Below are 128,279 nucleotides of genomic sequence, written 5' to 3' on the forward strand. Positions count from 1 at the left end.
GGCAATTAGGGACCTCTTTAAGCTGAAAGTATCTAAAATCTAATTGAATTGAATGCGTTTACTGTCATTATACAAGTATCATGAGATTTAAAGCTTCACCACAAAGTGCACAAACAACAACAAACAAACTGACAAATAAACAATCAACAGAAAAATAAAAATAAAACAGATGCGGTTCACCACACTGCTGATCGTATCAAAACAAATAAATCCAGATCTAAAAATGTATCTCAATTGAAGTGTGGAAACTGCCACTGCGCACCTTTTTACAGTTTTAAAAACTTGAAACCTCAAAATTGTGCCCCCATCAGAAACCTGAATCCCCCCTTATTTATTGTAAATCTACGACTAATGTTTGCAGCAAGTTCATGTAAATGTGTATATGAAACAGATGAAGAGATCACAGTAGTAGTATCACTTTTTTTTGGAGAGGCGCAGAGTGCCTCGCCCCCCAGCCTCCTCAGTCCGCCCCCTCCACTCCCCCTCACCCGCCGTCCCTGCCCATGAACTGGCCTAAACCATCCCCAGTATGTTCGCAGGCTCGGCTTGTGAGCGAGGAAACATGAGCAGGGTGACATATTCAGAGTCCCGGGTAGAGTGGCGCAGGTCGCCGGATAAAGCTGCAGAGGAGCCGGAGCTCCGCGAGTTTGGACACCAGATCTCTGGAGGGGAACATGCGAGTGGGGAATGGGCGAGAAGCGACGGGATTACTGTTCTCCGCCGCGGACTGATTGAGGAGGAGCCAAGGACAGGTATGCTCGCAAAATTCCAAACTCATCAGAAATGCATGCAAATTGATCATTTTTTCACCTAAAAAATAAGGATATATAAACAATGACAATACTTTTATGCTGCAGAAATGAAATGTTTTAGACGTGTAGGTATTATTGCAAGAGGTCAATTTGACTGAGCCATAAATTAGAGGCAGGTTTATTCAGTTGGTGGGACAAGTGCAACTCTGCTAAATTACAATTGCAAATAAATTACTGCTGTCTGCAATGCTGGAAATGATGCGCAAAGCAAAAAGAGAGAAAATTGGAATTCACTTAAATGACATGATTTGATTCAAAAGTGCACCACTGCACATTGATTTTTGTAATTTTATAAAACAGATTAAATCAGACTTAAGTGAAAAAATGTGCACTAAAAGCTGGTTTCTTGGCATGCATTTTTAAAAAAAAATTGGTTTCAAATAAACAGAGCTAGAATTTAAATGTTTGCCCTAAAAACAAACTTAATGATAGTTTGTAAATAAAATAAAATACAGAATAATAAAAAAAAAACAAAAAACAAATCAGCAGATGATTCATTTTCTGAGTCACAAGGGTCGCAGAGGGTGCTGGAGCCTATCCCAGGTAACTACGGGCACCAGGCTTGGGGACACAGCTAATATATTGAATTTTTCCAAGACCGCAAATGTGTTTTTTTTATTTGTACAAGTCCACCATTGTCACCTCCGCGCATGTCCTTCACAGGAGGAACACTTACACACAGTGACGCACCTCAAGGGATATTTTCATTTTTGGGCAAATCAAGGACTATCTGGCCAAATATGAACGCCATCGTGTTTAACAAGCTGAGCGGCCAGGTTCTCTTCGAGGATAAGGCCAACGAGGTGGAGATGAGCAGCAGAAATTACTTAGAAGTCATGGACGGACAACATCCAGATCTTCTGTCCAGCAACCAGGCGCTTATGGACAACCAGGTCATCAGACACAGGCGGAATGGGTACGTAAATCATCAGGGGGGGGGGCGTTTGGGGTATTTACTCGCCTCAAGGCACTTGAACTGTGAGTTCAGCTACATTTATATTTGGCGCTTAAAATGCACGCAAAGTTGTGACAAGACGTGGAAATCAAGCTTAGATGAAAGATGGATGCATATTCAATGACATGATTATGTTAGAATCATTTTTCAATTCAACGCAGGCTAGCGCGTGTGTTTATGTGTCTGTACGCAATTAGGCGTGAACCCAGATCATCCAGTAGAGGTCATGTTGTCAAATGTTTTTTTTAGTCTCCATTTAAAAAAAAAACATCACTATTATATATCTATAATTTTGCATAACTGATTAAGGTGGTTGAATATTTTTAAATTTCTCTGGTGATGTTGCTATCATTAATTTTAGTGTATTAACCTGGTCAGACTTATTCGGTAGCAGCCTCATACATTTCTCCATCTGCTTCCAATAAATACATTTGCCCTTCAACTTTCTGTGTGGTCTAGTCCATCACACAAGGGCCATGTGTTAGTTGTCCAAGTATTTTATTTATTTTTGTGACAGGGAACAGGTGTAAGAACAGAATGTTTAATGTATTTTTTTTAATTGGGTAAATAATAGAAGAGAAGAGGGTAACCTTAAAAAGGAAACCTTCAGTGACTGAGGATATTATGACCTAATGTGCCTGTCAAGTGTCTCTGTTTTTAGTGTAACAAGCCCGCCAATCTACGTGCGTGTGTGTGTTGTTTAGAACAGGAAGTAAAATGTACTTTTAGGATGTTCATTCCAATGTAGATTACAGGAAAAATATTTGTAGAACACAAACCTCGTACTGAGGTTAAATATTACATGTGCATTGCGCGAGCTTCTTTTGAGATAAAGGAAGGAGTGGAGTGCTGCACCATACTGACATCTACAGGTTTATGAAATCTTCAAGTTTTGCATGGTGCAGGTGAAAGATGAGGAACTCTAGAGCAGGGGTCGGCAACCTTTTTGATGGAAAGAGCCATAAACAATTCATATTTTTTAAATGTTAATCCTTGAGAGCCATGCTCTGAATTTAAAAGTCAACATACATGAAAATATGTGCCTTTTTTAGTCACTTCACCACTTTTAAAGTACAAAAAGTCTCTGAATTATTATGACAACATTGTTACGTTGTTGCTAATCAATGAGTATCAATGAGAAAATCCATGCAAAAGAGTGTAATGGAAAAAAAATGATTATAAGGCGCTGGGGTAGTGTCAATGAAATAATACCAACGTAACACTCCTATTCCTGCGCTTTCTCACCAGGAGTTTCCATAGTTTACCTCACAGGTTAGTGGAGAGCCATATGCACCCATCAAAAGAGCCATATGTGGCTCCCGAGCCATATGTGGCTCCCGAGCCATAGGTTCCCTACCCCTGCTCTAGAGGAACTAAAGTACCATTTTAGGGGGTAGAAAATAATGAATTGAACTATTTTATAGTGTTTCATGGACGTTCTGGGAGTGGAGCTACTGTTTTTACATTTGATTTAAGTGACTATTTGTATCTTTCAATTGATTGGCACTTCTTATGAAACACTTGTTAATGTAAATGTGAAATAGGCAAAGCAGCTGGCAGTATTTTTGGGATTGCTTGTGGTTCTTTATCTTTTTTATACTCTCTCGGTGAAACTGAAACGCTACTTGCAGGGTTTGCATGGGAAAATTGCCATCATATAGTATGCTTACTTTGTATGTCACTGACTGACAATGTCACGCAACTTACTGCTCCACCTGGAAGCTATGAAACATTACTTGCTTCATAAATAAACACCCAATTCCACTTGAAGGTCTTTGGACCACTTTTGACATCAAATTGAAGTGTTAGCAGTATGACATTGGAGTTAAATGCTGCATGGAAAACTGATCTGTCTCGAAGATTTATCTCATGACCTGCAGATGATCGGTTTAGTGGAAAAACAATAGACACACAGTAACTAATGTCCTATTACTGTATATACAGACAATCTGGGCTTTAGACATGCATATGTTTCCACCAGACAGTACAATATGACAAGATCTGTTATTGTTCTAATTTGTTCTGTGCTCATTTAAAAAATATGTTTATTGTTGTGGTTATAGTCTTGTAGTGTGTGGCGTGCTGTATTATACTGAATAATGTCTGATTTGGTTAAAAAGCTCAAATATAGTAAAATAAACACTTCAGGATGATGAAGTGCAGATCGACACTACTGTAAACTACAACCGCAAAAATAAACCCTATTTTTAACTGAATGCCTTTCTGATGGACAGTGCCAATCAAAACTAAGTAATATTTTCTTTGTAAAGGCGGAATTTTAGCTTTGGTTCGAGGTTTGCAAGCAGGAAGATTGTCCAGATTAATGTGGATTTTTTAAGGATTAGAATGCATTAAAATGCACGCATGGGGTATAGGACTAAGTTTTTTGAACTGCTGCTCTGTCGGTCTTCTTTAGGGGTCGACCCGGTGGCAGCAAAGTGCGACACAAGCGTCAGGCTCTGCAAGATATGGCGCGACCGCTCAAGCAATGGCTGTACAAGCACAGAGACAATCCTTACCCCACCAAGACGGAAAAGATCCTGCTGGCTCTCGGTTCACAGATGACCCTGGTCCAGGTGAGACTGCACTCTTTCTGAAGTACTTCTGCGAGCCTGGGTCTGTGCATGTGTGTCTAATCATCATTAAAAAGCCGTATGTGCAATGAAGTTTTGGACCTGACAGCCTCTGAGAAGAACATATTTTCACAACTTTAGCTGTTTATTTTATATTACTTGTGCACCCGTAGGTACAGTTTCAACCTTCTTCCAACTACTGCATGTTTTCTTTTTGGCAGTGGCTCCTTAGCCGGTAACCGGTCAAATAGTCCCAGGGGCTATTTAGCCGGTAACCGGTCAAATAGCCTATATGGCCCCATATGGCTATTTAGCCAGTAAGAATTCTGTGTGGGGTAAATAGTAAGAAACTACGGCTACAGAGCCACTGCCTAAATAATAGTCATTAAATCCCTATTCACCTAATGTTAAAATCTATCAATTGGCAATAACACATCAAATTTCAATACAATTGGTTGAATGGTTTAGAAAATCCCCTATTCACCCAATGTTAAATACTAATAGGTTACCGGCTAAATAGTCCCTGGGACTATTTGACCGGTTACTGGCTAAGGAGCCACTGCCTTTCTTTTTGCACTTCCACCAGTACCACTGTGTACTGGTAAACCAAACCCAGCAGATGGCACTACTCATTTTTTATGATCGATGTTATAATTAATTAAGAGCAATGATTTAACCGGTCTTAAAAATGTTGCCCCTGTAATATACTCTAAAATACATACTCAGGGGATGAAATAGATGTTCTACTTTTGCGACCTCGTGGCAGAGTGGTTCTTGCTGTTGACGCTACTTTTTTATCTTTAAAACAATGTTCACACAACAAGCCGTGTTAAGTAACATAATTATTACACACTGTGTGAATGGACATTGTATGCTTATTCAAAATACAGGTTTACAGGAAAAAAAAAAATTCCATATGCCCCCCTAAGACTTAAGTTTGATGATGGTTTTTGACACATTGCGAGGTTGCTTATCTAGTCTAAAAGTGAAAATAAATATTTCCTCGCTTTTAAGGCTTAAGATGAGCCATGACGTATTGTCTGATTGTCACGTCAAATGTAATGATTGAGTTGTTTTTGCAGGCTCCATGTTGAAAATATCATAGTCATTAACAAGAGCAAATACTGAAAATTAATTCAAGGCAGGATTCATAATTGATCGGTAACTGAATAGAAACCACATTTGTGTGGTTTGTTTTTCAAATGCAAGATTCCAAAATAATTTAGGATTTGGATTTAATCAAGTTTGATTAATCCAGATGACTTTTAAAAAAAAACCTGATTTATTATTGTATGAAGATTTACACGTGCATGTAGTTTACGGTACAAAGTTCATGATTGGAGTTAAAATAACTTTTGTGCAAAGATGGGGGATGTCTTCCTTAACAGGAAACACTACTTATTTATATCAAACAAAAGTAATAACGCAAAAGGTATGTACCCCTGCTCCTTCATAAACCACTGATAGTTAATTGCACATGAAAAGTATAACATCTAACAGTCTTCGTTCCTTGTAAAAGAAAGAACGATCTTGACTGTCTATGTTTTTTGTGGTTTTTTTGTAACTTGAGGTCAGTGTTGGAACAATGTGTTACTGAAAGGAGGCCAAGTGATTCCAGAATAAAGATAGAGGAAATCCTTCTAAGTCAACATTCATCAATAATAGATGATTTTTATTTGCTGTCCAGCATGTGGAAGGTGTTAGGTACTGAAAATATGAGATGAAACCGTCTGGAATCAGTTTTAATAACTCAACTGCTTCGTCTGTCGAGTCTGAATGGACATTTTCATAAAGCCTTTGTTTCGCTACTGAAGAATGAGCAAAGTAAAAAAAAAAGTCCAAACATTAATTCTATTTTTACGATCTCTCCTTTTCGTTTGTCAGGTTTCCAATTGGTTTGCCAATGCCAGAAGGCGACTGAAGAATACGGTGAGGCAGCCTGACCTAAGCTGGGCGCTCAGGATCAAGCTTTACAACAAGTATGTTCAAGGCAACGCCGAGAGACTGAGTGTCAGCAGCGACGACAGCTGCTCAGATGGTACGACAAAATTTCACTGCACTATCTAATCTCTTTACACGCCAATGTGGCACACACCCAAAAACCAAGACAAAAGTAAACATCTCTGATAGAAACCATCTGGATAATTTGTGACAGAGGTCCAGCTAATACTAATGTTAAAGTGGAGGGGTACAAAAAGAGCCAGAGCCAGAATGGGAATGAATTATACATTACACAATATAGTCCAGTACCTCAACAAGCCTTAACACTAATCCTGTTGGTATTTGCTGTGCAACAACCATTCAAATATTTGTGTCTAGTATGCAGATCAACGTGTACAGATTAATCACAGAAACACCACTGCAGTCTGGTGTTTCTTTGATTAACTACTAGAAAATAATGTTGTTTTAAGACAGTTCGATTATTTACAGCCAAGGCTTTAGCCGTTATGTGGTGACGCGTGTACAACACTCGTCAAAGATCCAGAACTTTAATCTCATCTTGGATCATCCTACTTGAGCGTTATGTCGCTAATGCTCCATTTCCCTCACATTCCAAAAGGTTAAACAAACCCTAAATTTCTCAAAGCTGCAAATGTAAGTGGGTGTTTGGACCATATTTCCTTGAAAGTCCAAAAAAGCACTACTGATTGAGTCCCAAATGGATTATTCGCTGTATCTTTTGTTAGAGAAGACATGCTCTGTCCCTCTGGCTGGATAAAAAATAAATGGCTTGACTTTTCCAGTCCCAAATTGAACTAGTATGTTTATATAAACCCAGTGTTGAACCAGACATGAACTTGCTGCTTTCCTAATATCATACCATGTCTTATCCTCGAAAGTAAAATCTAACTTTTTAGAACATGCAGCACAGAGTTGTTCCAAGAACAGTATATAACATAATATACAGTATTACTATATGGCTAGTTGAAAGTCACTGAGGCTGGCGGACTATAACACGCTGTTATTAAGACACCTTGCTGTCGCCCAGTCTACAATTGGGAGTGACTAACTTTCTTTCAGCTATGTACTTACTGCAAACACACGCTGCTTCTCGAACCAGCAACTGTCTCTTGCTAGCCACCGACGGAACAGAAAACATTGCGCGGGGGATAAATACATAAACAAAAAACATGCAGAATGTACTCACACCGTGATAGATTGAACAGGGAGGAAGAGCGCTGTGGTGTGAGTAATCTTTAATTACGTCTTTTGAGAAACAGAGGTCGAGCGTGTGGCTGCAAAGGAATGCGCTTATGTTGTTTGCATTGTGTCCACCACATGCCATTGTACCACCAGTAGCTCTCTATATCTCTCGGACTCTTCCCCCTGTCACATTATGGTTATGAAGTTTTCCACAGCCTTCTCCCACATTTGACCCATACACTGAAAGGCCCGACATTATTTTTAAAGTCTATGCTTTTGCTCCAGAAGCTATTTAGAATGGTAAATGCGACCCCGCTGACCCGTTGACCATTCTTCTCGGTGAACTCCTCCAGCTTGTTTTGTAACTACTATCGCACAGCCAAAGAAAATGTTTTAGATATTTTAGTTTATTTAAAGAGGTGCCAGACATGGATGTCAGCCATGTGATTATAATGGCAGAGCAGCATTGTTTGGATAGTTTTAGAATGGAAGTGGAGTTTGAGAATCTTACACAGTGAATACTTCATGAGATCGAATTATAATAGGGCTTGGGTTTAATTCAACCTGCCCAAACTTGAAAACAATCTAGAGTCGAGCACTTGATTTCCTCACTGATATCTGATTTTCCAGAACATTGTTTCTTTCTCCATGCCACAATCTACTTCCTCTGCTTCTATCATCAGAGGCGTCATTTAATTTGATGACCTTAGCAGTGCACAGTGCCGAGGATAGTATTGTAAGCTTTCCGCAGACGGAAATCGAGGGGCAATGTGCTTAAATGGGAAAGGAAACAATCTCTCATCCATTATGGTTTGCTCTCACATTTCTCAGCATTTTTTACTCTCTTGAGAGGAATGCCAACGGAAATTAAGCATGACTTCATTTTTATTGGGCTTTTCATCATGTTTCTACAGTGCGCACGTCTGCATATAGACTGTCTTAAACCATTAAAAAGACTACTTATTAAATGTTAAAATAACCTAATGGTAACATCGAAGCCACTAGAAACTAGTATTCAAAATCATAAATAACATCCACATCATGGTAATACTGAGACTTCAAACACACCCATTTTGTTTAATATTTGTGACTCCAATTTTCTATTTATATCATGGAACTTCTTTGCTGCTTCAGTTTTTACTGGATTCTAAGTGTCTTTGCTTGATTCTTCCATGTATCAGATGGAGACAACCCTCAGAGGACCCAGAGCGGCGCCGTAGAGTTCACCAAGCCCATGTACCAGAGTGTCATTAAGAAAGAAGGCTCTGCCATGATGGGCATGGCCATGGGGATGGGGATGGGAACGGGGCTACGCTCGGCCACCGAAGCCGCCTCGCTGTCAGACGACTACGTATCCCCGCCGAAATACAAGAGCAGTTTGTTGCATCGCTACCTGAACGACTCGCTGCGCCACGTCATGGTGGCCAACGCCGTCATGGACGCTCGTAAGAGGAACCACTCGGGCTCCTTCAGCTCCAACGAGTACGACGATGATCTGCTCTCGCCGACCTCCTCAGAGGCTGAGGCAAACTTTGTTTATCGGGCTGGTAAGGAGCCACATTTCCTGCATTCTTTCTACATCTTTCACTCTGCGTCCCCTCCATCTGCACACTTTTGTTTTCCTTTTGCAGCTGTTGTGTAATTCCCAAGCCTGTTAATCATACTCACATCCCATCTCCCTTGTTTTATTTGATACGCCATTTGTGTCGAGGAATGTGATTTTCTTAATGCAGTTATGAATCCCAGTAGCACACATGTTTTCACAATGGAACACACGCTCAGAGCAGACAAGGAATTCCCTCCAGCCAGTTCCTCTAACCAGGCTCTATAAGCCAGACACAACAAGCCTGTAAGGAACATGCTTTCCCTAAAGAGTACTTAGTGTTTGGCCTGATTTTCATCATACAGTGGAGAGAGTAGGCAAACATACTTCCTCAAGTCAAGTCATGTACTGTGTATTTATATGGCAATTAATCACAACGACGTCTCAAACAGCATACAGTCTCGCAGTTGACAAAAATGACAACATCCCCTATTCTAAAAGGGCATTGAAAAACTCAACCCACTCTAGGGAAAATTGAGAAATATTGCTAAGGGCCCATAGATGAGGCATTCATCGTTAAGAATGACAAGGTTACAGTCAATGACGAATGGTATAATGGTATTAAAAATGGCATCCATCTGATAGGATTAAGTGACTGAGGTGGCCTCTCAGGAAAGCAACCCTTCCACATCACTAGTGCTGGACGTTGAGGAAGACCTCTTATTTTTTCTCGATGCTTGATCAATACAAAAGCTTAGCTTCCCCCCTAGTTATTGATCAACTAGACATTGAGCCTTATTCAGACTTAATCTGTGACAAAATTTCGATTTCTCTATCTGTTAATACGATGCAATGAAGCGCCATTATTGCCTCTAAACTAACGTAAACTAAAACGTATCATTTACTAGCTAGCTATTGGAAATGGACATGTTTTTTACAAATACATTACTCCCCTGCGTTTAATTCGCAACAAGTCCAATGTGTCATCTTGTCTATCGTCCAAAGTCAGTTGGTCAGGTTCAATTCAACGCTTGAACAGTGCTTTAGCATTTGTTGGATGGATGTCGGAGCCTACTAAAGAGCCAAAAAAATACAAGAAAACCATTGTGTTATTCTACATGAAATATTAGTAGAAATATTAAAACTTCCAGTAGTTTTATGAGTGTCCTATAAAATTGTGTAATATTGTCCTACAGAATCAAAAACAATCAGCCTACCAAGAACAATTTTCAAATTGCTTGGTTTGTTATTTCATCGGATAGGGAAAAAAAATGAATCAAAAGCGGACCAAAAGCTATAATCCTTCCACTTTATAATTCATCCACGTATTATTTAGGCCACTTGACCATCTTGAGTTTTAAAACAGGCATTGGGATTGTAATCAAGCACTTTATGTTGTCTATGGGCCTGCCTGAATGTAATTCTAAACTTCCTTTCGCGCAATGATAACTGGAATCAATTCCATCGACTACATCAAAGCTAAAGCGGGTCGGTGGATGTTTCAGTAAGAAACTACTGTAAAGCAACTGCACATTTAACTATATAATTCAACACTGTGCTCAAATGTGTTGCATTCTACATATCATTTAAAATGTACAAACCACATCTGAGCTGGTTCTTTTTCAAATACTGAACTTTTTTTTAAATTCGGTCGTCTGTACCGATAGCATATTTTTTGTGGTTAACGTGGACAAGTTTTGCTGGAGTGAGCAGCGTGTTTTGTTCAAAGTTCCTCACAAAGACAATATGTGGTTCTTATTTTGGGAGCATAGAGTTGTCTGTGTGAATATATTGTGAAAAATGGTAGAAATTCTTGTAGATTTACATATATTTACATATAGGGAGGAAAGAAAGAAAGAATGAATGGTCCTTGAAATAGCTTGTCAATTAATATTTTAGACTTTGACGTTCCTTTCCACCCATGAGGCGTTATTTACATTATATAAAAATTATGCAGCGCTGTACACCAATCGACAAATTAATGTAAAGTTTATAAATTAGGGGTGGGGTTTATGGGATTTGGTACACTTTCAGCAAATTTCTTATAAAAAATGGAAACATTTTGTGAGCCAAACACTTAAAAAAATCTACGTCCCAAAATACACAGATACAGAAAACTAAAAATCCAAGAAGTTTTAAAGGCTATGAACCAAGTTCCTAAATTGGCATTACTTTTCTCTCTAATTTAATGTTCAAATGTTTTTAAACATTTTTTTAACCATCAGTTTTCTTAACCAAATCCACAAACATACTTTTCTTGGCAATTTGTCATACATTTTTAGTCAGCAATGTACACAAAAGTACTGGCATTGTCTTTTGAAGAATTCCTGCCGATGGATTAGTTGTGACTAGTCAAGGCCGAAGTGGCACCCCTGGCAACCGACATGCCTTTGCCAAAAAGAAAAAAAATCCATTACTGGTGTTGTGAATCCACAGTGTTATCTCTGACTACAGAGGGCAGTCAGACGTGGCAGAAGATGGAGGGTGTAGATTTACCCAACGGAAAACTAAACTTCTGCTGGCTTAAAATGACTCACTCACACACACCATTCACAAGCTGCACACACAACGTCCAGTACAAACACACACCTACAGTCCAAAGCCTTTGGGGAATTTCATTGAAGGCAAGGAACAGTAGAATTCCATCGCACATGCCAGGGGTTCATGCCAAATGACCCTTTAATGGGATATTAAATGGCAGGAATCTGACTGAATGTTTTTCTTCTTGCCCCGTACTAGATTTCGCCCTGTCCGGTAGATCATTATTCGCTAAACAGGTCCCAACCTTCTTGCCAGAAGAGTCTGAGTGATCTCGGTCAGACACATTAAACAAGGCTGACAGAGGCATATTGGACGAGAATTTCGACTTTCTGGACTCAGGTTGATGCATACAGTAGCCAGATGGTGAATGTAGTGTAATTGACTCCATTGATGTGGAAAAGCACTGAATGCCATGGGCAAGTTAGCGGCCGCAGGCAGGTTTCTCATTTAATTATAAAGGGGAATACTTGTTTTGTGGGGAAATTCTGATTAAATTTGGGTCAGGATGAGTTCAGTGTAACTCAAAATGATTGAGATTGTTGTGCAATAGAATTGGTGGGATCCAGTTAAACCATTTTATACTGAGTTGCTCTCTTCAGCTTCTAATCAGGTTCTGAATTATTGTTTGACTTTTGACTTTTCCTTGAAAGTTATTTCACCGACAAACCATTTGACTTCCTCACACCACTATAATTGAAAACAATACATCTCTAACAGTGGCCTCTGACTGACTAATAATCAATCCAGGGTGCAAGAAGCTTCCAAACTGAATTGGGATAAGCGCCAGCCCATCCATAACTCTAGAGAATATGAAAAATAATTAAGAAAAGGGGGTAGATAAATAGTACTTCTGAAAACTGCTAAGTGTTTTTTTGGCCGGAATCTTTCACCTCGAGATCTAAACTTGTGGTCAGTTACTGTAGTTGACTTCATATTCCTTAAGTATATAGTATGCCTTTCCCAGATCTCACTCTCATTGTTTGTCCTCTGAGACTGCTGTGAAAAAAATACTATGAAAACAACAAACATCAACTTGTGTGTACAGAGCCACCATTGAAAATGGCTGAAATTTGGGAGATGTGCGGTATCACCCACTTTCTAACTATCACTCCTCCAGAGATGTTGACTGACCAAGGCAGTCCATGTTTCTGCGAAACTCATACCGAACCCTCCGAAGCTGATCATTTTTATATCATCAACTTGACACGCCTACAATCAGATCATCACATTCAAAGTACAGATGTCTGCTGCCCTAGTGAAGGAAGGAAACATTTTTTCCACTCCATAGTGAGTGTTATCTACCACACTGGACAGAGATTAAGGAGAAAAGGAAGTTTTATGAAAATGTAGTCTTGACTGATAAATATTACATTTCTAACCAATGCAATACAATACAACATCACCTTTGAAGGTGTTGATTACTGATCATCAATGTATATCACACAAAAAAACCTGAAATACGCATTCCATTTCCAAAGTGACAATTCTCAATTGACCAGACTACTAAAAACAACTTATGTTGCCCCACCCTAAAATGATTGGTGTCCAATAAAGGCTTCTCCACTAGAACAGACAAATTACCTCTTAATACTCTCCACTAAAGGATAAACACTGGTCATTATTTGAGCGAACATAGCAATGCACAAAACAACTCGTTTGTACCTGATTTGGCGTTAAATCTGTGCTAACAGTTTAATATTGTTATGTGACGAAGTCATTGCAAGGAAATTGCTTATATTTGAATTTTTCGTGTTGATCATTTTTGTAGAACTTTTTAAATGTCCGCCCGGCTACATGACAAAAACTATCATCTTCTTTATCATGGTAATGATAGTCTAGTGTTTGTCTATGGCGTCTCTGCAGCTGTCTGGATTGCCACACACACACAAAGAGGATACTAGCTTTGACAATTTACTTCTCTTGTCTTCTCCTGGCTGATTTAGCGAAGCCCTGATTACACTGTTTACTAGTACAAGTAAACACAGTGACAAATTGGCAGTGTTTAAACATTGGAAATAAGCTAGTTTTTTTTTTTCCATCTTTCTCTGACTAATTCCTCACTCCTGCTTCTTAAAGCCCCCTTGATGACCATCACTTTGAAATCTGCCAGGCACACACATCACCTAAGAAGTAAAGTGTATACAGGAGTCATTTAAATGCAGTAGCTCAGTAACTGTCAGACAGGACCTGACTACAAAGATGTCATCTCATTTGCACCATGTTTAATGTCTTTGGCTAAATGAGAGTAAGTGACTGATTCACAGAGGCAGCATTAGTGCGTTTAACAGAAATGGCTATTATGGGAAATAATGAAGCATATTTGGCAGTATACAGGCGACAGACCGGTTTTGACATTGTTAGACATACAGATCATAAACGAATTGTGAAATTGTGTGAGCCCTAAGGCATCACTGTTCCCCAGAGTTGCACCACCTAATCAAGACCATGGCTTGCGTTCAGATCCGAAACCACATACGGAGATGTCGTTACCTAGCAAAGACTAGCACCCATCCCTTCCTCTTTAGTCTGAAGAAAGAAAAAAAATCAGTGTCCAAGCGTTCACATCTGCACATCCAGCAATTTGAATGAGACTTTGGTAAAAGTTGCGTCATCACAATGGTGGTGAAACTGGTTAATATGTTTTCCATCCAATAGCCTATGATGACAGTAACCCCTGAGTCATATTTCGAGACATCCAAGAGACTTCATAATTACACAGCGATCTGTTCTATTCTTGACCTACAGATGCAGGTTAGTGTTGAGCAGAATGCCGATGAGATTTTTCAGTGGAAATCTGTTCACCTCATTTCCTCCCTTTGGCTATTGAGTTTTGAATTCTTTGTCTTTTCAAGTTCATGTCTTCCTATTTTACTTTCTAATTATCATCTTTGTAAACTTGTCTTTAGACTACATTGAGCTACTTTTTTTTAACAAAATATTGACTTCTCTTAATAGCACCATTAAATAATTTTTCATCAACATTAGATGAGAAAAGTTAACTGGTTAAATCATACTTGACCATAGCTACAATGAAGAAGCTTATTTAGATATCCTCAATGTGATACATAAAAAAATCAAGTGTTTTCCGACTTTATCGGTCCTAAATTTTAATTTAATTGATATCTAGAGTCAATATGGTTATTGATCTGACAAGTAAAAACAAACCAACAAAAATAAAGTGGGAATATGGAGCTGACGGGTTTGTAAAATAAGTGAAGAAAACAATCAATTACTGACACTTTATTGCTCATTACTGCCCCTTTAGCTTTAGGTTATAGAGCTATTCATGTTTGTTGATGATGTTATTTGAAGGAGAAACTGAATGAAAGGATTTACTGGAAACAGAAGCAACCAAATTATTGGTCTCTTACCAAATTAAAGGACTAGTCAAAGCCATGGCATTTTGTGATTTATACGACCATGCAATGGGTCTTAATTTGTAAATGTCTTATGAAGTTACCATTTACTGTGATGTCTACTCAACACAGCAAATACTGTTTTTAAAATACTGCATGAGATCATTCTTTTTCTTATCTCTATACTTTTCTCAGTTTTTCTTGTGGTCATTGGAAATGGCTTTTTTAACTTTTTAGGCAGTATATATTTTTTAAGGAATTGACATTTGAGGGGGATGAGAGGCCTACCACACATTGTAAACATAAATGTGTGTGTTAGTGTGTTTATTTGTGCAATTTTGTCCTAACGCAGCCTTGCCCAATGGTTTGTACAGCACCATCAGCCTTGTTTATTGTTGTATGTTGCTAACAACAGCATCACATAGGAATAATGACAGTGGGTCACTCATTAGAACAGGTGCAACCTCATCCTGTCTTTAATTTGCCAGCCCCGGTTCATTTTCCTGGGTTTATTTGCTTTTGCTTTTTCTTCTTCTAACCTCTTAATGCCCTCTCACCATCACCCCGCAGGGATGATAAGTGAGCTGGTATTTTTGGACTGGTAGCCCTATGCCAGAAACCATCAACCTTCTTAGTTTTCCCCTTCAGTCTTGCATAAAACCCCACTGTCAGTTTCCCAATGGCAACAGCATCAGCTAACCTTTTTCAGTAGCAAAGTAAGGGGAAAAAGCAATGAGGAAAAAGAATTCTAAAAACAGTTATGAAATATTTAGTGTAGGTTGGTGTAGTGCTTGGCAAAGCTGTTGTTTTCAAGTGTCTTGCCTTTAGATGTTTTAGGCACATAGCATTGGAAATTGAGCTTGATGGTTAAATAGTGGTATCAGATTCTATAGTTGTGGGATACCAGAAGTGAAGACAGGTGCTCCAGTACATCACAAGAATAATCAAGCCTTAGGTCTTTTTTTATGTCTTCATCCAAGTACAGAACAGAATACCAGTAACTGGATTACTTACTGTCACTGTATGTGATTGATTGGTTGTTTGCCCAAAACTGATTTCCATGGAACCTTTTGAACAAGTGGAGAATGGTTCACAGATAAGATTTAAGAGTAGATGCATATTTTGGTGGGAATCATATTTTCTTTTTTATCTTTTTAATATCGCATTGCTGTTGGTTACTGAAAACCACCAGTTGTCAAATTAAACTCTGTGACTTCAAAGATCCACATTAACTGAGAAATAATGATTTACTCAGCCAGCTCTTGTACTTATTAAGGGTTTTACTGCTGGAGATGTCTGTGGAATTACCAAATTGGCAAATCTGTTATATCGCTTTATAGTGTCTACAACAAACTGCTTAACCACATTTAGCTATTCAGAAAAATAAAATGGTGTTGGAGAGTCATGCTGGATGTGTTGAATAGATTGTAATGATCAAGTGGTTGCGTCACATATACTGGAAACACTTTAAAAGTGGATAAGGAGACACGCACCCAGGGACCGTCTGCCCACACAAATACACACTCTGGCCCCACATGTTGCGTGTCTTTTATGTCAGTGAAGTCGACCTACTTGCAACTCTTGTCGCTGCCAACAACGAGCTAAACAGTGAGCTAATACATGTTGGGGGGGAAATAAACATCATATGAACGTCGTCTCTATAATTACGCGCCACAGTCGAGCAGAGAAAGCAGATGGAAAAGCAATGAAGACGAAGCATTGTGCCTCTTCACATACTGATTGTGTACTTACTCATTGAACCTAATAATAGGAGTAGAGTAATAATATTATAGAAATAAAAGTTGGAAAAGATCTTGGTTCTTTAAAAGCTTTGTAAGAATATTTTGGAATTGTGCTGATTCTCGGTAAAGCCTAAAACCAAATACTGAGAGGAAGCCTTGCATTTATTTTGGCAGGGAGCATCCTGAATGGTCCATGTCCAGTACTTACATCGAGTAGTGTTACGGTGCTTCCTTGCAGAAATGAAAAAGTCGAGGGCAGAGAACTGAACATTAGAAAATGCCCCTTTGATCAAGCCAAATAAAGACTGAGAACTGATAGGACATGGGGGATAATCCAGGGGATTTAATCGGAATGCTTTGAGGGACTTTCATGTTGTATTTTCTACACTTATCCAGACATTCGTGTCACTTCTGTCTGCCAAGAATCAAGAACTATAAAGTGTGAAACCCTAGTTGTCTCTGTGGACTATACAATGGAAAGGAAATGTTAGAGTCAAGCACACGTTCATCCAAGGCCTCACAAAGTTATGTACGTATTCGCTGTGGGTCACTCACAGTACTTAGAACACTTAACATCGCAGCCCAAAAGCAGAACAAACTTTTTTCTTCGCCGTCACTTTTTGGTCAATGGTTGATGAAGGATGACAAGGCTGTTTAGTTTAGTTTAAAAAAAATACCCTGATTCCATTTGGCCTCCTTTGTGAGGAAAGGAGATTATTTGTCTGTCATCAAATTAATAAGGAACTTTCTTGTTCATGGATACTGACTTAAAAGTTCAGATGAGACCATTTTACACCATGAAGAATGGCATACTACTCAGATATTGCTAGACTAAAGTACTGTATTTATCAGTTATCGGGCATTGTTATCTGGATTTCCATAAGTAGACTTGTTTTCTCGTTTTGACAAGGTTGACTCAGAAAGGGAATTGCTTTGACCTAGTAGTTACCACATCTGGCCTACAATTCAGCGGTTTCAATTTCAGATTTCAGCTTTGGCTGTCTGGTGTGGAGTTTATGTTCCCTCAGTTCGAGTTTCACAATCCAAAAACATGCAACTTGGGTCACTGAAACACTCTAAATCATCCGTAGACACACGTGATTGTGAATAGTTGTCAGTAGATGAGAGTGAGTCGCAATCAATTCAGGATTTACCCTGACTCTCGCCCAAAGACCAAAGGGCTTTGCTCTAATGTTTGCACAACTGTATCTCTGTTGTCATAGAATTCATGTGCATCTACACTTTTTGTTTTCATGTTTTAAACAAAAGCTTACAAAGTTAATACAAGTCGGAATAGGGAAGGATTTGACTGCTATGAAACTCGCTATTACCCAATCAAAAACAAACACTGGTCTACTTTGACTAAAAACAAAAGTGGCCAAGTGTTTTTATGTCTGTAAACCCTCTGTACCTATGCAAGACTGAGCTCCCTAAAGGCTCCTTAACTGTGTGTTTTGGTAGCTTAAAGAAAGTGACTAGGGACGATATCCAGATGCTCTGCTCTCCCTTAAGTACCTCCTCAAAGCCAGTAGTGTGTCATCATACTCACAAGCAAGCAAAACACAGTTCAAGTTTATAGCTCATCACACAACATACACTGACACGCAATTGGGCTTTTTCTCCAATTGAACAAAATATTGAAGTAAACACACCGATTGCCCTGAAGAGAAGGTTGGTTAGATCGTCTAATGACGATGTTATTGCCTGCTAATGATTTACATGTGAGATAATGATTGCTTCCATTTTGGGAGAGGAAAAAAAGAGCACTCACTGACTCATGTTGTGTTCTTTCATTTCCACTCAAGTCTTTCACGCTCAGTCGTTTTCTAAATGATTTCCTCACAATTATATTGGTGAGGGCCAAATTGTTTTTTAACTAAATATTAGCGAATGGAGTCTATGAGTCACAAATCTCAATCCTATTAGCTACTTTCTTTCCTAATGGATATATTCTCATCTGTAACGCAACATAATAGACACAATGCTATACACTTCAAATCATGTTAAAGTTAACTTATGTTACGTTTTCTTTCAGAAACCACAGAGCATGGATCAAGTAAATATGACAAGTGAGTTCACTGCTTTTGGTTTTACATACATACACACACACATACTAGAACTCAGACATATTAAAAAAATACTCGTGTTGGATGTTTATACATTGTGTAAGTGTACTTATTGTTGTGTCTGAGAAATGTTAAATAATACGTAAAAGCGAAACGGTGTCAAGCACATTTTCCACTTCTTAATCTCTGCCCTTAATGTTTTTGTTTAACTTCATGGCCTACTTTTGCATGTCATCAGCGGTGGCGTCAGATCTGAACAGAAGGAGAAGGTGAAGGGCAAAGACGAGACGTACTGGAAGGAGATCAATGCCGCCATGGCCTTGACCAATATGGCGCAGGGCAAGGACAGTACCTCTGGGACCACCAGCTGCATCATCCAAAAGTCTTCCCATATAGCAGAGATCAAGACTGTTAAAGTGCCACTTGTGCATAATTATTAGCTCTGAGCTGAGCCTCCTACACTATGCAAACATTCCTGTTTGGGCAAACCAATCATAAGAGGACTATTTAAAAGGACAAAGAAACATTTTGGTGGTTAAAAGTGTCTTCAAAAGGACTCAGTACGTTGTGCTGACATGCAAAAGTATTGACAAGTTGTACTGCAGTATTTACTATGACACTTTTTTGTTATATTAACTTATTTTTGGAATGACTTTCCCCCCCTATTTTTGTACGCTAAATGTGTATTTTGCCAAAGTGACTTTTGCTCTTGTCAATGCAAAGTACAGATGCTAGTAGTGCCTCTCTAATAATGTGTAAAGGATTGTTTGACCATGTTTAGAGTCGCTGTGTTGATACAGGAAGTGGAAGCGTGTGCCTTGAAAGATTGAATGAGGTCATCAATCATTACACATGCAGACACACACACACACCAATACCATGGACAAATATCATGAGTTAACACTTTGTTACAAAACAAACTCAAGTAGTTCCTTGAAAGTTTCCTGTGTATTATGACTAGAATCCTCCATTAGACTGTAAACTGAACCATATTTTGTCGGAGCTGGCAGCCCAATAATGACGGTTAGGTACGCAAATACGTAGCTCTAACGAGACCAACTCGCCGATAAGGAACCAGGGGATGCATCTCATCCTTGGATTGTATTTCATTAGTGACAATGCTCCATCTTATCGGAACAAAATATACAGAAGCTGGACCCAAATCAAGGTACACTCCCACGTGCTGTGACATAAGTATGTGCACGATATAAACTCGACCTGACCTATAAAGGGGTGTTTTGTTTTATACATTATCAGTGTTTCACGTGGACGGCATTGTCTTTTCACATTTATCAATGGGTGAAAAAAATAAATAGATGAAAACTCTCCTTGCCCCACTTCATCCTCAGCTGTTTAGCATTAGATTCAAATTGCTGTTTACAAGAAGCTGGAGGACAAACTTAAACATTTGACTTTTTACCCCTTGTCTTTCTTTGTTTGTCTTTACATGCGTACATTGCAGTACTATCTCAGTTTAAATATTTTTGTTATTGCTGATCTGTACATGTGTGGTTGTTGCAGTATGTTTTTGATCAGGCTTCTATCCTTGGTTTTGCATAAGTCTTTCACATTGAGGGCTTCGTTGACATTTGATGGAAATATGCTCTTTAATGGTATGTATTTTCCAAAGAATGGTCATAAAGTTAAGTCTGACGAACTGGAAAATGTAAAGCTGATCTTTTTTCTTAATTCTTTTAGGATACATTCAAGGTACTGTTTATGTGTCATTATGGAGTATTTTGGCTGCAACGAAAAGAAAAAGCAAATATAAAAAGGTTGTTTTATTTTTCAAGAAAAACTATTAAAGCAAATAGGCCATATTTGGGGAGAAAATTCGAGATTTTTTTTAATATTAATTTGTATTTTACAGAACAAAAATAGAGACAACCGCATATTTATCAGATCCAGAACATTCGCAAATTGACATTAAAATGCTTTTACTGATGATGGTGTTCATTCCATCCATTCGTCTATTTTTTCATTTTTCATAACTCTCGAGTCATGGTTGAGTTTAGTACACAGTTGATTGGTTCCCAATTAATGACAAGTGTTGATATCACAAAACTTAAAAAAAATCCTGAGCCCACCTCACTTCAGAGTGGCCTTAATACTCCACCCCTCATGTCAAAATGTACATTCCTTTGTAAATTGTGCAGTTTTTTGTTTTTATTTTTGACAACCCAGACTGTGATTATGGTCAAGGATTTGGGAGAGGGGGAGTGAAGCTGCACAAAGTGACGTTCTCTATGTACAGATTGTGCAAGCTGTCAAAAAGATGCACTTATGGACATGCAGAATTTTGTCATTTAACCAGAATCCTTGATTGGAAATAAGCTTTTTTTTCATGAAGTCAAAAATATTAACCCTTATGGATGCTACAATGAACTCAATCACACTAGCTAACCCCAAGGCACTATTTAAAAATTGGGGGCTACATGTGTTTTTTTTAAACACCTGATCCAGACAGGGTAGCTGTACGATATGAGTTTGGACTGCTCCTTGTGTTTCTAATCGTAACCCTCACACCTCACATGATATCCACTCTCTGGGTGGAGATTGTACAAGGGAGTGGCCTCATTTTCAGACTTATTTTTTTCTTGTTAATTCCACCCGCAGTCCATCCTCAAAAGTGACACAAGCGGAAGGTTTTTTGTACTGCCAAAATGTTGGTGCTCTAAACGCCTTTCTTAGGCCAAATCCTATGATAAATGAAAGGCAACAAAAGTATGCAGAGCCTATAAATTATTACTGACTTTGTAAAAACTAAGTGACTTTTTTTTACTGTTAAGTTATATGATTTTTTTTTCTTTTTTTGTCTGTTTTATAGAGACTGGATTTTCTATCCAATGACCAAATGCATATCTCCTTGTTATATTGTTTTATTTCATGTAGAATTTCTCTCATAAATTGTTTTTATTTGGTCAAAGCATTGAATAAACCTCAGAATGGAAAAGAAAAATTCTGGCCTGAATTTTTGTGAAATAGTCTACTGAACTTAATACATGTTTTCCGTTAAGTAACTTTAAACATTGTTGGATCCTATGCCAACTGTTTTATACTGTCGTAGCTTTCATAAATCATTGTAAGCTTTATTAACAAGGAATTCAGCTCAATGGGTACAGAATCTATATTTGCTTAGCGATCTAGACCAGTGACATGAGTGATGGCCCGGAAAACTTAACATTGTTCCACTAGACGGCAAAAACTACAATTAACCTGTCTACCGGACAGAATAATATTCGGTTCGAGATCGACAAAACAAGTACAGATGTCACATGACGAAAGCTAGTTTTCAGGAGGTCGTTCAACTATTGCTAGCAGCTTTCGAAGTTTATAGTTCAAATAATTGTAGAACTCTGCAGTTTTATAGAAACTATGTCAATTATGTGAATACAAGTGGCCAAAAATCTTCGCCAAGAAACCATGTTGTTGCAATTTTATACTTATTTCCCCACACACAAAATATAAATCACTGCAATGAAATCTAGTCTTTTTTTTATGTCAGCACACTAAACTCTTGATTCTAACACTTGGCCACTACGAGAACTCATCACAAAATCGGGCATGTTTGTTTACGACGCGCAAGGCGCAGCGGTTTTTAAGAGCTAAACAAACTAATCATGACAAGCAGAGTTAAATGTATACAGTGGCGAGCTATGTCTACCTCATACCGCACATTAGTGGTTTGAGCTGCTGCCATTACTATCTCCTGTGTATTTTTGCTACCTTCAGAGGCTTGTGTGCCCTAATTCTTTATTTGTATAACCCGGGATCGGATCATAATCAATCTGGGCAGCAGCAGCAAAAAATAACGGGATAGAAAATAAAGATTTACGAAAATTTGGGTTTTTTCTATATCTGCTGTTGTAATGTGGACACCTAAGGAAGTCTTAACATATAATTTGGAATCCTGTGGTGCGAGGCATCCTATGCGATACTGTCAAATACCCTATGACTTTTGTGTACTGCTTGAGTCTCAACTCGGTTAAAACAAACCTGAGCAAAGGCCATGAACTCTTGTGCACTAGAGAGAACACGAGAGAGAAAACAAGATTGTAAGAACAAGTTGACAGACAGATGTTGACAGGAGCCCATCCCAGACTGGTAGCAGAAAATGCCACAAACTGGACGTCGCTGCATCCTGTGGTTCTTTTGTTAGTCAGCGCCAAAGAAGACTGCCAAAAGTCTAAACAAGCAGGCCAGCTTGTTTTCCTGTATATGGGGACCTCACTATGGCTATGGCCTTGTGGATGATTCCCTAAACCACATCAGTTTTTCCCCTTCTTTTTCTTATCTTTTGTCATTGGAATTCCAACTATACAGCAGATAGTGAAAAAAATCCAAGTGACATTTCATGCTCTTCTAGCCCAAGTAGGACTCAAAAAGCAGAGTCCTACAGGATACACATAGCGAGAGACCCTCTCTTTGCTTTGCTTGCCATTTGACAGATTCCAGTTTTCACCTTCACAGGTTGCTTGGCCGCAAAGTGAACCTCAAATTAGGGTATCAACTACAAGCATGCCTTGAAAATAATTTCTCATTTTATGAGGAAGTATGACTCGTGTGGCATGCTGAAGTAATTAGCCACCATGATGTGAAATAAGCCAGGTTCATTAAAGCTTATATACCTGCCCTGAAACAGAAATATGAGAAAAACTGCTGCGGCTAATTGTTTGATTCTTGAAAGAATGGACTGATTAAGAAGGTGGTTGGGCCTTGCAATCACTTTGGGGATTTGAGCTGTTTTGGATCAGCCAGAACTTCACGGGTGTTTGCTGAAGGTGGTGTGTGCCGGTCATTGATCAAGTCATGGATATTTCAAAAGCACACATTACCAAATTGTGGACAAAAGGTCAGAAGTATCATTACTTGGTAGATGAACTATAATCGAAAATTAGCAAAGTTTAGATTGGGGTTGATGAATTGCGGAACTGATTCAAAAGTACTATATTTTTACCTTGTGAAATGTATTACTGTATAATATCCAACTAAACAGAAAGCTGGGAGCTTCCTTGCAAATATTACTTCTCGAAATGATTAATAATAATGATATATTTTAACACAAAGTAAGTTTATTTGCTAGCATCTATTTTGACATGTATTATTATTTTACTGTAGTTTTTGGACTTTAAGACACAGCTTTGAATCCTGCTGGTAATGAGTTATATGATTTTTATCGTAAATATCCCGTAATATTTTGCTGTAAATATCCCATAATAAAATGCGGACATCTGCGGCGTAAACTACATAAACTTTTTTTTCTTGTAAAACCCGCTGAGTGCTGCGTCAAGTACATATGATCCAAATATTACAACATATTCTGTAAAGTTCAACCAATTTACTACCGCATACCATATATTATAGGGACCTTAATATTAAGTGTAAGTCAAACTATAATGAATATTAATATGCAGAGCAGAGCAAACCAGTATAGCATTACTACTAAAGTGAATTCCCTATCTGGCAAGCGGTTGTACACTTGCATTCCATTATTGCATGCAGCACTTAAAAGGTTTTTACAGTGTTACAAATGTCATAAACTCTTTAAAATGAAGTCCAGTAAAACAGCAAACATTTTGCCTTCAAAGCAATCATGTTCAGCTTGAATGAGAGACCTCTACAATATGTTTATTATTGAGCTGTGGTTTGCACTGGTTTAGAAATGTACTAGATCATAGTGACAGCCGTTTCTTATAATTTACTCAATAATGTATAGTGTTATCCATGTGGTTAGTCTGGCCTCCTATTAAAACGTCTCCTCTAAAGTATAAATTGAATGGAACCCTTATAGCTACTTTTTAATCATGCATATATGGAGGAAGTATGTATTCATGCGTGTACAGTATGTATATCATTAGTTTCTTTTATATCAACACATCTACTGCAAACATGTATACTACTTTATGGCAACGATAAACCTAAGGATGGTCTGTGTTGTATGGCAAGAAAAAGGAAATAACATGACCCATTGGTAGGTAAAACTTATGACTGTCAATCTTAGCAGAAACATTATCCTTGAAGGGATCTAAATTATCAACAATCCACAGTTATATACTCTTGTGCAGATGTAGCAAATGTTGTGCTAAGTCAATATTTACATACATTAACAGTCACCCTAAATTAAACATAAAGGGATTAAAGACTGTTATTCTAAGTGGAGATCTTTCATTATTATTTTTTTGTTCTTACTCTTAAATGGCATAAGAAAGGGCTCATTGGCGGTTTTAAAGAAAATGTCAAATTTCTGTGATTGTAAGGACTGAAATGTGGAAGCGCACACATTGAATTCACTTGTGGGCGTTGGAAATGGATGAAAAAGTTCTTAATCAGTCTGAACAGCTGCCAGAGTAAATACTGTGACTGAAAATGAGATACTTTGCATGAACCGGAAAAAAGGCTGGTCTCTGGTGAGCATCGGTTTCTTGATTTTGCAAAAAGGGTTTAAAATTATGTCTTTACAATGAATTTCCAACTTTACTTTTTACTTGTTTTACCAACTTTTATCCCTGATCATATTTTTGTCTGACAAGTGGGTATTCAATTCATACTTGGAGAGGGAAATTTTCAGTGAGGCACTTCAGAGAATCAGACCACACATACTGGCATGCAATTTTTTTTGTTCCTAGGCGAACTTGAACCGTGACCCTGCGGTTCCAAAGGCCTTACAGATGAGCTCCGTCGGCTGCTTGCATGCCGACCTTAATGAGAATGGGATGGACAATAAATGAAGCATAACCAAAAAAAGGTAGTACCTCATCTTTCCCCATTGACTCAATTTCTTTAGAAAAAGATGTGGTCAACAACATGTTTTGTGTTTCAAACTTGTTGAAAAGATTGTGGAACAGCATTACTTGGAAAACAGTCTCACTACAAACCTCATGCGTCACTCTATCAAAATACACATCTGTAGGCATGCACACATACGAATGCTTTAAACATATTTTTCTTCTAAACATACAATGCCCTTGATTTTATATGGAAGAATACTTTCACAGTCTAAGGTGCATCAAAGTTGCCAAACCATAATTTACAAAGATCGATCAAGGACTTGGGTTAGGACAAGCCACCTGCTCCAATGCCTACAATAAAAAGTCACCAGTTCGTTGCTTTACATTAACCATGGAAAAGACATTACCTTGAAGGCACATATGTTGAATTCATACCATGACTACAGCTAATAGTATGGAGGATCCTTTCTAATTCTGGCACACACCTCAACCTTAGTGTCCAAAGAAAGACATAAAATACTGACTCGTCTGACCGCAATTATATTTCCACTGTGGTCGTCCATCACCGATGCCACAAAACTCCAAGACAGCTCTTCTGGACACATTTAACCATAAAGACTTCCTTTTGGCTCAAATTAGTTTGATCTGGCATTTGCTGATGTAACTGTGTATCGGAGTGTTTGACAAATATTTGCCAAACCAATCCTGACCTCATGTGTTTGGATCAGCTGGAGATGTGCCCTCGCCCTTTAAATACTGATTATTTGCTCATGTATCTGTTGGCAAATGTGTTTATGTGACACATGCCTGAAGTCACATCATTGTTTAATGATTTTACCTCCGCACTACTTCCCCATTCCAAATTTATGTTGAAAAGATGTGTGGATGTGTGGATGTTTGATGTGTGTGTTATGGGAGTAATTAAAAAATCTATTTTATGATATACCTAACACGGTAAAATCAACTGAATTTAATGAAACATGTATTAACTGTAATTGAATACAATATAATATTTTGTTGCATGGTATGTAAATTTTGGCTAATTATGAAAGAGCATTGAATTCTTCTGCTAGTCATGAAGTAGTACATTTTTATGTTTAGATGAATAAAGAAACATCATTTAGTGAATAAATAATTTTCAGCCAAATTTAGAAACAATTTGGTAATGTGGGGTTAGCAAAGTGGCTGGAAATTAAGATGAGCACGAGCAAAATGTGGGCCATATTACAATTATTTATTTATTTTTTATATACAGAATCCTCAAATGTGTTAAGAAAAAACAAAACATATCGGCCCTTTTTGAACCTGTTTGCTATTTTTATTGTATGTATGTAATGCCTTTAAATAAAATACCCCCAAAAGCAGTATTATAGTTAAGTTATTGGTTACCTTAATGCTTTAATCAACGTATTTGAATTAAAGTACAACACTAGTATTAATTACCTTTACCGATTTATTGAGTAGTTGTGGCCAGTTAATTTCCAAACACATTTGCATGTACTATATAGACCAAGTGGCCACATTTAGACAATGTTTTTGCTCTGCGAGGTTAGAAACTACAGTATTTCCATTGGGTTTCATGGAAGCAGCCTTGTGCTGCTGAGGAAAACAAGAAGCCACAAGCACTCATAACATAATGACAGCTATGGGATCACAAATAAGGCATGGACACGAGTTGGGCCCAGTGGCTCTGTGTAATATTTCATCGCAGAAAGGCTAAATAAATTCCTCGGAACAGTCAAGTGAAACCACGTCAATGCAGCAGATGTAAGAAATGGCAGCTGCCGGAGGAATGCGGTTTGGCAGTATGCAATTCCTGCAGGGTCCTCTCATCGTTCACGCTTTGTATTTAGGAATACAAAGCTACTTTGTTGACAGAGTGAGTTTAAATCTGGTTGCTTGTCCGCCGGAGCATGTGTATATAGTATATCTGTGAATTGCACAGGATCTAATCTCTTTGATCGCTAAAAAACGTCTTGCTTAAAGTCGAGCCCCATGTGTTCAGAGCTGGTGAAAGTGTCTGGACGTATTTTAAAAGGATGGCATATAGCTATATTAAACACAGATGCACGCAGACGATTCATCTATTTTGTTAGAGCATACAGTATTGTAATATTTAGGCAGGCTAGCCACCTCATAGAGACAGATTTAAGGGCTTTAAACCTTACAGAAAGCTCTGAATAAGAGTCAAATAGCCATTCTGGAAGGCTTGCAAATAAACAGGGCTCACATTTCACAAGTACACAGAGCCAAAACTGTAATGTTACCATAAATCTGGAATCAAATGGGTACACTGAGTCAATGTGGCAGTTCATTCTTCCAGATGTTACTTATGGAATTGCCTGGATGTGCAATTTAACCTTGGGTGAGTTGCAACTTCATGAAGCCAGTTTGCAATTTTCATTTGACTATGGTGGATAAAAACATCTAATCCTGTTCTACTTCTGCTAGCCACGGCAACAAACTATCTTTCTTCATGTACAAGCTGTTAATGTCAGGAGAAGGCAATATTTAAAGCAGTTATTCAGTAGCTGTACCAAGAAAATGTTCAGGAAGAGCTCTGTTGTCTGAGTGTAAATTGCAGGGGACAGCAAATATATAGCCTGACGTCTAGGATATTATTGACATTGCTGTCTTATAAAGTCAAGTTGGGAATCTCAGGTTAGGGTAAGGTTGTGTAAGAGAGAATTTGCATAAAACATTTGGAACATTATTTGATAAACGGAAGCAAAAAAAAAATTCTGGACTAAATATTTCAAATATAGTTGATTTCGATGTGGCGGACAACCATGGGACAAGCCCAAAGTGTAGTAGCGCTTTTTCAATACTAAATAAAATGATAATAATCAAAAGAAAACTGTTGACTTTCTAATATTGAGCTCAATGAAAACACCTGCTTTTTCAGAAGGTAAAGAAACCAAGCCGATGAATGTCTGCAGCGTGACTAGCTCCTTGTGTAGAAATTATCAAAGCTTAGTGGGAGAGCTAATAACACGTTAAGGTTATTTAGTGTCACCATGGTAATGTTCAAATATGTTATATGTGTTTTACATACAAGAGATTGTGAAGGTGTTTTATGGGTGAAGCTATGGTGTGCTTTAAGTCAACACTTTTCTAAAGGGTAGAAGTCAGCGCTTGATATCCTGGGGCAAAGGTTAGGGATGGCATCTCATGGCCTACCTCAAACATGCATGTGCTACTGTCTGATGCTGGATTGGATGAATGTAAATATTGGAACAGAGCACCACTGCCTGCTGGCAAGCTGAGCTCAAGCATCCCGCATCATAACTGAATTTAGGGGCCACTCTGGAATCGGTGAGCAAAGAACTAAGGTTTGAACTGTGGGGAAGTCGACTCAAGCCGTAGTTGCTGTAACACCATCTGTTAACAGCCCCAGGAAGGCACAAGACAGCGGTCGGGGTGATGACCCAGTCTAATATAACAAGTCTACTCCGGCCCACTGTTTGCAAGGGCTCATGTAAAATAAGACCAGGGAGGACCAATACAAGCTGAAACTCAGCAGGGTAATAACATGAACCACATTGCAATAGAAGGTGGTGAGGCGTAGCCAAAATAGCTGCCCCGGTACTGTAGCTACCATCTCAGCAAGTCACACTTGCAGGGAGGCATACACAATTGCTCACACCTACAAACATCTGGTTTGTAATTTGGAGGCATTCAAAGGTGTCAGTTACAACTGAAAAAAGTGTCCCTACATTCCGACTTCTTAAAAAAGCAAAACCCAGTTCAGGCTAAAACTCTTTAAGCTTCATTTTAGCAAATACAATAAACATCATTATCCTCTAAGACAGTTTACAGGTATACAGTAGTATACGGAGTTAAAGACCACTTGACAATACTCCTAAAACTGGTTTAAATTTCCTGACAGACTGAAAGTGAGAAAATGTCCAATCTACTCTTGAAAAACGTACCGTATTTACTCGCATATAAGCCGCCCACATGTATAAGTCGCACCCTTAAAATTGCTGAATTTTACAATTTCTCGAGTATAAGCCGCCCTGATTCAAAATTTTCACATCCATATTCATGGTTTTAATAGGGAGTACAATGTGTTACTTTGAAGGGAAAATCTTAAGAAAAATCATCACAAGTGGTATTTCTGAGATACTCTATGAATCAAAAGCACATCATTAGGATCAATATCATGAGGAAGTTAATATGCCTGTCTTTGTAAATGCAAAATATCAAATTATTCAATTTGAAAAAAGAAATACGTCTATCTTGAGAACTTGATGCTTTTTAAAGACAGAAATTACAATTTTCTCAACAGAAGTTTAAAATGTCGTGGCAACCAAATTGCTTATAATGTCGAAATATCTCGATTTTTTTTTTCGATGGTTCATATTACTGCAATAGTTGTCACTTTTGAACAAGAAATGAAGAAAAAAAAATCTAGCCGAATTTTGTCATGTCAAATGTATCTGTACTTAAACTCGGACAAATAAAATCAACAGTTTCACCATTACAAAACACTTGTCTTGCCCTTCCTCTCACATGATCTCAATGAAATAGAACACTCAAAACAAAGTACATATTTGAAACAGTTTACATAAGTTGAAAATCACCAAGATGTGAAGTATCATGTTTGTATGACCTAGGTACAATGTCCTCAGGGAGAGCTTTACTTGACTTTATTTAGCTTTAATAAAAGGGACATAGAATGGTTGCCTGTGTTTTCACATCCAATTGTCCACTGTTCGTTAAAAAGCACTCCATTTCCTGATGTTTTCTCTATTGAACCTAAACACGCATTGTAGCCATATCACAAAGGACTGCAAATGGTCTGTGTGAGAAAATAAGTGAAATGAACATCTGAAAGGAAGAGGGTGTGATTATGACCGCTAAAGCGTTAGTGGTGGAAGGTTTGAACTGCTCAACGTATCCCCATATGATCTACTTGGCTGAGTCTAGAGTGGCCTTTGTGAAACACCAGCCGATCTTCAACTGCCTTCCAGATCTTTCTTGTCTCTTCAAAGTGGGGGAAATCAGGGTCCCTAGGTCTTAGCGGTTTGTATTTAATTTCTCTGGTCCGACCTCAAAGCCAAGATTGGCCTGGCTAAGAAAAATAAGCGATGCAATTATAACACAGTGGGCAGATTATTTATACAAAATAATGAATTTGTTTCTATACATGCCAATCATTTCACCTAGAAGACAGTTTATTAATGTCGATTTTCCCCATTGGGGCAGGGTGCTACAGGGAAGCATAAGTAAAGTCAATGACAATGTCTGAGGCACATGGAAAACTAACACCAGAGCCATGTTGATATAAAGTGATTAGTTTATTATAGCAGCTGAAGGCCTGACTACATGGGTCTTGGTCTTTCCATGTTGTCGAGATCTGGATGGGCACCCTGACACACGAGATGACGCTATTGTAGTGGAATCTGAGGATGCATGTGGCCAGATGGCACGGGAGCATCATTAGCGAGGGGGATTATGGGTGTTGTTCTGTTAAATAGGTGGCTCATCGTTAGAATTTGGTACCTGCACCAAAAACACGAGTCATCTGCTGCTGGCCTGTTCTTGGCCCAAATGTTTATTGCAAAAGTAACCCGAGGCCAGAATGAAAGCATCCCCTGCCTTGAGAGAAGCTTTCTTTTAAAGGGTGAGAAGTCCTTATCCTCTACTTCCTTTTTGACCTGTCGCTCTACATGGGACTGTTTTAGAAAATGAAAGTGGGTTGCAAAACAAGCATTTTGGTTTAAAAAAATAGACTGAATATCAAAATATGCCAAAACTCAATTACAGCCTTATTTAGCTGATTTACCCTACATGTGCTCTGGGCCAAAGGTTCACAGCAAACCCGGGTGCAGGTTTCCAGCTCATGTAGCCTCTCCTTATTAAGTTAAAGCTGTTTGGTTGGATTGATAGGGAGATATATAAGCCTGCTACCAGGATATGAGCAGGCATATGTGTTGACAGAATCTCTGATAAGACTTCTCTCAAATGTTTAGGCTCATTTTACATTTTCTCACGAGTTTTGAAGGAAATCCTACAAAAAAAGGATTCATACTGTTTACTTTTTTAAAGCCTATTTATGTAGTAGATCATTATCATTATTAGTGTTGTCAGTATTCATTATCTTTATGTAGTACTTAACTGGAGAGAACAAACGACTACTTGTTTTCCAAAATAAGATAGCCACAGCTCAACAATACATTTATAATAGCACTACTGTAATTGTTAATCATTCATTTTCAGTACCTCTTATCCTCATAAACAGCTCCGCTGAGGCTAATCTGAGCCATCTATAGGCAGTAAACAGCGGACACCCTGAATTGCTTGCCATCCAATCCCATTGCACTATTGTATTGTTATGTTTCAATATGATAAAAACGTTGATGCAATTCAGGAAGAAAGCTTTTCGATTGATATACAGTGTATATATGTTGTTCCTAATACCTATAACTTCTAGTATTACGTATTACCAATACAGATTTTCCCATCTCACATTAAGATGTTTGATTTCACACTGCCAATATTGTTGTCTTGTTTGACCAGCCAAAACCACAAAATGTTTTCTGTGGTGCAAACAAGACCACACAATTTGTTGGTCAAATATATCAACAAGGTTGGTTAACACATCTGTAACAAATACCCACACAGCAAGTTGCAAAGCTCAATAGTTCAGACAACCTGAAACTAGACGCCGCAGTTGCCTGATTAAAAGTGAAAAGCACTGAAATGAACTCCACTACAACAATGTGAACACACACTTCCATACAATCAAAGTGTTTCCACGTGTCGCGACACCCTCTTGTGACTGTTGTTCATTAGCTAACTGTCGTCTGGTATTTAAAGCTAACTTGAAAGGGACAGTAGCCAGGTTTTAGACAACTTCACAGGAATCAACAGCCAAAAGGGTCACTTTGTCAAGAATGCCCTAAACTTAAACCATGACAAGTCGTCTAAAGAGAGACGTTGATTCAATCTAAGCGAGGCATCACATTTTCATTTCCACAGTTTCTTAGAAGCTGTCCTCATGGTAAGCATATTACTTTCCTCCTTACATGGCAGAGACTGATCTTTCCAATCGTTCTTCACCCTTAACAGCCAGCAACGCACTCAGTCCACTCATTAGCACGACAACGTGAGTGATGCCTGGGAATCGGACACCTTATGAAAAGATGTCTGATGTTGAGTGACATTTTTAAAACATGGCAGTTCTGACCAACCCTCTTGAGAACCTTGTCCGAGCTGTATCCATAGACAAGGGAGATACTGGCAGAGAGGAAGATGGGGGGACAGGGCTTTATTAACGTGTAGAGATTGACAGAAGGGTAGAAAACATTCCGTCAAGTGGTCTCTACAGAGCTGCTCTTGACTTCTCGTTTCTAAAAAGTTCCAAACTGTGTTTAGTCTATCGTTCATATCAACAGCCTGTCCTGAATGGTGCCTAGGCTTCATTGGCATAATGCCTACTTGTATCCTAAGAGTACTGTGCTTATTCCCATTCATGACATCCACAACTGTCGGTTTGATATATTGCTCAAGGATACTAAGACAGGTCTGTGGAGTAACTTTCAATTCCGACACTACCTCCCCACCCTTTCTTTCCAAGTAATACCAAATTAAGCATTCGGTGTAATTTTCTTTGCAAAAAACTTCTGTCAGTTACAGCTTTGATTGATGTTCATTGGTCACTTTATTTGCAGGTGTACCTAAACACTTACCTTCAATTGCATTAAAGCCTTGAGTTATAGCACTTAGGAAATCACTGGAATTACTTGATTTAGAAAGGTGAGGTAGTCCTATAATTTGTAAACATTTACTTTTAAGTAAAGTCGATATGGCTTGAGTATGAGTTCAGCACAACGGCAACTTATTTTTAAGGTATAAGGTGAGGAAGACTCCATTTTGTAGGAAAAATGTTCATAGAAGATACGCATTGAGTTTTACAACAATGAATTCACAAGTCATTCATCCAATAATTATTCATATAGCAACATTCACAACTTCAAAAGGCATTGTGGACCAAAGTACCAAACACAGTGATCAATAAAGCGAGACAATTACTTATGAAATCATATGGAGATTGCGGAAAAACCTTAGGAACCAATTTAATGCAACTACAAGGGACAACGCTGACATTTATAAACCGAGAATAGAACTGTACAGGTTGACTATTAACATGCAGTACACAAGGTTTGGGTAGCTAAAGAAGCATTATTTTGTTTTGACATTTTCTCAATCTACAGAGGCATGTTTCATTATCGGTGACATTCTAGTTTGGGATTGTTTTCGCAGTGAGCAGTCGATGGTGATTATAGAACTTGACATGTCATTTTTACTATTTTGGGGGCATTTAGAGCCCGCCCCCAAAGAATCACAGGAATAGAGCATCTGTCAGCTAAGGATGTTCCTTACTAGATGATGTTTTTCCAATGTAGGCACGAGGAAATGGCAACCCTCACAGCTCAGCACACTGTCGCACCACATGAAGGCCTCAGTTAATGTTTAACTGAGACATATTTCCAGACGGCGGCCTGCACTGCGGCAGGAGATGAGGAACACGCTACAAGCATCCTCGCTCATGCTGCCAGCGCTAAGCCTTTCATAATCGCCCAGGAATTATACACATCCCAGTTAAAGCGTTGGTAGGGTGAGTTATGGCTGTGGTTGTTCCCCTGAGAAATCTGCCAAAAATATGATTTAGTTCAATCACACGTCTGGGGTCTGAAGCTTCCTCCGACACTGTTCAAACACACGTCTTCTTTTCTGAAGGCAACGGAATTTGAAGGGGGCCGACTGCAAACCCCTCACCTAACAGTGACATTTCCAACATGGCAACCATGACAGGAGTGTTATTACTCCTCTCCAAAGAAGATGACACCACAGAAATAAGCGAATTCGTTCCTTTTCATTTTTGTTTATTGCATCAACAGCGCCAAAAGTGTGTGTAGTAACAGCAACATTTTTCACTTTAAAAACTCCAAATTGTTTTAATATATAGGGCAATCTGCAGTGAGCCTAATACATTCAGCGTTACAATTTAGGAACTGCTAAACTACACAAAATGTACACAATGAATGTTTAAAATATTTTAAAAAGAAATAAAATGGCAGACATAATACTATAATGTACTAAATGACAATAACATGATTTTATGTTCAATTGCACTCAGCTCCTAATAGCTGTGGTACTAAATCTAAATGAACAAATAAGATAAGCCTTTACAAAAATGGCAAGGCAGTTACACATGCAAGTACAAAAAAGATCCCATTTGTGATTAGACATAGAAGGCTATCCATGTCATTTTTCACAATCCCTGTATTAAAGATCATCCACTCAATCCTTTTGTACATTTCCCAGATTCAACATTAGCACTACTGTTAAACGCATTAGCCATACAGGGCACTGAGCCTTTTTTTTTTAAACTTAAAATTTAGGCAACACTTGCTGAGCTGTTTAATATTGAGCAGTTTTTCTTCATTGTGACAGAATACAGAGCTGCTAGTGATATCACTGATATTATCTGTCTGAATGATGGAGCGCCAAAGTGTCTCGCACTCGATTGAAGTGCCACATTGGCTAGAGGATTCCCATCTTCGGTGTTGGGCGGAAAATTTTTAGCTGGTACTGATCCATTTGATTCATCCACTTGTGTCAAAAAAAGAAATCCAGGGCGTGGAAGTCAAAGTCAATAAAATGGGTAAATGTCATCCAAAAGACTTGAAGTCTATTATACTCGGAGCAAATGAGGCAGTTGTGCGGGCGGGATTTAAACCGTTAGTGTTAGGAGTGACTTCAAGATGGTTTGGCATTGCAGAACACCGAAATACGGAAAATGTGGTGTATACCTATTTATATATAGCACTAAGGATAAGAGTCTTAGCAAGACACGTTGTCAACTAATTAATATATTTTAGCTTTGTTGACTGTCTTGGACAGTTTACCAAGACTTTTTGAACAACCTTAAGCTCTCAACTTTGTATTTAGAGGCAGTCTCTTTCAATTCCAGCATGACTATCCTCTGGTGTACAAAGTAAGGCTGTTGAGATTGGATAAATTGGATGTAAAAATAATCAACAACAAAAAAAGAAAAAAAGGGAAAACAGCTCGTGATGCCAAACCCATCAAGACAATAGTAGAAACTATTAGGTATTTTATTCTATCTTCACTTTGTGTAAGTGAAAAACCATGTTGTCCCATAGCTTTTACTTGCTTTGATAAATATAAAAGTTAGTTCCAACGAGATATTCATTCAAAAATAATTAAAAAAAACACTTATTCATATAATTTCACTTGGGAACCATATTTTTGTACACTTTGGTTTGATGCATCATGTGACTCTTCAAGAAAAAAATGAGTTGCTGCAAGTAAACTAATCAATCACAATTTTCCCCCAAATCCTGCATTTCGACTAACACCAATTGAAAATGCGGCAAGACTAATCCACCACGGATATCCTGTTGTTGCAATCAGGGCTAAGTGACTATTATATTTCAAGTGTACCCTTTTAAAGAACATGTGCAAACTGTAACACCTGTGCGAACACAGGCACGTTGGTGGATGGTCCAGCCCACGGTCTGGGTACAAAGCACGCAACTACACAAGTGTGGGGGGAAAGAGGCGGAAGAGGACGGAAGCAGAGGTTTGTGTCAGTGTGTGTTGTGTGTTACCACCAGTATGTTGAAAAAATGCTTGGCGAGTTTGCGCTCGTCTAGAGCAGCGAGCAATATCCACCGCAGCTACCGCCTCCCGCGTCCTCATCGGTGAGCTGCACTGCTCTACCATGGCTCTCAGTTTGCCATAATCCTGGACTCTGGATGATCTTTTCCACCAGTTCTTCAAACGCACATTGCACGCCATTGCGAGTCTTTGCGCTGGCCTCTGCGAGGAAAAGAGTTTAAAATTATAGTAAATGGCTGGAGCATGAGTTCTTAAAAGGGGAAAAAAATTGAGTGCACTGCAGCTGACTTTTTGATGTTTGATTTATAAATAGACTAGACCAAAAATTCTTCTAGGAGTATTAGAGTGCCATCTCAAAAAGCAGTTTCCCCCTCTTGTAATATAGTCTGCTGCAACGTGCCAATGACTCTTCTGAGACGAGGGAATCCTTTTGGCTTACCTATAAAAAGCATGGAATGTTTTCTTGCAAACTTTAGTCCTTCAGCCCTGTCGAGCTCGTGGTTTTCCTGAAACAAAGAAGTAGTAAAGGTTTATTTGAGGTCTGCCAGGTGGGGCTGTCAACTAGTGTGAGCATCTGAGGGCAGGGAGGGAAAGTTTAATTTATTTTTTAATGTTTTTTTTTAAGAATAGGGCACAATGAATTCATAATGCTCTTTTTAGTGGTCCACTGGCATCCTGGTTTAAAAGAAGCTGCCAGAAATATGTGGGTGGGTCTGCAAAGCTCAGTTAGTTCAGTCATTTTTCGAATGGTTGTGCCTTTTTGGGACATTTATTTTGATCTATGCTTACAAGTCGGATTTAACAGATTGAAGTAGTATAATCACTGAATGGCAACCTCTAATGACACGTGTGGGTAACAACCCAAAAAGGAATGAAATAAAATATGGCAAATATTCATGTTTGTCTGACCATGATCGATTATACCAGCAATTAGTACGATAATGTTTATATTAGTGACACTTTTCATTTGTGCCGAGAATTTTATCCCATCCCAAATTTTCACTGTGAATTTAGTGACAAATATGAAAAAATATCCCTGTGTGGACTTCAATAAAAGGTTGAACTGAACAATAACTCACTAAGTAATAAACTACGTTTGAAGTGACATTCAAAAAAAGATAAATTGAAGAAAGACATTAATTTTAGCATCTTGAGCTCTTCAGTAGCCAATTAATAAAGTACAGGGAGTCTGAAGAATGCAGTAAAATGAAAATAATCTAAATAATACAAACCAGTGGCTTACCATTAAAAGACAATGGATTAAACCCTACAACAATCCATCAGAAGGAACAGGGTACATTTAGTCTAGACAGTTAGATTCTCATAAAATATGATGGAATAGATAGTACATTTACCTTTTATGATATTTATTGCTGTATGAAATAACTCTAGACAGATATAATGAACAATAACTAGAAACATACTCACCTTATCGATTTTATTTCCAACAAGCATTTTGACAAGATCATTCCTTGTGCAGTATGTCTCCAACTCATTGAGCCAGTTTTCCAATTTAGTAAAAGTTTCTCGCCTTGTCACATCATACACTGGAGCGAAACAAGCAAACCGAGATCAATAAAAAGATTATCCACAAATTTCATACACACTGATATTTGTGTAATTGTCAAGAGAACTATGTTGAATTTATATGAACACAAAATGCATTAGCAAAACAATCAGAATGTCAAAACGAGCTGAAGAAGTGCTGTTATAAAACGATTACCTACCTAAAATGACACCCTGTGCACCACGGTAATAACTGGGTGTCAGAGTTCTGAAACGCTCCTGTCCTGCAGTGTCCTGCAACAGAAAATCGTATTTTTAAGGCAGGAAAACAGATTCTGTAAAGAAGCCCAAGGCAGTCTAGACAAAAAGAATGAGACGCGTTCAAAAAAACAGATGCTGAAACAATGCCACATGAGTGCCATCTTCTGGGCAATGGTTAGAAGTGAAAGATTGCACTATACCAGAAAACATTATAGTGAATTGTTGCACTTACCCATATTGCCAATTTTGCCTTATTTCCATCTACGCTGATGGTCTTCACTTTGAAGTCAACACCTAAACAATTAAAAAAGATTAAAAAGGAATCCATGAGTAGTGATTAAACAGACAATAACTATTCATATGGCTGGACCAAATTTACCAAAGAAAAGGTTTATATTGTGGTACCTGAAGCGTGTAAATGAATGTACTTGTACCTCAATTTGATTCTACTGAATGAAATTAATTCAAATACCATTTTCAGTCAAAGATCGCTCTGTAATCTATTGCGACAGTGAGTCTGGTTAACCATTTATCATTCAATTAAAGATCAGTGTTAGCATATAGTCCACATTCTTTGTGTTTTCATTTGGTATTTGTGCGTTTTACTGTTTGTCCCAATGAAATGGCTTAAATTACAATTGAATGAAGATTTGTCATCTATTATAAAGCAAATTTAATCACTATTTTTTTTTTTTTTTACATTCACCAGACTGAGCTGTATCAAACTAATTTGTGAACACTATATGTCAATGCCCAACAGAACTTTCTGCCTATATTTAGGGAAAACTTTTGTTGAAAAAAAATCTTATATTTTGCGTTCAACTCTTCCTAACAAAACTAATTTGGCTGAGTTTTTGTACCGCCTCTCCTATGAATCTTGTTGCATCTATCTTTAGATGTATCTTGTTCAACTGAGCTCATCTGCCTTACTCACCTATTGTGGCTGTTTGCTCTGGGTCAAATGTGTCATCCGTGAATCTTAGGAGGAGGCTGTAGAAAGGATCACAGAAACAGAAGGCTTAGCGGAAACATCAAAATAAAGCACATGGTTATTATTACTTTAACACATAATTGTGTGCCGACAAAGAATAGATGTCAGCGAACTGGCCTACTTAAAATGACCGCAACTTGCCTAATCACAAGATGACATCATTAACATGATGTTGTCAATAGGCAAAAGTTCAGTCTTAACTCCAAGAGATCTCATTGTATCAACGTCTTAATTACAACTACTGATGGTGAGGCAAAGTTCACTGAATTGTCTTTCTTCTAAAGCAAAGTTCTTTTCGAGCAGTGAATATCGAAGCAGCAATTGTACAGTCACTTCACTTCTCTTGGAGACCGCCACACTAAAATGTATTTTGCCCAACTAAGTCTTTATCTGATAAATGGAAGCCTGGGCAGGGCTAAAATCTGCTTTTATATATGAAATCAATGTTATGCCATCTAAAAGCTTTGAGGCATAATAATAGAAAATCGCTTTTGGAAACGCTGCTCTTTGACTCGATGATACACTTACAAGCATTACACAATATATTAGTTGGAATTTACTCTTAATGTTTAGCCATACATGCAATCACAGTAGGAGGGTGGTATTATATAGCATTTTTATTAACCATATACACAGTGTCTATAAAACTGAAATGTGTTTTCTTCCAATGCTATGGATTTATTTATTTATTTTACTCTATGATTTTGCTTGATGTGCAGATCAAAGATTATTAAAAATTCAGTCAAGGACTTTTAAGGATTTTCACACACCCCGTATGGTCAATTACATTTTACTGTACATTAATAATAATTCAAATACTAGTCCCTATTTTGTTACATTATGAGGCTATATATCAATGTAAATTCTTGGAGTTGTTAACTGCTTGTTTTACGTGTAATAGTCTCATATATTACAATTAAGAAAAAGAAAGTACTAATGACAAGATTCAGAAACAGAATTTTGAAAATTACAAAACATCACAGTTTTAAGTGGTCATTTTCACATTCTATGATGATGTTTGTAATGACAACGCAACAAAACAATTATTTTATGGCGCCTGCAGTAACATGTCTGATGAATTTGATATCAAGAAAACAAGGCGTGTGATGTCACCATCATGTTTTCTTGATGGTCAGCTACGTGAGCTAACATTTAGCAAAAAGCTAATTTAATTATAGTGTATTTAAAGAATGCACATCTGGCAGTTATGTCGTGTTTTAAACAAAGACATACAAACTGGTTCGGCGTCAATTAATTGAACAATGCGTGCTTGAGAATGTACTACCTCACGAGGCAGCGTTAGCAATTACCCACGACATCTATTCCCTGCCTGTGTACTTTTACATACCTTGATTTTCCTACACCACTTTCTCCGATAATTAGTATTTTCAGCGTTGTCAGTATGTCTTCTTCCATTACAAAACAGCGATCTGCTCCGTCTACACTGAACAAGGCAAACAACCGATCAAACAAAATCTCCAAACAGCTAGCATTCCTGTTTACTGCTTTTTGGTGGGTTGAGTTTGACAGCGTTTTGGTGATGAGACAAGAGTCCAACCATTTCCGGTAAGACGAGTATAATTTCCGCCTTGTGACTCTGGGAACGTGCGTGAGTGGCGGCCATATTGGTAGGGGCTGCGTTGCATTTAGGCAATGTGATTATGGGAATGCATGGTGCATATCATTTGCTATATTTCTTAATCATTTTTTTTACGAGATTTCCTTATTTTGTTGACGTCAAATTATTAATAAGGTACCTCCCCCTACAATATTGTCAAGTCTAATACTGGGGCATCTTTTTTTGGCTCTAATAGTAAAATACAATTTTAAAAGAAACAAATAAAGTATGTTTTGTAAATTGTGGAAATTTTACTGGTGGATTATTATGCCCATTCATTTTTTTTAAGGGGCCAACGGTTTTGTGGCAAATCAATATTTTTGAGTCAAACTTGTTTGCCAATTTTATTTCAAAATCAGCCATTTATATGCTGGAGTTTGAACGCAGTCTCCAATTAATGATGACTGTCAAATAACCAAGACTACATTTGTCTCCATCTATTATATGAACTAATTTAAACCTAACTTATATTTAAATATGATGAATTTTAAATATGACATTAAACTTGTTATTGTCTCATCCATGTAAAGCCTATGATAACTTGACAGACATCAAATTAGATTTTACAGTTTATTTAATAAATAAACATTACAGCATTGGGGCGATAACATGGTAATTGAAATAAAAGGCACTTTTTCAAACAATACTGTAAAGGCGCAGGTGTGGTGCTTCTGAGGCATTTAGGTGAATTTTGTTAAAATGCTTTTTGGAAACAACAAAGACACACAAAATAAACTAATTCACGTAAGATATTTTTGGCGTGCTTGGCAAAAACATAAAAAAAGGACCTGAGGAAAAGAAAATCACTGTTAATAATAGATGTTTTACAATTGCTATCCTTCATATATATATATTAAAAAAACACCAATATTTCCTAAGTGTATACCTAAGTGGTTTACAGTCCATTCATGATTGCATATCAACCACAAAATGACAGTTCGTTACATTGTTTTTGTGGTCTAATTCCTTCAAAGTAAGCAATATTTAAGAGTGCAATAAAAGTGAATTAGTTCTGAGCTGCAGTCCAAACTACATTTACAAATATTTACTTTTGCAGCATGTCAACCTTGCCAAAATGTAAAACTAAAGATGTACTGTGACTTGATATTGTATTTGCTCTTCAACATATATACACATTGTGATATAATGTGATGTTATGGCTAATGACTGAAGTATCAAAATCATTTTAGATCTTGTCACATAGAAAGACACAAGAGACAAACAGTCAGTGCAGAGACGAGTAGAGGCCGTGAAATGAGCGCACATTTAAGAAGCTAAATACTATTTGTGGGGCATAAATTAATATTTATGATATCTATCTTCAGGTTGATAAAATAAGTGAAATTTTATGCCCACAACAGACCTTTGGTAAGATAGAAATACAAATGAAATTGATGAACTCCTAAGAAATATGCATTTGAAAAGTATATACACATAATGTACAGCTAAAATTCAACAAAAGCATATAAATATGTGTTAGTAAAAATACAGACGCATGTGCATTTAAATGACGAAGCGACGAAATGGAACAACAGAATCTTCCTCCAAATGCAGCAGGTCAAATTCTTCATCATTTGCCTTCATATTTGGGATTTACCACAGTGGTAACAGCACTTTTGTAGATGGGATTTTCACCCTGAAAATGAAACAAAAAATGTCGTCATAATTACATTTCATTTTAAAATCCAAAACTCATTTTCAAGTTCCTGTTAAATTCATGTAGTTACCACAATTTGGTTGTTTTTCCATAATTTAAATTGCACTCAAAACACTACAAAACCATGCCTTTGTGATAATATTTGAAGTAATACACACATGACCGCGTTAAACGTACTTACCAGAAATGGCTTTTTGTAATTGAAATTGATCCTCAAATCCTGTGTATCACAGCACACTCATGCACTTGCTTTGTCACTATTACATTCCTCCTTACGATCCCTTGTAAGCTCAATGTATGATTTAGAATATTGCAAACAGAGAGACAAAAGAAAGATACTGAGAGATAGTGCACACACAAACAGCCCATGCAGGAAAATAAAGTGGAACTGTGAAAGAATACGAACTTAAAGAACAGCAGCTTTACGTCCATAGTTTGGATTCTGGAACTGATTGATAGGACTCTTGTATATGGGGTTTTCTTGCTACAGATAGAAAATAAGCATATCAAGAATTCAGCGATGGGGAGACACAAAAGACTGCAAGACGAAGACTGAGGGAAAAGTACGAATGAAAAGAAATGTCATGCATAACGCAAAAGAGAATCAGAATGAGACTGTTTGTTTAAAGTCAGTGCGCCATAAATTGAGAACTACTACACTAATCCCAGCAGAATTCTGGTGGGCAGGGATGTGATAAAAAAAAGACTAAGACTGCATTGATCCTACCACAAGGTGGCGCTGGTTTACAGCCTATTAAATCGTGCTGCAATTTAGTCATATTGATGTTGGCTGATGACTGAACAGCAGGCAGGAAGTGGGGAGGGAGAAGGGGAGGTGCAGACACTCCCCGGAAAAAGGTTCAACTCTGCCCAGAGTGCATAACATTCCCTAAAAAGTCCATGGAGCGAGCAACATTTTCCACTATATTTTAAACGCCGTACAAAGGCAACCATTTTGGATCCCTTTCCCCAGACGATACTACAAAAATTGCCCCTTTGGCGTAACATTTACAAGCCTGCAATTCTCATCGTCTTTCCCGAATAACACATTGTCATCCCAAACGGTTTACTTTCTTAGCAGAAAACATTGCACCTAAGATCCACAACACCTGTTTTTTGCATCAATATGACTCAGAAGTATCCAGTTTATATCTCGGAACTAGTTTTACTTTCACATCTTTCACATCCTCACCGTGTCCCATTTGGCATTCATCTTCTCCTTCTCAAATTTGGCAAACTCTCTCCTGTCATGAATGATTGTCAGCAGCTTCCAAATGAGCAGAAGGGCTAATCCAATCAAGACAATGCCAGCAACGACACCCGCCACAATGGGGATGATGTCAGGACCAGCAGGACAATCTGAAACACAGCATTGGAACATCAATACAGACGCTCCCCTACTTATGAACATTCGAGTTGCGAACAACGGTACATACGAACATGTCTGCGAATATAGCATATGTCGAAAAATGTTCGGAGAGATGCTGTAAGTTCGTAAGTTAGATTTTGTATTGCGCGCCTTTTTCCGAGTAGTGCTTCTTTCCGCCGCTAATACCGACGCTTGGCGCTGTGAGAGGGAGGAGGCTCCGTAACGTGTCAAGGACGAGGAGGAGGAAGAAACGCCTGTCCCCATGAAGAAATTCGCTCATAGATAAAGCCATCGCACTCTTCGAGCAGCAAGACCCAAATATTGAACGTTGCACAAAGGTTGCAAATCAATTGAATGATGCCATACAGTGCTACCTCATCATTTATGATGGAAAAAAAGAAGAAAAATGTGCAATCGTCGTTAGATCGCTTCTTTCGGCCAGTTTCTAGTAAATCCTCCAAGGAAGATACTCATCAACCCTCATCTTCTCCTCGACCCTCAACTTCTTCCTACATTGAAGTTACGGAGGAGGAAGTAACCTTTAAAACCCATTCCAGCGACGACGAAGACCCTCTCATGATATGAAATCCTCCTCTTCCTCCTCCTCCTCCATCATCTCCTTAAGCATCGAGTACATCTTCCAAAAGTAAGTTAAACTTAATTTTATTTATCTTATTACGTACATGTACATACTGTGTGTTACTTATACACGCCTTAAACTTACTTATATAAACCTTCAATATACTTATATAGGCCTTAAACATAAATTATAATACAAAATATAGCACTGAAGCAACTTACGAACAATTGCTCGGAACGTAACTCGTTCGTAAGTAGGGGAGCGTCTGTACAAATATATCACTGATACTCTCATGTGACAGAATGTGAAGCAACTCAATACTTATTTAATAGTCCAAAACCACAAAGCCTGGAATGAAATAAACATGTCGAAAAAGAACAACCTTACCCAGAGTTTCAACCACATGGACCTCCTTCTCAGTGTTGTTGTTGACAGCGTAGGTGTAGTAGAACCAGCAATCGTTGGCATCTCTTTCTTTACAGTGCATCACGGGGTAGGTGGCATCGTTGGGTTGAGGAAGCTTATCTCTGTCCTTCACTTTAATCAAGTTGAAGTCGCTGCAGTCTCGTTCACATGTTTCCTTCTTTTCACCCGTGCCAAATGCCCGACACTGGACACACTCTCTGGCGGTAACAAAGATCAACAAAAGTGATGAGGAATTTATCCAGTGTAAAGTGATCCCCGGTTGTCTGAACGCTTTCTTTATTCAAATTCCCAGGGATTATTAGCTAACACCCATGGTTTTTATTTTGAGTTTCTGCAGGCCTAGAATGCCTAGTATGGTAGAAGATTACACTGGCAAGCAAAAATTCTAAATATTTCCCTTTTCCTGTATGCTTTAGATCACATGTGTCAAAGTGGCGGCCCGGGGGCCAAATCTGGCCCGCCATATCATTTTGTGTGGCCCGGGAAAGTAAATCATGAGTGCCGACTTTCTGTTTTAGGATCAAATTAAAATGAAGAGCATAGATGTATATTAAATTTCCAGATTTTCCCCCTTTTAAATCAATAATTGTCATTTTTTAATCATTTTTTTCTGTGTTTTTAGTTCAAAAATTATTTTGTAAAATCAAAAAATATATATAAAAAAACTAAAATAAACATTGTTTTAGATCTATAAAAAACTGAATATTCAGGGCTTTTAATCCAGTTCTTTTAATCCATTTATTAAAAAAAAATCTCAATATTATATCTAAAATGGTCCGGCCCACATGAAATTGAGTTGACGTTAACGCGGCCCGCGAACCAACCCGAGTCTGACACCCCTGCTTTAGATAATAATTTGTTAGCCAAACATTTTTCCTATTACTTTAACTTATAATGTTGTTTAATGTATATTCCAGTGCAATGTGTGTATTTTTCCCTTTCATTGTGCATTCATTAGATAGTGTGACTTATACTCAGGACCTCCTTATTATATATATTTTTCCCTTTCATTGTAAATTCTTTGATTAATGCGACTTATAGTCCGAAAAATATGCTACTTGAACTGCCGATGTCAAGTTGTTTTCTGTATGAAGGACTGTCGTCCAAGCCTTTTTCTTCTGACAGGTCAAACTTACTTGTGTTCAGTGCACACCCCTGGACATGTAGGGCATGTTTCACAGGTCGGACCCTGGAATTTGGGGTCAGTGCACTTGCAAGTCCCACATTCACACGTCCCTCTGCCGTTACAAATCTGTTTGTTGCTGGCCAGACAAGTAGCTGTATCCAAAGAGCAGTCGCAGGCGCTTCCACTCCACATGTTGTCACAAATGCATACTCTGCACTCACAACGTCCATTCCCTAACGAAAAGAAAACATTGTCATAAAAAGCTAGATTCAAAATGTCTGTTCAAGTTCCACTAAGCCGCTCACCTCCACACAGTTTGTTCTCTGAACGGTCACAATTGAAGTTGTCACACTCGCAGTATTGCCCACTATAGCGCTCCTCTGGCTTTTCTCTTTTCTTGCACTCGCACGTGCCGCATACACATTCGCCATTGGTGCTGCAAATGTCAGTACCGTTGTCTTTGCGGCAGGTACGGTCCATGTCCTCTGTTGCCACATCATTGCTGCTGCATTCACACTCTTTGCCAACACGTCCTTCGTAACACCTGGGAGATAGAATGAAGCGTTGCATTTTTTTTGGGGGGGGGGGGGGGGGGGGGGGGGGGGTGTCTTGAGGATCCTTTCTGGATTATTTCTCCCTATATGGCCACGTTTTTAGTTAGAGTCATACTTACTTGCAGGCTCCACATTCATAGGTCCCATTTCCAAAGTGGCATTTTTCACTTTTGGCCACACCCTCCTTATGGCATTCACACTCACAAATAAAGTTGAGCGTAATCTCAACCTCTTCTGTAAATCCTAACGGCTTTATCTTGATTGTCTCAGATTTCCCTTTCTTTGGACAGCCTTTAGATGTCACACTGATGCTAAAAGTGACCTGGTGTGGAAAAAAAATGGAAATGTACTTCAGTCTTTAACAGTGGCTATATAGTCAGTTACTCCAAAGAGTCATTTTAATTGTTACCAATATGCATTTTTAAATCATTCATAGGCATTTAACCTATGTCAGACAAAGGCACAGATGTGACTTGGCTAAAGTAAATAAGTTTTTTTGTATATACTTTTTGACTCTGTGCAGTATTTTCATAAGCTAGCTGTATATATGTATTAAAGCAAGGTAAAACAGTAGTAATTAAAAAAAGATCAATTTAATGTGGAATATCCAGTATAAAACCCCACTGGTAGTTTCTAACATGCAATGAAAATAAACCAGTTTGATATTGACCAAATTCAATTCCTCACTTCATCTCCAATTGATATGTTGGAGCATTTCCGTCCATTTTCACCCTCAGTAATTACTCCATTCTTACAGCGGGATGTGTAAGCAATGGTCACTCCTTCTGGAAGCTTGCTGTTCTCCAGAATGACCTCAGATGAAAGCGACTGTCAAACAAAGAATAGATAATAACATGGCTGTTGAATTTTTTCCCTTGCGCTGGAATGTCAGCTGGCAGTTTTGTTTAAACAGTAGGCTAAACAAATAGTTTAAAATGAGGAATTACATTTGCAAAAGTCTTCATAACCCAGAATCCAGGGCAGTTTTGAAAATTAAATAGAACATATTTCAACTATAACATGTAAATAACTTATGGTGTTCTAAAAAAGCTGAAAATCAAACCATTATGCAGAAATTTACTGTCCTAAAGTCATACTTACATTGTATGCATCTATAATAAGATTGATAACATTGCTTGAATTGGCAGACAGGGTGCCCACTGCAGATTTTGGTATCAGATTTCTCAGCTCCTAAGAACACAAAAGACAGACACAATTTGATCCTTCTTTTTAAATTGGTTTAACAGAATTGAAAAAAAAAGGAAAATGAGTACTGCAGTACAGTAGTTTTCGTCTTACTATTCAGAGGAAAACTATTGAATTACACATGTTTTATTGCTCGGAAGCACAGCAGAGCTTCTGTGAGGTCAGACATTGAAAGAACCTTCATCGAACTCACATGGGAAAAGGCTATCGCTGAAAGACACCTGGAAATAATCAAAGATTCTAGGAGGTGCTGCCATTAATTTGTAACAGATGTTTTGGCTTAGTTGTTTTTTCCCCTCAATGTTATTGTTGCATTTATTTATATATTTATACCCTGGGGAGCTACATTGAACATTATCCAAAATGACACATACATGAGAGAAAAACAAAGAATAATATTAAGAATAAGGAGCAATAGTTCTCCAAAAACATGCATAAGTTCTAAAAGACTTCCACAATTTTTGAATATATTAAATATTATAAGAAGTCAGTCAAATCAATCAATCAAATCAATCAAAAGCCTTTATTGTCATCATACACAGCTGCGTATAACGAAATTGGTGGTGCTACTCCAGTGTGTTTTCCCAGTAAAAAAAAAGAGAAATAAGTAATATAAAAATATAAAAAGGATGTGACTTTTTATATTTTTATATTACTTATTTATGTTATGTTTTTGTTTTTTTTACTGAGAAAACGCACTTTGTGGAGTAGCACCACCAATTCCGTTATACGCAGCTGTGTATGATGATAATATAGGCTTTTCATTGATTTGATTGCAAAGTGCGTTTTCCCAGTAAAAAAACATAAATAAGTAACATACAAATATAAAAAGGATGTGACTTTTTATTTTTTATATTACTTATTCATGTTTTTTTGTTTATTTTTTACTGGGAAAAGGGAAAACGCACTTTGTGGAGTAGCACCACCAATTTCGTTATACGCAGCTGTGTATGATGATAATATAGTTATAGACTTTTCATTGATTTGATTGATTGCAAAGTGTGTTTTCCCAGTAAAAAAACATAAATAAGTAATATACAAATATAAAAAGGATGTGACTTTTTATTTTTTATATTACTACTTATTTATATTTTAGGTTTTTTTTACTGGGATAATGCACTTTGTGAAGTAGCACCACCAACTTTGTTATACGCAGCTGTGTATGATGACGATAAAGGCTTTTGATTGATTTGATTGACTTCTTAATCCCGCTCTCACAAAGTTTACCCTGCCAGTTGATATAAATCAATGTAAATGTATCGAGTATTGCTCAAATAAATAAGATTTTAAATTTTAGAGCTTTATCGTAATCTCAATGAGTTTATTCACATATAATATTAGGGCACAACAGTGCAAAAAGAAGAAAGTACTAACTTGGTAAACAGGCTGAAACTCCTCTGTAACAGCAAATATAGTTTGAATGTTGTTGTCACTCAGCTTTTGAACCAAATGAGCAATTGAAGGATAGTCCTAAAGGAGAAAACATTAAAATGTACAAGAAAAGCACATACAAGTCATACGGGTCACGTCTTTTTTGCTAAATTATTTTAAAAAAAAACCTGAACACTTACATAATAGTGGCTCATGGTGTATGAATTGTTTTCCAAGTGACATTTTCCATCATTAGGCAGTACGATGCCCCCTAGCTTGCCATCTCCAGCAAAATGAAAGCCAGCATCAGTGGAAAACACCAGCAGACGAGTCACATTCCTCCACCCAATCTGCTCCTGATAGACAAAGAAAAATAATTCCAATTGCAATTTTTAGTTTCCATCCTGAAATCTGCAAACGATTTTGATTATCGCTAACGCAAAAACGTGGATGTAGGGCCTATAAAACACACGTTCACACATCAGCGCATAAACACAGTTATTGGTTTGGAAATCCTTTGTTGCAAGATAAAATTGTGGAAAGCCAAGGAAGAAATCTGCTTATGATTAGTGCTGCCCACGCAAATTCACGGAATAGGAAAAAGGTTTGTCATATTTTTTACCGCATACCCCACACACAGCCACTTGCATAATTGCATCGAAGCCCCCCTCCGGAGAGTCCAGGTTTCCAGAAATGTGCTGCTGGCCTACAAGGGTGTTGAACCTTTTGCCATCACTGGTGAGCTTAAGGACATTTTTATAACTGAATGGGCTGGTGCAGTTCTGGTCACCGGTACATGGGTTCAACAACTTGGCTGGTGTGGTGCTGATATATGGCATAACTGTCTTCTCCACAAAGGAACCAAAGCCTATGGCAAATTCAAAGCAGGGATGAGGGAATGACATGAGCAAAACAAAGCTTTAAAATATAGATTGTGATCGAAATACTGTACATACCTATCCTAAAGTCAGATGTGATCTTTGACATTTCTAGCATTAAATGGGTTCCCAAAATCTTGACATTTTCCAGATCGTCTTTCATGGAATATGAAAGGTCCATCAAGTAGTAGAGGTCAATGGGATAATCTTCTGCTCGCTTGAATTTCAGGTTGAAAGTCTGGGGCTCACCTATGCGTGCACACAAATCCAATGTTACGGAAATGTTAATCGAGGTAGAGAACAATCACAGAAACAATTTTTTGAAGGCAATTGATCACCGGATCTGAGTGTGAGAGTGAGCTTCTGAGGTTGGATCTGAGTAATTTCTTCTGGCTTTAATTTTTCTGCTCCCTTTCTGCGGTTTGTCACCATTTTGTTCTTGAGGATCTTTTTTTCTCCACGGGGATCCTCTATCAACCTGTCTTTACAACCTCGGCTCCTAAGAGACTGCAACTCGTCACATCGGGTAGAAACCGCCTCTCCTTGTTTTAGGAAGTCCTGAAATCATATTAATTGAAATTGTTGATTGTCCAGGATTTTTTTTTATTATAATCATTCTTTAATACAAATGCTGGGAAATTATAGATGTGAAGTCCCAATTAAAAGATGATGATATTAAAAGTTATACAGCACTTATGAGATGCAGAAAGTACAGTGGTACCTCGACATACGATCTTAATCCGTTCCGGGACTGAGATCGTATGCCGAGCTTTTTGTAACTCGAGCGAACGTTTCCCATTGAAATGAATTAAAAACAAATTAATTTGTTCCAACCCTCTGAAAAAACACCAAAAACAGAATATTGGATTGGAAAAAATGATTTATTTCTTCTAATTCACCATCTATTAACAGAGTAACACATAACTAGTGGTTTAAAAGTGATAAAATGTGTTTAATATAACAAAAATTGGGCAGATTTCGCCGACGGGAGAGAGAGACGCACAGAGGGGACGGGGGGCTGGGGTTCGGGGGGACTTTCCACGACAGCGCACTCGTAACGCAACAAACAAATTTAAATTAACTTGGATTAATATATACAGACACACTCAAACATACGTTTAATGTAACTTTACACAAAACTGAATTCCAATTTTGTTTTAATTTTTTTTAACCTTCGTTCTGGCCGGGTTAGCTGTTTGCCACGCCTCCACCCTCACGTTCGCTATCGATGGGCTGTTTACTGTTGTATTCCCTTCAAAATATTCCGGAAATTATGCACACAAATGTCCTCACAATAGGATAACGCACGACCACTTGCCAACGAGAAGTAGTCTTGAATGAGTGATCGCGGGAGCTAACAGACTAAGGAAGGAATAACAGCCTCCCACGTATTGATTGTGGGTAATGAAGTTTTATTCTGAGAAAGGGTGCCATTGGCTATCGGTGTTGTGTGCACGAGTATACTTCATTACCCAGAATGCCCTCTTTTTGCCCGCGCATGCACGTTGTGCGTTTACTGGTCGATGCGTAGGAGAAACGAGTCTGAATAAATCGTTCAGTGCTCGTATATATCTGTTATACATGAAAGAGATGCGGCAAAAAAAGACAGTGCGCTACAATGATAAACAGCCTCTCATGTCATGGCCACCTGGCTTGGTCGCATCTCGAAATTTTGATCGTATCTCGGGCGAATTATTCGATCAAGATTTTCATCGTACCTCGAGCATGTCGTAGGTAGAGCTGATCGTAGGTCGAGGTACCACTGTACTGTAACTTTTTTCGCTACAGCTTTACAAACAGTTACAGTCCAAAATACGATTATTGCTGTTATTTAGAGCACAGATTCTTACTGGGTCTTTACACCAGCCACATTTTGCTCCAGCCTGGATGCACTCCCCGCAGTATCTGGCATTAGCAGTGATGCACTCATTCCCCTCTGAATGAAAAACAAAGAGAAAAGAATAGCGAGTGTCAGAGTCTGCTGTGCAGCCTCTGCAAAGTAAGCAACCCTGTAAACCCCGTGTTTGCACATCAGTTCATCTGGGAGGCTGCGGTTGAATTGTAATTATAGACAGGAGCGCAATATCCAGCCTCCATTGTTCTCTCTAGAGGTGGAGTTTCAACACTAGTCAATGACATCATCAGGATATAACAAGTAGTCACTCCTTTATCCTGAAAGGGGTAGTCATCACTATGAATAATACATTTTTTATTACAAGCTCACGTCATTGGTATCAAATCAAGTCTACCTTTCTGAGCATTGCAGAAGACTCCTAACAAAGCAGATATCAAAAGCAGTTTCAGGTCCATCTGGAAGAACAGGGAAAAAAGAGATTTCATTATTATATGTTCTGTGTAATCCACAAATGAAATAATATTAGCCCATTTTGACGAAAATGTATTTTCTTAACGAATATCAGATGATTTGGATGGTGCCCCTAATATTTAAACCCTAGACCAGGGGTGTCAGACTCGGGTTGGTTAAAGGGCTGCATTAACGTCAACTCGATTTCATGTGGGCCGGACCATTTAAGATAAACTTAGATAGACATTTTATAAATGGATTAAAATAACTGGATTAAAAATACCTGAATATTCAGTTTTTGATGTTTATTTTATCTTTTTTCAAATATATTTTTAGATTTTACAAAATGATTTTTGAACTAAAAACACTTCATTACAATTATTGATTTAAAAGGGGGATAATCAGGAAATTTAATATACATCCAAACTCTTCATTTTAATTTGATCCTAAAACAGGACCACACAAAATGATGTGGCGGGCCAGATTTGGCCCCCGGGCCGCCACTTTGACACATGTACCTTAGACTCTAAATGGGACTGAAGATATAAAGGCTTGACGGCTTGAATCTGTAAACAGTATGGCTTTAACTAGGGGGCAATAAATTATTTTGTATGTGACTGGGTTTTGGTAATGTGGGCAGTGTTGGCTATTTTCAGTCCGTTGCGTGGCAACCGGCAGATAATTAAATTCAGACACACACGCACATGTATGTGAAAACAATCACAGAAAACACACATTAATATGATCAAGGGGATGCGCACATATGTAGGGCATCAACAGCAGATTGCCTTTCCCAGCAATTTCACTATAAATAGCTTGACCTTCTGAAAGTCCTTCTTGTGTAATGCATATTGACCTCTCGATTGTGTGCAGTTCCTCTGGTCAGCCAAATCGATTGAATCTTAATGCTATTCTTGGGACTTAATAACGATCCTGGGACTGAGTTGAACAGCTGGAAAGAGAACATCTAAGGTCACGCTTTAGCTAAAAGGCTGCCTTTTAAATTTGAATAAACTAATGACAACACATTGGTTATCAGACTTTCTGAGTATTGATAACAGACATGATTCTACAAAGGAGAGGTTTCTTGGTTAAGAAGATTGTGTCTGAACATTTCATTCATTTTATCCATATCTTTGCAAGAGTCGCGGGGGTGCTGGAGCCTATCCCAGCCAACTGTGGTTGGCCAATCTACCCAATCGCAGGGCACATACATACGTAGGGTCAAAATAGAGTGTTCAACTAGCCTATCATGCATGTTTTGGGGATGTAGTGGGAAACTGGAGTACCTGGAGAAAACCCACGCAGGCACAGCGAGAAAATGCATACACTACATAGGAAGGTCAGAATCCACCAGGGATCTCAGAATTGTGAGGCAGACATCTAACTACTCAAACACGGTGCCTTTGTTTGGAATATTCTCGAATATAATTGGGTTACTGTAGATACTGATAAAAGTAAGGATCAGATCTAAGGTTATATAATTGGAAACCTGACTGCATTTTTGGAAAAGAGACTTCAAATCTTGTTTTGTTTGCTTATTTTTGTTTTGTATTGAAAAATGCCATCATAGAGGGGTACACAGAATCACAAAATTAGATGATGATTACAGTAAAAAAACACCTTAATAGCAAACTTGAAATACATCACACATTCATTTTGACCCATCTTATGGCAGAAACGGAAGGGGAAATTTGGAATTTGACCTCTGTTTACCATTAAAGTTCTACATGCTACTGTGAAGATTTTCAAAAAAACAAATCTAATTTACAAACGATGGAACCTAGAAAAAAAGACCCATACGATTACATAAATCACAAACTCCTGAAAGTCATTGCTGAGACAGTTTCCACGAGAGTTCACCAAATGCAATAATGAAGGCAGGAGTCTCTAATCAGAGCTTGATGTGATAACTTATTACTAGTGTTTTAGACCAGTGGCAGTCACTGGCTATTCATAGAAGCTCCATAAAAGTCTACATTCCTTTACGCTGTGGTAAAGGAAGAGCTGACGTTCAATGTGGGGTGTTAAGTGATGCATTCCCTCAGTGCCGGCCGGTGTGAGTGTGCACCAGTGTCCGATTATAAAGACACAGATATGACGGCAGTATAGCCTCAGCCGCTGAGATTAGACCTCCAGTGCTGTTCACTGGCGTGTTTATGTATGTGTCATTAGATAAGACGCACATTTACCCTAGCTGCACCAATACTATTAGATTGAGGGCAATCGTTTTTGGCTACACCTGACCACATATTGACAGATGAATACATATTTTGTTATTCAAAGAATAATTTTCTGAGCCATTTAGCCTCAAGAGGGTGGCAGGGGTGTTCGAGCCTGTTGCAACCAACAAAGGGCAATAGGTGGGATACATCCTGAATTGGTTACCAGCCAATCGCAGATGTTTGATTAGATGAATGAATAAAAAAATGCATTAAGAAAATCTCACCATGAAGTAATGTAATTTAAGCGATGTCAAATAAAGTAAAAAAAGGAATACAAATCTATTCCTTGGCCCTCTTAACTGCCAGTAGGATGCAAAATGGAAATAAAAGTGTGCTATGTGTCTGTGCAAAAGCGTGTGCGGTCTTTTGGTCACCGTTTTTTGGTCGCCGGTCTTTTGGTCGCAGTCTTTTGGTCGCCCGGACCGCGACAACGGGCGACCAAAAGACCGGCGACCAAAAGATCGCCGACCAAAAGACCAGCGAACAATTGACCGTGTACCGTGCAAAGGTAGGTGCATTCATAAAATCAATTGTTTTATTTTCAAATTTATAGTATAAACTGGCTAAAGAAAGGGACATTTTTGGTTTTAAAAAACATGTTATAGAAAACTTTTTATTGTTTTAATTTTACAATCATTTTATTTTTCAATAGTAATATTTTAGTTTTTTGTTGTTGTTAACATACTATAATAATAATAATAATCAGACATAGGACATAACCATGTTTGCAATTCAAATGCAGCTCAGAGAGATCATTGATTTGTCAGAAGTTTTGCAGCTGCAGAGAGGAATGTTCTAAAGAAAACGGCCGTAACTTTGAAGAGCACAGAGCGAGGGAAAAAAAGGAAAAAATTAATGACATGACAGTGTTATCTGCTTCCAAAATCCTCCTCCATAATCCAGAATGATGCAAAACAAATCATTTAGCATTTGTTCACTTTTCTGTGCTGCCTTTAAAAACATCATGTTCATGCATTCATCTTCTATACCGCACATCCTCGAACCGGCATAATGTTTCTATATAAATAGACAATGTGATTCATAACATGAAATAATAAAAAAAGACCCACTGCTAGATTATCAAAGCACACAAGCAAACAATTAATTCACAAGCAACCCAACATTATCTCTATTCTATCAGTTAAAAAGAAGGAAAGGAATGGTAGGCCATGTGGTCTATGTTTAAAAATGAACCAAGATAACTGAGTAAGGAAATTGAAGAGTTGACTCCCCCATGACAAGGATAGAAACCCACTACTATATCACTTCACTTATGTGGAACGTGAGCAATGAAATCCATTGTGTCGTTCCTGTGCAGGCAAAATTCATTTTGCAAGTATAAATATGATGAATACTTTTGGAACTGGAGCTGCTACTTTGGATTTACTATTACAAATGTGATTAAAAAACTACTGCTTTTAATAATTGTATTGTATTGTAGTAGGGAATTGAACTGTTTCAGTCAAAACATAATGGATATGGGAGAAATTAATTTTTAACACACAAACAGAAACATCTGCATTGCTATACGAGCAAAATAAAATAGGTAAATTGTGGCTCTGACAATGGCAAATATTGTAATCATTTTTTCTATTGACCCAAAGGGAGAAGAAGCCACTATTACGGCAACATTAAATGAAACAGCCCTCAACATGCACTTCAAAATTGACAAGGGATATTAGAGGGAAAGAAAAGGCAAAGTCAGCAAAAGCAAGCCAAGTTTGTGGGATCTTTTTTTTGGAATTGAGTCAGGTTCTTTGCCTCAGAGTTGGGAAATATGTGCCGCCTTTCCTGTTTTTCTTGCTTTCCCATTCCTCCTTTGCATGTCTGCGTATGAACATATTCAAAGTGCAGGAAAGCCTTGTTCTTTTAAGAGCATTGTGAGCTGCCAAAATGTTTCACTACCGAACCACTTAGTGTATCCAATAGCACAATGAGAATTTACTCATATGTAACCACATTTATTTATCATTTACTACCACTAAGTCCTTTATTGGGAGTAGACTCTATGTTTGCATTGTCCCGACTAATTTTTTTTTTATACTACTTTCCTAAATTGCAACTTAAAATGGGTAGTTCTGCAGCATTGTATGTATAATAAATTGAGTAACAAAAATGACATAAAACAGCAACATATTTGGAGAGTTTCCATCATGCTTTTTAAACTCATCAGCGTTGTCTCTGCCAATCTTGAACATTCCACAACCCCCTTCCCCTTTCCTTCCTCTCCCACTCAAACCAGCATCACAATCCACTGTTCACTTACAATATGTGATCCAGACCAATGCAATAGCTTCCTTTGACTTCAAATAACAACAAAAAGGGGGCATTTTGGCACAATTGGACGTTACACATCTTCCGACAAAGCTGAAGGACAATACCAAGCAGTCTCCTTTAGTGCCTCTATCCACCCCCTCCCCTAATCATCAGGAAGATCATCTCATGAAGGACAAAAGCAATAAATCAGCCTGTCCTCTGAGATCATGAAAGAGAATCTGATTCCTAATGTGCCCCCCACTCAGTGCTCCCCCTTCCATAAAAGAGGTCCTATGTGATGAATAATACTACTAATGAGAGGGGTGTCTTTAATCGTTAGGTGTTTCCCTGCTTTTAGCAGTATTAAGGGCTAATTGAGGAACTTAACCTGAATGTTTTTTTCAACTTTTAATTGCCAGATGTAATTATTCATTGATATTTTCAACACAAATGCCTTTTTTGTGGTAGTACACAAAAAAATATTGGTAGAGTATTGTGTCCCTATGTCAATGAATCCTTAGCAAGACAGTGCATGCAAGTTTTCTAATTATTATGCAAATTGTTATAGAATATATTACCTTATCATTATAATAGTGCTCAAAAACTGGAGTCTCTCCAATGCCACTATCTCAGTGAACTGGTCCTTCCTCTGCTGAAACACAGGAAACTAAATCACACAGGAAGCCTGAATTATGTTGCTGGAGAAGCAACTACGTCTATCCCAACGACCCCCCCCAACAGCAGCATTCGATGGCAAGCTTTGTAATCAACACAGAAAAAGAGTGAAAGTCAAATCTCAGTCATTTCTATCTATATTATGAAGGCAAAAACCCAAGCGCTCCACACAAAAATATCTGTGTAGATATCTATTTCCTGGGAGAGAGAACAAGAACAGCAGCTCCTTCCTGAGACATGATCTATTTAGATAAAAAAATGACGGCATGTCTGCAGCCTCAGACAAAAACAGCTGTCAAGTATTAATCAAGAAACCTTGTCCAGAATTAGACCTTTCCAGCAGAGCTACTGGTCCACAGCATGTGCTGTTTCTGCCACGAGACAGACTTTACCTGCCCAGTAAACATACATGGTAGCATTTTTTAAATGTGATTGAGCACATGCCTGAAGGAAAGCAACCATAGAGCAGAACACAAGCCAGCTAACAGTAGCCAAGATGTCATAAAGAACTACAGCACCTCTCCAAGTGTGCGCCTGGTCCGTTTACCTCAAAACAAACAGCAACGTCCAAGTTTGGTGTTAATCTGAAGGGGCCCAGCTGTGGCTACCTCTGCCTGTCCGGCCAGAAACTACTATAATAATGAAAAGCAGATGTTTTCTTTAGGCCCCAAGCTTGACACTTGAACTTGAAGGACTCTATTTCCGCCAAAGCAGTTGAGAACTCTGCAGATCAGTAACGATAAGCAATTGATGGTTGTGTTAGCCCTTTTGGGATCAGTAGATACCTGTCAAATGTCATTTTTCAAGAAATATTTAAATGTTTCTGACAGGACATCATGTCCTACATCAGCATCTCAGTACCACTGGGAAACTTAAAGGTATCAGTGTCGCAGCTCGTTTGTCCCTCCTGGCTTGCCGTTGGGTTCGAGCAGCTGCAAATTATTCTTGATTACTTTCTGATGGGTGTATTTAAGCACCACGGAAGTCGTAGTCGGATTGTCCTCTGTGACACTGCATACATCGCTGCAAAGGTACTGTCCTCCCTGCTCCGGTTTTGTTTTGTTTTGGGATGTACAAGTCATTGTTATTTTGTAAAGCTTTTTGAGTCATTAAAATTACTGTCATGAGCACAGTTCGTCTCGCCTCCTCCTGCTTCCCCGCTACTGGGTCCAAATCCCTTTGATCGCGCCACGACGTCCCGGCGCGATCGTAACAATCAGTGACCTACAGGTTTGTAATTACACAAAGAGCAAGCAACCACTTGGAGTTTCAGGTCCATATGTTGTTTTTATTTCTTCCTTCTACTAGATGTGCTATTTCATATCTAATTGTAACTCAGTGGTCATTGTTCAGACTTGACTGTCAAAAAGTCCCATTCACAAAGACAGAACACAGTTTGCATTCTTCATTATGTCACTGATTAATAGTCATCCTAAACAGTGTCGCTCTCTTCTCTGGAAACATGTTTCCATGTTCCATTATGGGATTTGGTTTAATTTGGGACTTCTAGATTGAAAAAAAAACAATGGAGGTCCATGTTAGTGCTCAGTTGTGACATTTAAAAATGATCAAACATGGTGGAAATGCAGCCTGGCTGTATTTTGGCAAAAAAAAGGGTCCAATATTGATTATATCTATGCAGTTTATTACTGTACTGTACTGTACACAACTTTTAAATGTATATTTCTGTTGAAATCCTCATGTTATCTGAAGTCTTGAACTTAGTAGTCTTCAGAGTGATTAAGGCAACATATCTCAGCAGACCCTATTTTGTTACAAAATAGTACGAAAATCCAAATAAACATTCCTGTCCCCTCGTACAGATCAGGCTGTGAAAATAAACCCATTCTGCTTCTATTTTCTCCTTCAACATAACTTTAGCTGCATTTTCATTGGAGACCACAGCAAGCAGGTCAGCTTTCACTACTCCTCAGAGGGTCTTTTAAGGCTGTTTTTAGAAGCAGACGCCACCTAAAAGACATTAAAACTAAATGCAGAGGGGAAAAAGATGGAGAAGCTGTTGGCAAAATAGTTTGCATATGAAACCAGTACTAAAGACACACCCAATAATGCAATTACAATATTTGTTGGAACATAAAGTGCACAGGATTATAAAACATACAACCACTTCTGTCACAGGAAAACAAAAAAAATGGCCTCAGGGTGCACATTTCTCACCCGTCTCACGAGGACAAGTTCACACATAAGGTGTGTGCCACACACGAGAATTGTCACACGTCCACAAAAACCCTTGTGTGAGGTGTGTAAGGCCTCATAAATCAGTTCGGAGCTTGGAACCTGTGACGGCAGCTGTTCTCTGTAAGGCCACAGCCATTTGGATGACAGCTAGCAGTATTATTCGTCCTACACCGATCCATGTATGTCCTTCCTTCCTCAACAATTAACCTTCCGTACAGTCAACCCGCCCCCCTTCCATGTTTCATTCAAACGTGCCCTAGTGTTCCCGACATAACCTCCCTCTCATCCCGCCTCCATTTCCTTGATTAAAATGACTGCGGACTAAGCAACTGTTCATAGGACCTCTTGTTCTCCTCTATGCGGATCTCTCAGCCAATGAATCTGCAGCCTGTCATTTAGTCAATGCACTGGTAAAAATAATATAGGTGTGTCTGGGGATTTTCTAGTAGTCGTCTATGCTAACTATACCAATCAGATCAGTGTGTAGAATCAAGGATGAGGACAGATATGTCATTGGGTAAGATGATGAACCGCAGTGGGTTGCATTATTAGAGCATGAATGGGTGAATGTGAGCTAATATATTGTGCTTTAGGCAACATTTAAAAATGTATAAGTATTTAAAATGTATATATGGTATTCTCCGCACCGATCGCAACAATCTCCAATTTCGCAACTTGACAACAAAGAGTGATTACCAAGAATGTGATCCTAAGCAGTAGGCACTTATTTACCTCAGTACAAAGGATGATTTATTTCAAGCATTTTTGTCTAAACAGCAACATCCCCTGCTGTTAGGTGGGTGACCCCTGAATAATTAAACCTAAGCATTTGAGAAGCAGGAATCACTTCCAAATCACTGTCCACAGATGCCAAAGCATTAATCTTTTTTGTTTGTTTGTATTTTTAAAGTGTACAGATATTTACTACATTATGATGTTGATCACAAACAAACAAGAATTAAAATAACCATTAAATTACTCATCTAGTACCTGAGCACTATGTATAGTCTACTGATCTTGTTTATCATATATAGCATTGTACTATTCAAAACAAGGAAAATAAATTAATACTATATTCAATGTCAAATTATAGTAGAAAGGAAAGTCAAACTGCCCACGTTATCAAGCACAAAATACATGAATAAAACCATTTAAGTCATTAGTTTTATAATGGCACAAGATCAACTGATCTATTATTTACCTTTGTATGAAAGTGGTATTCCCGAATGATCACCCTGAAGATAGCAGTCCACCCCCCGACGATCCGCCACAGCAGCGGCGGTGTAACTCACCGCCCCGCTGGCACTGAACCACTTTCTCCACACAAAAAAAGGAGAAAATAATTAAATAAAGTTACAGCAAATAACCGCTACTCCAATGTACAAAAAAGATTTAAATGATCTCCACAATAAAATAAAACGTGAAATGGAATGAAAAAATATCTCAGGAGCGCCTGGTGAGTTTTTAGTAAACTGAGAAGCTGACACGAAGCTCCGGACCCAAACAAACATACCACGAAATGCAACCCCTTAAAACGTTTTACTTCCGTTTGCATAATAAAATAAAATAAAATAAAATCTGTCTTTAACCTTTATAATTCCATAACACTTAAAAACAGCATATTGTAAAAAACCTGGTAAACATTTTTTTACAAATAAAACAATTTTACTGTCGTTAAAGGATCACTAGTGATCATTTAACTTATATATAGTTTTATTTTGTAAGTAATCTTAAACAGAAGTCCGGTTGTTCTTTAGTTACTTTGGTGAGCACGTCCAGTCTTTATGCATATTTCTACCCTCTTCACGTCACTATTTAGAGAATTAACATAAACAAAAAGCTATTAATATAGTGTTACAGCCACACATATAATTAAATATAACAATATAGTACTACAAACTTTGATAAATCACTATTCATGGAGGTAAATAGTTTTAAAACAGACTGCAGTGCTCATGCTTCACTAATTTATAATTCCAACAAAACCAACAGGAAAATTAATCATTTAAATGTGAAACAACTACCATTGGTGTAAGGAAAAAACAGGTTCTGGCTAGATAAAATATAAATAAAAAAAAAACATTCCTAGTGGGACCTGTTCTAGAAAAAAATAATTTTCTTTTGAGAATTATTCTAATAGTGAGCGTCAGTAGTTTACTAATGAGGACATATAGAGTACATAGGGCTTTGTCTTATCCTTATCCTCAGAAGGCTCGTGGGCAACGTTCCCTCTAAGATGCGCCCTGCAAATATATTTGATATAAGTATAACTTTTTTCTGTATCATTTTACTGTGAAATTCATTGCGTGCCTGGTGACCAGCCAATCATTGGATGTGACGCAATCACGCTGCGCAGCCAATCACGACATTGACCGCACCTGCGCAAGAGGCTAAAGCTAACTCAGCTACCGTGAATGTTATACGTCACCTCTCCAAACCAGCGTTAAAAAAGAAATGTGCATCTTTTAAGTTGAAATGGCTATCGGAGTATGTGTAAATGGAAGAACAAGCGTTGAAACTGGCGGACATCTTTTTTTCGAGTATGAAAGGTCTGTTCTGCAAAACGTGGAGCGAATTAAAGTTGTGAGCGAGTTTTCCGATGGAACAACGTGGACATTTAATGAAAGCAGACCACCTCAACAACAGACGTGAAAAATAAGGTAAGTCAGATTTGTGCAAATTCTAGTGTCATTTATCACATCGCATTTTCTGAACCGATTTATCCTCACTAGGGTCGTGGGGGTGATGGAGCCTATCCCAGCTGACTTCGGGCCAGAGGCCGTGGACACTAAATCGGTGGCCAACTGATTGCAGGGCACAAGGAGACAGACAACCATGTACACTGATACCCATATCCAGGGGCAATTTAAAGTGTCCAATAAGCCAATGTGCACATATTTGCAAATTCCACATAGTAAGGTCCGAGCCTGGATTTGAACCCAGGTCCCCCACTGTGAGGCCAACACGCTAACCACTTGCACCACCGTGTCAATTATTAAGATTCTTTATGTATGGGTATATAGCGGCCCGGTGGAGTGAGTGGTTAGCGCGTCAGCCTCACAGTTCTGGGGTCCTCGGTTCAAAATCCAGGTCATGTCCACCTGTGTGGAGTTTGCATGTTCTCCCCGGGCCTGTGTGGGTTTTCTTCCGGGTACTCGAGTTTCCTCCCACATTCCAAATACATGCATGTTGGCTCATTGGACACTCTAAATTGCCCCTAGGTATGAGTGTGAGCGTGAATGGTTGTATGTCTCCTTGTGCCCTGCGATTGGCTGGCCACCAATTCAGGGTGTCTCCTGCCAGCACCCCCCGCCACCCTAATGAGGATAAAGCAGCTCAGAAAATGAGATGAGATTATAGATGTACGGATATTAATAATGCAATGTTATGGCTAGATCATTAATGGGTAGTAAAAATGCACTTGGTGACGGTAGGTGTCATACTGGTGGTTGTGGGGGCTATTATTTACAGTTACAAATATTTTTTAACTTGTTTATCTGGAGGGGATAAAAATTATAGAAAATATTTCTGGGTGGACACAGTAGAAAATGCTTAGGAAAACAAACTATCAACTCCGGAAGGGCCTTGAATCCTGTTTAGTCTCCAGGGAGTGTTTGACCCCCCCTGAGAAATGCAGAAAACTGATGCTGCATTAAAAGGCTCCAAACCAGGGATGGCCAAGTCCAGTCCTCGAGAGCCCCGATCCAGTCTGTTTTCCATGTCGCCCTCCACCAACACACCTGATGCCTAATTGGGATTGGTATGAAGGTTCTGGACAGCTTGCTGATGAGTTGATCATTTGATTCTGGTGCGGTAAAAGCATAGTTATTGTATCATCTTTGCACTATGCCACCAGGATTTGATTTTTCCCCAAAAAAAGCTTTTTGATAGCCTTTACCTATTAACAAGAAATTAGTGGAATTAAAAAGATAAATGTTTCATTGACTAAATCAAATCACAGTACCAGAATAACACTGGACAAAACACAAATGATATATTTGGGTAAAAGTTGGGTAGTAATTCACAATATGAATTAAAGATGAGTGACTAGATGTGGGGGTAGATTTGTTTTGGAATCAGTGGCAGGATGTGATCAAGTGATAAGTCATGTTTTACAGGAGGCGGAATATTTTACAATATTATCAGAGGATGTCCGAACAAAAAGGAAAATGATCATCCATGAGTAAAGAATGAGAGGCAGGGTACAATACATAAATGTGGAAATGTCCCCACCTAGTGGCAATACATTGTATACATAAATATAGCTTGCAGTTGACTGGGAATGTGTTGAGTATACGTATCAACCTTGTCTTGTGCAGTGGTGGACCGTTAGGGCCAGCAAGAGCTTCTCTGCTGGCCTAAAAAATATCTCAATCACAGACTGTTGTTAGTTATATTTTGCCCATGAACATTCCTTTCTTATCTCATTTTCTGAACTGCTTTATCCTTGCAGGGGGTGCTGGAGCCAATCCCAGCTGTCTCCAGGCTAGAGGTGGGGAATACCCTGAAGTGGTGACAACCGTGCACACCCATACCTAGAGGTAAAACGACACAGGAAACATTTTCCCTTAGTTGTGTCTATGTAGTTGTAGTCAAGACCTTCCAATAATGACAAAGTAAAGCGTGGCCAATTCGTGGTGTAGTGGTTCACTCACCTGACTGCCATGTGGGCAGCTGGGGTTCGAATCCTGGTCGGGAAACATTTTCCCTTTGTTGTTTCTATATATTTGTAGTCAAGACCTTCCAATAATGGCAAAGTAAAGTGTGGCCAATTTGTGGCGTAGAGGTTCGTTCACCTGACTGGCATGTGGGCAGCTGGGGTTTGAATCCCATTTGGGAAGCATTTTCCCTGAGTTGTTTCTATATATTTGTAGTCAAGACCTTCCAATAATGACAAAGTAAAGTGTGGCCAATTCATGGTGTAGTGGTTCACTCACCTGACTTCCATGTAGGCAGGTAGGGTTCGAATCCTGATCGGGAAACATTTTCCCTTAGTTGTTTTTATATATTTGTAGTCAAGACCTTCCAATAATGACAAAAGAAAGTGTGGCCAATTTGTGGCGTAGAGGTTTGTTCACCTGACTGCAATGTGGGAGGCTGGAGTTCAAATCTTAGTTGGGAAACATTTTCCCTTAGTTGTTTCTATATATTTGTAGTCAACACCTTCCAATAATGACAAAGTAAAGTGTGGCCAATTCGTGGTGTAGTGGTTCACTCACCTGACTATGTGGGCAGGTGGGGTTCGATTCCTGTTTGGGAAACATTTTCCCTTAGTTGTTTCTATATATTTGTAGTCAAGACCTTCCAATAATGACAAAGTAAAGTGTGGCCAATTTGTGGCGTAGAGGTTCGTTCACATGACTGGCATGTGGGCAGCTGGGGTTTGAATCCCATTTGGGAAACATTTTCCCTGAGTTGTTTCTATATATTTGTAGTCAAGACCTTCCAATAATGACAAATTAAAGTGTGGCCAATTCATGGTGTAGTGGTTCACTCACCTGACTTCCATGTAGGCAGGTAGGGTTCGAATCCTGATCGGGAAACATTTTCCCTTAGTTGTTTTTATATATTTGTAGTCAAGACCTTCCAATAATGACAAAGCAAAGTGTGGCCAATTTGTGGCGTAGAGGTTTGTTCACCTGACTGCAATGTGGGAGGCTGGAGTTCAAATCTTAGTTGGGAAAGATTTTCCCTTAGTTGTTTCTATATATTTGTAGTCAACACCTTCCAATAATGACAAAGTAAAGTGTGGCCAATTTGTGGTGTAGTGGTTCACTCACCTGACTGCTATGTGGGCAGGTGGGGTTCGATTCCTGGTTGGGAAACATTTTCCCTTAGTTGTTTCTATATATTTGTAGTCAAGACCTTCCAATAATGATGAAGTAAAGTGTGGCCAATTAGTGGCGTAGAGATTCATTCACCTGACTACTATGTGGGCAACTGGGGTTCAAATCCCGCTCTCTTTTGACTGATCACTACACTATGTAGTTCAGTAAATGGGTAATCCTTTTTTCATTAAAATAAAGACTTAGTCATTTTTTTCAGCAAAACAATTTTTAGACAGTTGCTGTTCGGAATTCGAACCTCACCTGCCCACATGACAGTCAATGATCAAACCTCTGCACCATGAAGTGGCCACACTATATTATTGGAAAGTCTTGACTACACATGGTTGTTTTTATTTAAGGGAAAAATGATTACCAACTGGGATTTGAACCCTGTCTGCCCACAGGGCAGGCAGGTGAACAGGCCTCTATACCATGAATGGCCACACTTTACCCTGTCATTATTGGAAAGTCTTGATCACACAGATATAATATTTAGATTTTTTTTATACATGGATTAAAAGAACTGGATTAAAATCCCTGAATATTCAGTTTTTAATAGATCTAAAACAATGTTTATTTTAGCTTTGTTTATATATTTTAAGATTTTACAAAATGATTTTTGAACTAAAAACACTGAAAAAATGGACTTAAAAATTACAATTATTGATTTAAAAGGGGGGAAATCAGGAAATTTAATATACATCTATACTCTTCATTTTAATTGAATCCTAAAACAGAAAGTCGGCACTCATGACTTACTTTCCTGGGCCACACAAAATGATGCGGTGGGCCAGATTTGGCCCCCGGGCCGCCACTTTGACACGTGCTCTACACCATGAAGTGGCCGCACACTACCTTGTCATAATTGGAAAGTCTTGACTACATATGGTTGTTTTTATTTGAGGGAAAAATGATGCCCAACTGGGATTTGAACCGCAACTGCCCACATAGCAATCAGGTGACTGAACCACTACACCATGCATGGCTACACTTAACTTGGCCATTTCTGGAAAGTCTTGACGTCTCTATTTAAAAGAAAAATGTCTTAATCTTTTTTTGATAGAAAATGGTTTATCCACATTAATATTGCACAACCTGGAAAAAGTGGTGTGGGTTGCCAAAGACTAACACAGCCAAACCAAAAAAAGAAAAAAAAGTCGAGGGCGTTCCCTGAATTGACGTCACATTGGTGAGCCGGAAGTGAAACGGACCGGAAAAGACAATGAAAAAAAACGGTTTTCGTTGACCTGTATGCTTTGTTTTGTTTGTAAACGTCTTTTTAGGTTTTTAATCGCATGATCTAAACGGCCTAATTTAGGTCAGCTCCAACCAAGACACGTTTGTTAAAGGACATGAACAGAAGTCCACCAAGAAGTTGTTGTTTTTGACGTTGGCTGATCTTTGTGTACTCGACGCATGCCGAAAGGGTAAGAAATGCTCCCGTTTTCTACATTGCAAGCTTCTATAAAGATATAGTTCCACTTGCATTCATAATATCTCCAAATCGAATTGCGTTTAGTGTTTTTTAATCGTTTCAAAGATCGCACAAGGACAGAAAATAAGACGGTTCAATGATGACTTTTCCAATTCGAAATTCCTTTACAGACCATTTGTCATAAAACGAAAAACCTAATTGTGGAAAGACACTCTCTCCAGTAATATTGGTGATATCTGACCACTTGATTCATTTATTTATTTTTTGGGAATGACCATGTATAGTAAGGCTTTAAAAAAACGACATAGTATAGTAAGGCTTTTTTCTTTAAAAAACGACCATTTATAGTAAGGCTTTTATTTTTTTTAAAACGACCATGTATAGTAAGGCTCTATTTCTTTAAAAAACGACATAGTATAGTAAGGCTTTTTTTCTTAAAAACGACATAGTATAGTAAGGCTTTTTTTCTTTAAAAAAACGACATAGTATAGTAAGGCTTTTTTCTTTAAAAAAAAACGACATAACAAGTAAGGCTTTTTTCTTTAAAAAATGACATAGTATAGTAAGGCTTTTTTCTTAAAAAACGACCATTTATAGTAAGGCTTTTTTGAATAAAAATGACCTTGTATAGTAAGGCTTTATTTCTTTAAAAAACGACATAGTATAGTAAGGCTTTTTTTCTTTAAAAAAATGACAGTATAGTAAGGCTTTTTTTTCTTTTAAAAAATGACATAGTATAGTAAGGCTTTAAAAAAAAAAAAACGACAGAATAGTAAGGCTTTTTTCTTAAAAAAACGACAGTATAGTAAGGCTTTTTTCTTTAAAAAAACGACATAGTATAGTAAGGCTTTTTTTCTTAAAAATGACATAGCATAGTAAGGCTTTTTTCTTTAAAAATGACCACATATAGTAAGGCTTTTTTCTTTAAAAAAAACGACATAGTATAGTAAGCCTTTTTTCTTAAAAAACGACTTAAAAAATGACCATGTATAGTAAGGCTTTTTTTTTCTTTAAAAACAACAACATATTATAGTAAGGCTTTTTTTCTTAAAAACAACCATTTATAGTAAGGTTTTTTTTGAATAAAAACGACCTTGTACAGTAAGGCTTTATTTCTTTAAAAAACGGCATAGTATAGTAAGACTTTTTTATTTAAAAAACGACATAATATAGTAAGGCTTTTTTTTCTTTAAAAAACGACATTGAATAGTAAGGCTTTTTATTTTTAACGACATAGTTTAGTGAGGCTTTTTTCTTTTAAAAAAATGACATAGTATAATGAGTTTTTTGTCCTAAAAAATGACATAGTATAGTAAGGCTTTTTTTCTTAAAAAACGACATAGTATAGTAAGGCTTTTTCTTTAAAAAAATAACCATGTATAGTAAGCCTCATCTCATTTTCTGAACCGCTTTATCCTCATTAGGCTAGCGGGGGATGCTGGAGCCAATCCCAGCTGTCTCCAGGCCAGAGGCGGCGGACATCCTGAATCGGTGGCCCGCCGATCTTAGGGTACAAGGAGACGGACAACCACGCACACTGCATAGTAAGTCTTTTTCCCTTAAAACGACATAGTATAGTAAGGCTTTATTTCTTTAAAAAATGACATAGTATAGTAAGGCTTTTTTTCTTGAAAAACGACATAGTATAGTAAGGCTTTTTTTTCTTGAAAAACGACATAGTATAGTAAGGCTTTTTAAAAAAAAAAAAACGACATAGTATAGTAAGGCTTTTTTTTGTAAAAAAAACAACATGGTATAGTAAGGCTTTTTTCTTTTTAAAAAACAACATAGTATAGTAAGGCTTTTTTCTTTAGAAAAACGACGCAGATAGTAAGGCTTTTTTTCTGTAAAAAATGACCATGTATAGTAAGGCTTTTTTCTTGTGGTCTCTGACAGGATGGAGTAGGTTTGGGAGCAGATTGCGGATGAAGCGCCGCCCGGACCGGTCGCCTTCGTATTGGCTCGGTATGTGATGTCTCGCCTTGTTGCAGCGATCCTAGTGCGTGTGCATAGCCACATCCCCTTACAAAAAGGTTTTTAGAATGAAAATATTTCTTATAAATCAAACTCAAGGTCACATAATAGAACAAGAGATACTTTGCTGTCAACTTTTATTTTTATTTTTTCAGATGAGTGACAAAGGCAAAAATGGATGACTTGTGGGATGGACAGTCTTCCAACGAAAAGGTTTCCCAAACTGTGGAGAGCGAGGATACCTGAAGACAAAAAAAAGTAAGTTTAAAAGAGACATTCATGTTGCTGTGCAGAAAATATTTCTTTTCTTGTTTTTCTTAGACTCACCTGCGGATGGCGGTGATGTAGGATGTCGATTTCACCAGGTGGCTGACTTGGCCTCAATAGTAGAGCACCAACTTACCATACAAAAGGTCATTGGTTAGATTCCCCGCCTCCTCCAACTTCTCACTTTCCAGGTCAAATAAAAACCGAGTGGGCAGGACCATACTTTTTCGGGAGGTGCCTTACACACTTATACTTTTTCGGGAGGTGCCTTACACACTTATACTTTTTCGGGAGGTGCCTTACACACTTATACTTTTTCGGGAGGTGCCTTACACACTTATACTTTTTCGGGAGGTGCCTTACACACTTATACTTTTTCGGGAGGTGGCTTACACACTTATACTTTTTCGGGAGGTGGCTTATACACTTAGTTAAATGAGTCGAGCGCCCTCTCAGCGAAAAGACTTAGGCGGCCGAAGTTTAGTGGGACGGTGGGAGGGCCCTTTAGCGCGACCGGTGAGTATGCGCACAGTGGAGTTTGTGCCGACCGAGTGGATGCCGGTTCGCGTCCCGCAGACGTACTCTTGGTGCCTCTCCCGCCTTCGGCGGGAGAGGCACCTGCGACATGAGAATAATTACCTTTTACTAAAAAAAACTTTAAAAATTAAAATTTACATTTAAACATTACATCAAAATTAGTTAAAAGAATTGGCGTAAAAAAACAAAAGACACTGGCTATTAGCTAGGATTTCAAATAAGCCACCCAAACACTTTTATTGGACAGGAACCGGCTGAGTAGGGAGGCGGCTTGAACACTTAGCCAAATTACTCGAGCGCCCTCTTACCAAAAAATACTTGGCCGGTCGAAGTTTAGTGGGTGTGTGGGTGGGCCCCTTGGCGCACACAGTAGAGTATGCGCCTACCACCGAGTGGAAGCCGGTTCGCGTCCCGCAGACGGACTCTTGGTGCCTCTCCCCGCCTTCGGCGGGGAGAGCCACCTGCGACATGAGAATAATTACCTTTTACTAAAAAAAACTTTAAAAATTAAATTTAAACATTACATCAACATTAGTTAAAAGAATTGGCCTAAAAAACAAAAGACACTGACTATTAGCTAGGATTTCAAATAAGCCAACCAAACACTTTTATTGGTTGGCATTCCCACCACAACCGCATGATGGCGTTGTTCTCCCAGTCGCCCTCGTCCACATCCACGTCTGCCAAATGACGGGGTCACGGCTCAAACCCACGGCTGTCACGCGGTGAGGCAAGCAGGCCTTGACTTGTCGGTCGGTCGGTGGGTCGGCTGCACCCCGTTCTTCTCCTCCGGCTCCTCTTCCACGTTGTCCAATGCATCTTTCATGACACAAAGACAATTATTTCTCAACACTGCCCAAAATGACAACATTTTTGTCCTACGACGCTAATATCTTTACAGTGGCGACACGGTTTTCAACCTGGCATGACGGAGGCGGTGGCGACGTGCATCTGTCCCAACTGCTCCTGCGGCCAGTCAGCAAGCTCTTCCCGACTGGTAAATGACAGAGGTGATGTCGACGACGATGACAATCAAACTTGCAGATCAGTGAGGATTTGCCCTCCGGCGTCGTCGTCCGCCTGCATCTGCGGGAGCCGTCCAAAAGCATGACCGTGTCAGCCTCCGCTCATTGGGGCGCCGGAGACTCCTGGATGAAGGCGCAATCCGCGGTGCGCCGGTACGAGTCTGTCAACAAACAAGCCAAGGCGTAAACTTGTGGGGAACATTTCCTCCATGCGCTTACATTCAACAAATATCTTGGACGTACACGAGCCTTGTGAGGATGAGCCAGAAGCCAAGATTCATTTATTATGTATATAATAAAGTCAAATATGACTATTATTGCCACACAATGTGTTTTATTTTACAAGAAAAAAGCCTTACTATACATGGTCGTTTTAAAAAAAATAAACGCCTTACTATACATGGTCGTTTAAAAAAAAAAAAAAAAGCCTTACTATACATGGTCGTTTTAAAAAAAATAAAAGCCTTACTATACATGGTCGTTTTTTTTTTTTTTAAAAAGCCTTACTATACTATGTCGTTTTTTATGAATAAAGCCTTGTTATACACTGTGTCATGTTTTTACAAAAAAGGCCTTAATATATACTATATACGTTTTTTTAAAAAGAAAAATAGCCTTACAATACTATGTCGTTTTTTAAGAGAAAAAGCCTTCCTATACTGTCATTTTTTTAAAATAAAAAAGCCTTCCTATACTGTCATTTTTTAAAGAAAAAAAGCCTTCCTTTACTGTCATTTTTAAAGAAAAAAGCCTTACTATACCATGTCATTTTTTTAAAAAAAAAAGCCTTACTATACTATGTCATATTTAAAAAAAAAGCCTTACTATACTATGTCGTTTTTTTTTTTTTTTTAAAAAGCCTTACCATACGATGTCCTTTTTATTAAAAAGCCTTACTATACTATGCCTTTTTTTTTTAAAGCCTTACTATACTATGTCGTTTTTTACGAAATAAAGCCTTATCATTGTCATTTTTTTATGAATAAAGCCTTACTATACATTTTCTTTTTGTTTTTTCAAGTTTTTTAGCAAAGTATGCTGTATTTTGCACTCACCTTGATCCCTCTGTCCGTCCATCCGTCCGTCCCTGCCATCCGTCCATGTGGGGGAGAAAAAAGTGTTCTTGGTTGTTCCGGTGAGCATCCAGGTTGAACTCCACTTTGGTGTCCCGGAGGTACTGAGCCAGGCCGGCATGGTGCAGTTGGACCAGGTTTCCCCAGGCCTCTTAGAACTCAAGCCGCTGTCCACCAGGAAGAAGATGTCCGTCAACTTTTGGACCACAGCTGAAAAGCCACATAGGGACAGAGTTTAGTCTGCTTTCTAAACAAACATTTATAGCCTCAATTCCATCATGCACATACACTACAACAAGTGCAGGCCATACAATGTGTCAATCAATCACATTTGCATTTAACATCATTAAGCAAAACGTTGAGCCCATTAGCACCGACAAATAAGTGTATTTTTACAAACAATCATAGGAGTAAGAACATTCATTAGCTTAACTCACGCTCATTTAGCATCCACAATAACGTACAGTTAGAAGCACTACGTGGACTCCCTGCTAGCGTAGCGATTAGCCACTCGCGGCTAGCGCTAGCCTCGTGCTAATCGCTGATTAGCGTGATATTTCCACAAAAAAGACAGTTGGAATTGGAATCTCGTAACAGTAACCACCGCGTTAAGAACACCGCTCGGTTCTTATGAATACCCACAATACATCATTTAGCAAAATAACATTATAATTTAAGCTTTAACCTTAACCCTTGCTAGCTTAGCGGAGCTCAACATGGCGATCTTCAGCTCAAAATAAACGCACACTAGTTCACCGTAATAAGTAAGCAACTCGTAAGACATCAAAATAAACGCACACTTGTACATTATAACAAGCAACTAACTCGTAAGACATTAAAATACACGTAATAATCATTATTTTACCTGACTGGCGTGCAATAGTTCTCAGATAGTGTGCCCAGCCCCACCACCTGAAGTCATTCGAGGTTAATCAGCGTGTTGTTGTCTCCGTGCCCTGCGATTGGCTGGCAAGCCATAGTTGACCGGGATTGGCTGCAGCATCCCTGCAACCCCTGCGAAGTAAAGCGCTACGGAAAATGATTGAATCAATCAATGATTTATTTTGAAAAATTATTGAATCATATTGGCACCATAAAATAAACCAGATCTATTTAAAAAATAAACCATTACACAGACGTAAACAAACAAACGGACGTAACGTACAAATTGCAAGTAGTATGGGACACTATATAATATATATATATATATATATATATATATATATATATATATATATATATATATATATATATATATATATATATATATACATATATATACATATATATACATATATATATATATACATATATATATACATATATATACATATATTTATATATATACATATATATACATACATATATATACATACATATATTTATATATATATATATATATATATATATATATATATATATATATATAGTAACATGAAACCAAATGGTCTGTAAATTGTTATAATAATTATGAAAAATGTTCACTAGTTATGCTAGAGCATGTTCCCTTTGAAATTTAAACATTTTAAGGCACATTATATGGCCTATGTTATTATTCCTGATATACATGTGAAGGCTTGACCTCTGAATAGCGAGGGTTCACTGGAAGTAATATTGAAATTGTTACTATTTTTACACATCCGCTACCTCAAGTGATTAGTAAAATGGTACTTGTGTGCCACAAGAGGCCAAAACATCATTTAAGGGGGAAAAAGCTGATTTCAACTAATGATAGGCTCCAGGAAAACCAACTAACTGAAGTTTGCATCAGTGTCTCATTAGTGGTGAGTACCCGCCCTTTTCAAGATGTAATCATTTTTAACCTATGTTTACCAATCCTGTGCTAGTAAATCCTTACATTACATATTTTTTTCCATGGCACACATACAGAGAAAAAAACTATTTGTGATACATACGTATATTAACTTAAAAATGATGTAAACAATCATGAAATACGCTTCTTTTTTAAAGGCCTTGCTGTTTATTCATCTTTTTCCTACAACAGCAAATGACAGAAGCAGTATTGAAAATAAAAGTAATATTTTCTCATTTTATATTTAAAAAAAATAGCACAAAATTGTAATGACCGTACAAATTTGGGCGTTAATATGCCATTCAAATAAAAGGGGAATCTATATATTTTTTCAATAATGAAAACATCCCAGTATTTAACATTTCAGAATTATATGACATAACCTGAAATCATATATAAAACATGAAAGATAACAACACCATTAATTCCCCATTTTTAAAAACATTTTTCTTTGCAAATATTCGCTATAAACACATAAGCTTTTCAAATATAATATTTATCAGTGCAACATTGTTTATCTTGAGTCCACGCTACAGTTTTTTCCCCTACATGAGCAGCAGATGTTGCTAGAGCTACACATTTTTTTTGTTTTAATATTTTTTTCAAATTATTTTAGATCTGAAAGCGCAAACATTTTGTGTAATGGTGTAGCAAAGTGACATTTTTTAAAGGAACAAGCTGAGAAAGTTTTCACCACACCACAACACATAAATCACACAACTACAAAATGTACGCCTCTTACCTCTCATCTTTTATTTTTTTCCCCCTTAGGTTAATCCCCTATTCATTTGTGGGTCACCTGCATGGATATAGTATAAATGACCCCCAGAGTCCATCCTCCAACTCAAAACAAGTCCCGGTGAGGGTTCTCACACCAATATTTGGCTTCTTGTTGCCTAGAAAGTACTAAAAAAATCTCATCATTTTGTCTTCAGCTCAATCCTTTCTGAGTCTTGCTGATCCTGGTCTTATAAAATGACAGAGCCAGCAAAAAGGAAAAAAAAATAAAGATCACCAACCTTTGGTAAATCCATGGAGGGACGCCAGGCAACCTGAATCAGGTGACTCCAACACGCCATTTCGCCAACATGTGATTCTACTGAGAACAACTGTGACATCACATTTTATGGCTGCTACTGCTTTATGTGTGGTTAAAGTAATTATAGCACCATTCTTCGGTTTACCCCTTTTTAATACAGTTTTATCTGGAGGGAATTAGTAACAAAGTGCTCAGAAGCTGCATTGTCCAGATAGCTTTCACCCCCCCAAAGAGCAATTTGCAATGAAAGGCAGTAAAGCAAAACGTATAAAAAAATAAAAAGGTATGTCAGTGCCACTACCAACAAATTAGGCTACATGAAACTGATGATAATGCAATTAGGTAGGTTTCAAAAAGAGCCAATAGCTCTATATTTTAGTCTTTCTGTGTGTGTACGTGTATTATCTTTACTCATTCATCCATTGTCGGTTTTAATGAAGTGTATGTTTTGATGACAATTGCCTCGAATTAATGTTAAAAATCGTTGAAACATCGTCACAAAAATGTCTAACGAAAAGTTGACACTGCACCATCCACAAAACAGTCGGGAGATTGTATTTACACACATACACATTGTCCATACAGACACACAATGAAATGCTTTTTTTTTTCTTCTTTCACTTTCTTTAAAAAAGAATAAAATATATTAAAACATATTTACAGTGTGTGGTTTTCCAACAGACTAAACACAATGTGATAGATTACTTACCATTTTTCAGGTATGTGATATGATCACGTGCTCCTGTTATCTGCCCTTCATCATAAATTAAGCAAGTATACAGTAAAAAAAAACAATAAAACAAAAAAAACACCTAGTTTAAAAGAGACTATCCAATATGTACTAAAGGCACTATCTGAACCCATGAGTGTGACACTTTTTAGGGTGAGGAGGGTTAAAAAAATGAATACATATATCAGACGCATGAATTATGAGCACACCCTGTATGCCATCGCATGGGCAAATCTACAGTTTTGCCGGATATGCTTGATTTTGGATTTCATTTCAAAACGTGACATTTATCGCCTTCTTAAACAAAGAAAAAAAATATTCTCCGAAAAAAATGATAAATACTTTTAACATTATTAATAAATTGGTCTCAACACCAGCATCCGATTGTAAAAATGAATGGAAAACCAAAATAGAAAATTAAAATTTAAATCTACGTCTCTGTACATCTTTTTTTTTTCTGTATTTCATTTTGTACACAGTGTCCCCTACTGGTAGGTTCTTTTTGATGCAGCTCCTGAGAAAAGCGTGGATAAGTTCAAACCTCCTGAATCGGTCCCTCATCTCAAAATCTGAGGGTAAAGAGCTCTACTTAGAGTCCGCCTTCTCGTACGGATATACGAGAGGTCGTAGCTACAGCGAGTTCCACGTGCACTCTCCAAGCTGTGCATGTCACGTAGTCTTAAGAATTTCCTGTCTGGGGGGGGGTCTCACGCCTCAGAATATGAGCTTTGTGCATTGAGTTTGTCCTTCTTTAACTTGACACCATCAACTAGTTCAAAGTTATAATTTTCCAGGGCTGATAAGTTCCTTTCCGATACGCCTCCGTGGGAGCAGGCGCAGTAAAGGACAACCCCGCAAATGGCACCTAGGAAAACGCCCAGGGCAGACATAGCGATGATAGTGATGAGGATCGGGTCCAGAGTCTTTAGCACGTTGCCGGCTCCGCTGATCTGATTGGTCTCCACAAAGTCGGGGTATTCTGTAATCGCCTCTACTAGAAAATGGGAATTAAAAAGCAGGTAGAGAATAAGTTAAAATGGAAGAAAAGGGATGAGTGGCTCATTCCAGATTTAAAAACACTATCTACTCCCATCTACACTTCACAAAATGTTCTATTTTAACATGCTTTTAGCCCTAATGGAGTGTGCCAGTAAAACCAACCTAACTCAGGTGCTCGTTATAAAAAAAAAAAACATTATCAAAATTGTTCTTATTCTTTTCAAAGATTTTATGACGACATTTGTTCTTTACTAGTTAGGACAGCAATTTAAAACTGTTGTTTTTAGCAGAAGCCTACATTGTTTTTTAGTTTGCGGTCCTGTTAGAATATGTACTACATTTGTATAAGCATTCAATACATTGTAATATTACAAAAACATTTTGGAACATTTTTTTGATGATAAAAAATAGGTGCTGTTGATTATTAAGCTAGACAAATCATATTATATCAATACAACGAAAAAAAAACAACAACTGTCCATTTCAATTTGTGTGACAGAAAAAGTGATACACTGTTTCCAATGAGTATTTTTTTTACTAAGAGTTATTAAACGTTTAAATCGCAGTTGCATCTTTTTGATAATCAGTAAATAATAACATGTCCAGTATTATTTTATGGGATTTTCCAAGCTAGAACATACCATACTAATCTTAGAGGTTTCTGTGTATGCAAAAAAAAAAAAATACAATATGAAGAGGCTTACTGATTTCATTAAAGCTATCCTCTGGGAGCATTGGCTCAGTGGGTACATCTGGATCTGTTCAGGGCAGGGAATTTAAAATAATTAATATCACCAAATTTGGCCCAAAAAGCTAAACATTCTGTTCTACAAAAACTTACCTTTACAGTCGGTCGAACTGAGGCCACTGAGAACCTTAACATCATCCACCGCAATATCCCCCCAGCTCTTCCTTTCTACTAACCCTTCAATCACCACCTAAAACCCAGAACATATTCATGTTTTATGTTATAGTTCTTAAGGGAAAATCACATAATTCCAATCTCAAAGCGAGTTTGCAAAGAACTTTGTGCTTCTTTGCAGAGCATTTTGTTAAATTCACCTGATACGGTCGGTTTGTGCGGGGCAGGAGGACTCGTCCTTCTCTCCAGCGGTTTCCCTGGTGACCGCTGACAGTCCAGAGCAAGATGTCCGCGGGTCCGTCAACTGTCTCTTTGCGCTGCTTGATATGCAGTGTACCAATGTGCGACCCAAACATGTGGTACCAGAATGATACACACAAGTCTTTGTGCAGGGAGTTGACCTCAGGGCTAACAAGTCGAGCCACTTCAGTCTCTTGTAATCCCGTCGCCAGAGTGTAGATGAAATTTCCCGAGCCACCTAATGAGTAGAAGGGGGGAAAAAAGGGTTTCAAACTCACTACATTGCACACAGTAGACATTAACGGATGTGAAACAGACCTGTATGGTCCATATTGGGTCCAGTGTTGAGCGTTGGGGTTCCGCTAGACTGAATTTGCCACCGAGAGCCAGTGTCTTCAGAGGTCCACCTGCAGAAGGATGGGTCATTGGCCCAGCCAAAGTCGCAGGCAAACCACTGAAAATCTGTAAATGCATTGAAGAAAAGAGGGTTTATAATTCACTGAGAATATACCAAAAAAATCCAGGTTTTAGTCTCGCTATCAAAATCCAAGTCCTGGTCAAGCCACTTTTGATATTTCACTGAAAACAGCAGAGGGCAGCAATTGACAATGGAACATGTGCTTTAAATAATCTTAAAAATCAGATTTAAATTCAGATTACATTGGATTCCAGAAATTCAGGGCTAAAAATCAAGGAAACCCATGACACTACCTTATAATATTCTATATTTGCATGTTGTCATTTAAAAACAAAATACTTGACTGCAACGTGCATACAACTTCAGTCTATATAAACGAGACAGGACCCTCAGAATGTGAATAAATGGGGACAATGGGACAAATGAGTTGCTGGTATGCTGTCTATTTGTAAGCAACATTCAATAGTAGTTAACCACAGAGGCTTGCAGATTTTAATGAGAGCAGGGATTTGAGGTTTGAAGACCGCTATAGAGTGCAGCGGCCCCTTGCCAACAATGACATTCTTCTTGAGCACATTGAAAAGGTTCCATAAAGGCCAAAAATGTTTTTTTTTCATCTGTTGTATTTGTATTTATTATTAAATCAGATTAAGACAGATCTCTGAAGTGTTTTCTATGCCCCCCCCATCATAACATTAACTCATTTATGATGAGCTAATATTTGCCAATTAAACCCTAATACACAAATATGATCTTTATAATAAGTAGACCTAATCCCCTTTAAATTAGCTGTGGCCAATTTGTTCCATGCTTAGAACTTATCAAAATGCATTCATTTTAAAATCTAAGCTAATGGCATTGATGTATGAAAAGGTGTAAAAACTGGAAATGCACATAGAACTCAGAGCAAAGGTTGAGTAGTGCCTATAGAAATGGCTCATTCTTCAAGGTCAAACAGGGGCGCAGCTTCACAGCTGGTCACTGCTTCATCACCTGCTATTGGCAATGTGTAAAGGTTTGAGTCTGCGTGAAGCCAGCAAGCATCCTCAGTTGACCACCATTGCATGTGTTACCTCATTTGAGTCTGGCTGTGTTTGGTATGTGCACGTTTGTGCCAGCCCGGTGATTAGTGATTATGCTGAAGCAGCAGCAGAGCACCCGTGCTAATCATCTTTGCATCACATATTCAGCCTCCGTAGGGGCCTCCGAGGGGCTTATCATCAACTTTAATAACACAAATACATCAGTGAAGGGAGGCCTTTATGAGGCACGATAAAACAGAATGGAAATTAATGCACAACTAACCAGGAGTTGGTAAATATTTACCCATGGTGGCACAACACAATCAGTATCAAATGTAGTCACAGCTAAATCATGGAGTCCTCGGGGGTATAAAAACTCACCTGGGACGATTGCCGCTGTAGCCGTTGTGGTTTCTGGCGTTGTTGTAGCACCTGCAACGACACAAAAAAATTACAAAAACTGTGAGTCATGCTGTATTCTACTCCCATGTACTTCATGCTGGATGCAACAAAGTCCACCTCTCTACTGTGTCTTATGTAATAATCCCCTCAACGCAAGACTGAGGCAGTGTTACTACGTTCTTCGTAAGAGACTTCAGGTTGATGAAAAGTGCAGGCAGCAGTGTAAGAATGGACCATTACTGGGTTAGTAGAAAATGAGGCCAATAGGAAAGTGTGCTAAAAGGACTTGAGGGAAGGGGAAGCAAGAATAGCGATAACGGATTGGAAAGCTTTGGAGCAGCTGTGCGTTTGGGGGTGCTGAAAATATCCTCTGCTTTCGGGTTGGCATTTTAAGTGACCGTGCACGAGGGTGCATGCAAGCGTAGGGGGACTGGAGTCAACTAAACTACGATAATGGGAGGGAAAAGGGGATCGAAATTAATGAGGTATGAGTACACTCCATTACGGTGGAGGTGCATGGGGTTTAGTCGGGATCTCTTGAGGGCAAAGTTAGCACCTGTGATATCGTAGTCATCACCTGTGCCACTGTGGCAGTTTGCTTGGTCGTCGTCGCACTCGTCCGATGGAGAAGTGGCCGGGGGATTCGTAGGAGGGGGATCTGTGGGAGCTGAGGCAAACAAAAAAGGATTGATTACATGTTCGCATTGGTTTTTGACACCCTTGCAATTGAACATTCCGGAAACGACTTGTTTTCCACTCGTCAACCTCGTCGCTATTGAATAAGTGGAAATGCCAGCTGAATCAGGGTTAGCGGGTGCAAAGCGCAAACAACTGAGCGGAACTGAGCGATACCTCTTGACTTTTATTACATTAGAGGTTTTCGGCAAAAATACTGACCATCTGGGGTACAATTTAACGACTGAAGTTGTTTTTCCTCTGGATTTTGGATCACCATTACGACTTCCTAAGCTATTAACGATCCCCTTTTAGCAACACGACTGTCCATATGTACCTACTGAGGTGTCTTATATAAATAGAATTAACTCAAAGTCCTAGTTGAACCTCAAAGACATAGAACGGGGGTTTCAGACACGTTTTGGCATGGACCCTAACAGCCACGGGAGCCTGTCATTATGACCCTGGGACACTTGGATGTGGGTACAATTCCAGATCCGCTCTTGATTCCTTGCAACACAACCGTCCAGTGTGTGTGTGTGCGCTCACACTACATATGGTGTGTAATGAATGGGTAACACCATTGCAGAGGGAGGGAAAGGGAATAGGAAAGAAGATGGGAAGTGTAGATAAAGACAGACATAGATAAATTGAAGTAAACTCCCTGTTTGTATGTGTGTGCGTGCGTGTCCTCTTCTTCAGCTAGATGAAATATGAGGCATATCAGCCCCTGTCAGATTCAGGGTGAAGAAGGTTAGAAATGGGGTCAGTGCAGCATCAGGGGAGCCTCTTACTGAAATGAGGATTTAGCCCCTCTGTTTAAGGGTTGAACGTGCATGCACTCACACAAACACGGACAAAACGTGCACCAATCCGTGTGTGCATGGCCAAAATAACAGGTTTGGCCAGTGCTGTGTGTGTATGTGACAGTGTGTGCGCGCTTTTGGCATTAACGCTGAAAACAAGCATTATCATCTGACTAAAGCTGCTGTTGGGAGTCAATGAGGCTTACAACAGAATGGGCTGCCCTGAAATTCAATATGTAAATCCATTTAGGACTTGCGTGCTGCAAATTCTTATATTGCTAAGCTGTTTTTGTGCTATCATCTTGGATGATGATGATGACGATGGGAAAAAAAATAGTAATTTTGAAACAAAAATGTGTGCAGCCCTTGGAAAGAACAAAGAATGAATGCACAGGTGCTTGGAAGAGTTTGATGGATGCCGGGCTGCTATAATCCAGCTGGTCCAGGTGGGTATCTATTTGATCCCTCTCCCCAAGAAGTGATGAGCAATCAGGGCAGCTTTCATGAAACTGGGAGACAAGACAAGTGTCCCTTGTGGGAATTGCGAGCAGAAGTTGCACAGCTGTCGGATCAACGTAGTGAGCTTTTCCTGCACACCTTTTAAATAACATGAAGTGTTGCAAAGAATGAAGCCACTTAGTAATGCTATTAGGTAAGATGATGGATGGCTCACCTGCATGGATTCTAACAACGATATTAGAACATCTACTTGAAATGTGCAAAATCATATGCAGGTCAAAAGGGCTCCAACGGTAGTCATGGAGTGTAGATGGGAACGATAAGGTCATGATGAGTGAAGGCGTCATTACTGTGAAACCTTACCGCAGCTGGAAATGTCATTAGCATGAGTGGGAAAAGGTTTCACTGTCAGTGGCACTTTACCACTATTGGTGGCAATGTCATTACTGCTTGTAGAGGAGTCATCAACATGACTGGAAATGTTTTTTTTCCTCACTTGGGTAAAAGACAATAGTCCCATTTGCCCCCTCTTTGCACTTCATGCAACCAAACTGAAAATGCCTCATTTGGATGCAATGCAATGGATTTCTTACCTTCAATATCACAGCCCAGGAGCTCAAGTCGTAAGCCCATTCCGGTAGCCGTGGCTCTATCTGGGTAAATTCGGATAAACCGGGTCAGCAGGGGTTCCACGGCCCTCAGCTCAGGAGTGTCGTAGTTGCTATTTCCCTCAAAAATCTGAAAAAAAACATAAGAAATAGAAGGCAACTGTAATATCAGTCCATAACTGAGTATGCATTAATGCTGGTTGCTACCTGTGCACCCCTTCAGACATTAACCCATCTAAATGAAATAATTTGTGTCATTCGCATTTGAGATCTTATCGATTGGTCTTACTGTGTGCTCTTCCCTTCATTATTGAAAAATAAAACATTAATGCAGAATTTGTGCTACAAGTCTAAGAAAGTTTACAACAAGTGTGCATTGTTATCGCAAATATACAGTACAGTATGTACAGTATTGCAGCAAAATAAAATATTCCACAGCTATAGAACGTTGGCTTTCCAGTCCTCTGTCCGCTTCACCTCAGGTGAAGTTTCTTCCTTTCGTTGAGATAGTTTTACTGTGTCGTGCAGAATACTAAAAGAGATGACGGCCGTGGGAATAACGATTGCAACAGCCTCAGTTAGTTCAATCATGACAGAAACTCATTCACATTGACTCTAGAAATACTTAAACAACTGGGTGCACTCGTAATTTGGAAAAAAGAACTCAATTCAAATGGACAAATTTGCAAATAGATGAGAAAAAAAGGTAATATATCCAAATACTATACCTTCGGCTTGTTTCCATTGGCGTCTAAAACCATTTTGAAGTCAGACCCGTTGTTGCTGTGGCCAAGCCGGAACTTCTTCATGAAGACCTTGTTCTCACGGTGCTTTCCCCCCTGAATGATCAGTCCCTTCACCACTTTTTCATCCCCCAGGTCCACCTGTAGCCACTCCCTGGTGAAAGGCTGGGGCTGGGGCAGCAGAGTCCAACCAGTCCGGCTAGTCAGCAGGCGAGCATTCTCTGGGACCCAGCTCCGATCGGTGTGAGATGATGCAGTGATTTGGTTATCAGTTATCAAGCCCGACACCATCCCCAGCATGCCTGAGCATGGGTACTCTAAAACACAAAAGCAAAAGGAAAGTTAGATTTTCCTTTCATTTGGCTATGTATTTGAATCACAATATGTCACACATTTAAAGGCTTGCATTCTGTGGCTAAAGTTTGTTCTGGATTAATTGACAAAGTCATTGTAAGGACACTTTATTGTGATATTACTATGATCTCTCTCCATTCTCTTGCCACCCACCGATTTATGCATACTAATTTTTTTCACCCTGAGGCACTTGTCTCCAGGCAGTCAATTAAAACCATCCGCTAACTTGGTGATTCCACGTCCTGCATTCTGGGGGCACTATTTCTCTTCATTTCCCATCTTCCTTTTCTTTCTTCCGCAGACTAGTCTGTAATCCCACGCCAAAAAAAACACACACACATTGCCTTTGTTTCAACTGTGACTGACTGCACTCATCTTCCTTCTGTTACACAGCTGTTGACATCTTCTGGACCTTCTCATCCACTCATCCTTTTATGTAGCACTATACTGCCTATGTTTATTCAAATGCATGTAGTACTTGAGATTTCAGTGTTAGGTTATGGAACATTAACAGTTTATAGTCTTACATTCATGCCTTTAATTGTTAGTGTTTACATACTGTTACCAACTTCATTAGTACCCGATATTTTAGATCACAGGTGTCAAAGTGGCGGCCCGGGGGCCAAGTCTGGCCCGCCGCATCATTTTGTGCGGCCCGAGAAAGTAAATCATGTGTCGAATTTCTGTTTCAGAATCAAATTCAAATGAAGATTATAGATGTAAATTATATTTCCAGATATTCACCTTTTAAAGGTGCAATTTTTTAATCCATTGTTTTTCTTTTTGTGTTTTTAGTTCAAAAAGCATTTTGTAAAATCTAAAAATAAATATATAAAGTATTTTCTGTTTTACACTTTAATATTGGACATAATTTAAAAAAAATGTTTCTTTTGAAATGAAAAACAAATGATTAAAATATGTTTTCCCTTACTAAGAAAAAAGCTCAAATAAAGATTGTTTTAGGTCTATGAAAAACGTAATATCTAGGGATTTTGTTCCATTTCTTTTAATCTGATTTGTTTGATATAAACATTATATCCGGCCCACATGAAATCAAGTTGACGTGAATGTGGCCCACGAACCAATCCGAGTTTGACACGCTTGTTTTAGATGTTAATACATAAATATAGAGTATGATAATATCTCAGGCAAAGCTTATGCAAAAGATATAGTACCTCAATAATATGTTTGATATTTTAGACGATGTGAAGAAGAATACAGAGAACCGAACCAGATTGCAGTGTGGAGTAATAGAAAACTTCTCCAGCCCATATGCTCCTGACCTCCAGTAAATCCCCAGATGCTAAGGCAGATGCCATTTGTAACGGCTTTGACTCCCACAGAGGAATGCATCATACGTTATTATATATCTTTGTGTCTGTAGAACAATGTATGCACTGTGTTGCAACGCAACAAAGAGGCAAAGCAGCATCTTGCAAAAGTAGGGAAGACTTTGAGAACAAGGCTTCATTCAGACTCTCTATGGTAATATAAAAGCTACTCTTAAGCAGAGCCTTGAGATAAATTGTGATTTTGTAATGTATTGGTACACATGTCCAAATGTGAGCTTTTAGGTTGCAACAGGAGTTTAGCAAACAAAGAAGGTAACCTCTGAGTAATGATGATCTTGGGAGTAGATGACGATATATTGGCATTTTCTTCTTTCAGTCAACTTCTCTGATGCCAAACTGGAACAACCACAGCAACAAACATGGCAGCACCAATTCATAGATCCATAGGCACTATTTTTGGCTTGGGTGGAGTCAAAGTTGTTCGTCACGTAACTGTGGTTATGTTATGAGCACCGGGGTGCAGAGGTTTGATATTAATGACTAGCTGAAACTTTGTGATTAGGCCCCAACCACTTCTGCTGTTTGAAACCATACACCTGTGTTTCATGGGTGGTTTGCTTTCATATACTGTTCTTTAAAAAAAGAAAAACTATGCATCAAGCACAGCCCACCACATTGCTCTATATTTAGGGTTCTTTAGGCAAGTTCTGCTATCAGACATTGTTAACTTCAAATATAAGTCAGTGAGTCACAGCTTTATCCAGGCCACGAGAGTCCCACAACTCCTATCCTGCTACATGTGCGGTACTAATGCAGTGGAGCTGGCAGTATCTTCTGAGCACCCAGGGGTGCTGACGTCATTTTAGAGGCCCTGCGGTGACTTCTGTCTTGTGATGTGTTTACTTGCTGTATGCCGTGGCTTGGTTATGTTCCCAAAAAAACACACAACGCAGCTGCAACATTGATAACCCACAATGCATGCTGCAATCATAAAAACAGCCACACATTAAAATGCAAAACACTTTCCTCCATATCATTATACAGCGAAACCCTAAAACTTCCGTTATCCGTGATAACTAAAAATGGAAATCCACAAATAGCCTTTACTAAAAAACTCTGATAACTGTTTATTTCCCCCAAACTAACTAGCAGATGTGCTTTGGCCTATTGAATGTGAAAACCAGACAGTTGGAGATGCCAGTGTCATTAAAATAAAAAACGCCAAAGAGGCAAACAAGGTTTTTTGCCAAAATGAAAGCTCTGCAAGAGAAAACAGACTGTAGCTAAATAGGAAGCTGAGACCAGATCAGCAGGAGGGATGGGACCGTACAAAGCCCAGCCCTCAGCCTGCCAACTGTTAGCTCCATTTATATTGTATGAGGTTGTACTACATCTAAAGACAAGATAACAAGACTACCTGATCTCCCAACATGGACCACCCTGTTGTGAAGGTTTATCCCTCAACGACATATTGTATCTTTCCACAATGTGACATACAAAAAAGCCATTGCATTAATGTGAATACCAAGTTTCTAGATGAATATAGGATATTACGAGAAATGCGATGTAGTAGTTATGTTGGACACGTATTTGTGGTTAAAGCCATGTTTGTGGTCCACGCAAAGTAGATTTGACTGATTTCATTATTAAAGATTTTTCTTTTACTGCGGTAAAGTCACATTTCTGAAGATTGAATTTCAAATTTAAATGCAAATCATGTAATCCATAAAACAAAATGCAGGTTGCTATTCTGACTAAACTTTAGAGGAGGCAATCAAAGGACAGCAAGATTACCACAAGACAGATGGTTTTATATTTCACATTTTAAGGATTACTTTTAGTTGCAATTTTAGTGACAAACACAGCAGAGGGTGTTTTTATAAGCTTTTCGGTCAGAATGAATCGCCACTCTACTAACCTGATATCTTGCATCCATACACTTCAAAGCGCACTGCAATGCCTGTTTCCCAGGTAACAGGACGGATGCGGATAAAGCGTGTCAGAGTGGGTTTGGGCATCATCGTCTTGGCAATATCTGTTGGGTTAGTGTTACCCTGAAAAACCTGAAAGTCAGAAAACGTGAAGAAGATCATGGTATGCACTTGCTACAATTACCCTCAAGGTGTACTAAAGAACCAAACATGGGTGATGTCATCATCGTCCAGATGCCTCATTATAAATTGGACACAAAAAATGCAATCCTTACAATTACGTATAACATAATACAGTATAATTACTGCAGTGATATAATGATTCAATGATATTCAAATTTATATAATAGAAAAACCATTAGGATTCCATCAATAGCCTTAAAGTGAGCATCACCATGACAGCAAATCCAGTGTTTTGGTTGCATGAGTAAAATTCATGACTATAGGTGACTCATAAATAGTTCTCCTGTCTCCTGTGCACCACATGTGGGATATGGCCTGTAAAACTGGAGAAGGTATTTGCAAATGCCCCTTTTCTGTCATTTCGCTGTACATCTGCGGCTGTCTTTCTGCAGTGTCTTATGTAAAGTTCAGGGATGTCACAGTTTTGCCCTAGGGTACACAGTCAGTTTACTAGCACCAAATACGGGAGCTGACCACCCAGCCAATCAACTCTGAACAGTCCATCACAGTTCATTCTGGGTAATTGAATCTCACCAGTGACCATACTATCCTCTAACCTCCTGAACTCAGCACTCATAGCCCAGAGCAATCCAGCAGAGAAAAGCATGGTGGGACTGATAGAAAAATATATTGAAGCCCGGCTAATTTTGCATGACTGAGAACATGATGCAAGGGCTTAGTCTTTAGCCCATGCACTATCAAACATGCCAGGAAGGCACTCACACCGCTAAGGGACTCGGTTACAAAGTCATGAACTCTCCCAAATGTCGTCACTCTCCCCCCCGCTTGCTTTTTCTAGAGCTCATAACTGCAAACTCAGCAGGCAGTAAATGGTGCCCATTCTCTACAGAAGCACTTTAGACTATGGAAAAAAACACATGGCCAACCGACCGAGTCTTTCTGTGGCACCTTGCACTTTACACACAAGGGTCAGTGTACTTAAGAGAGGACAAAAAGGAAGCAAACCCAGTGGTCTGTGTGCACAAACGTGATCGTTTGGAAGCCCTATTTCTGTTGAGACAGTGTCGCTTCCACACTCTTACCAAAGTATTTACATCTCAAACATACCTCAATCACCAAGTGGACACCCACTTTGTTGGTTGCATCCAGATGGGCAAAAACCAACTGGTTCAGCATCTGATCAGCAATCATTGGATACACCGCTCATACCATTCCAACTCTCCTAAATCTGCCTTCACCAGCTGCTCAAACATGACACCCTCAACAACCCTTCCATTACAGTGTTGTTGTCAAATCCTTTGTCACCGCTGTCCCTTTAACAAGCTGATCGCAGCCCAAAACAAACAACATTCCTTGGAAACTCTTCCCATCTACAGTTACTATGAGCATGCTCTGTTAAAGTTGACCGCTTACACACGTGCAGTGGCTACATGACCACACGGAACAGAGTACATAATTACACGTTAGAGCACATATGACAGGGTATTTCCCATTTTGTGGTGCTTGAAAGCAACACACACAAGACCATAATTCAAATCAGCTGGACAGTTTGAATTGGGATATTCCTAATGTTGCTGGTATCTATATCTTGAGCATTAGAGAGATATCATTACCATACTGTCAACCTTTGAACGATGTACTGGGGCTGTAACTTGAAATACTATGATCTAGTATATTATGATAACATATCAAATGACGCTAATTTTAAACATTTGATGACCCTGATTACCTTTTGTTTTGAGCCCTCCTTTAGTGTGATCCAATCGTCTCCGTTTGAACTGACATCGACTTTGTAGGACTTTACAAAATAAGTCCTCTGAGTCTCCTGCGAAACCGCTCCCTGGGTACCGATGGCTGAGACAAACCGTAGGAATCCAAGGTCCACCTGCCAAGTAGAAAATCAGAACAAGATGCAGATTCAAGTAAGATATTTAATACTTGCCCCCCCTAAATGTTGTGTGTTCCAAGTCTTGGAATTTAATAACATGTAATGAAAATATATGCATTCATTAATTAAGTTTTCAGGATGAAGTCTTAATTTCCTCTTGTGAATGCTTATTGGATAAAAATGTAAGCACTTAGGAAGCAAGCTGTACAATGAGATCAAATTCAAATTCACCAATACCAAACATGAGTAAGCTACACTAAACAAAAGGCTGAAGGTTTTGCACGCATTGTCTTACTTGTACCCTACAGGCCATGCAGTACTCTGCAGCTAATTAATCAGATTTGATACCCCAAAAATTAAAATGTGCTCCGACTATCAATAAATAACCACTCATAACAAGTTTCAAGACAATTGGTTCATGAATGATGGAGTCTTAGGACTTTAAAGTTAGTGTACACAAGAAGAAGAACAACGACAACAAAAACTTGAGAGGCAACCCGACAGGCTTTCAGCATGTGTAAAAAGCAAAGTATAACATGCAATACAACCTCAAATAATTCACTTTTTTAAATGTAGGAGCCTTTGTAAAATTGTAATAACCTCCACAAACATTAACATCCTTTTTGGGCAATATAAATTCAACTAAAAAAAAAAAAAACATGTACACAACTACAAAGTTTGCTCAACAATACTTTGTTGATGCACCTTGGCAGTAATTACAACCTCAAGTCTTTTTGAATATCTGGAGAAGAGGGAGTGAGTGTGCGGGTGGATGTCTGTTTTTTATGTATTTGTCACATGTATACATTTTCAGAGCCGATGCTCATCAAAGTTAGTCATTGGGTTGCCCCAGACCTTAAACAGAATCACAGCTTGTGCCTGCCAACCATCATGATGATCACAACCATGACCATGACTTTCAGGAAAAGAAGACCACACAAACCCTTATGAGGCATCTGTTCATGTGGCAAGGACATCCGCTATTCTAAAAAAACACAACTCTTACTGATGCATTTACTATATGGTGTGATTGATACTCGAGACTTACGTAAAAGTTCTATAATTTTGCTTTTGGGATATACAACCACAAAACAACCAGCAAGAGATAATCAGATACCCCATGGCTAAAAATGGTGACAAATCCTATGGGACAACCCACAACTGAATGGTACTGTGTGCTAACTGAAAGCTTTTTAAATGTACGTTTCTTAATAATCTGCAATTCAATTTTGACAGACTAAATACATTAATGAGAAATTATTGCATTGCACAGGTAGAGATTGGGATTAGAACAACTGATTTCCTTTGGAGATGGAGAGAAAATTGTGCTTGTCGTAGAGGTCTAGTCTCTCTTTTTAACAAGCATTACAAGCCTTTCACCTTCAAGTAATGTATGCCACATATAACCTATCTGTACTGTCAAGAAATTGACACTATTTTACATGGTTTTGTACTGGGTTAGTTAGCTTAGAAGATGTAAAAGGTGAACACAGTGGGGTCTACAGTGGATCACTGTCATATAGACTTGCAGACAGTAGGGTCCTGGATAATGGGCAAAGCATGATTTATTAATGGCTGCTTGTTAGAGGAAGAACAACAAGGTAGCGGTTGCACTAACAGACCAAGGTTACGTGGGTCAGGAGCAGAGAAGACTGTCTGCCTGCTTGCATTCCACAACCCAGGGGCCTCAGTAACAACAAACAGACCAAAATAACAATGAGTGAAAGTTTTTTAAGCAACTACTTCAGTCTGTACACGAGGAGATTACTTTTATTTTATTTTTTTAACATTAAAAGGAAAAAAAAAACATACTTGCAGTGTATGACTGAGTGACTCATTTGACAAAGACCGGGCAAAAAGTGACAAGAAATTGGGGGCTTTTTCGATTCTGGGTGGAGGTTACCCAGAATCATAGTCCACACCCTTCAACAGAAATAAAGGCCTGTAGAAAGTATACAGTGACACATTAAAGGAAATTACCCTTGCATTAATAATTTGACTTGTGCTCTTACTGTGTGGCCTGAAAACATCTTTGTAATAAACAAGTTTTGAGGCAAACCGAAACGTTAAGAGTGTTGCAATGGGTGGAAGGAAATTATCTTGTGGTCAGGCTTGTAATGACAAGCAAGTAGATCAAAGTACTTTTAATCCACATTACATATTTGGATGAGGTAGATTGAGGTGTTGTTAGCAATAAATATAAAAGTTATAAAGTACTTGGAGCAGTTTGGTTGAAGATTCTTGCCATTATTAAAGATACTTGATATGCATGTTTTCCCACATTGATTATAGTCATTGTTGCATGAATGCAGCATAAGAAAATGATAAAATACTTTTTGGGGTGGTATCTCTCTCTTCATGCTTGATTGGTTTATAATTGAGCTGACAAAAAGCCAACAGTGTGAACTCTGGAGGAAAAACACCAACTTTTGAAATATTTTTTTTAAAAACCAAAACAGAGCTTCAAAGTCGACAAAAAGCAGCTGGTGGACATAGAACATAACTTCTGGAAATGTTTTGTCCCATGAAAGATCTTACATTCTATTGAACCCAAACTAATTCTTCGATAACAGGAAAAATATGGCAATTTTGTTTTAGCGAGCTAATATGCAAGCAGCATGTTTTGCCTCATATTGTTTTAATTACCTAGGAACAGCCGTTTTGCCATGGTTTTCGGACTCTCCTCTACTTCTATTAACAATCTTGAATAAAAAGTATTACTCAAGGACCGTAAAGGCCCAAGACCGGCCCCACCATGTCACGTTTATTCCAATATTCTCCTGACATTATTAGGATTTATTTTTAGAAACTGCACCTTTCAGGAAACCTTAAATTATGTATGTCTTCCAATTCATTGCCCTAGTAATCTTATTTTCTCAGAGAGAGCGGCGCATTAGTCTCACAAGTAATATTGCATACCAAATTGCTACATTTTTGTGGGTTACAAAAGTACTATGTGAGCAATTTAATTGTAAAAGCTACATCAATACTAATTCCTCATGATTCAATCTGTTTTCATGTTTTAATATCATGTACCTAAATAAGGGAAATAATACACATTCATCACATCATAACCTTGCGAAGAAAGACAACGATAACGGTTGTTGAAAGAGCATTATTATCTTGGCAAAAGTAGAACATTTTATGACTCCAAATATAATAATGTTGAAATATTGTTTTAGTGAGCTTGTAAAACTTCGAGGAGTATTTATTAGGTCTCTGTGATTTTTAATGATTGTGAGGGCTTCATTGTTATTACCAACCATGACACATCTGTATTCACTACAGCTCTGAGTCATGATTATGAAACAATGACACGTTCATTGGACAGGAAAGGAAAGCGACCTGGAGGTATATGTCACGTCTGGCAGCTGCTTGATGACTCCTTCCCATAATATGCAGCTGACCATTTAACGCATGACACTAATCATGAGCTGACTTTTTTCTTATTACAAACTGGTTCAAAGGATCTATTATGGTTAATTATCAGGTCCAATTTTTTTTTTACCCTTGATACCATTGTAATTATCCTTCATTTGTGGTGTCATAAGGATTAAAGGAACTGCAAATCGGTAGTCTTTGCTAACTGAACGCCTTTATAGAAAATGAGGGGAAACTAGACAACTAGATAACTGATAGTTGCTTAACTTCCTCTTGTATGAATTAAATAACATAAATATGTTTTTTCTAACTGTTTAATTGTGTATAGGGAAGTAAGCAATTAGAGGTTGTTTGGTCAGGGAAATAATCAAAACGCAACCTGTTATCTTTTCAAAGTGGACCACATTTTCAGTGCTGTTTTCTTTACAGAGCGACACAGAAAAGTCAGCCCAAACCGGTTAACAAATCAGGACGCCATTTCCAAAATGTGCAAAACAAAGCAAGGAAATAAATACCATGATTGTATATTTGCATATAGAGTAAACATTCCCTATCCCCGGTTGCCCTTAAATAGTAAACCTGCGGCATGTTCAGCTTTTTAACTTACTTTAAAAGCATCATCAAATTAAATTAAGTTGCCATCATCCATATACTGCAAGCAAGTAAAAGTCATTTCCTTTTGTGATTAAACAATTTACTTGTGAAGACATTGACGGCTATAAAAACCAATGAGACTACCAGATAGAGCATGCTGAAATAGATGCAGCAGATAGAACTATTGAGGATAAATTATAGATGTGACTCATCAAGCATAAAAACCTACTGTATGCCATGCCACATATGCTACTATGTATAATATGGCCATTGTGAGTTGTTCAATAAAAAGGCTTTTAAGTATTGACAGTTGGGCTTTCTCCAAGACGGTGTTAATTATTAATGTTATGTGCGCGTGCAATCAATGGCAGCTGCCTGACAGCGACCTGGTCCTCCTTTCATTCAATCATTCAGACACTCCAGTGACTCTTTGTGACCATCAGATCCTTTCTCTGTAATATGCTTTCAGATCCTTAGTAATTTACCCCATTATATTCCCAAGGAACCCTTAGTTCCTCAGGCCACCGCGTTCTGCTCTACAATGTGCAAATGCAGTGTTTTCTTGACAATGCTAAGTGTTAATCAAGTTTTCCCTTCTGGTACTACCCTGACTCCATAAAGGCGATGATCAGGCCGTGAGCTGCGAAGTCTGGGGTGTAGGCTAATTCATTTTCACTTCAACCTGCTGGAGAGACTCCTGCTGTTCATCCTCTTAGGCTTCAAAGAACACATTGGCGCATACAGGAGGATAATAAGCACAAATCTCCCACCTTCATGCTCTTCTGCAGACTTGAATTTTAATGAGGAATAAGAAAGAGGTGGGTTGACTAGTGAAGTAGGTAGAGCGTGAGCTCGAGCAAACAAGAAAATAAAGTCTTGTTTCAAAGGATTATCACCTCTATCTTTGCTGCCACATTTGCCTATCGTTGTATACACAAAAGAGCTGATTAATAAAAGTGTTAACTCAGCTCTAGTTGCTCAAACTACATAAGACTGTAATTACTGTCCTTAGGTTATACTGAGGCACTGATAAAAAAAAAATCGATGAGGTAAGAGCAGATAAAGTAAACATATCCAGGAACATAAAGGTTCCATATCATGAATTATAAAACCAACCAGACCCAGAGAATGATAATGATGTAAATAATGAATGGATGTGACACATCTCACTGTGCACTGAGATGATTTGTTCGTGCCATGAGGCGACTGACCCTGTTGCGTCACCACAGATGGAGTAAAAAAAGCAGAAAAACAAATTCCACTCTTTTAATACCACTTGTGATAATTGGGCTCGTAATCAAAACGCTCATCAGAAGTGCTTCGTGTGCACAAATTGCATGACAACCACAGACGAGGCTCTTTCGTTAGCTTAAACATTAGAAGCGTTTTGATCTGATTAGTATAGAGAAACTAAGCAGACCCATTAGAGTGTATCCCTTTTAGAATCTACTTTTTACTGCCAAATCAAATTTTCGACATGATCAATAATGTATAACGAGGGAATCCAGTCTCAAGTGACAACAAATCATTGTGCGGATCTTTCCGCTGGAAAAGAGGCACAGTGGGATTGAGTGCTCAAGAGGCTGTTGTCATCCTTAGTTAGCAGAGCCAAATAGTGTAAGCACCTTATTCATGCAGCTTCCGAACTACTTTCATAATTGTCTTATTTCTCCATGTGCATGATAACCACCAATGCTCCGTCATAAATTGGTAATAAGCAGCCCAAAGAAACCCAGCACAACCTTTCAGCATTATTCATTATTAATACATTAGAGATGGAATTCTTGCACTTGGGTAAAAAAAAATATGGAAGCTGAAATCTAGACCCATAAAACAATGAATACTTTTTAAAAACTGCAATATATATTTTTAGGGGGGCTCAATTTTCATGTTTTTAGCCGGTTAAATCTTATCCAGTCTTTTTTATGGGAAAATAACCGCTGTAGTTTCTCTGATTCTCTATTGAAGATTTCAGCAAATGTACTTTAACTGATGACTATCGGAAAAAAAGTCATGTTGTACAAATATGGCAGTTTTGTGGCTATACGGGGAAGTACGTATGTTCCCTTCCTGGTCCACTCAGACTTGTGCGTTGTTCTTGTACGGGAAAAAAGTGGACTACTTCCAGAACAATAAAGCACAAATCCAAAAGTACCCACCAAAAAAGGACACATGCATGGGAGAGCACACATATACACATTCTCTCGCTGATTAAATTAGTCTGAAGGAGCATTGTGAGATCCCAAGACAATAATTTGACTGCAATAATAAAAGGAAAAGCTTGCTAGTGGTTCTCCAAAAGTAAATATTTGTCTTGTGGTTGGCTCTATTATTCATCCTCTTAGGAATATGATGGGGCCAAACTTTTCAGCAAAGGAGCAGAGAGCACCGGGGGAAAAAACGGAAGAAAAACGAAAAAGAAAAAGAGTCTGGGAATTTACAAGGCCTGAAGGGACTTCAGATAATAAATCAAACATGCCCCATTAGCATTCAGGTAGTGCTCGGACTCAGTAACTGAAGGCACTTGTAGTGCGAGTGGACTTGTGGTACGTGACTGTTTTACCATTAAAAGCTGGACGATAACAGTTCCTTTGTGAGCCAGATTGTTCGCATATGGCAGCAGATGAAACCATATTTTTTAAAAACAATACATTAAGGTTATTTTTCTGTGTAAAAAAAAGGCTGCCAAAGTTTATGTTTAGCAGGACTGCCCTCTCAAAATCCTAATTTGCTGTTATCGCGGAATAGTGAAAGAATATAGGTAAGACTCAGAGCCAGAGGAACATGAAAAGTATTCAACCTTATCTTTTCATGAATATTTTTCAAAGCCACGTGTGACATGCTCTGACCCAAACTCCATACTAGTGCAATGTTGGAATACATTTCCCTTGGCATTCCTAGGTATAAATTGGAAACTCTTATCAGGCTTGATTTTCAACTCTGTGGCATATCGATGTAATTTCTATCTCTTAATGATGAATTTTCTTACCTGTATCCACTCCTTGTTTGAGTCCTGTGCAGGGGTCCATGCATTTTCATAGTAGTTGAGTCGAGAGCGCTCGGGGGACCAGCTGGGATTGTACTGGGATGAGGCCACAATTTGGTCAGATGTTATCTCACCCGATTCCATTCCCAAGGGGTCACTGCAGTCAAAATCTGAGAAAGGAAAGTTGAGAAATTGAAAATGGGAGAGAGTAAGAGATATTTATTTGCTTGCTAAGCGCTGTGCTGTCATACATTAGACCTAGCATGGGTCTTCACTGCCTTTCAACTTCAGAGCTCATCTAAGGGGAGGACAGCAACACATATCAAGCACTGAGTGCTGATGTCCGGAAAAGAACTTTCCATCATAGATGCTTCAGTAAATCCCTGCTGTTTTCATTCTCCCCGGGTTGTAATGGCTACATACTGGAAGTGGTCTGCATTAAGAAGTAAAAATGTCTCCATGAAATATTAAGTACAGGCTAAGTTTGTCTTTTTTTATGCCTTCAAATTTCTTTCAGACTACTTTTTTTTTGCTACAGACTGGATCTGCTTCCCTCATCTGCAGTACCTTTTTTGCATCACATTATTCTTTTTGACTTGGTCTCATGGGAGAGTTTAGGTTAATTTACTATCCGTTCCTTGGTGTTGTAAATTACAATTAAAATGACCCACCACCCAGGTTCAGGGATGTTTTATGTTGTTTTGTGTTGACACGGGGCAGCCTTTTCCAAACATGCCGGGCTCCGTGGTTACAGATTCCGATGGGTCAGGTTGCGGTCGGCTCAGTTAACCCATGGAGGTCAGACATTCTGACACCTCTACAGGCGGCACCATTGTAATGGTCATTCAAAGCACAGAATCTCTGTGTGTGTCAGCATGGCTGCATACCGTTAGTACAATAGGTAAGGCACATTCGGTTTTAAGCGATTCAAATTAACTTTAGATGTGCGGTCATGCACATTGGCATCTCACTGTGACAACAAATATTGTTCTACTACTATACTCAATCTCACTACTTTTTTAAAATCTGTCTAGTCTTGTCAAACGGAATTATCAGGTCTTGAACTTTACTGACTGGGCGAAACACAAAGGGTTGTTTGTTTGTAACCATTTGCACATCCTGATCTGGTGAGCTGTGAAGCATCACATAGCATAGAATTATAACCTCAAAGGAAATGAATGTGATAAATGTGATCTCAGGTGTTAAGAGTACGTATAAGAAAAGTCTTGCCTTTCATCAACCTTATCACTTCGATCAATGACTTTCAGCTATTTCCAGTCAACCGTTGCTGTTAGCAAGTAATAACAAAAAGGGAAGACTGTCTTGCCATCGCATCAGCTTAAGTCTGCTTTTCTGCCAAGTTGTCAATATGCCATCTGATCCAAGATGTGCGATTAGGGCAACCTAAGTAGCTTAGAGGAAATCATCAAATAATGATATCACAACAACTTGCTGATTTGTTATGCATGTTTGCAGTCTTTCTGTCTCCTTAGGGCAAGGCAAAATCTTTTGGAGGTGATTAGTAGATTTGTTTAATGTCAGACATCTCCTGTGCGAGTCAAAGCCACACTTTGTGTGTGAGTGTGTCGGGTGGTCTTTGGCCTCTGGATAGATTTATGACTTCGAGCTGCTCCGTCTTTCTTAATGAAATGTTTAAGTGGGAAGGTTTTTTCCCCCTCCAAAATAGAGGTCAGGAGGTCACGCTAAGTGACTGCAATGCCGCATCTTAAAATACCAGACGTGTGATGGATAGTATTTACAAAATGGAGATTCCAAATTATGGGTCATGTCTGGACCTGTTTTGTGTCCATTTGGGACTTAAAAAACACATTCCACCAGTAAACAGTAGGAGTTTCTTTTTGTTTAGTTAAGTTTGCATTTTTTTCTAAACACCTCATCTTTGGTAATGAACTACCAATCAAATGAAGGCCAGGTGTATTCTCAGCTGCTATTTTGTATTCAGAAAATTCCTTTGGCAGTGATTTTTTTCTGGAACTGCAATGATAAGATTCTTATTTTCTGTGTTTTGCTATGTCTGTTTCTTTGCTGACATCCAAGTTAATCTTATTTTCTAGTGTGTTTATGGCAACTTACCCTCAGGAACAGTCCTTTCGATGACTGTGAAGTTGGCAGAAAATCCCTCCTTGGCAATGGCACTGTCGGTGTTGATTGTAAGTGCCAAGATGCCGGTGTAAGAAATGATTCTGCCTGGTGTGTTCTGTCCACAGTACCTGCCAATGTATGGTCCAACTAAAGGAAAAAAATGGGTGGAGGTTTTTTAGGAAAAAAATGGAGTGAAATTATCATTATCATGGTTTCATTGTCCCTAGGGACTGCACTTGCAATGGAGTTGATAATGCAGCCCTAGGCCAAAAAACAGAAGTCAAAATCCAAATGCTTAAAAATTAAATTGGCCTTTTTAAAAAAAATCACTGCAATAGACTTGGGCTCAGTCCAGATGGTAAGAACTTTTTTCTTTAAACAGCATTTGAAATTAGCTAGTTCTCGTCTTGTTTTATCATGACAACAAAGTTAGGATGGCTATTTAAGTTTGTTATCTCATAGCAGGAACAGTGAAATTAAAAGACACCTTATTCCAATAATTGCAGCTGCAGCACCCACCACTAAACCTATTTGACCACTACTATGGAATGCTACAATAACCTTAAAGGTTACAGCATTCCATGACCTACTTGGTGAAGTTAAGTTCCTGTGATCATTGTCTTTTTGTGGGTTGTAAATAACTCCGACCTTTCCCACCGGCTAAGCATGTTTCTTATTGCTGTCAACACCAGAGTAAAAACAACAACAACAAAAAACTGCCATGTCCGGGTCTCTTTTGGGAGTAAAAAAAGAGAAACGCGTTGAGAACAAGTAGACACAAAAGAGAAATTGTAAAAGACAAAGCAATAAGGCCTCATGTGGGGCCCGTTCTGGCAAGCACAGAGAAAAATGGCATAGAGGTGGAAATGTTAACAGCAGTGGGAGGTGATAGCAAACAAGTACAATGACCTTGCTCTGTGTGTCTTGTGTGCTATGATCCATGCACCTTTGGAAGAATGTTGGTGCGCAGAGACCTGTGGCTTATCTGTGATTTTTAATGCTGTGAGCAGTGGCAAGAGACAGTACAACCTCCCTGCAGCCGGCTGTCATCCCAACACGGCCCCCTGTCCATCTGATGGATAAAAGGAAAATGCTAGGCCCCAGGGATTTTTAGGGGTGCACCAGTGACAGCCCAGATTAATCTTTAGAACCCAAGTATCTGTTGTATAAGTGTCACCATTTTTGGGTGCTTTTATGATAGCCCTAGCACGATGGCAACCTAGTGCTATGTGGGAAAAATGTTCTTACAGTTTTAAGAACTGATGGTTATATAGTTCTATATGTAGTACTCTTGTCGGCATTGTTGTTTCATCTCTTGTGGTAATGCACTAGAGCAGCCACCTCTGGATCGAGCAAAAAAGCAGACACTTTCTCCCCTTCAGTTGTTTGTTGTTTGTCAGAGCTGTCTATCACATACAAAAAACACTTCATGGCAGTCTGACGTGGTGTTGTCCAGTGTTTCCCTGACAAGAGATTACTTGCCTGTGTGACATAGTGAGCTGAGACTCCTGAGTCATGTTTTTTTCCTACTTTCTCATCATGATAGCTTTTTCAAAACCAAGTAAGCCTATGTATTTAAATTTGGTAATTATTTGGCATCAATACAAAGGTTCTGTGTCCAGACATCTACAAGCAAGACACAATATAGAACACATACGGTATAATACTGGACGATTGTGATGTGAAATAAAAATAGATTGGAAAAAGAAAAATGGGTAGTGAAACGTTTTCTGAAAGCTGCAAAGAGAAGCGCTCACCTCCAGGAAAGCCATCCCAGATCTCCAGACGGTCATAACGGCAAAAGACACCAGTAGGAGGCGTTGGGTCAGGCTCCAACTCAAAGGTCTCAAACTCCAAGATAATTTCGGACATCTTTGGGGCAAATATCATGAAAGCACAGTCGAGGTTGTTGGGGTACTTTTCTGGAAAGCCTGGAGATTTTATAACACCACTGTTGGACGTGAAGTTTCTAGAACATTCGGGACCTGCAAGAAAGAAAAGGATGGTTCACACTAATGGTAAACTACAGCCAAAGACATAAAATTAAACCTAAACATTAAAAGTGCTATTTGACAACGTTTTGGCATTTTTTTAAAGGCTTACTCTTGCACTGTTTCCTGCATTATCCTCATTTTAGAATGATTACAATTCCCAACAAACTTGATATTAATACATTGTGTGGAGTTTGCATGTTCTTCCCGGGCTTGCGTGGGTTTTCTCCAGGTGCTCCGGTTTCCTCCCACATCCCAAAAACATGCATGGTAGGCTGGTTGAACCCTCTAAATTGCCCTAATGTGTTAGTGTGAGTGTGGATGGTTGCCTGTCTCCTTGTGCCCTGCGATTGGCTGGCCACCAATTCAGAGTGAAAATGGATGAATGAATGAATGTCCTCTATCCAAGCATAAAAGTAGATTGGGATTGACCCTGCCTCACTAAAGGCATACAGTTAGGGCAATCATTTGGAGCCATTAGTGGCAGAAACGTGCCCGGCATAACATAATTTCCCCACTAGTCTGACAGCCTTTATGATGGGTGCAGAAGGGGTTGACCAAAAACATAATTACAAAGATTTTTTTGCTCGATAAAAACCAGCAGGCTGTACTTGAAATGAAAGCGGTAAAATGCTTTTTTCACTCCGGCATCTTGCTGGGCCACAAACTCGGGCAATCCTATCTGCGTCTGACTGTCCACTCATGGAGAAATTAAAGGGAGTACTACATCGATTTGCTCTTAATTCAAGTTGAAAGCCCTGATGAGGACCAATTTAGAGAGTTGACATTTAGAGCATTATTGAAAATGTGGCTTCTGAGAACAGCGGGGGACAATTTCACAGCTTTTATGACTATTTGGAACTAGAAAATGAGAACAATGTGAGAACGCTTAGGTCACTTAGTTGGACGAGTAACTTTTCTGACTGGGTCAAATTCATAGGAAATGCGGGTAAAAGATATTCACCATTTCCTCTTGTATTCTGTAACTCAATTTGTATACCTTTCACCACAATATGTGAGGAACCTTATCTCTGTTCAGTAGTAGACAGAGCACATTTCATATTCAAATATAGTCCACTATATTAAATGAGCTAGTTGTTGTCGTCCTCCTTTTGTATGATGTTGTGTTTTATTATATTAACTTTCTATTCATTACCTATGTTCGGGAAAATAAAAACTTCAATAGTCCAAGAGTAACGGTGGTACAGTGCAAATAAAAATAAAATTACAACAGTGGACAGGTGTTGGAGTGCAATCTAGTCTTAAATGCATTTTCATGTGCACAGAGACCTGGCATTTAGAAAAATGAATTTAAAAGTCCATTGTGTGGCATAAGCATTGAGTAATTGTTTCCTATTAATCACAGTAGTGAGAGAGAGAGACCATTTTCGGTCTTATGGATACTTTAACGGTTGTGACTCCCACTTCTGTGACCACTTCTTTTCATGACTAACAGTGTTAATACCCGCCAAGAAAAGAAGAAAGATTCCATAGTTGATGTTTAAGTTGTTATCCGCTTGATAGCACAGTCACTCTTTCCTGTGACACCATCAGTCTTTAGAGCATGCCGAAGCATGAAGACAAGCAGCATCACAGGAAGTGTATATCCTGTTGTCAGCCAAGTAACCACTCCCTCCTCCCAACTGACTCAGCGTCTGCTTGTTTTATCACCCAAGATGTCTGTATCTCTCCTGGCGGAATTTACCCACAGGGTCAAAATAAGTAACAAAAAGGGAATTTGTGAGGAATGACTCCAGCAGAACTCATCCCAGAGCCACACACACGCTCAGACGTCACCACATCTGAGACGAGCAGACGAATAAGCCACAGCAGTCCAAACACTGCTTTTTAACAGACTGCAGTTTATGACAGGAAATAGAAAAGACCAAATGCTGAGTGACAACCTCCATCTTGGGTGTATTACAACATTTATTGGTAGCAGTAATGGATTCTTTCTAGCTCCTTATTGTATTAAGTCTTCTGCGCTGGTTAGGGGAGTAAACAAATGTCACTAGGGTTCATTCAGAGGAATTGAAATTTGTTTAAAAGGCCGAAACATTCCTGTCAGGTGCTATTTGGTTGATTTCACACTTTAAACGGATCAAGATTTTTTATAAACGCCTTTGTGCTCAACTGTTTTGAGGCACGTTTTAATGTACTCAACTGAATAATATGTGTATTTTCAATTGGCAATAATGTGATGAAGGATACAACTCCGTATAGGCTTCATAAAAGAAAAAAGGATTCAAGTAATACAAAGTAAATTTGAAAACCCTGGAGTCAGTGGACTTAAGGACTAGAAATTCTTTTTTTCTGCCAATTGGCTGCAAGAAATCATGTTATAGTGAGAAATGTAGAGTTCATTCCAGCACATTAACACATATGGCCTTTTACTTTTGCACAACTACTCCTCTATATCAATCCAATATTCTTTAATGTAGGAGTATTCCAAGAGTACCAGCTGTCCCATTTACAGAAAATGGATGCGTTATTGCTACCATAAGCAAAGAATAACATTCCACCGTGCCTTTTTACATCTGTATTTAGTTTACACAGGCGTACGAGGCATATCCTGGGACAAATAGTGTAAAAGGGACATGTGTATTTCTCAGACTTTTCCCTGGAGTTGTTCATCACTCACTTTCCTTTGACCCAAAGTATTTGTGCAACAAATCATGGCAGGGGTATTGTTCTTCAACTGGTAAGTAAATAAAAAATGTTTATGTTCTATTTAGTTCTCAGGAGGCTCATTGATTATCTTACTTCTCGACCCGGTGGCAGCTTCGGACCTTCCCTCCGTCATCGTGCCCCACTAACCAAGATTAAATTCCAGATGGAGAATGAACTCATAATGCATGTGGTGACACATGCATACAAGCTTTAACATATTTTACTTCTGACACAGCATTTAAAGTCCCTTAAATGTTCTGCTGTGTCTGCGATGTCACACCCGCCTGGGCCAATAATATGAAGGATGACACATCTTAATAGAGAAGGGGCTTGAGGTAAAATGCCGCAGTCTCCCTCTGGCTGCCCTTGGAGTCTTATATTTTTCCATGCGCCAAGCGTCTCTTTGTATGTGTATGATGACAGAATGTCTCTATGCCAGATGTGACCTGTGGCACTTGGGCGTGTCGTCCATGAAAGATACATTTGCTATATTTGCCCCCTCTGAGCCCCACCTAGCACACACACACAGGCACATACACCTTGAGTGTGTTTTCACAGGTGTCTGCAAGTGAAAACACTGACTGCTAATGGATAGTAAAGCAGGCATTTGAAATTAGGACTATTTGTATTAATTCGAAGATAGCCATTATGTCAGACAGACTTGCAGTAGACTTTTTAGTCATGCTTCTGAGTAATAGTAATGATGAGCTTGAGTTTAAACGCGGTTGATAGGGGGCAGGAGTGGTCTTTAATGGTAGTATCCAAGCCACGTCGCCCACTTGAATGGGCCTGCAGCCAGCTTTGATGTGGCTGTATGCAAACTGGCAATCTGTTAAAGGAAAACACATGTCGAGCCAGCATGCTAACATATATAAAAACATACGCACGTGTAAGGAGATTTTATTGCCAAGAATAAAAGATTTGCCTTCTGTACAACGAACATGATATGTGTTACTCAAATAAACTCATTCATTTTCCGTTTTGCTTATCCTCACGAGGGTCAAGGGAATGCTGGATACTATCCCAGCCAACTTTGGGGATTGTTATTCTGAACGGGCCGTCAGCCAATCATGGGGTAAAATGAGACAAACAACCATTCATGCACACATACAACTGGCCTACCATAAATGTTTTTTGGGGGAAACTGGAGAAAACCCACGTGGGCATGTGGACAACTTGCAAACTCCTCACAGTAAGATCAGATCCCACCATGGATTGAACTCTCTCTCAGAATTGTGAGCCGGATGTGCCAACAATGATAAACTTTATAAACGTAAACTGGATTGGTAGTGGGTAAAAATACAGAATTGTTCTAGACTAAATTGATGAGGGAAATTGAACTACTCTACATTGTAGTTTAATAAACAGAAAACGCTTTCCAGGCCTTCCATTATCGTTCCTTTTAATTCCTTGTTTATTACGATTCCATCAGGAAGCAATTCAATCTCCTAACCTTAATTTCTGTCTGTGAATCGAAGATAATTCAACTTCCATCATGTGGTACTTCCCCTGACTTTTCAGTGAAGTGTGGTTGCCAATTTGTAGGCTATAAACTAAATAGCTCATGCTAATTAAGATGGCTGGATGGATGGTGCGGATGCGGGCGGATGAGAAAACAACCACAGTGTGATGCAAAACAACCTGCTTTCTTCCTATTAGACATTTTCCAGTCCCTCAGTGATGAAGGACAGGCATACCAATGTTTGCGCATTTGAGGTATTTGTGAACATATATTTAAGTCTATAGTTGAAATGGGTATGCATGCTCACGTAAACAGTTCTGTGTAGATTGAAAGTGTTTACATAATTATACTCCAAGAGTATGTTTAACTTAAGTGTGACCTTTGGTTGCATTTAACCCGTGACAAAAGGTGGTGCCAGCCCCGGAGATTGACATCTTGTGATCACCAAGCCTTTAATCATAGTAATAAACTGCCTGCATTCTTTCTTTGTGACTTTGTTGGCACGCACAATTTGGCAATTCCGCCATTATCAGATCATCTGTGCATCATCATTAACGCTACATGTGTTTGCCAACCCTATGTTTTCCCCAGCTAATACCCAGATTGTTGATAAAACGTGCTAATCAGCTAGCTTTGTATTCCTTGCTCGGCTTGGCTCTCTGTCTTCGTCAAAGAAACCACACTCTTAATTGATCTAGGGGCCTCATTCTTGGCTCCTTACACTGCAGTAGTCAAAACATGGGGTCTATTCATAGCATAATGAGGGTTTTGCTCTACTGAAAAATAACAGTTTGTTCGTAAAACTCTGTACATGGAGGGCGGAGGGGACGGGGACTTCCCCAATAGATCTAGCTGTTGGCGGTTTGTTTCTCCGACTTTTCTTTATTTAAATGCTCGACATATTGCAAAGAAAAATACGAATGTAGACAGTGTCCGGTAATTTTTACTACTCGCACTTCCTAGGGACAACAAATGTCACTGAAAACAACGAAAAGACTAAGGGACTACTTCTCTAAATGAGCAGCACCTTTACCTTGCTAAAAAAACAATATCAAATGTAATATCAAATCTGTAAGTATGTGATCTGTAGTTGAAATACTATCATGGCCTGGCCGCTTACGTATTTCAAATCAAATCTATGATAATAGATTCGATTGGAACATACCACGCTAATCAATGGAAGAATGTTGTGGATTACACTGGTCTATCAAGGGGGATCAAGCAGTATGTGTTTGTTGGCGTGGGGTTTCACTTTGATCTTGTAAATGAAGCCACACTCCACCAGCTTTGTACTGAGGTGGTGATGCACAGATAGACACAGACGCGTATACACAGATTAAAATGAAGGGGACCTTACGGACCATCCATCATGCTTTTGGAGGTCAATGAAGGCTATCCCATAGATTTCTACTAAGGTTAATTAATGTAAGTGGAGTCTGCCTGTAGGGTGGTTGCAGATATGCGTTTTAATCTTCGTTTTTCTTTAAAACAGAGGAGCTGCAGGCATTCTCCAAATGTTGCCTCTGAGTATGTGATGAGTGCATTATACAAAAAAAAATCCGAACGGATGCCTTCATATTTACATTTTTAAATCTGCCTAATAATTGGTTGCACTGGTTCTCTCCAAGAAAAAAATAAAACAGGCTTGTTATCTCGTTTGCCAACTCGGATTATTCTTTTACTCCATCTACATTATTTTTTTTGATCAGATAAATAGTGTGTAAATTGTGTAAATTAAGTATACCATGGTTTGGATGGTACAGCATCAAAACTAACGCATCAAATTAGAAAGTCTTGGGCATCCCAGAGATTCTAAAGATGCCGGAGTCTAAGTTAAGTGTTGTAATTAGATGTTATTCTTTATCTTTGGAAACTGCATTTGCCCAAAATAAATCCTTGAACTTTATCACTTAAATTTAGTGCAATAGTAAGATGCAAGGTTTCGCTTCTACCAACCTGTTTTGAAGATCTCATATCGTATGGAGAAACCTGCTCCATGAGTCTCGTAGTCAGAGACAAACTTGATGAACAGCTGGTTTCCAGATGACACGACGGGAGAGGGGGCTATCTTTCCACAGTACTTGCCAACCAGCTGACCACTTTCGTCCAACCCATCTCGAACTTCCACGTAGTCATACCTGAGTGAAGAGAAGAGCATCAGTGTAATAGGTAATTTATCCATAATTGCATAGAAATGGAAGATATTTTCAAACATATTTTGTTGGAAAAGCACAGGGATGAGGATGAGGGTGTATCTGTATCATAATATAATTCCACTATACTCAACACACCAACTCAAACACTGTTGATGTACATTTTCTTCTGTGTGCACTGAACCTGAGGAGCAGGTGCAAAATCTATTAAATACCCACACACGCAAAAAAATTACATGCCGATGGAATTTAGATCTCCAACACCAGAGGGGAAACAGCAGACTAATTGAGTCAGAACTGGATTTAGAGGCAGATAAGCTTTGAAATAGGACTCTGGGAAAAGGAGACATGATGCATAGAGACACACTATGAGGTATGTAGATGTTGGCCGAGATCATTGAGGGTGGTCCAAACAGCCTCAGGTTAATAATATGCGCATGCCGGTTATTATCCTTGGCAGATAAATTTTAATTGAATAGTCAGTTGGGGTAGGCTCAAGCACTCCCATGACCAATGTGAATAGAAGTGATATAGACAATAGATCAGTGGAAGTCACAAATTGTTACTAGAGAATTACTCTATTACTGCATCATTGTTACCAGGTCTAACTTGACATTTAAATCGGACGAAAAGATTGTAAATCTAAGGCTAGGACTACAAACAAAATGATAGGTTTGGCTGCCAAAATGCTCTTTATAAATATGCACCTTCTGGGCACAGGGACTTGTTTTCATACGTATGCTTAATCCCAAATTACTGTCAAAATATTTGGTCTCTTCTATGATTGCGGATTTACCTAGATGAAAGGGAAAAAAATGGATCATGTTCATAGCTCTGTTTAAAATAATTCCCTTAAGTGGGACCAAACTTGTATCTACTTGTACTTGTTTTGCGTCCTTTTCTGTGAAACTATTTCACAGATGATCAGGTTAAGATTTAGCGATTCAGTGACAATTTTTGGGTTCATTTCACAATTCCGATATGGAATATTATGACAAAGTAGGAAGGGCTGATTTTCCTTCATTCGTCTTCCGTACTGCTTATCCCATCTTTCCGATAGGAGACTCAGTACACCCTGTACTGGTTGCCTGCCAATCACTGCATTTATTTAAAGAAAATGGGCACTGCACCATTTATAAGCAGTGGTGTACAATTTGTCTAGTAAGCAACCAATAAGGATCCAAAGTAAATCTTTAAACCTGCATATACTGTTATTCCCTCACTTGCTCTTCTCTTATTGTTACTCCTTTAGGGCGATTTTAGAGCCAACAAGATATGAGACCTATTTTCGTTTTTTCGAAGACATTGAGTATTTTTTTTGTTTCCCGTTTCCTCCTTTACAACTTCTGCTCATTCTTTGTTTCCCTCCTAGCTGTGGGAACGGCTTTGCCCGAGCAACTTTAACAAGCGCTATTTTGTTTCAGCTTCTTTATCAAGTCCAATGCAATAAAACGATTACCAGATTCACATGGCATTTACAAAGTTATTCTCCCTATAATGCGATTTAATGTTTAGGGAGTTTCTCTTTAAAGGATCCCTTGAACTAAAATAATTGTTTTTGGTTAGTGATGCCTATTAGATAAGCTTTATTTCCGTGACAAGTTTAATTACGCGTTGCTGGTTTGATTGATCCCACTAATGTATTTTTCTGAATCAAACACAATTTAAAAAAAAATTAAAAATCATAATTGGTTTCCATAGATTTTTGTCTGTATTCGAAATAAATGGACCAATAATAAATGGTTAGATGTTTTTTAATACAATTTTTTTCTGAATGAGACATTACATAGATACGCAATGTTTTTTTTTATATTAACAGCTTTAAAAGGTCTCGTTCACTGACCAAATTAGCTCCTCACACCTTCAGGAATAGTTTATTGCATTTTTAATCTTTCATCAACAGCTCAGATGGTGCTTAGAAGGGTGACACAATGGTGTCTGTATGATATGCCAAAATAGCTTCATTGGGTCTTGATGAGTCTCAGCCAGACCTCCAGTATTTCTGCGTTAGACTCCATACTCTGTGTAAATCATTTACACTCTTATCATCTGGAAGATATTATGTTGAAATTGCTTCAGGGGGGCAATTTAACGCTTCTAAAAAGCTTCTCCTGTCTATTCTAGTGCCGTTTACACCTGCAAGGATTTATTTCAAAACCTGAGTCTTCGGAAATGACAGAGGTCATGTATTAATCTCATCCATAATGATTAAGCAAACATAGCCTGAATTTAACTCCCAAAAGGCCCCTCAGTTTCAGGGTTAGCATGTCGTCGATACCCCAACCTGTCAAGTTTAAGTAAAATTTTTGTCTTTGAGGTGTCACGTAGCATCATATCACTGTGCTGAACGTTGCGCATATAACTGGCGACAATATGATTAAGATAAACGCAGCGCCTATTTATTTGTCTTGTCTGCTCTGGAGCTGCACATATACACACACAGTGTTAATAGTGAAAATGGTTTGTCAATCCAACGGGGAAATTAAAATGAAAAAAAGCGGGGTGTTCAGAGGGGAAAAGGGGTGAAAGTAATTCTGTACAACCTTCGCTTCACCGACTCAAATGTATTAGCCTGCCTCTTTCTCCAGGCACATGGAGAAAGCAATTGGCTTGCAGTCGACAAGAACATTAGGAGATTCTCGCAAAGGCTAAAAGAAGGCAACAAACCATCAGCCTGACAATCTAACAGTTATATTGCCTGCAGTCAGAGTCTGACTACAAATATTAAATGTCCATATGAGGCTAGATTTCTTAATCAGGCCCCGACAAAGCTGAAACATTTTGGACCCCCCCAAAGACTCTGTTTTGGAGTATATTGTGTCTGTGCCATTTGTCTTTCTGTAGCTGTCCTTAAATAAAAACTGCCTTATGGAATCTTGTTACCTACAACATGCTCAAACATCTCAGGGTAACACGAGGGCCGAAGAGCCATTACAACTGATTTGCAGGTCTGAAGGCCCCAGCAGACTTGAAGAGGAAAATTAGCTTTTGTCAGCTGTCAGGAAAGTTGGGCCAACAAGCTCGCAAACTGTCACTCGGGGCACCGACACAACACCATTAACGTTCGTACAAAATGATTGTTGGTGCTTTTTTCCTGTTTGAATCCGGATTTAAATAAAATGGTCTTTCTCGCTTACTTCCCCTTCCGTGTTATTCTGCTTCATACATGAAATTCATTAGCTTTCATGCAAATAACAAGATCTATTCCATACCCTAAATGCTTGAAGAAAATAATTCTAATGTCTAATTTCATCAATGTGTTATAAAACATACCTTAAGCTACTTTGAAATGGTGCATCAAATGATTTCATATGACTTTTTTTTGAAGACATTTAGCACAAATTTACTATTTCATGACAATACCATCTATTATAGATTTTTTAAAAAGCACTGTTGTGAGCCTACATCACAATCTGCTCCCCAAATCAATGTTGAAGTGTCTGAATGTGGCAAGCACAGCAGCATAAAACACCCACCAATCAGAGATGATGTGCTTTCAGAAGTGGTTCCTTGTCAATGTGGGAAGAAGGGCGTGATTACTCCGCTCACCGCGCCATTGCCACAGGGATGCTTGGGAAGATAGCGAATGAGAGAAAATTCTCCGCCCTCCAAAGCCCAGCTGTACCCATCAATCGGGTCTCTTTGGCATGAACACCCCCAACATGGCCACACTCAGTTGGGACACAATTTTAGCTGCCAATGTTTCTGGTTTTATGGCCTATGCATACTTCTCAACAGCAATTATCACTGATGGATGTTGCCATCTTGGATCTTTTAGTTTTCCATTAATTCTAGCGTTCTGTAGATGACAACAATCATGTTAATGAAAGCGGCTATTTAAACTCCATTATTGTATGATGAGCAAACATGAAAACATTAGGTGAGAATGCGATTAAATGCTGCATTGCTGATGACAAGTTTGCTCAAAGAAAGAAAGCGCAATCTAGAGGAAAAGAGAGAGAGAGAAAGAAACAAAATGAAAGAACAGAAGAAAGAAATGGAGATAGTGCTCGCTCATTTCTGTGGCCCATTACATGCAGGAATAGCTATCATTTGTCCCACCTTGACATTTGAAAGGATCTCTGATTGCAAAGAAGAGAGAAGCAGGCAGAGGTGAGCAAAGCGAGAGTTCTCCTTAGGGGTCGGTGCCAGATCATCTGCCATTGCCAAAGCAATGAGAGGTCAAGGGTAAAAAAAACAGGGCATGGAGGGCGTGAAATGGCACAGGGAGGCAAATATATCCCGTTTCTATATGAAATGGCTTTCTTTACAAACATAAAAACAAAAAAAGAAAATCACCAACTACATACAAACGCATTAAGATTATTTAGACTAGTTTTATGATCACACTTCAAAGGGAAAATTTCATTCCTAGTGGAGCGATGCAGGATTATCATTCAAATCAAACAAATGTGGAGGTGTCGGATAGATGTAAACTGCATTCTAGGTTGTGCATGCTTCAAAAAAAGAAGCACCGTACACAACTTAAATGAACCCTGTAATCTACTTTGAAAAAGAAATCCCGGGAGATAAGAAAAAGTAACTGATATGCAGATTGGATGATCCATCTGAGACTTTTCTGCGAGCAGAACTGGGCGGTAATGAGCAACAAGGACTGGAGTGTATGACATTCAAAGTGGGCAGGAGATGTGGCAGAAGAGGCGAGGATGGGGAGGAGTCGGGTTGAAACTGAGGTCAAGCTGAGGTAAAAGCTGTTGGGTGCTGTTTAAATCGTCTCTGATGGTCACAATGGACAGGAAAGAGTTGTGTTATGGGTGGGTTTTGGTCTGTTAGAAGAATGATTATTTATCTGGCAGCCATTGAAAAAGTACAAAGGCATAGCTTGAGAAGAAGGAAAGATAACATTGATAAATAAATAATAACATCTTTAGAAATCCAAATTGCACCTGGAAGGAAGTAACAAAAAAAAAAACCTGCATTCTTTGCTGTGTTAGGTTGCTACTTAATGGCCCGTTTAGTTTAGATGGCTTTTCTATAAAAGACACTGTTCGTTTAAGCTTTGTTTCTAATGCATTGCATTTGAATGTTAGACAATATTGATCCAGCATTAACCATCCATATATATAAAAACCTAAAGTTACATAGCATTTTTTGTGGGTCAACAGAGTGAACAATGCTCTTCGAACAAAGGATTATAAGGATCAAATGTCGCGGTTTGTGCACACTGCCAACTATTGAAAACATTCCATCTATCTTGAATTATTACCATCACTAGTCACACATTGAGATATCATCAGTGGAGTTCCTTTCTAAAGAGTGAGCATAACTAAGAGGAAAGAGCTGAAAAGGATAGAATCGCAAAAAGTATAACTTACAAAAATGTTGATTTCATGCTGCCATAAAAGCCCCCAATTCATCTTTATACGCTTCATAATTTGCTGTTTTTGAGGTTCATGAGCTGAAACAAAGTGTGTCTTCTTCGTAAAATGAGCAGCTACATGCCCAAAAAGAAAGAAAGAGGGGACAATGGTCGGCCGGGTGTCAAAGATCAGTCTCGGCATGTTGTTGTGTGACCGGGTCATTCGCTGGACACACAGCTACAAGTGGAGTAGATTGTGGTCAGACCCTGAGAAAATTACTCGCTCTGAATTGTCCTCTGTATGGACAATCAACATCTACACATGGGCTTACACATACAATAACCTCATGGAGGAACAGGATATTCCTGGGTCTTAACAGGAAAAGGAGGGGGGGGAAAACAGCAGTAAAAATAAATGATGCATGTGGATGTTTAATCATTCGTAGCTAACTAATAATTGGACACTTTGAAATTTCAAATGGCAGATTTTTCATGTGGTAACCTTCGGTCAAGGTCACCAAATACGGTTCCAATGAGACCAATGAGGTCTGGAAGCACTCTAGTAGGTTACTCTTACTCTCGGGACAGATTTAAGGCTTTTAAAAATAATTAAAATGGAATAACATGTTAAGAAAGCTCTGGCTCGAAAAAAAAAGATGGTAAATAAGTGCTCATATATTAAATGTAGACAAGTTACCGTGTATGAAAAAAAAATACTGGAGTAGTTCTGCTCCTACCAGTTGAGAAACGTAGGAGAGTGAATTGCCCATTTTTAAAAATGTTTTTTTATGAATGCTTGGGAAGGTATTGGCTGTCAATCTGCTATGGAGACAATGCAGAAAAATCTTTCTCAGATGCTGACTTTACACACTAAGATGCACAGAACAATTACAGCTGTCCAACAAAAGATAGAAAGCTGTGAAAAAAACAGTGGCAGCAATGAAAAAGAAAGAGCCACTTAAGTGAGTGGAGATCAAGCAAAGAGCAAACAAAGCGAGAGATTGTGAGTGGCTCGAACTCAATCAGAGCGCAGCAGGCAAGCGCCCCATCAATCACTGTCTGCTTGTCCTGCGGCCGAATCACGCCACGTGGAGTGGTGGACAACCACCGGCAATTTGAAGCCTGCTGTGCGTAAACAGAGTTACCTAAAATGACCCTGGGGATCTGGGGGTCTAGGGCTTAACTTTCCACCTAGCAACTCTTTTCCACACAACAAACAAACTATAATTCACGCTGATGCCCTCTTGGGATCGTCTTGATTCTTTGAATAAAGCTTGTTGTCGTTGCGGAGACTTTTCTTGTGACCATAGTGGATTTGTTTAAGCTCTGGACCACAAACAGGGGACACGGGACCAGTACTACATCCATCAAAATCACGAATTGCAAATAAACGTAGATTAGTGAGCAAACAGAGGCAGGCAAGCCAGTTCCTCTTAAATATATTGAACTCCTTTGCCAATTCAACTCAAGAGCATGCGACCATTGCAATAAGGAATCTGCTGTTAATTGGCTTCCTTAAACAAAGATCTTTTTGAGTCTGTATTCGTTTTAGCTACCGCAACCAAGATGGCGCCGTTCAAGTGGCAGCTGGCGGCGGTAGCTCCGTCCACTCTTGCTCGTTTTGTGTTTTTGCTGCTTTTCTGTCTTAATGATTTAATTTGGTGATTCTTAATGATCCCATTTACTTTGATTTGCTTTGTACTTTGCGCTTTTGCTTTGTTGTTCTGTCTAATCACCCTCTGCTATTGTCACAATGAAATTTCCCGAATACGGGATGAATAAAGTTATCCAATCCAATCCAAATAAAAAGAAAATTCAAGTTACCACCATTAACCTAGACTGGTGATTTTTTTTCTTCCCAACAGTACCGTATTATATTCTTCTGCGCTAATCCTGTTCAGGTTTGTGGAGAATATGAGTACATGATGAAAGGCAGACAAAATATTTTGATTTCAATACAAAATAATTTTTACCATGATTTTCTAGTTACATGTCCTTTTGTAGTAACATGTCGAAGCAATTTAGAAAGCAACTTTTTTCCTCCGCGAAGAGACTTCTATGAAGCGAGGGCTGGATCGGTTTGGAGTATAAAATATATCTGGCTAGATGAAAGAGTAAGAAGAGAGGGGAGGGAAAAAAATCTGCAGCGTCCTGACATCTGAGCAACATTCCATCTCTTGCAAACATGAGCCTACACAACTCCGAACGTGAAGAACGACGAAAAAGGCGGATCTGAAATCCAGCAAGTTATTTATGAACACTTCCCCTTATTCCCTTCCTTTCCTCGTTTTCCTATATTCTTCGACTGCGAATTGCACTTCCCTCCTGCTGCGAGTTAGAGTGGCTCACCTCCCGCTTGTGGTCAGGTTGTGCATGAATCAAAGTGGTGACAGAGCAGTGGGGAGTATGGCAGATGCCACAGCCAGAAAGCTTTTCAATCAGGTTGCCCTTCCAAGTCTTAGGCAAGGTGAAACACTTCACCGGCAGATTAAAAAAAAAAAACACCCACGGTCATCCGCACTGCTGCATCATTTCTATCGCACGTGGAAGGGCCTGCTTTAATCCTGCTCATTAGGCCCAGAGTAACCTTTTTATGTTTAAAACTGACGAAGAGAGAGCGTACTGAGTGTGAAGGTCAATGGTGTTTCTGTATGCCGGGCTCTTCTCTCGCCTCTGGTTAATTGATAAGATTAACACGTAACATTCATAAGCAATGTGGCCTTTATTTGCCTGTAGTGACTTGTCTATCTTGTACTTGTGGTATTTTTTGCAATATCTAAAGTGGTTATTCAAGCTGAAGTTTCAACATGTTGATAAAATATGTTTGTAATAATTGTTGGGAAGCGCAAACAAGACATATTCAAAGAAGTGTGGACGTCCCGCCATTGTAATTCCAGATGCAATTTTATTTCCATTGTAATTCGCTGTATTGGTCTATTGGTGTGCAAAATAGCGGGTGCATAATTTGGGATGCTTTTCTCAAAGGTGGTCATTATGAGACCCGCTGTCAACCATCACAGTTTTATTCTGTCAATTGCAGCTCCACTTTGGACTGCCAGTGTGAATGCCATTCTCTCTGACAAGAAGTGAAAGATAACTCAATTCAGGAAAAAAAAAGCAATTACATCAGCATTGGTTGTCAATAATTGTCACAATTATCTATTAAAATATATAAGTTGTTTTGTTTTCCTAGCAACATTTTGTCAATTTACCTCAATATTTTAGGCAAACGGGGTTCCAAGCAATGAGGTATGGTCCATCCATCCTCATATTTTATTTAATTAAAATATATTTTCTGTTTATAAAGTGATTTCTAAATTTGAAGAAATGTTTTGTGTTAAATGTGGCCACCATGAGGAACAAAATACTCTTATGTTTCTATTTTTTTCCATGTAGCATTTGACCCATTTTAGTTGAAACAAAACAAAGGGCAATTACATCAGCATTGGTCTTCAATAATTGTCACAATTATCTATTAAAATGTGTAAGTTGTTTTGTTTTCCTAGCAACATTTTGTCAATTTACCTCATCCATCCTCATATTTTATTTAATTAACCGGTATGTTAGTTTTTTTCTGTTTGTAAAGCTAAATTTGAAGAAACATTTTGTGTTAAATGTGACAAAATACTTTTATCTAATTTTTAGCATGTAGCATTTGACCCATTTTAGTTGAAACAAAACAAAGGGCAGCAAAATAGGAGAGCACTACAAAAAAGGTTGAGATAGATAGCCTCAAGTTATGAATACAAAAAAACACTCAACCGTTGAGTGACCAGCAATTGCTTAATTAATCCATCTGTTATTGGCATACATTTGCAACAGAAATGTATAGGAAAACATATATAAAAATCACATAATACTCCTAAATTTAAGGCATAAAAAAACATTTTTATCGCCACCTCCATGACAATAGTTGATAAATGATCACATAGTCCACTGCCCCTCTCTGGTGGGATCGCAGGGGGAGTAGGAACGTTTGGAAGGAGGAGGCAGATATGCTTTCAGGCTTGCACAAAAAGTAACTACTATGCTGCTCCACCTCACCTCGCCATGGAGTCCCTCTGGTATTCAGGTGTAAAGGCAAATAGGAATTAGAGAGGAGATGGTCTAAAAAGACCCTTCTGTTCTTGACACTCACTTCCTATGAACAGGTGGCATTCTCTTTCAGGGGGATTTCAAATGCCATAGGAAAGACTAACAATAGATCTGGGGCACACAAATCCAATTCCCCTCCTCTTTCCTAAGCTTTGGAATACAAACCTGGTTAGTTATACCAGGAAGGGTCATGTTGTCTGCTGGAAAGGGGTCCACTGCAGAGAATGTTTGCCCTCCCAGCAGGCCGAGCGGCTCCACAGGGGCAACACGGCAGGAGATCGAGGTGGAAAGAGCTTGTTTTTTTCCCCTTCTTTTTTTCCAGGGGTCCCGTAGAGTAAAAGGAAGACTGAAATTCATCAGAGGAAAGAAATGCTTTCCACGCTTTGAGTTACAGGCACCTGATGGCATTTTTTTTGCAGACTTTTGAACCATGGCGAGGCAGGATGCTTTCATTTCTTCACCCGCACAAAAGGCTGCTTGAGAAGGCATTCTTCAAATAACTTGGCTTGCCGAGTACCACCCTGCCATATATCTAATCTCGCCCCCTTCTTCGTCTACTTCATTGACATTCTTTCAGAAAAGTCCAAGTCCTTAATCCCAGCCTGGATGGAAACAAATGCTCTAACAGACTGACTGACTCTCTGGCTCCGACCTATTTAACAAGACATGTTTTTTGCGAATAGTCAGCAAATCTGATGTTATCAATGATTCATAAGGACTGTCAGGATCATATGTATTGAAAGCTTCTTCTTCTCCATGAATCAGCAGGGGCAAGTGAGATGGTGAGAACAGCCTGCAGCTACAGATGGGCGATTGAAGCTTTCGCCTCAGTTTAACATTTGCGGATCTGTTTAACAGAATACACTGCAAAAAAAAAACACAACTCTCGGCTATTTTAATTCGCGGATCAATTGCTCTTTTGAGCGTGTTTGAACTATCTTTTTTTTTTTTGCTTAGCTGAACTGCTAGAAAAGTCAGACCTTGCAACATTTATAATCACAACATGCCGATTTGTTTATATAAAAATAGGTGTGTGATAAGCGATCTATTCGATTTAAGCATACCTTTTTCAACCAATTTAAGGGCGTGTTGACTTCAAATATTTGCCCGGACACAGGCTATGCCTCTGGCTCAGACTTCATTACCCGCAACGGTCGCCCCCTTTCAACTCTAGTCTGTGAAAGTCCACAACAGTGCGTGAAAGGTAAACACGTTCTGCATTCAGAATCGCAGGGCTCACTTAGTCGCCTTATCTTTGTGATGAAGTGTTTTCCTCCTCCTGCTCCTCCTCCTCAACTCAGGATCCACACCCGTGCACTTCCCCAAACAACCCTAACAAGGCTATCGTGCACACACAACAACACCAATGCGTCCAAAGTCCACTCTGTCTTTTTCCCCCTCCTTTTTACCGCCTCACTCTGAGTGCTTCTTGTTTGGTTTGCTGATAACAGCCATGTTGGGGAACATGTGGTGCATGTGTGTTCCATTTGCCCACTAATTAGATTGCAAAGGCTGTGCACTGAACCATATACTGTAGCGCCCCCCCACCCCAACACCATCACATCTCCTCCGCCTCCACCCACTTTGCCAGTCCATCAGATAAGAAGGCCATTCTGTCTCTCATCAATGTCCATTTTGCAAAGGCTGATTTAGCCAACAGAGTTGTGACACAAACTTTAAAAAAGCCCAACTAACTACGCAAAAGTGCTCAAAACAGCCCACCCACACGTGAGACAAAATATATGACTTGAAACTGGAAAAACCACCGAAGGGTGGCTGATACTTAAGTGAGAACATCACACAAGCTGGAAAGCAATGTGTGGTAAAAATGTAAGTCCCGTGGAAACAGCTCCATTAAAAAACCATTAAAAATGAAACATCAGTACATCTGGTTAAAAATAGACACATTTTGAGGTCAGGTTAGCCCGGCTTTCCAGTTTCATCATCTCTACATGGTTCATATGAGGTGTCACACAAATATCAATCAATTGTTTGTATTATCAGTGGAACGTCTGAGATGAGACGGTGGGATTTGGGCGAATTCTGATTGGACATGCTAAATAATAATAACGGAATTAGTCTTCCAGTGTCACCCTTATAATATTCAAGTGTGCATTTAAAATGAAAAACATATTTAAGTATAATTAAAACTGTAAAACAATAAAAACTCATCATCCCTGCCCTGCTGTGAACACTCCTTACTGAATCACATCGTTCTATCATAACAACTCCTCTATAAGTTATTATGTTTACCAGGAAAAAAAGAACATGCCCTCACATAACTCTAAGTGTCATATTTTTCCACAAATGTCACCCAAACGCCAAATGGCAAGGTTGTCCAATTTCAGGGCGGTCACTGACTTTATATGTACATAATTCTTAAAGAGCAGCTACAAAGGGGCCAAATGTTAATAAAAAAGAACATTCAACTAAATCACACTCAGTCTATAAAATCAGGAGCTGGAAATGAAAAAGCAGAGCTAAATCCGAGATGATTCGATGATGGCCCACTATATTTAAGATCCCACCCCCTTGTCATCCTGAAAAGCTGGCTTCCTTGAGCCCTCGCAGACTAGATAATTTTTCTCCCCCCTTCGTCTGTGTTGAGACACACAGGAAATTCATTCCTGGCTAATTTGATTAGCACCATCATTGTCGCAGGCGTCCCCCCCACTCCTCCTGTCTCTTCTTCACACACTCTCTTGGACAGTTTAATAGTCCCTCCGGTGCTGAAATATGACCCCAAGAAAAACCGGGGAGCATCCAGCCTTAGATGACACCGAACCATTAATCTAGGGAAACGGGGAAAGGCAGGCTAAAGTGGGGCTGAAATCCAGGATTTAAAATAAAAAGAAACCTGCAAACAGATACAGGAGCCATTCACGGAGGGACAAAGGGAGAGTGGGTCCAGGTTTTAGGGTGGAGTGGGCATACAGTAACAGGATCCAGCAAAGCCCTGTACTCTCTTGAGCCCTGCAGCGTAAACAAACAGCTGAGACAGAGGCTCCGAAACACACACACACACACACACACACAGTCATTGACAGACAATCTGACCAAGACAGTCTGCCTAGATCAGGCTCACCTCCAGGCACCCACACAATGACATAGACTCATCACATTAGTGTCTGTCTATGGTTTCATCTACTCAAACTATCAATCTGACAGCAAATTTACAGACTTCATTGAGTGGGACTGCTCACAACTTTCAGTTTGAGATCCATCTTTCATCTTCTTTTTTTGCAAGCCACCCTCCTCTCGCTTCCAAGCATCTCACTCCAACTTGCAACTACACAGTTTGAAATAAATAGGTATCAAGAATTGCTCTGCATGCATTTTGCGTCTGAGTCAGAGCTGCAAAAATCCCCTCGGGTAATGATGTCTGCTAAACTCTGACAACAACATTAAACTTGTATTAGTCCCAAGTCGTGTGACTCTCTACGGCACACAGAAAGAAAGCGAGGACATTCTACAACCACAGAGGCATTTCTTAGTGACCCACAGTGTGCCATGCGCGCTTGAGGTCACAATAAGCACAATCAATGACCGCTAGATGGCGCAGTTTAACGTGCAATATGTTCAAGAGGTTGGGGGGACAACAGAGATGTTTATACCTATATAAGGACACATGTCAAGCTATCTCCCTCAAAAGTTCAACTTATTCCTTGTTTTTTTTCTTCTCAACCTTCAACCAAGACTAATCAATTTTTATTATAATAAAGCAACATGCACACCCCATAACATTTCTAAGCATAGTGGTCACTTATACTCAATTTTTTTGAAATCTAGTTTTACACAACAGATTTCAGGGTGGGTAGGTTTCCTTTTTTCTGGAGGTCAGAATGATTTTGTCAGGCACTTACTTGCACTCCCGATCTTCGAGGTCAAAATGTGGATTGAAGTTGATGAGGATCCGCTGGTGGGGGCCAGGAGCCGAGATCACCCATGTACAGCGCTGGGAGGAGGTGTAAGACAGGGGGTACCCGGGAGAGGTGAGGTAGTTGGCATTTGAGATTCGGATGTTGCCTCCACATTTGTCTACAAAATATGAAATGACCACAATTGAGAATGAATTTAGCCAGTCAAAAGAACAAAAGAGTGAATGTAGCTGATTCCTGGTTCAGAGTTTAACCTTGAAACTCAGTGACGCTTTGTCAACAAATTACAACAAAACTTTGATTAAATAGATGGAATAAATTTAGCAATATTATACAATTTTAAGATATGTGAGGACACATCATTTCAAAGAGAAGGCTGAAATGTAAAAAAAAAAAATCATGTTTTGAATTTTTTTAGGAAAACGGAAAATGTTGACTTTTTAAAAAATGTATATATTCGGTATGAATTATGTGCCTGAATAGAGAACCTCATCCAAGATTAATGTGATCTGAATTAAGTATAAAACTATTTTAAAAACTAGAAATCTACACATTTGATGAAGTAATAATATTGTAATGCAATTGCCAAATTACAAAGCCAAATTATGAATTATAAGTGACTTTTGCTACAGTGGGAGTTTGTGACAGTTTGCTTGTAACTGATTAGTAAGGATTCATCTTAAAAAAACCAATACAAATCTTACATAGTTCATAAAATGGTTATTTCAATCAATATCAGATATCACTTACCGTTTTTAAAAGCCTTGACCACCAAGATGAATCCCATCCACAGGACAAAGACTAATCCACAACGCATCCTTATTTTGTCAGCTCCAAATTAAAATGAGCAAAAAAATCCCAGTTAAACTCATCCAGAAGCCTTGTGGCTGGAAAAAGCTGTCCTGTTTTATCTTGGCAATCGTCAAACCAAACAAACAAACAAAAGTCTCACTTATTTTAAAGCTTATAAATGTGATCTTCAGGTCGCTGGCATCCTGCCTCTCAGCTCCTGTTTCCTCTCGCATCAACGGACTGCGCTCTCCTCTGGAGCCCGGTGTTTTCCATATCCTCACCACGGAGCCAAGGTGCTCAATATAGTCAAAAGAAAAGAAAAGAAAAAGAATCACTCTTCTTGGGGGTCCTTTTTAGTCAAACAATGAGTTGGCAGGGAACAATCCACCAGCTGTGGAGAAAAGAAACACATTTTAGAAGGTGTCCGCATACAGTTGAAATTTGGCACAGAAGTTGGGAGCTTTGACAACTCAAAAGCGACTAAACCCTAGTTGAGCACTCTCATTAGACATGAGGGTCCTTAAATAATGAGTCCTCTTAACTACATGAGAGGTTGAGGTTGGCCCGCAACACATTGCAAAAGTGCCTTGCCAGAGTCATTCAACCTTTTCTGCGTAAAAGCGAAGCGGCGCTCTGACAAACAGAGCGCCAGTCGTCAATTATGTGACATGCCTCTCTCTTCCTGTCCTTTCTCACCCTACCATCTCCCCTTCTTTCTCTATTGTCCACCCTCTATTCACCCCTTGTTCTCATATAAAGGGGCATAAGACATTCACGAAAGATTGATGTCAATTCTCAACTAGACGTCATAATGCCAATGAATTTTGTTTGCTGATCACATATAGAATTCACATTTTAAAATATTTTAGACAGGAAACTGTGCTTGTTATCATACCGCTTTCTTATCATGAATGTATTTTTATTTTTAATCTTGTGCGGGAGATTTAGCACGCACCAGTTCTTATCAAGACGAAGTATTTGGGATCTTGTCCCATAGAACTGACACCAAAATAAACACTGAAATTCAAGCGGAATCAATTCAAGCATAAATGATAGAAGCAGAATTGTACTGGCATTTCACTCAAGGCTGCTTTTATAGGATCACGCTGCACAAATATGAACAAAGACGTCTTGTTTTCATTGTATACCTACATCTTTAATCCTGTGCACAATCTAACCACCAGTTTAACCACAACCCGTGATATTTTATATGAATGATATGAAACACTTTAAGGTTTATTTGATTAAAAAAAACACTTAAACTCAAGTCGGGAAGTTATCAGTCAGTTGTTCATTAAAAAACAATATTCATTGTTTAAGTTCTTGCCAGCATGCAGTAAGATTTATATATTCTGTGAGTAATTTAAAAAAAGGCAGGATTCACCTGTGCGCGTGCATCAAGTCCAGCCGCAGCTTTCGTCAGAACGCCAAATATTACAAAGTCTTCTTCAACATAATTCGAAATTACTTCAAATAGAATAAGCTCCTTTTTTGGGGGGGCAAAGCGCAAATCTTGACGAATTTCCTGATGTAAAAAAAAAAGACGCGCAGCCGATGCCCGAAGATTCCTCGCTGTCTTCCCCGCGTTCGTGCGCGCTTCCCCGGGCTTCTTATCGTTGGTCACTCGCACGTTTTTCCCACGTTTCAAGCCCACCCGAACACTACGAACCCACAAGTGTCCCTCCCCTTAGATCGAGACGATCGTTTTAAATAACATCAGGCGACTGGTAAATCCACCGCGGGGCAATTTGAACAAGTTTGTTCGCGTCCGCGTCTCGTGCGTGCGCCACGGCTGCCGCTGCTCCCACTGATGGAAAACGCCAAGGGTTTGATTGGAGTGCCTGCCAGCCTCCCTGACACGCCCCTTTTTATATTTTTTTTTACAAGGGATGAGTACGCGGACGCGCGTGGTCGTCGAGGTGCGCGCGCATGTGGGTGCGCGAGTTCACCCAGCTGTCTTTTCTCTTGGAACGGATATGCTTTTATTGAACTTCATCCGCTGACCCCCGAGTAGTTTGAAGGTCACAACTGAGGTGAATCTGCCATTTGGTTTGGCTCATTCGATCCATCTCGTAATTGTGGACAGTAGCTAAAAGCAAGTACTTGTCTGACTAAAATGGATATTTCTAATACAGTTGTATACCTGGCGGCCAGGAGGTTGAGTGGTTAGTGCGTCGGCCTCACAGTGGGGGACCTGGGTTCAAATCTAGGGCAGTCCACCTGTGCCGAGTTTGCATGTTCTACCTGGGCCTGTGTGGTTTTCCTCTGGGTGCTCTGGTTTCCTCCCGCATTCCAAAAAACAGGCATGGTAGGCTGATTGGACACTCTAAATTGCCCCTAGGTATGAGTGTGAGCATGAATGGTTGTTTGTCTTCTTGTGCCCTGCGATTGGCTGGCCACCAATTCAGGGTGTCCCCAGCCTGTGGCCCGAAGTCAGCTGGGATAGGCTCCAGCACCCCCGCGACCATAGTGAGGAGAAAAGTGTTTCCGAAAATGAGATGAGATGAGTTGTATACCTGTACTTATGAAATGAATTGGTTCCAGATGTGGTTTCGTAACTTGAATTTTTTTTGTAAGAGACGCCTTGTACATGTAAAACCCTTAATCCGTTCCAATACTACCATCTAAAACAGGGGTGTCAGACTCGGGTTGGTTCGCGGGCCGCGTTTACGTCAACTTGATTTCATGTGGGCCAGACTATTTTAGATATAATATTTAGATTTTTTTTTTTTTATAAACGGATTAAAAGAACTGGATTAAAAGCCCTGAATATTCAGTTTTTTTATAGATCTAAAGCAATGTTTATTTTAGCTTTTTTATATATATTTTTAGATTTTACAAAATGATTTTTGAACTAAAAACACAGAAAAAATGGATTAAAAAATTACAATTATTGATTTAAAAAGGGGAAAATCAGGAAATTTTATATACTATATACTCTTCATTTTAATTTGATCCTAAAACAGAAAGTCAGCACTCATGATTTACTTTCCCGGGCCACACAAAATGATGCGGCGGGCCAGATTTGGCCCCCGGGCCACCACTTTGACACATGTTATCTAAAGCCTTTCAAAATATAAAAGTACAGCAATTTGTGTATGAAATATGTGAGGAAAACATTCATTCATTCATTTTCTGAAACACCTATCCTCACAAGGGTCGCAGGGGGTGCTGGATCCTATCCCAGCTCATTATGGCACCAGCTGGGGGACACCCTGAATCAGTGGCCAGCCAATCGCAGGGCACATCGAGAGGGACAAGGCCAAATCCGGTGCTCGAGAGCCGGCCAGGCATGTTTTTGGAATGTGGGAGGAAACCTGAGTACCCGGAGAAAACCCACACAAGCCCAGGGACATCTTGCTTAAGCCAGACAGTGAGGACACACCTGGGATCAATTCCTCAACCCCAGAACTGACATCGACGCCCTAACCACTCATCCGCCGAGCCGCCACAGTTTTACCTGTATTTATGAAATTAATTGTTTCCAGAAGTGGTTTCATAACTTGTATTTTTTGTAGGAAAGAACATGTCTTAAGGCAGGGGCGCTCAAATTTTTGAGCCAACCTCCCGTGATCTACTTTGTTGTTAGGGTTAGAATTCATGGGTGGGCAAAGCAGTCCTGGAGGGCCACTGCAGGTGGGTGCAGCTTTTTGTTCCATAGACACTTTAACCAATGGGGGTTGTGCTGGAACGAAAACCACCTGAAAAATGTGACTAAAAGTTCCACTGAATGACTCAGTGAGTTTAATAACTGAACGTTGTGAGCCTGGTGGCCTGTAGGAGGCGTTACGCGGTGGAGAGAAGTCAGGGGTGTTTCAGTCTCAAGTACCGAGTGGACAGCTGGTTTCCAGACAAGTGCACTAAAGTGGAATAAAGTTGGTTGTCAGACATTAAGGACTGCATCCAGTGGGCAATTTAATCACACTCTACACAGGATAATGTGTTTCAGCAGCAATAATTCATGCACGCACTTTCTTGGAAGGTGAAATAATGATTGTGATACCTACTCATGGGTCCCTTAAGTAAAGCATTTTTGATCTAATACAAGTCAATTCTTTCGATTAAAAGCAGATAAAAGTAAAGTCATTTGTTGACGGTACACGGTCGATTGGTCGCCGGTCTTTTGGTCGCCGATCTTTTGGTCGCTGGTCTTTTGGTCGCCCGGAAGGTTATTGATAATTACCATTTAAATCGTTGCTCAAATTCCCTAAATACAAACTGCAAATTACTATTTAGTCATATTTAATGCCCTAGTAATTATTAGGCTAAAGAAAAGCTCCAAATTTCTCGGACTTTTATTGTTTTTTGTTGGAGAACTTGTTAAGACCCTGACTGACGTAGCTTCTTAAAGGGACAACGCATGTACATACAAACTCTTATACACTCACACGTCAGCTCAGTGAAACTGCTCATGGCCATTGTTGGCTTTTATTGATGCGTAGACCGTGTTGTTTTACCTTGTTTTGTCGCCGGTCCTTTGGTCGCCGGTCTTTTGGTCGCCCGTTGTCGCGCTCCGTGCGACCAATAGACCGTGACCAAAAGACCGGCGACCAAAATACGGCGATCAAAAGACCGGCGACCAATCGACCGCACACGATCCCATAGTGGTGGGTTCAAAATTAATATAAAAATGTATCAAGTAAAGCTACATAATAGCCTGAACAGAGTCAAAAAGAATATAATCTTTGCAAAAGCAGAGTGAAACCATAATGTATGCTGTTCGATTTAACAGCTTGACAGAACACATTTTATTAAGAAGTTTATATAGCAAGATCAGACTATTGTTGAAGTTAATTATATATATATTTTTTTTCCCAAAGAGAAAATGAGCGTCGTTTCCAATCTCGACTCTGGTAATTCTTTTTCTTTCTGATTATGCAAATGTTCAATTGGTGTTGGGCATCTCTATCAAAGGCAAAATAGCTTTGGTGTCCTCGGGATAAGAGAGAGAAAACGTGTATAGTCATTTCACAGAGGTGCCTGCCTGCCTGTGTCATCTGAAATGAGGGCTTGATTGTAGACGAACAATAAAAGAACCATTTAAAGGATTTGCTCTTTCTTATATTGCCCCAATAATCTTTTGTAGAGCAGGGTGAATAATTACTCCTGGTAAAAAAAGCAGACATTTTTATTGCCGCTGAAAGCGGAGGATTTGATTTCATTAGCTTTTCTTTTCCTTCAATGAAAACTCTTCAAGTTAAAGCTATTTGCCTCCGGAGGGAACATTCCAAGCTAAATTTCTGATTGAAAAATCTGTTTTTCGGAGTCCTATCGCAACAACCTGTTTGCAATTAAATACTTTAGGGCAATTTTGGATGAGAGGTTAGAAAAAGGTTTTGAATGGAAGGAAAACATTAATGTACTGCAGGAGCACTATTTAGAGCCAATGCCTCTTCCAAGGCCACTTATACAAATCTGTCCCACAGTTGGAATGGTTTTACCTTGGACTGTGCTCCACCTCTCTAGCATATTTTGTGAAAATTGCTCCAGTAGTCTGTGTGCAATTGAATAGAGCGACAAGCACTTGGACCTATGCCAGATGCAACATAAAATGTTTTGTTGCTATGTTAACTGTATCTTACACACACAAAAAAGAGACCTATAACAAGGCCCCTAAATAAGATGGTGTTCCACACACATACATTTTAAACATCTAAGCTGTGTATGTATTTTTTTTTCATTGTAGAGGTTTCTTACAAAGGAGGAAGAAAAATCATACTGTATATTTACTGCTTCTATAGTGTGCTAAATCCTCTAGATCACATGTGTCAAAGTGGCGGCCCGGGGGCCAAATCTGGCCATCCGCATTTTTTTGTGTGGCCCGGGAAAGTAAATCATGAGTGCCGACTTTCTGTTTTAGGATCAATTTAAAATGAAGAGTATAGATGCATATTAAATTTCCTGATTTCCCCTTTTTAAATCAATAATTCTAATTTTTTAATAACAATAATCAATTTTAATACCGTATTTTCACGACTATAAGGCGCACCACATTATAAGGCGCACCCTCAATGAATGACACATTTTCATTTTTGTTTTCATATATAAAGCACACTGGATTATAAGGCGCCCTGTCTATTTTGGAGAAAATTTAAGACTTTTAAGTGCGCCTTATAGTTGTGAAAATACGGTACGTTTCCGATAGAGTAGTGGCACATTTTCTTGACTTCTGTGAAATCAGCATAAATTCATTCCCCACTTAGTGACAATCTAAACGGGTCTACAAATCGCTGCCCTGCAAATGATGGCGTCTATGTCTCAATATTAGGCTGCTATGATCATATTCTATGTTGTTGTATGTAACGGTGCATTCACATCCATTGTTATAATATGCCCGAGAATGTCATACAATCATCTGTCTGCCATTCCGATATCAAACTATAAATGTACAAACATGTCTTTCAATTATATGACAGTTGTAAACGTCTATCTTTGACATCATACAAACTTAAGCTTCAGAGAGAAAGAGAGAGAGAGTGAAAAAAATTCTGTTCCAGACCGAGGGGACCTCATAGCTGGCTAAGAGTGTGCTGGTATTATTCCAAGGTATTACAAGCATGTATAGAGTGCAGCCAATAAACATGTTTAGACTTTTTCCACTATTACTGTAGTATTCTGGTCTGTTCTTCATGGCAAGCCATGTTAAAATACATTGATATGGTCTTAATTGTTGTTTAATGGTAGCCAAAGATGTGCTTTACATATTATTTGAAAGGGCTAACTAGGACAAACTTTAAAATTAGGCAATCTGGGATGTATATATTTAAAATGAGAATGCTAAATGCAAACATGGGTGCCAGTGAGCAACAACCAATGTCTACGCTGCTGATTCTTTTTCAGAAGGGTGGTATTTGTGGGCATCTGAGGGGGATGTGGGTTACTACGCAGAGATATTAAGCTCCAACTGGTACAAAGGCTTTTGTTTTCCGCTGAAACGTTTGCGCAAGGTGAACGCATCTAAGAGTGAATGAAATTAGCTGAATGAAGACTTTCTGATATTTAGACATATGGAAATTGTTAAGAAAAAAATAGGGTTGTTAGTTATCTAAGTGAAGGTGGGACATAAGAAAAAAGGGAGGGGTGTGGGGGAGTGAATGGAACAAAAACAAAGAAATGCCCTCATTGGTAGTAGACACATTTACAGTGACATTTAGCGAAGGAGGAAAGATGTATGAATAAATATGCATAATGTTGCCGGGAAGCACTGAGAGCTTCTCAGGGGTAGAAGGAGGGTGCGAGAGACTGCTCCTGAATTAATGATGAGGCAGTCGACTGTCAGTCTCGGGTGTGTGTGTGTGTGTGTGTGAGTTGAACATGTGACGCCATTTTGCTGCTGTGTGTGCATGTGTGCGAGCGGCCTAAATTCACACACTCTCAAACTCGCTCTTGCAGCACCCCAATTTCACATCACTGATGAAAATTAGCAAATCTTTGATACCTAATCAAGCAATCTTTTTTTTTTCTCACTTTGCAATTGTTTTTGATGCTTAATTGCATTTCTGGAAACAAAGCAAGGTCCTTCCTTGGGAAATCTATTTTTTTGATTGTGTGTTTTTTTTTAAAGATATTAAATTTGGGTCTTCATTTTTGACTTGAGATAATAAATGCATTACTACTCATCACCCCAGACACACACACACACTGGGAGATGATTGTGATGAAGGGGAGAGAGAGAGGTGTGGTCCAGGAGGGAACTGTCAGCCTGAAAAGCTATGTAGGTCAATGAAGAATTGCACAGGGATATTGCCTCCTCAGCTCACAGTATGGGAGCCTGATATGATTTCTGCTGAATCCATCTGACTTAAATGATGAGAGATTAGCCCTTTAAAATCTCCTTGGAGAATGACGACAAAAAAAGCCTGCTCCCGAGGGGGGAACAAAAATATATATTCTTCATGTGGACTTTTGTATATTATTCAGAGAGATCTGCTTAACATTGTCATTGCTTCTTCAGACGAATGATTTTTATATCTGTATTGTTCTGTATGATTTTCAGCTGAAAGTGTAGTGGGAACTGCCTTAGAAGTTGTACATCTTACAGTTGAACCATCAAAATAAAAAAAAAAGCCTGATTCAGTTAAAAAAAAGTTTAGTTGGATGTTAAAGCATAACGATAATGCGGATGATTAATAATACAAGGTATTATAAAAATTATCTGCTGCCGCAAGATATTTTGGTTCAAATTGTTAATATTTTTGGAATAATCCAATCAAAATGGGTAGAGAGTCATGCATCACAAGAAAAAAATATGGCAGAAGATGGTAATAAAAAAAAGAAAATCAGTTGTTCCTCCAATCACCCCCTTGAGTACTTTACTGCTAGTTTTAAAAGGTTTGCATTGTGCAAATACTTTAAAACAGGGTTAGAAAAAGATGATTTAAAATATAAATCAAAGCTTGGTATTAAAGTGACCCAAAGAAACACAGCAGGGACAATGAAGTCAACGAACTGGCCTCCAATCCACCCCACTAGACATCCTGCTTTGTTAAGTGACAGAAACTAACCCAACAGGTGGTAAACCAACCTCTCCCTCAGGCTTTTTTTACCTTGGCTGGACACTTGATAAAGCGAGTTTGAAATTGAGCCCGAAACAGCAGCAGCACAAGAGGCTAAAGTCCCGCAATTAAAAAGAGGAAATCCTAACAATGCCTCTGATGACCAAGATTGCCTGAAACAGTGAGACAGGCCACTGAGGAAGATGAGAAGCCGGGCATTGTATCAAAGGTTTGCTGGAGGGTTGGGAGCTACCTCACTCAGTTTGAGTGTGCTTGTGTGGGTGGCTATACAGTATGTGTGCTATCCCCAAACCTGAAATAAATCTGTCCAGAAGAGTGAAATCTACAATGAATGTTTTACCCTTAAATACCTGCTCTAAATGCATTGAAATGGTTGACTAGCTCGTAAAAAAATACATTGTAAGTTGGCCGTATTTTGATTTTTTTTGTGGGCGAGTTCACATTGAATGATTTTG

The 128,279-nt window shown here is 38.9% G+C and overlaps 4 protein-coding genes and 3 long non-coding RNA genes across 18 annotated transcripts; 2 read left to right on the plus strand and 5 right to left on the minus strand.

Moving 5' to 3' along the window:
- Positions 1-584: 584 nt before the first annotated feature.
- Positions 585-20,551, plus strand: mkxa (mohawk homeobox a). The gene is made up of 7 exons (XM_077624182.1): positions 585-752; positions 1,476-1,728; positions 4,184-4,343; positions 6,225-6,378; positions 8,666-9,031; positions 18,702-18,735; positions 18,971-20,551. Exons 2-7 carry the CDS (start codon positions 1,553-1,555, stop codon positions 19,170-19,172), a joined length of 1,092 nt encoding a protein of 363 aa, XP_077480308.1. The 5' UTR covers positions 585-752; positions 1,476-1,552; the 3' UTR covers positions 19,173-20,551.
- LOC144091660 (ras-related protein Rab-18) lies at positions 4,299-40,438 on the minus strand. Of its 2 annotated transcripts, XM_077624184.1 has the most exons (8): positions 40,223-40,438; positions 38,818-38,873; positions 38,116-38,177; positions 37,844-37,916; positions 37,545-37,663; positions 36,556-36,622; positions 36,107-36,317; positions 4,299-4,452 (listed from the first exon to the last, which is right to left on the minus strand). In XM_077624184.1, exons 1-7 carry the CDS (start codon positions 40,288-40,290, stop codon positions 36,148-36,150), a joined length of 615 nt encoding a protein of 204 aa, XP_077480310.1. In that variant the 5' UTR covers positions 40,291-40,438; the 3' UTR covers positions 4,299-4,452; positions 36,107-36,147. The 2 variants fall into 2 exon arrangements, with proteins under 2 accessions (XP_077480310.1, XP_077480309.1); XM_077624183.1 differs by lacking the exon at positions 4,299-4,452 and having other exon boundaries at positions 34,334-36,317; positions 40,223-40,437.
- A 610-nt stretch (positions 40,439-41,048) lies between these two features.
- itgb1a (integrin, beta 1a) lies at positions 41,049-60,826 on the minus strand. Of its 2 annotated transcripts, XR_013305908.1 has the most exons (17): positions 60,521-60,826; positions 51,909-51,969; positions 51,510-51,595; positions 49,998-50,217; positions 49,738-49,908; positions 49,411-49,649; positions 48,982-49,137; positions 48,785-48,880; positions 47,306-47,395; positions 46,892-47,032; positions 46,324-46,526; positions 45,956-46,194; positions 45,661-45,883; positions 44,486-44,721; positions 43,342-43,508; positions 42,331-42,633; positions 41,049-42,128 (listed from the first exon to the last, which is right to left on the minus strand). XR_013305908.1 is itself a non-coding variant. In XM_077624564.1 (16 exons), the coding sequence occupies exons 2-16, from the start codon at positions 51,967-51,969 to the stop codon at positions 42,063-42,065; spliced, it is 2,394 nt and encodes a 797-aa protein (XP_077480690.1). In that variant the 5' UTR covers positions 60,521-60,826; the 3' UTR covers positions 41,049-42,062. The 2 variants fall into 2 exon arrangements, 1 of the variants encoding a protein (XP_077480690.1); XM_077624564.1 differs by lacking the exon at positions 42,331-42,633.
- An 878-nt stretch (positions 60,827-61,704) lies between these two features.
- LOC144091812 (uncharacterized) lies at positions 61,705-70,700 on the plus strand. 5 transcript variants are annotated; one of them, XR_013305867.1, is made up of 8 exons: positions 61,705-61,979; positions 63,773-63,860; positions 66,211-66,336; positions 66,431-66,574; positions 68,007-68,126; positions 68,479-68,615; positions 68,712-68,814; positions 68,878-69,045. It is a non-coding gene; the product is annotated as an uncharacterized LOC144091812 (long non-coding RNA). The 5 variants fall into 5 exon arrangements; XR_013305865.1 differs by lacking the exon at positions 66,211-66,336; XR_013305866.1 differs by lacking the exons at positions 61,705-61,979; positions 63,773-63,860; positions 66,211-66,336 and adding an exon at positions 70,262-70,700 and having other exon boundaries at positions 66,343-66,574; positions 68,878-68,969.
- LOC144091810 (uncharacterized) lies at positions 68,677-71,500 on the minus strand. 4 transcript variants are annotated; one of them, XR_013305862.1, is made up of 5 exons: positions 71,441-71,500; positions 70,281-70,546; positions 69,669-70,179; positions 68,884-68,954; positions 68,677-68,798 (listed from the first exon to the last, which is right to left on the minus strand). It is a non-coding gene; the product is annotated as an uncharacterized LOC144091810 (long non-coding RNA). The 4 variants fall into 4 exon arrangements; XR_013305861.1 differs by having other exon boundaries at positions 68,677-68,954; XR_013305860.1 differs by having other exon boundaries at positions 68,884-70,179.
- Positions 71,501-71,544: 44 nt separating this feature from the next.
- LOC144091811 (uncharacterized) lies at positions 71,545-72,556 on the minus strand. The gene is made up of 2 exons (XR_013305863.1): positions 72,324-72,556; positions 71,545-71,668 (listed from the first exon to the last, which is right to left on the minus strand). It is a non-coding gene; the product is annotated as an uncharacterized LOC144091811 (long non-coding RNA).
- Positions 72,557-74,844: 2,288 nt separating this feature from the next.
- On the minus strand, positions 74,845-121,124 carry nrp1a (neuropilin 1a). 3 transcript variants are annotated; one of them, XM_077624194.1, is made up of 19 exons: positions 120,693-121,124; positions 119,469-119,699; positions 119,267-119,347; positions 118,502-118,676; positions 105,027-105,208; positions 98,705-98,932; positions 96,939-97,094; positions 94,848-95,014; positions 87,725-87,880; positions 85,839-85,983; positions 82,260-82,591; positions 81,517-81,661; positions 79,561-79,650; positions 78,963-79,013; positions 77,460-77,603; positions 77,102-77,379; positions 76,881-76,977; positions 76,744-76,797; positions 74,845-76,034 (listed from the first exon to the last, which is right to left on the minus strand). In XM_077624194.1, the coding sequence occupies exons 2-19, from the start codon at positions 119,539-119,541 to the stop codon at positions 75,748-75,750; spliced, it is 2,841 nt and encodes a 946-aa protein (XP_077480320.1). In that variant the 5' UTR covers positions 119,542-119,699; positions 120,693-121,124; the 3' UTR covers positions 74,845-75,747. The 3 variants fall into 3 exon arrangements, with proteins under 3 accessions (XP_077480320.1, XP_077480319.1, XP_077480318.1); XM_077624193.1 differs by having other exon boundaries at positions 74,845-76,031; positions 79,540-79,650; XM_077624192.1 differs by having other exon boundaries at positions 79,540-79,650.
- Positions 121,125-128,279: the final 7,155 nt, after the last annotated feature.

This window comes from Stigmatopora argus, chromosome 17 (genome assembly GCF_051989625.1).
Source record: "Stigmatopora argus isolate UIUO_Sarg chromosome 17, RoL_Sarg_1.0, whole genome shotgun sequence".
NCBI classification, from domain to species: Eukaryota; Metazoa; Chordata; class Actinopteri; order Syngnathiformes; family Syngnathidae; genus Stigmatopora; species Stigmatopora argus.

Excerpts from the sequence above, each read along its gene's own strand:
- mkxa (XM_077624182.1), top strand. The coding sequence starts at position 1,553 with ATGAACGCCATCGTGTTTAACAAGCTGAGCGGCCAGGTTCTCTTCGAG. Across the intron at positions 4,344-6,224 it reads CACAGATGACCCTGGTCCAG|GTTTCCAATTGGTTTGCCAA; the intron begins GTGAGACTGCAC and ends TTCGTTTGTCAG. Across the intron at positions 9,032-18,701 it reads AAACTTTGTTTATCGGGCTG|AAACCACAGAGCATGGATCA; the intron begins GTAAGGAGCCAC and ends GTTTTCTTTCAG.
- nrp1a (XM_077624192.1), bottom strand. The coding sequence starts at position 119,541 with ATGCGAGAGGAAACAGGAGCTGAGAGGCAGGATGCCAGCGACCTGAAG. Across the intron at positions 76,978-77,101 it reads GCACAAACCGACCGTATCAG|GTGGTGATTGAAGGGTTAGT; the intron begins GTGAATTTAACA and ends TCTGGGTTTTAG. Across the intron at positions 76,798-76,880 it reads CAGTTCGACCGACTGTAAAG|ATCCAGATGTACCCACTGAG; the intron begins GTAAGTTTTTGT and ends TGCCCTGAACAG.
- LOC144091660 (XM_077624184.1), bottom strand. The coding sequence starts at position 40,290 with ATGGAAGAAGACATACTGACAACGCTGAAAATACTAATTATCGGAGAA. Across the intron at positions 38,874-40,222 it reads AGTGGTGTAGGAAAATCAAG|CCTCCTCCTAAGATTCACGG; the intron begins GTATGTAAAAGT and ends TCCTTTCTACAG. Across the intron at positions 38,178-38,817 it reads AGAGCAAACAGCCACAATAG|GTGTTGACTTCAAAGTGAAG; the intron begins GTGAGTAAGGCA and ends TTAATTGTTTAG.
- itgb1a (XM_077624564.1), bottom strand. The coding sequence starts at position 51,969 with ATGGACCTGAAACTGCTTTTGATATCTGCTTTGTTAGGAGTCTTCTGC. Across the intron at positions 48,881-48,981 it reads ACACCATGAGCCACTATTAT|GACTATCCTTCAATTGCTCA; the intron begins GTAAGTGTTCAG and ends TTTCTCCTTTAG. Across the intron at positions 45,884-45,955 it reads AGAGAACAAACTGTGTGGAG|GGAATGGACGTTGTGAGTGC; the intron begins GTGAGCGGCTTA and ends TCTTTTCGTTAG.